Source organism: Lepidochelys olivacea (assembly GCF_965140295.1).
Source record: "Lepidochelys olivacea isolate rLepOli2 genome assembly, chromosome: 25".
NCBI classification, from domain to species: domain Eukaryota; kingdom Metazoa; phylum Chordata; order Testudines; family Cheloniidae; genus Lepidochelys; species Lepidochelys olivacea.
Window position 1 is genome coordinate 6,709,269 of NC_140435.1, and position 139,224 is coordinate 6,848,492.

Below are 139,224 nucleotides of genomic sequence, written 5' to 3' on the forward strand. Positions count from 1 at the left end.
GGAGGGGCGACTGATGACATGGCGTACAGGGTTGGCTTACAGGGAATTAAAATCAACAAAGGGGGTGGCTTTACATCAAGGAGAAACAAAAACAACTGTCACACCGAATGGCCCCCTCAAGGATTGAGCTCAAACCCCTGGGTTTAGCAGGCCAATGCTCAACCCACTGAGCTATCCCTCCCCCTGGTATTTCAGGCAGGACTTCACAGAGGGAGGGAGGGGGAGCAAATGAATACAAAACAAGTCTGGTCTATTTCTTGTTTTGATCCACTCCATCTATCTTTTTCATCTTTGGCTGGCAGCAGACGGTGCAGAAGGACTGCAAGCAATCCACATCTCATGGCTGCTTGGCAGAAGATGGTGCAATAGGACTGCCTGCAGGACTAAAGAATCATAAAATCATAGGATCATAGAATCATAGAATAACAGAGTTGGAAGGGATCTCTGGAGGCCATCTAGTCCAACCCCCTGCCCAGAGCAGGACCAATCCCAACTAAATCATCCCAACCAGGGCTTTGTCAAGCCTGACCTTAAAAACTTCTAAGGAAGGGGATTCCACCATCTCCCTAGGTAACGCATTCCAGTGTTTCACCACTCTCCTAGTGAAAAAGTTTTTCCTAATATCCAACCTAAACCTCCCCCACTGCAACTTGAGACCATTACTCCTTGTCCTGTCATCTGCTATCATTGAGAATAGTCTAGATCCATCCTCTTTGGATCCACCTTTCAGGTAGTTAAAAGCAGCTATCAAATCCCCCCTCATTCTTCTCTTCCGTAGACTAAACAATCCCAGTTCCCTCAGCCTCTCCTCATAACTCATGTGTTCCAGTCCCCTAATCATTTTTGTTGCCCTTCGCTGGACTCTCTCCAATTTCTCCACATCCCTCTTGCAGTGTGGGGCCCAAAAGTGGACACAGTACTCCAGATGAGGCCTCACCAATATCGAATAGAGGGGAACGATCACGTCCCTCAATCTGCTGGCAATGCCCCTACTTATACATCCCAAAATGCCATTGGCCTTCTTGGCAACAAGGGCACACTATTGACTCATATCCAGCTTCTCGTCCACTGTCACCCCTAGGTCCTTCTCTGCAGAACTGCTGCCTAGCCATTCGGTCCCTAGTCTGTAGAGGTGCATTGGATTCTTCCGTCCTAAGTGCAGGACTCTGCACTTGTCCTTGTTGAACCTCGTCAGATTTCTTTTGGCCCAATCCTCTAATTTGTTTAGGTCCCTCTGTATCCTATCCCTACCCTCCAGCGTATCTACCACTCCTCCCAGTTTAGTGTCATCCGCAAACTTGCTGAGGGTGCAATCCACACCATCCTCCAGATCATTAATGAAGATATTGAACAAAACCGGCCCCAGGACCGACCCTTGGGGCACTCTGCTAGATACCGGCTGCCAACTAGACATGGAGCCATTGATCACTACCCGTTGAGTCTGACAGTCTAGCCAACTTTCTACCCACCTTGTAATGCATCCATCCAGCCCATACTTCTTTAACTTGCTGACAAGAATACTGTGGGAGACCGTGTCAAAAGCTTTGCTAAAGTCGAGGAATAACATGTCCACTGCTTTCCATTCATCCACAGAACCAGTTATCTCATCATAGAAGGCAATTAGATTAGTCAGGCATGACTTTCCCTTGGTGAATCTGTGCTGACTGTTCCTGATCACTTTCCTCTCGTCTAAGTGCTTCAGAATTGATTCCTTGAGGACATGCTCTACGAAAAAGAATGACCTGGTCGAATCACTCTAGTCCCTGCACCCATATCTGCCCAGGCACTCCTGACCTACCTTACTGAGGCGGCCAGGAGCACCTGGGACATGATGAGGATGTTTTTCAGGCCTATTGCACTATCTGCTGCCACAAGGCAATGGGTTGCTGCTGCTGTGTAGCAATGCAGTACCGTGCCTGCCAGCACTCAGGAGACATACGGTGACGGTGAGCTGAGCTCCATGCTTGCCATGGTATGGCATCTGCACAGGTAACTCAGGAAAAAAGGCATGAAACGATTGTCTGCTGTTGCTTTCACGGAGGGAGGGAGGGAACGGGGGCCTGACGATATGTACCTAGAACCACCCGCGACAATGTTTTAGCCCCATCAGGTAGTGACTGACCATTTTACACGGTATGCACAGGCATATCCCACACGTGATCAGAGGGCCACCACCATCACTCGAGTATTGTGGGACAAATATTTCTCAGTCTATGGATTCCCGGCTCGGATACACTCTGATCAGGGGCGGGATTTTGAGTCACCTTCTGAAGGAGGTGCTGAAGATAGCAGGAATTAAAAAGTCTAGGACAACGCCTTATCACCCCCAAGGTGATCCTCAGCCAGAGAGGTTCAACCGAACCCTATTAGATATGTTGGGAACTTTGCGACCAGAGCAGAAGGCAACCTGGAGCCAGCATGTCGCATTTCTGGTGCATGCCTACAATGCCACAAAGAACGATGCTACGGGAGTCACCCCATATCTCTTGATGTTTGGGCAAGAACCAAGATTACCCATAGACTTGTGCTTTGGTGTATCAGAGGATGGAGATAGTCATCCTGAAACTCATCAGCAATATGTATCCTGACTAAGAGAAAAGCTGCGGGATGCTTATCATTTAGCTACCGCTGTGGCTCGGAAGAATGCAGATCGCACCAAACATCGATATGATGCTAGAGTGCGATCGCAGGAGCTCCAGCCGGGGGACAGAGTCCTGCTGAGAAATTTGGGTATTGCTGGCAAACCCAAGATAGCTGACAGATGGAAGGCAATACCTTACCTGGTGATGGAAAAGCTGGGAGATCTGCCGGTCTACAAGATCAAACCTGAAGACGGTCCAGGGCAAATAAAGACGGTGCATAGAAACCTTTTGCTCCCTGTGGGGGAATTGGTAAGCACCCCTTATGAGATGGGCCACGACAGGGCAGCCGGGCAGAACAGAGGTGCTAGACCAAAGCTGCCATCCAACACAGACAGCGGGCCCCGTGCAGCTAACTTACCCCTTTTCTGCACATCTGAGAGTGAGTCTGAGGAGGAAGACACAACCCTGGTGTATCCTGGGATGGAGACAAGACTTCAGTCTCGATCAGCTGAACCAAATGAGAGTTTTCCCTCTTCCACCCTAAACCCCATGGTGGAATTATTTAGGCCCATTTCTGACACCCCTGTGCCGCTGATGAGACCCCCGTGTGATGACACACACAGGTTATTGGACAGTGGAGACACACAGGTAGAGGATGTCCTGGGCACCTTGGACCCTCCAGCGTTAGAACTAGGAGTGCAGGGGCCTACGCCAGTAGCTGAGGGACCCTCCAGGGAAGCCTCTCCATCCGTCACTCAAGAGGATGTTCCCCCTACCTCGGCAACAGAGATTCTCAATAGATGAGACAGGGTGATAAGATCAGTAAAACGGTTAACTTATGATGCACCTGGGGTGACTAGTGAGGAGCCAATACTTTTAGCACACAGGCTTGTGGAAGTTAAAGTGGGCTTCCTGAGGCCCTTTGGAGGAAACCAATGAGTTGGTATAAAGGGAGTGTGATTTGTCGGGACGACAAAGTCTCGGCTGGGGGGAGGATGTAAGCAGTGCCAGGATGAGCTCCACCCTGACATCTGGTGGTGAGGTGTGGCAAGTTGTGGAAAAGAACTTCAGGGCCAATCTCATTTGCATAGGCACACCCACCCCGCCTAGAATGAGGCCATAGCTGCCCAAATGGTCACTTTGGCTGCTGTGGGATCCCCAGCGTCTCTGTTATTGAGGCAGGAAGAATAAATTGTTATTACCCTGATTATGGGAACTGTGCTTGGAACTGTACGTGGCCTTTTGTTATGATGGAGGGACTCACCATCAACTAAGTAGCACTCGCTAGGCAAGGGTCATGGGTTCCAAAACTCTGTGAATTGAAAGAGGCTGGGGACAAGTATTAACACTTGGAGGTATGGGCCTCTGGGTGAGGGCCTTACATGCTAATTGCACTTCCTCCTCTCTCCACTGTGGAATATCGGAGCTAATTTTGATTTCATTAGACATCTAGTTACAGGCTGCTGAGCTCACTTTGGAATAATGGTGCACCAGCACTGAGGCTCCCCTACTATAAGCTGAATTCACCATAGAGCTGAACTGACTAAGAGCTGAAATCACTGAGCGTTGTGTTAAGTAGCGGGGGAGCCTGAAGAGATATTGTGGAGCGGTTTGTGGGACGGCTGGAGTGCCTTGTGGACAGGCTGGTGGAGCAGTTCATAGGACAGCGGGAGCAGCTGGTGGGATGCGGAGCAGTTTGTGGGACGGCGGGAGCTGCGTGTGGGCCACAGAGCGGAGCTGAGCGAAGCAGTTCGTGGGGCGGCTGGCGGAGCGGAGCGAAGGCCTATGGAGCTGTGGGGCAGTCAGCTTCAGATCATGTAAGGTGCCCCTTACCTCTCTCTTCCCCCCCCCCCCCGCCCCATCTCCACCCAGGTTGGGAGGTAAAGCTCTGCAGATAAACTTTCGAACTCTGGGGCTGCCCTGACCAGGGACAGAGACTTTTGGGTCATTGGACTTTTGGGACTTTGGGTGATTTGGGGTTGCTGGACTCAAGAACCAAAGGGAAAGGGCATGCTCCAATTTGCTTGGGGTGGGTTTTTTGCTCATGGGTTGTGTTACAAATCCTGTGGGTGGTGTTTCCCCAACATAATGCCACATGGTTTCTCTCTGTTATTAAAAGGCTTTTTGCTACACTCAGACTCTGCTTGCGAGAGGGGAAGTATTGCCTCTTGGAGGCGCCCAGCGGGGGTGGTATATATTTGTCCCAGGTCACTGGGTGGGGGCTCGAGCCGGTTTGCATTGTGCTATTGGATTGGATCCCCTAGATATTGAACCCGGCCCTTGTTGCTGCCAACTCTGACGGGCAGAAGGGTTACATACAAAACTGACTTCTATAAATTCGACCTAATTTCGTAGTGTAGACATACCCTTAGACAATTAGAGCGGGTTGGGGCTGTCACCCTATAAAGCGAGGGACCTCCAAAGCCCCTGTGAGGAACCGACAGAACACCGTGTTCCTTTCTTCACCTGCTGGGCAGGGCTTCACATGACCTTGGGCTAGCGCAGAAAAGTCTTCCCAGCCTAGGGAGATTTGCCCCATGCCCTGAAAGGGTTCGAGGGATCCAAAGGCCAGAGCCTCGGTTTTTAGTCTACGTGCAAGGCAGGTCATAGCTTGGTCTTTCAGACGGGAAATAATATGAAAAACAAACCTGCACAGAGAGCATCCATGTTAATATCAGGATGTCTGTGAAGAGTAAACAGGATCTGGGAGGGGGAGGTGTGATGATGTGAGGCAGCAGGGAGAGGGGAGTGTTGACCTGGGAATATGCCCTGGGGATGGGAGACCTGAGAGCCTGTCACCTGAGCCAGGAGGGGGAGGGGGAGGTGACACCTCTGCCCAGGAATGTGAACAGAGGTTGCAGGAGGGAGCCTGCTGTGGAGGTTTAGTTTCAGTTTGGTGCTGGTTGGTGGAACGCAGGGAACCCCAGGGCTGGGGTCTAGGTTCCCTGCTCCCCCAGAAGGACTTGACTGAGGGGTCCTGGGTGTACCCACAACCTCTGTTTTGGACTGTGTTCCTGTTGTCCAATAAACCTTCTGTTTTACTGGCTAGCTGAGAGTCTCAGTGAATCCCAGGAAGAGGGGTGCAGGGCCTGGACTCCCTCACACTCCGTGACAACTGGTGTTAGCGGTGGGATGTACTGCACCCTGTGAACGGCGCTTCCTGCAGTAAGTGACTGGGGAACAGAAAAACGAAGGGGGATTGACGGGGACCAGGCGTGCTGAAGATTCAGAGAGAGACGGTTTCAGGGGGTGGTTAACCCCTGGGAGTGTGTGACCAGAGAGAAGGACTTTTGCAGTAACAGGGTCCCCCGGGGGATTGCAGCGAGCGGTCCCAGTGGCGGAGGAGTCTGCAGCTCGACCCTGACAAAGACGTGGTGACCTCAAGAAGGACTGGCACACGAGGGGTTTTCCCTGGAAACCGTAGAAAGCTGCCCGGCCTCCAAGTGGCCAGCAGGGAGATGTACGCTAAACCCCTTAAGAGCGACCTGGTGGAGCTGTGCAGGCAGAGGGGGCTCGCATTGGGAGGTCCACCAAGGAACAGCTGATTGCCCAGTTGGAGGAGAGGGATCTCTTGGATGACCTGATCCCTGTCCCGGAGGGAAGCCGCCCAGTGGACGCAGCATGGGCCCTGGGGCCTGACCGGGCTGGGAGGGGTCAGACTGCTGCCGAGGACATCCCGAGACCCTTCCTACCTAGGCCTGGGGGAGGGGTTGGGGGAAGCCCGGCGAATACCAAGGACACCCTGACCCCAGCAGCCAGCAGGGATCCTCCCGGCGGAGCTCCCCATCCCTGGAGTGGATGCGGCTGGAATGGGAGAGGGAGATGAAAATGAGGGAGCTGGAGGATCATGAAAAACGACATCAACATGAGCAGGAGGAGAAGGAGCGGGAATGTCAGGAGAAGGAGAGGGAACGTCAGAAGAAGGAGAGGCAATGTAGGCATGAGCAGGAGGAGAAGGAGAAACAAAGGCAGCTTGAACTGGAGCTGGCCAGGCTGAGGAGCAGTGGGGCCCCGGCTGCAGTGAGTGAGGGGGGACCCAAGACTGCAAGGAGCTTTGATAAGTGCTTCCTGGCCCAGCGGAAGGAGGGGGAGGACATAGATAGCTTCCTGACGGCCTCTGAGAATGCCTGCGAGATGCACAGGGTTGACCCTGCAGACAGGCTCCAGTTTCTCACCCCCTTACTGGACCCCAAAACCGTGGAGGTGTACAGCCGGATGACAGGGCCGGAGGCAGGGGACTATGAACTGTTCAAACAGGCCCTGCTCCGTGAGTTTGGGCTGACCCCCGAGATGTACTGGAGAAGGTTCCGGAGTCAGCGTAAAACGCCTGAGGTCACCTACCTACAACTGGTCAACCGGATGCAGGGATATGCCCGCAAGTGGACAGCTGGGGCCCAAGCTAAAGAGGACCTGCTGGACCTAATTGTACTTGAGCAACTGTATGAACAGTGCCCATCCGACCTGAGGCTGTGGCTGGTGGACAAAAAGCTCGAGAACCCCCAGCACGCAGGGCAGCTGGCCGACGAGTTTGTGAACAGTCGGTCAGGGGGTAGCCGGGAGGAGTCCCAAAAGAACAGGCCCCCCCGGATACAGAGAGAGAGTCACCATGGGACCTCCCAGCGGGGAAATAGGAGAACCCCCTCCCAAGGGGAACCCCTGGCGTCGGGCCCCTCCGACCCGCTCGAGGGGACCAACGTGACCTGAGCTGCTATCGCTGTGGCCAGAGAGGCCACGTACGGACCCAGTGCCCCAGGCTCAGGGACAGACTGAGCAAACCCAACCTACCCAGAGTTAACTGGGTAGGGACCCAGATGGATGAGGGGAAGATGGCCCAGGCAAGGAGGGCTGCCAGCTTACCACCTGCTCCAGAGGGAAGAGAACCCCCGGCCAGCCCCGCCAGAGGGCTGGAGGCTTTGGACTCAGGGTTCTCGGTTTACAGGGTGGGCGCGGGGCTGTCCCTCCGGAGAGAGTGCCTTGTTCCCCTGGAGATGGATGGGAGGAAGGTCAATGGATCCTGGGATACGGGCGCGGAGGTGACGCTGGCCCGGCCCGAGGTGGTGGCCCCAGATCGGGTGGTGCCCAACACCTACCTGACCCTGACGGGGGTGGGCAGGACCCCATTTAAGGTGCCCGTGGCAAGGGTACACCTGAAATGGGGGGCCAAGGAGGGTCCCAAGGATGTGGGGGTACACCACCCTTTGCCCACTGAAGTTTTGATGGGGGGAGACCTAGAGGACTGGCCAAGCAAGCCCCAGACCACCCTGGTTGTGACCCGTAGCCAGAGCCGGCGAGGGGCACTGCGCCCTGACCTTGGGGAGGGTATCACACCAGAGGCGCAGGACCCTACCCTGGTGGGGAGGGAGCGCCGAGGGGCATGGCTCAGAGAGGCGGAGGCCTCAGACCAATGAGAGGGAACCGGGCCCCATCCCTTCCCCAGCCGCTGAGTTCCAGGCCGAGTTGAGGAAAGATCCCTCCTTGCGGAAGCTCCGGGACCTGGCCGACCTCAGTGTGGTACGGACCATGAGGAGAGGCTGCCAGGAGAGGTTCCTGTGGGAGAAGGGGTTCCTGTACCGAGAATGGGCTCCCACAAGGGAAGTAGAGTCCTGTGGGATCAGGAGGCAGCTGGGGGTCCCCCAGAAGTATCGGCGCAAGCTCCTGTACCTGGCCCATGACATCCCCCTCGCAGGGCACCAGGGAATCCGGCGCACCCGGCAGAGGTTGCTACAGAACTTTTACTGGCCCGGGGTCTTTACCACGGTCCGGCAGTATTGCCGATCCTGTGACCCCTGTCAGAGGGTGGGGACGGCCCGGGACAAGGGGAAAGCGCCTTTGAGACCTTTGCCCATCATAGAGGAGCCTTTCCAGAAGGTGGCCATGGACATTGTGGGGCCTCTCAGCAGGACGACCCGGTCGGGGAAGAAATACATTCTGGTGGTGGTAGATTTTGCCACCCGCTACCCCGAGGCAGTGCCCTTAGCTTCCATTGAAGCCGACACCGTGGCCGATGCGCTCCTGACCATTTTCAGCCGAGTGGGGTTCCCCAAGGAAGTCTTGACAGACCAAGGATCCAACTTCATGTCGGCCCTGCTCCGGTGCTTGTGGGGAAATGTGGGGTCCAGCACGACTGGGCCTCAGCTTATCACCCCCAGTCCAATGGGCTGGTGGAGAGGTTCAATGGGACGCTAAAGATGATGCTGAAAACCTTTATGGACCAGCACCCGCAGGATTGGGACAAGTACTTACTGCACCTGCTGTTCGCGTACAGGGAGGTGCCCCAGGAGTCTACCGGATTTTCGCCTTTCGAACTGTTATATGGCAGGAGGGTGAGGGGCCCCCTGGACCTGATGAGAGACGAGTGGGAGGGGAAGGCCACTCCCGATGGAGAGTCAGTGGTGGAGTATGTCCTGATCTTCCGAGAGAGACTGGCTGAACTCATGGGCCTGGCCAGGGAGAATCTGGCCAGAGCCCAGAAGAAGCAGAAGGTCTGGTATGACCGCACGGCGTGGGCCCGTGCCTACGCCACCGGGGATCAGGTGATGGGTCTCATCCCAGTGAGAAAGAACAAACTACAGGCCGCCTGGGAGGGCCCTTTCAAGGTTGTCAAGCAGCTCAATGAGGTAAACTATGTGTTGGAGCTGTCGAACCAGGCGCACCACCGCCGGGTGTACCATGTGAATATGATGAAGCCATATTATGCCAGGAGGAATGTGGTGTTAGCCGTATGTGGACAGTGGGAGTAGCAGGGAGATGACCCTTTAGTAGATCTATTCCCTGGGACCAGAGCTGGTTCCCCCCTGGAAACAATTCTCCTCTCGGATCAGCTAACCCCTGCTCAGCAAGCTGAGGTCAGGGAGGTGCTGCATCCGTACCGACAGCTGTTTTCCAACCAGCCTGGACGCACTAATCTGACTGTCCACCGGGTGCAGACAGGGTCGCACCCGCCGATAAGATGCTCCCCCTTCCGAGTCACAGGGAAAACTGCTCAGGACCTGGAAAGAGAGGTCCGGCACATGCTGGCTTTGGGGGTGATCCAGCCATTGGCCAGTCCTTGGGCCTCGCCGGTGGTGCTGGTCCCCAAAAAGGACGGGTCGGTCCGGTTCTGAGTGGACTATCGGAAGCTCAATGCCATCACTGTATCTGATGCCTACCCCATGCCCAGGCATGACGAGCTCCTAGACAAGCTGGGAGGAGCTCGGTACCTTACCACCATGGACCTTACAAAGGGCTACTGGCAAGTGCCGCTGGATGCAGATGCCCGACTGAAATCGGCCTTTATCACCCCTCTGGGGCTCTATGAGTTCCTGACCCTGCCTTTTGGCCTCAAGGGAGCGCTGGCCACCTTCCAGCGCCTGGTGGACCAGCTACTGAGGGGGATGGAGAGTTTTGCCGTGGCGTATATTGATGACATCTGTGTCTTTAGCCAGACCTGGGAGGACCACGTGTCCCAGGTTAGACAAGTGCTGGACCGACTCCAGGGGGCTGGGCTGACTGTAAAAGCGGAGAAGGGCAAGGTGGGGATGGCTGAAGTATCTTACCTGGGCCATCGGGTGGGGAGCGGCCGCCTAAAGCCGGAACCAGCCAAGGTGGAGGTGATCAGAGACTGGCCCGCTCCCCACACCAAAAAGCAGGTCCACGCCTTTATTGGGATGGCAGGATACTACCGAAGATTTGTGCCCCACTTTAATGCCATAGCCACCCCCATCACTGAGCTATGCAAGAAGGGGAAGCCAGACAAGGTGGTCTGGACCGAGCAGTGCCAGGAGGCTTTCCGGGCGCTGAAGGAGGCTCTGGTCAGTGGCCCAGTTCTGGCAAACCCAGACTTTGACAAGCCCTTTGTGGTGTTCACCGATGCCTCAGACACGGGACTGGGGGTGGTGTTAATGCAGGAGGATGAAAAGGGAGAGAGACACCCCATCGTGTACCTGAGCAAGAAGTTGCTACCTCGGGAGCAACACTTGACGGCCATCGAGAAGGAGTGCCTGGCCATGGTGTGGGCCCTCAAGAAACTAGAGCCCTATCTCTTCGGGCGACACTTCACCGTGTACACCGACCCCTCTCCCCTGACCTGGCTGCACCAGATGAAAGGAGCCAACGCCAAGCTCCTGAGATGGAGCCTGCTCCTGCAGGATTACGACATGGACGTGGTCCACGTGAAGGGAAGTGCCAACCTAATAGCGGATGCGCTGTCCCGGAGAGGGGGCCCCGAACTTCCCCAGGTCACTGGTTACAGTGACCCCGTTCAGTTCAGTCTCGAAGGGGGGAGAGATGTGACGATGTGATGCAGCAGGGAGAGGGGAGTGTTGACCTGGGAATGTGCCCTGGGGATGGGAGACCTGAGAGCCTGTCACCTGAGCCAGGAAGGGGAGTGGGAGGTGACACCTCTGCCCAGGAATGTGAACAGGGGCTGCAGGAGGGAGCCTGCTGGGGGGGGTTAGTTTCAGTTTGGTGCTGGGTGGAGGAACACAGGGAACCCCAGGGCTAGGGTCTAAGCTCCCTGCTCCCCCAGAAGGACTTGACTGAGGGGTCCTGGTTGTACCCACAACCTCTGTTATGGACTGTGTTCCTGTTGTCCAATAAACCTTCTGTTTTACTGGCTGGCTGAGAGTCTCAGTGAATCCCAGGAAGAGGGGTGCAGGGCCTGGACTCCCTCACACTCCGTGACAACTGGTGTTAGCGGTGGGATGTACTGCACCCTGTGAACGGTGCTTCCTGCAGTAAGTGACTGGGGAACAGTAAAACGAAGGGGGATTGACGGGGACCAGGAGTGCTAGGAAGGTCAATGGATACTGGGATACGGGCGCGGAGGTGACGCTGGCCCAGCCTGAGGTGGTGGCCCCAGATCGGGTGGTGCCCAACACCTACCTGACCCTGACGGGGGTGGGCAGGACCCCATTTAAGATGCCCGTGGCCAGGGTACACCTCCGCGCCCGTATCCCAGTATCCATTGACCTTCCTCCCATCCCCAGGGCACATTCCCAAGTCAACACTCCCCTCTCCCTGCTGCGTCACATCGTCACTGGCGGGAGGGGGAGTTAGACAATTAGAGCGGGTTGGGGCTGTCATCCTATGGAGCGTGGGACCTCCAAAGCCCCTGTGAGGAACCGACAGAACACCGTGTTCCTTTCTTCTGCACCTGCTGGGCAGGGCTTCACATGACCTTGGGCTAGCGCAGAAAAGTCTTCCCAGCCTAGGGAGATTTGCCCCATGCCCCGAAAGGGTTAGGGGGATCCAAAGGTCAGAGCAGCAGCAAGAACCCGAGCTGGCCGCATTCCTTAAAAACTGAATGACACTGAATGAATGGTGAAATCCACAGAAATCTCTCAGTGCCTCTGGAATCAGGTAACTTGGCTCAGCTGGACCAAGGCTAATTAAGTCAAACAATCCCGGGACATGCACGTTCCCGGCTGCTGCAGGGAAATGTTAAAAAGTGAAGCCTGCATTTGCACACCTAGATGTCTCACTTTTGACACCGGTGCATCTACCCGAGGGGTGTGCACTGGTGCAAAACCCCGAGTACAGAGAAGCCATTGGATGCCCAACAATGGATTTAAGTACCTGATTTTAATAATACAAATAATACCTTGCTCTTATGTGGCCCTTTCCATCTGTAGGCACCCGTGGTTGAAAACTGTCCTTAACATTTTTTAAATGAAATTAAATCTTGGATGTATTTATTTCGGGCCTGATCCTGCAAACATCGGTGTGTAGAGCTCACTCCCATCAGCTGGCTCATTGAACGCAGTACAGTTACTCACTGTGGTAAACATGGCCCAGGCCCTCAGCAGTAGTTAGGTGCATAAGGGAATTAGGAGCCTAAATACCTTTGAGAATCTGGGCCCATATGCCTGGTAGTGTTTCCAGGACTGGGCCCTTAGATTGTAACTCTCTTGGAAAAGACACATCTGGCTTGATTCTTGCCTGCCTTGCACCTTGTGTAATTTATACCAGAGTCAGTGGGTGTCAAGTGCTGGTGAGCGTAGGGATTCCTGCTTCGGTGTTTAGCACTCGCTTCGCATGGATGTACAAGAATTAGGGCAGGATCAAACCCCTTGTCTCTTTGATTGTGCCCTTTCTCTCTGTTGTATACCTCTGGCTCTGGATGAATAACAAGCGAGTCATAGTGCAAAACAAAACTCATTTAATTAGAACCGTTGTGCCATATTTTTTTCATTGCACAAACACACTCCCATCGAGAGTCCCCCACTCACATGTGGTACTGTGGTAGGGCCTAAAATTATCCATGTGTTTGCAGGATCAGACATCAGTCACTTGTAACTTGACTCATGGACTAGTCACATTGATTTCAATTAGGTTAACGGCTTCCATAAGTGCTTGAGAGACGGGAGCAGTTAGAGTTTGACATTTACAGCCCAGTTTGCAAATCACTATTGTGGGTGGTACGTAGCCACCATCTTTAATTCAGGATCAATGTATAAGGGGACAGGAGGGGGAGGGGGAGAGCTCAGTGGTTTGAACACTGGCCTGCTAAACCCAGGGTTGTGAGTTCAATCCTTGAGGGGGCCATTTAGGGGATGGGGGCAAAAATTGGGGACTGGTCCTGCTTTGAGCAGGGGGTTGGACTAGATGACTTCCTGAGGTTCCTTCCAGCCCTGATATTGTATGATTGTAAGAACAGCAGGAGCAACTAAAATAGCCACCACACAGACATGCCTGAGTAGCAGCTCAACGGAGGAGGTCAGACCAGATGATCACAGTGGGCTCTTCTGGCCTCAGAATCTGTGCGTCTAAGATGAACATGTGGGCTGAGGGGTTTCAGATGCAGAGGCTGGGGCTCTGCGGGGTGGGACTGTTTTTGTCTGAGGGGCACAGACAGTCTGGGAAGACAGGCAGACATTAACAGAAGCGCTGGTAACATGGTCCTGAGAGGAAGGTTTTGGAGCACAGTGCTAGCTGGAAAAACTGGCTTAGGAACAAGATACAGACTAACACAGCTGCTACTCTGAAACCTGGCTTGGAAGAGCAATTGCGGTCCATCTTCTGCTGCTGGGTGAGCCCTGTGTTCAGGGAATCGTAGAATCTCAGGGTTGGAAGGGACCCCAACGCCCTGCTTAAAGCAGGACCAACCCCCAATTTCTGGCCCAGCTCCTCTCAAGGATTGAACTCATAACCCTGGGTTTAGCAGGCCAGTGCTCAAACCACTGAGCTCTCCCTCCCCCTATGAAATAGGCCTTCATGTCTAATCTTTGTAAGTAAACAAAATTCCTTCAATTTTGGCTCTATCTGGCTCTATCATCAATTTCTCCTCCTAATGGAACCAACTCCCAGGGCCCCGTTTGGGTCGCAAGGGTAAGAGGAGTGAGCACCCACCGTGCCTATTGGATTCCCTGAGAACTGGGACCACTTGCTTTCAAAGGCCCCCGTGATTTCCTTCCCCTTCTGCCTCAGCTCTCCAGAGTCTCCCTTCTTCGGTAAGAGACTCCTTCACCGATGGATTAATTGCAAGGCAGCTGCTTAGCTGACTGGCTGGCTTTGAGCACTTCCTCGCACAAGTTCCTTTCCGCATTTGTACCATCAGTTGTTCTCTTACCAAACCTCACCGGATCCAGCCAATTTTTGGGCCCAACCCCAGACTCCGGGGGAAGAGTAACGCCTGACACGACAACGTACCAACCATTCCACTGGCGAAACACCACAACTAAATCTGGGCCCCACCGCAACCTCGCTCTGTTTCCTCTAGGGCCTGTCAGACGCCCCGCTGTGACCCCAGGGTCTGTCAGGGGCCTGGCTTTGCGGGGTGCGCAGGGAGCAGCTGTTCTCTGTTTTGATGGAGCAATTTGGGGTGTTGAGCAAAACAACAACAACCCAGCAAGTTGCAGGTTTTACTTTCCCCTGTCAAATCGGCGCAGCGAGCTAGGCCAGGCTCCTGGTGAGAGGGGTAACCTCGCCCTCGCCGAGCGCCGGGGGAGGGGGCTTAGGAAAGCACTGGGAGCTCCTGAGCCGGGTGCCAGGGCCGCGCTGCTAACAACACCCAGCTCTTTCCGCCTCAAAGCGCTTCCCCAAGCGGCTCAGTGTCGCTGCCCCCCTTTAACAGGTGGGGAAACTGAGGCACGGAGCGGGCCAGCGGCCGAGAGACCCGAGGCGGCGCTCGCTCTGCAAGCAACCGCAGCCCGCCGCCGCCGCTCCCGGCCGCAGCCCCAGCGATCCACGCGGCTCGGCTCGGCTCGGCGCGGCCCCGGGGCGGGGCGGGGCGAGCCTGCCCCGGCCCCTCCCCGCCGCCCTCCCGATTGGCCCCGGCCGCCGGCAGAGCCCTGCCCCGGGCGCTTGGCCCCGGTTTCCACGGCTGGCAGGCGGGGGGGGCTCGGCGGAGCGGGGGGGGCGCCGGGCCGTAAAACCCCCGCGCCGGGCGCTCCGCCGCCAGCCGGCTCCCTGGCCCCCCGCTCCCGCCCCGCTCCCGCCCTTGGATGCGGCTGCGGGGAGCCGCTGCGCGCCCCGCCTCGGGAGCCCCGCCATGGCCGAGCCCCCGCCGCCGCTCTCCGGCCCGGCCCGGCTCAGCTACTCCCTGGGGCACTTCCTGAACGACCTGTGCGCCTCCATGTGGTTCACCTACCTGCTGGTCTATTTCCACGCCGTGCTGGGCTACAGCAGCGCCCACGCGGGGGCCCTGGTGCTCGTGGGCCAGGTGGCCGACGGGGTCTGCACGCCGCTGGTGGGCTACGAGTCCGACCGCTCGGCCGGCTGCGGGCGCTACGGCCGGCGGAAATCCTGGCACCTCGTGGGTAAGGCTCTGCCCCGGCCGGGCTAGGGGGTCCTGCGCCCTGGGGACGGGTCTGGGAGCCCCCTTCCGAGGCAGCCCTTGCACCGGGGGGGGGTGGTGGAGAAGAGCTGTGCGGCCCCCCCCATCTCAAAGCGATTTTGGGAGCCCCCCCACCCGCTTTGCAGGTGATGGGGGGGACCCCCCAGGCGAGCCTGCGGCTGAGCAGAGGCGAGAGGGAAGGCGAAGCCGGCGAGGCGTTTGAACGCCACTGTCCCTGCGCTGCTCCCACCGGCCGGACTGGCCGCCCCCGTATCACAGCAGCTCCCCGGCTGTCTCCCTTCCCTGGCCGCTGCTCTGCTGCCCAGCCCTGCCCTGCACAGTACGGGCCCCCCGGCGTCCCCTCTGAGCATCCTGCCAGGGCTTTGGGTACAGGAGAGCTCCCAGAGGCCGGGGCCCTCCCTGCTGTGCTGGGGAGGCTGAAGCTCTCTCCTCTCTGGAGAAAGGTCAGGTGAGGCCTTCCAGGACTCCAGGTGCAAACTGACCCTAAAGCCCCTTCCCAGCCGCCAGCGGGGGGAACCAACCCAAGGGAATTGTAGGATGCCTCTCATCCCCGCAGATGCCTGGGCTATACAGGAGGCCAGAGCAGATGATGGCAGGAGTCCCCCTCCCCGGGTTCCCAGCTCCCCACTCCCTGCTGGGGACACAGCTGCCGACTGGACTCTGGGTGTGGATCTCCCTGCCACAGGTGAAAAGCCCTGGGCGGCTGCCCCCCACTCCCAGCTGGGAGCACAGAGGCGAGAAACCCTGGGTGGCAGCTGCAAGCCCTGGCTCTGAGTCCCCCACACTGCCCCTCTTCAGTCTGTGGAAGCGCTCCTAGCTAAGGACCCCAAATCATTGCATGGGGACTCCAAAGCACCCTGGAAACTGACAGGTACAACCTGTCAGCAGGGATCGCTCTCCCACCAGGGACATGCAGCTACTTCTGGGGTGGAATGTGGCAGCTGTTAAGCAGAGCGCAGAAAAGCTCCCTGTCAGCTTGGGACAGAGCATGATTAGCCATTGAAATGGCTCGGGGCAATGGAGGGCCTGATCCTGCAGAGCTTTGCTCCTGGGAGTAGGGCTCATTTGCACAGGTGGCCACGTAAAGGGGTTGGGAGCCTGTCTGCGTGAGGGGCTGGGGGATAATAACTCCTGCTGGGAGACCACTGGGGTTCCTGGGTTAATGATGTCTGGACTAATCAAAGCTGCTGGAGTTTGTGTATGAATAAGTAACAGTACAAGCTTGGTTTGAATTGTCACAGACTCTGTATCCTGGGGCTGGCACAGTTATGAGCCATGCCGATGATGGTGCACCATAGGTGTCAGGGTAGCGGCCGTGTTAGTCTGTATTTGCAAAAAGAAAAGGAGGACTTGTGGCACCTTAGAGACTAACCAATGCATTTGAGCATAAGCTTTCGCAGGTGTGCTGGGCTGGGAAATACCGCTGGGGCGGCTTCCCTGGTTCGAATGGCTCTATGCAGACGGGCCATGCCTGGTGTGATGTGTACTGCTCTGAACCTGGCATGAGTCTACCATAGCTTCCACCTAGGGCACTGAGTCCTCAGGCTCACATTTAACTCTGAGGCTATGGGTTCAATCCCCTGTGACAACCAGGGTGACAGTCTGCTCTTATCAGAGGCTACATCTGCACTACGAAGATAAGTCAATCCACGTTAGGTTGACTTGCAGCTGCCGGTGGCTGATGTCCACGCTACCCTCCTGTCGGTGGTGCGCTTCCTTAGCCAGGAGCGCTTCCACAGACTGAAGAGGGGCAGTGTGGGGGACTGAGAGCCAGGGCTCGCAGCTCGGCACTGGAAGCCAGCTGCCACCCAGGGTTTCTCGCCTCTGTGCTCCCAGCTGGGAGTGGGGGGCAGCCGCCCAGGGCTTTTCACCTGTGGCAGGGAGATCCACACCCAGAGTCCAGTCGGCAGCTGTGTCCCCAGCAGGGAGTGGGGAGCTGGGAACCCAGGGGAGGAGCAGGGCTTCCAGCGGGGAGGGGGTAGCCCAGGGTGGCAATCCAAGCTGGGAGCCTGGGTGGCAGCCCAGTTTGGAGCGGAGACCAGGCGGTAACCCAGCTTGAGAGATCTAGGAGCCAGCTTTCTTGTCAATTTCATGGCTCCAATGGACCGGTGACATTGACAAGAATGACCGCCAACAGCCTTCGCCCAAACTACACTGACATAAGCCCTACGCCTTTCGTTGCGCTGGTTTTATTATGCCCGCATAGAAGGGGAGTTACATCAGCGGGAGGAGAATTTCAGTGTGTGCACCTCCACTGTTTTGTTGACAAAACTGTGCCATGTAGGCCATGTTGAACCTTCTGCTACATGTGGCCCAGGTGTCTTCTCCTCTTGGGGTATGTCCACACTTCAAACAGTACAGCCGCACAGCTGCAGCTCTTCAGTATAGACACCACCTAAGCCGAGGGGGTGGGTTCTCCCATCGGCATAGGTAATCCATCTCCTCTGTCTATACCAGGGGTCAAGTCTATGTAGCTGTGGTTCTCGGGGAATTTTTCACACTCCTGGGAGCCCTGGCCATACTGATGCAAGTTCCTAGTGTGGAGCAGGCCTTGGAGGGGATGTGGTTAAATGCATAGTCTACCACTGACCCCTGCTGTTGCTACTCCTGGAGGCACTGCCCTGGAGCCTTCTCAAATGGGCACAGGGTAGACTCCAGTGATTCAGGCTCCTGGGGTGGTTGTTAAGATGAAGAAATGGGCACCTAGTACGTCTGAGAGAGAACACCCCAGGCCCTCCCCTCTGATGACAAGGCAGTAATGGTTATGGACCAGCCCCTCTCCTGCTGTGAAGGCAGAACCCCGGAGCTGCTGGGGAGAAGCGCTGAGTTAACCCTTGGGTCACATCTTCCTCCTCGATTCCCAGCTTCATCGCTGCAGGGTGGCAGGGTACAGACAGGTAGATACTTATGAACAGAGATGTAGTCAGGCGGGCCCCAGAGACTTGGCTTGGAAGGGCATGTCCCCTGACGCTGCTCTTGGGATGCTAGTCAGACTCCAGCCTGAGCATCTCATGGGACCTTTGCAGCCACCCAGGTTAAGCGAAGGCCTCTCCCCGTTTTAGTGGGTGAACTTTTTAGACACACAGGGGGGAAGAGATTCACTCAAGAGCTCATGGCAAAGCCAGAAATAGATTCCAGGAGCCAGACTCCTCCTGTGCTGTTAGAAGAAGGTTACAAAGAGCCACGTGATGTGGAGGAATTAAGACGCCATGGTTGCACCGTCTAGTTCGTAAGTTGCCTACTCTGTTCTGTACGTTCGGCTGGCACTTGGCTGGCCCCGATCCCATGAGGGCCAGGGATTGTGATCTGGGTCCCCTGCTCAGTGGGTGTAGAGGACACGTGGCCCTTTGCCAGGCTGGGCTGTCAGGTGGAAGCTGCTTTCTCCTTGTCTCATCTCTTGTACTTTCATCGCCATCATATCTGAGCTCCTCACACCCACAGCACCACTGTGAAACCAGGCACCGCTATCTTTCCCCCGGTACCCCGTTGTACAGAGGAGGCACCAAGCAGATACGTCTACACTGTACACTGAGGCTGGGCTCTGACTCCGGTTTGAGCCCAAGCCCCCACTTCCATCGACACAAATCATTCTGACTCGGGTCAGCAAACGCACAGGATCTGGGTCCTAGGACCCTGCTGGGGTGGGGTCAGAGTCGTGCTGAGAATCAGGTCCAAGCCCTGTCATTTTGTAGTGTGGACGCAGCTCAAGCCGCAGACCTGAGCCAGCAGATCTGTGCAGTGTGCATTTGTTATCACAGCCGTGAGACCCGGGTCCTACAATGGTAAACCCAGGTTGACAATGCAGTGTGGACTCTTACGCACGGGCTTGGAAACAGCAAGTCCACAAGCCTGGGTCCCACACGCCCTGGTTTACAATGCAGTATAAACGCACCCGTAGTGACTTGCCCAGTTACCCAGTGAGCCTGTGGCGGAGAAAAGAATCAAACCCAAATTACTGGAGGCCAAGGCTGATGCACTCACTGGTGGGCCACCCTTCCCCCATTCACACCACAGCACCAGCTAGCAGGAGAGCTGGGAAACGGGACAGCGTGTAGGCTGAGCCCAGGAGTCCACAGTGACCACTTTCTCTCCATAACCTGCTTGGCGAGCAGCCACTCTCTGCCTTTGGCCCTAGAGCCTTGAATGGTGACCAGCCATTGCACGCCAGTTCCCTGGCTGGCTGCCTAGGGCACATCCTGCCCTCCATTCATGCACAGGTCTCCCGCTGATCTGAGTGCCCTGAGGGCAGTGCATAGCCAGGGGCTGGTCCCTTTGAGTGGGGGGCCCTTGTTTCCTAGGCTGCTGGAAGGGGAGTCCCGCCCCCCCTTCCCCCCCACAGCATTTGCACCTCTCCTGGGATGCTGTCACAGCTCCAGCTTCCAGGCATCTAGAAGTGACCCTCAAGGAGCATCTGGGACTGGTGGGTCATAGTGTTCCCTGCTGGTGGCTCCTTTGTTCTGAAAGGCCAGAGCTAGAGCAGGTGGGCACAAATGATGCCCATGCAGACGGAGCCTGTCCCTGCTCTGGACTGGACGCGCTGTTGTCTTTACTGGCAGCTCTCTGGGAGGCTGTCAGGCTCACCTCCCCAGACTCGGATGTGGGACTAGCATCCCAAGAGGAGCGTCAGAGGACATGCCCTTCCAAGCCATATTTGGGGTTGGGAAGGAATTTTCCTTCAGGGCAGATTGGAAGAGGCCCTGGGGGTTTTTCGCCTTCCTCTGCAGTGTGGGGCGCAGGTCACTTGCTGGAGGATTCTCTGCACCTTGAAGTCTTTAAACCATGATTTGAGGACTTCAATAGCTCAGACATAGGTGAGAGGTTTATCGCGGAGTGGGTGGGTGAGATTCTGTGGCCTGCGTTGTGCAGGAGATCAGACTAGATGATTAGAATGGTCCCTGCTGACCTTAATGTCTATGAGTCTATAAGGGCTGCTGCCAGCTAACCGAGACACAGTCTTCCCCCTGCAGTTGGGATTCATAATGGGCAGTGTGGGCCAGGGTTAGTGCCCCAGACTGAGACTTGAAAGAGCAGATTTTGCCCCTGGCTATGCCACTGACCTGCTGGGTGACCTTGGGCAAGTCCTTTCCCTTCTAGCTGCCTCAGTTTCCCCTCCCATACATTGTTAGTCTGGTCTGTTTCGCGTGCGAGCTCTTTGGGGCCAGGACTGTCTTTCTTTGTGCTTGTGCAGCGCCCCACCCAAGGGGCCTGTGATCTGCGTTGGTGTTGCTGTCACACCTCCAATGATCCAACCGCTGATAATCTGGCTCTAGAACCGGTCAGTGTGGAAACTGGCCTCCCTCAGAATACCTGAGGCTCTGCAGCCTGATCCAAAGCCCAGTGTGAGGACTCCCATGGACTTGGTGGGTTTTGGATCAGCCCCTGGAAGAGGTAGGGGGAGGTGACGGTGCAACCAAACCTCCCTGGCTATTGTTAACGGAGAATTTGACCACTGCTAAGCACTTGCAGCTAATCCATGGGCCCCTCCATATGTAGCATCTGGCTACTAGCATGGAGCAGAACTGGGGGCTTGAAGCCTGTCATCTCAATTGCCCCCAAGCATTAGGTTTGGGCCCATCTCTAAATGAAACTCTTGTGGGTTGCAAACAGCCCTCAGCCCCAGACTGTCTGATGAAATCTTCTGAGAGCTCTTTTATCTCAAGATGACAGGAACCTCTTTCATCTTGTGCAAAGCCATTATTCACGTGAACCTGTCATGGGGACACGTTGGGGACCAGAGCTTCCTGGGGCTTCTGGCTTGAGCTGCAGAGGGCCCAGATGAAAAGCACAGCGGGTCTGAATCCTTTCTTGCCATTGCAGCTCTACCCCAGCTCTGGGGGCACGTCCTGCATTCAGACAGAACCCCCATTGATGTCCAAACTCGAAGGCAGAGTATGGCCCCGGTCTTGGTCTTTGAGTTCAGGCTTTTGATCCCCAGGCTGGAATAAGGGGACATTTTCAAGCTAGTGCAGAGCTGATCATGTCCCAAGATCAGTGCGTCTGATGTGGGCTGTCGTGAAAGGCATGTCAAAATCCACTCAAAGCTTGTGGGTCCTGTCATGAGGCCAACTTCCTACCAACTCCACAAAGACTGATCTCTTTGTGCTCCGGGACAGACAACTGAGGCACGTAGCTTGGAGCTGATCACAGATGAGTAAATGTATTGGGGACAGAGGCTTAGGCTAGGAAATCTGCCCATTGGCAGTGATGGTTGCAGGGAAAAATGTGTCCCAACCATGTTAGGAGGTTGTGGATAGCGCCCGCTGCATTGTTGGTCAAGCTGCTGCTGAACCTGTTGTTGGCAACAGGTAACTTGTTCAAAGCTGACCAGGCCTGCAAGGAGCGATGGAAGAACAGGTCTAGCACAGCACTAAATATGGGGCCGTAATATTGGAAAATACGAGTGACTCCTGCCACCTGCTCCCCGCCCCCGCAAGTGGGTTCCTCTTCCAGTTAATGAGTCGGTTCTGCAGGGAAGCTGTGCCCCCTGTTGTGATGGGGGACTAGGTGGTGCCAGGGAGGAGAGAGGAGCTCGTTGTTGAAGCGTTGAACTGGGACCCGTGAGATTTGGGTGGATTCCCAGGCTCTACCCTCCACTTCCTGCGTCATTTTGTCCTTGCTGAGCCTCAGTTCCCCATTTTACAGAGGGTAGGGGAAAGGCGGGGGGGGGGCATTCCCTTTGTCTTGGGGCTCATGTATGTGAGAGTTGAGCTGGTTTAATTTAAGGGGAAATTAAGCCCCCAGCCCCAGTGTGGATGCCCTGGCTCTGGTGTAAGAGGCTGAAAGAAAATATCTCTGAGTTGATTGGGAACAGGATTATGTTAAAGTGAAACAAGCTCCCCTTGAGCTGAAGAGCACTCACCCGGGGCTGGGGGTGGGCATGCGCCATGCTGACGCGGCGTGTGCCAACTCTACGGTGTTTCAGCAGCACAGCTGGGCGCTGCAGCTCGGCCTCTGTAGTGTAGACGTGCTACAGTGGCGGAAGGGGAGTTCGATGCTGTAGTCGATCCGCCCCCTCGAGGCAGCAGCTAGGCCGACACCAGGTCTTCGTTCAGTTTAACTACATCTCTCGGGTGGAATTTTCACACCCCTGAGCGTCTTAGTTGGATTGACCTAAATTTCAGGTATAGACCAAGGTCTAAGGGTTTGTCTACACGTGACATTAATCAGGAATGGCTAATCTGCTTTCCGTTCCTATCCTGCCTTAATCTGGATTAGTTTTCATGTGGACAAGCCCTGAATGGGTTCAGCTTCACACTGGTAGCCTGAACTGGTGCCACTTTCCTGTTTAGACAAGGCCTGAGATTGTTGGGCTTGCAGGGTAGGGACTCGCGCCAAGGGTCTGCAGTGCCTGGCGCGACAGGGCCCTTATCGGGGGGAAGGCCTCTAGGCAGTACAATAAGCCCCTGCACAGAGAGCAGGCTGTGGGAGGGCAGGCAGATGGACTGAGGCTTGGTCTGCACGGTGAGGGTAAGTCGGCTTAACCACACCGCTCAGGGATGGGAAACGTTCCCCGTCCTGTGCGATGTCACGACTTCAGCTCCAAGTGGTCATCGCTGGGTGGACGGAAGAATTCCAGCTACCACCGCCCGGGGAGAACCCCTTCCGCAGGCGCACCCCAGAGGGGAAGATCTCCACCTTCTCCGCACAGCTCTGGAGACAAGTTAGAAAACACTATCTTGTTAGGAGGCCATTTGACAGCTGAAGGAGCCGGGGAGAGCTGGGGTTTCCTCGGCCGGTTTGCTGACCAGTTTATGCCAGCTGCGGTGTCCGTGAGCAACCAGGAGCCCCAACATACAACGGGGGCCCTTTTGGCGTCTCTGGCTGCGAGAACCTGGGCTGGTTTCCATGGCAGGGCAGGGGCGGCTCTGCGTGCTCCAGGACGCGTGTTAGGCAGCAGGCCACGCGTGAAGGGCTGTGGCCCAGCAGACGCGATGCTGGTGACTTGAAGCTGGGAGCACTTTTGGCTCTGATGCGTTCGCTGACTGAGAGGCTGGCGTGGGGAACGGGAGCTGCGGGGAGCGTCTCTGGTTTCGCTCTGACTCTGCCTGGAATTGGTTTCTGGCCCCGCTGAGCTCTTTAGGAAACTGAAACCACTGCCCGGTGTGGAGAAAGCCGCTGGGCAGAACAGTGACTCTGGTGCCCGGCGCTGGGCTGGGACGCGGGGGAGCCGGCTTGCAGACGTTCTGCGAGGTTCCTAGGCCTGCTGAGCCGCCGGCACCTTTGATGTGCTGATCTTGGGCCCCAGCAAATGTGCGAGGGCACGGCTTGTGCTGCCTGCTGGCTTCCCTGTTCTTGACATGGTCGTTTTCCTCCAGCCAAGGGATGGAGGCGTCCGCCTGCTCCAGCAGCTGACGGAAGTGGCCTGTTAGCCACGCTGGGCTGTCTCTCCTGGCCAGCCCTTGCTCGCCTTTTGCCATCTCCTGGGGACGGCGTGTGTGCCTTTGTCCCTCCCAGCGCTGGCTTCTTGACAGTAGCAAAGCCTGCTCTGGGGGGATGGGCCGGGACATGCAGAGAGGTGGGGGGTTGGCAGGGCATGGGGGGCTGGGTGGGGAGACCAGCCCTCAACTACCACCAGATGCTGAGGGGTCAGACCCCAAACTCTGTGGGCTTCTCTGGCCAGTAAAGGCCACAAGCCTGCCTGAGAGGGTGGGGGGCGTTCTCCAAAATCCCCTCTAGTGCAGTGCCTGTGAACGGGCTCATGGAGGGGCTGCAGCCAGCGCCCTGTGGGGGCAGGGGCAATAATCAGCCAGTGGGTCTGTTCAGCGGAGAACATTCAGCTGTCGCCTGGTGCTAGAAATGGCGAAGCCCTGAGCAATCCGTGGGCTCAGGTGCACAGAGAGCAGCCGCCAGGGCTAAGCGCCGTTCTCGCCTCACTAGACCCAAGTGGTGCCGCGTCGGTTCCCCCTGGTGTGACCCATGGCGCTGGGGTACCGGCGCTTGCTTGGATTGGAGCCAGGTGGCTGGCGGGCCTGCGTTGGGTTGTAGACAGGCTCTCCTGGACCCTTTTCCCCTGCCCCTGGCTCTGCCAACTCCCCTAGGTTTGGAGAATCCCCCTGAGCCCTCACTGGCCCAGGCAGCGTTGCGAGGGCAGAACGCTGCTCTAGGGCTGCCCAGCTCACCAAGGGCAGAGTCCAGCTCTCTCCGGCCATGGGGCTGGCTCCTCAGTCGTCATGGCAAGTGAGCCAGCAGCTGTCTCCGGCCGAGATCTGTGCAAAGGGGGCCCTTGTTCTGGCACCGGCGGCTCACCGTGCCTGCGCCCTAAGGAACACGGTCCAGTGTCTAGCTCAGGGCCCAGCCCCACGTCTCCTGGGTCCTACACAGACTCTGGGGCTGGGCATGGCTCTGCCTTCATGTCTTTCACACACACAGACACCCCCTGCAGGGACGAATGGCATAACAATGGGCTGACAATGAACCTTGCTGGTGTCTCTGGGCCGGACAGCATCCCGGTGCAGATCTGGCCGGCAGTGCTGACTGCTGCTCCCGGCTGCTAAGTGTCAGTAATCTGGCTAGGAGCTTGGCTCTAGCAGAAGGCCGGGCGGGCACCCCCGAGGCAGCCTGGCTGGAGACAGGAGCCCCACCAGAGTAAGCTTGGGAGTACCCAGGGAGAGGGACTTGCTGACTGCCCCGGCAGAGGGCTGCCAGCTCAGAGTACCCACGGAGTAGGAGCAGAAAGACGAGAGGAGTTGGCTTTACAGGCCAGTGCCTTGCACAGACGCGCTGCCCATGGCATAGATCCCGCTGTGAGAGGCGGCCACATCTGCTGTGCCCCTTGGGCTCTGAGCTGCCATGCGGTGCCCAAGAACCTCGGGACTGGTGTGTGTCCCTCCCCTGCTCCTGGCCTCACGTCCAGCCGGGCCCAGCGCTAACTCCTGTCTCTTGTCTCCCCAGGGACTGTCTGCGTCCTGCTGTCCTTCCCCTTCATATTCAACCCCTGTCTGGGCTGCACGGAGGCCACGCCCCAGTGGGCCACGCTCATCTACTACATCCCCTTCGTAGTCCTCTTCCAGTTTGGCTGGGCAGCCACCCAGATCTCCCACCTGTCGCTCATCCCCGAGCTGGTGACCACCGACCACGAGAAAGTGGAGCTCACAGCGTTCAGGTGAGAGGGTGGCACACCCTGTAGGCAGCCACGGGTGCTGGCGGGCCTCGAATTGGGCGCTTGGTGACGACAGCACAGGCTGCTTCTCCTGCAGCTAAAGGAGCAGCACCATCAGCTGTGAGCCAGTAGTGGGCTGTTATCCTCACTTAGCGTGGGTGATTTTCCGACTGCCCCCTCTGTTACCAGCACCGCTCGAATAGCGTAGTGGGGAGCGTGTCTGAACTCTGTGACTGAGCGTCACCCCTGCCTGGCAGCAGCCAGAGCAGATGGTGCACACACACGCCCCTGCCCCGAGGTAGCCGTGCAGCGAAGGCTGGGACCCGATGCTTCCAGGGCGGAGGTTTGGGTCCTGGAGCCTCCCTCGCAGAGCTGCCTGCTGGGACCCAAGATCTCCGCAGGCAGCTGGCCCAGCTGGGGGTCACTCGCCTGCATGCTGCAGTGTGAACTGTGCACCTGCCTGGCCACGTGGGGAGCAAGGCAGCTGCTACCTCTCTGAACACCCCCCACCCCTGGCACGCGCACCCCTCCCCGCCTGAGGCCAGATCACGCTGCTCACTGGGACTGTGAGAGCCGCCCATGCGCTCCTCTTCTGAGTAAGACCCAGGGCTGTGTCCGGCTCTGAAGGGCGCTTGGGAGCACTGGGGACCAAGCACAGCGGGAGGAGGTGCAGCTGCGTCCGAGGAGACGCCGGCTAATTCTGCCCATGGGATGCTGAGGTGCCGGGCTGTGTGGCTTCCTGCCCATCACTCCGTGCCTTGCCCAGCTCCCAGTAACTGGGCAGGGTCACGCCCATGGAGATGGGTGCAGGGGGGCCCCGCCAAGCTGCTGGACCCCACTGGGCTGAAAGCCGTTTCATGCACACCGCTCCCTGCCCCCTTCGGATTCCCCTACGGAGCTGGCCCAGCTTCCTCTCAGCCCTATGGCTGCTGCTCGTGCCCAGTCCCCTCTGGGGCTGAGAGGGTTAATTTCTCCTGCAGGGCTTGTCTGTTAAAGCCCAGCAGTCCCCAGGTCTGGCTGGTCCTGAGCCCAAGCCTGTCAATCATTCTTTAAATTGCTCCCCCCTTGCGAATGTCCTGCCGGCCTCCCTGCCCCCAACAGCTGTGAGCCCCACCTCGCTGTGGCTCTTCTCCTCAGCCCCCCGGCTTTGGGTCAGGCCTGTAGAGAGCGACCCATGCTCGGAGCTGCCCGAGCTCTGAACTCCCCCAGCACCCTGAAAGCTGCCTGGCTCCAAGCCGGGGTGCATCAGATCTCAGTGGGCATGAGAACCGGTGTCTTGGGAGCACTCGGGCTCTGCCCCCTTCCTGCCCGCCCCACAGCAGCTCCTGGGGCTCAGGGTGTGACAGGGCACCAGCCGCTCCATGGCAGGAGGGGTGGCCAGTGATACCCCAGGTTTGGGAGCTGCAGACAGATGACTTCTTCCCTCCCTCCCTGGTTCAGTGTCCAGGCAGTGGTGCCCTCTCCTCGTCTGGCTCAGGAACATGAGGGCCCAGCTGCTACCTGGCATTACCTGCCTCCAGGAGAGCTGGGCAGGCCTTGCCCTGCACTGCAGCCTCCCGACATTGCCAGGCGAGGGGCCGGGTCTGGGGAGGCTACGTGCCACTTGCAGCTGTCTCCATGGCCCCCGCTCCCAGCAAGCCCCTTGGCGTAGATAAGCCCCTGAGTGCCTGCACAAACCCGTATCCAGAGGGCGTCCGCAGCGCCGGGCACGTTGTAAACACACGCACACACCCCGGGCTGGGAGCTGCAGGAGGGGATGTGCAGGACTGGGGGACGGATGCAAACACCAAAGCACCTGTCACCCCCCGGCCTGGCTAGAGGGGCTGGTGAAGGACCGGAGCTGCCCAGGAACGTGGGGATGGTTGGGTCTGGGGTCCTGGCTGTGATTCTAGCTGGAGGGGTGGGAGGCTGCCCCTGGCTGTACTCAGCAAGAAGAGTCAGTCGCTCATGTCACCCACTGGCGACCAGCTCTGCGGGTAAACAGGGCCCAGGGCTGCCCCCCAGCAAGCCCTGGAGCAGAGGAAACGGCCCCATGGCTTGGCAGATGGAGCATTACGGGCCCCCTCCAGCCTGCGCGGTGCTGAGTCAGCAGGTGAGGAAGCGTCTCTTATCAGCAGGCGAGTGGCAAACGGCCCAGTTATCTGTCGTCAGCGGGCAGAAGTCCCCTCCGCACTGTCTGCACTCGGCAGATAACTCACCACAGGAAGGATGTGGAGCCATGCTAGGGCTGCGGGAGGTCTCACTGCCTCTGTGAGAAGCTGCCGTCTGTCAAACCGTCTGCCCCATACAGCCCCCAGGGTCACCTGTTAAACCACAGGCACCGGGGCGGGGCTGGGAGGTCCTGTGGGGAAAAGGAGAGACTGGGCTCTAAAGGGGGGTTGGGACCGCGGCTGCTGGACACGGACCCTGTGGGGGGGTCTAGCTCCCGGCAGGCCCTGCCCAGTGTCACCACTGTGGTCTACGTCCCGGGAGCGCCTCCACCTGGTCTGAAGAAGAGTCTCCAGCTGTCCGGGGACTCTGTTCTCCCTGCAGCATAATCCCAACTGCCCCGGCCAGTCTGGCTCCCTCCAGCAGGGGGCAGCATTGCTTGTCTGTGCAAATTCACCCCCATGGGTGTGTTCACACTCACCAGTTCTCTTTCTTCACACACACCCCACACACACACACACCCGGGCGGGTTTGTGCTGTGAATGTGCCTGACTCTGGCTGTGCAATGTAGGGGGGATGTGACCGGCTCAGATCTTGTCCTGCACCAACATGCCGTGTTTTCCCCTCCCTCTCGTGCACCCGGGTGCCCCGGCTGGGAGCGCCCCATGACACGCTGCGTGCTCTCCCCCAGGTACGCCTTCACCGTCGCGGCCAACATCACCGTGTATGGCTTGGCCTGGCTGCTCTTGCACTTCCAGCTCGGACTCTCGGGGCCAATGGAGCACCTGGGCGAGTCTGACATCCGTGTCTTCCGGGTGAGTGCGGTGGAGCCGGGCCCCAAGCAGCAGAGCTGGGATGGGGGGCCTGGGCTCCTGCAGGGGGGTCGGGGGTTGGTTGAGATTGACGTTTCCTGCTTCTCCACTGCATGGACGGGGAGAGGTGGGGAGCCTTGTGAATTGCATGTACCCCACATGTTCTGGATGTTAAATGTGGGGTGGGAAGGCTGGGAGACGGCGTGAGGCAGCGCAGGGCTTATGGGGCAGTTGTGGGTCTCTCGGCAGAGACTGGGATCAGACTGGCCTTCCCCTCTGCAAGTGCCCCCGATCCGCTTGGAAGGGGCTGGAGAGGATTAACCCATGCACGGCTGGCTGGCGCCCTGTCTCCCTGGCTTCCTGAGGATTTACTGAGTCTCCTTCCTGTCCCATCAGAACCTGTCCCTGATCGTAGTGGCAGTGGGCGCTGTGTTCTCGCTCCTGTTCCACCTGGGCACCAAAGAGCAGCGCAACCCTCAGGCCAGGCTGCTCGAGCCCGAGGAGCACACGCCGCTGCTGAAGAAGGGGCACAAAAGCCCCCCACGTCCACTGCTGCTGTGGAACCACTGGCTGCGGGAGCCTGCCTTCTACCAGGTACAGGGTGTGCCCGGTGAGGGGAGCTGGGGCAGGGCAGTCCCATGAGGGGGACAGGTATGTGGGGAGTGGGGGGCCTCCCAAGATGTGGGCATTGCTGGGTGGCAGGCCTGGCAGCTGGATCTCGGTATCCACAGGACAGGTACGGCGCGGACAGGCGCCTGATGCCCCCAGCCGTACACCCTCTCTGACCCCTGCCTTGGCAGTGCCCTGCTGGGGGGGAGGCCAGTCTCCAGACTTGGCCTCCCCAGTCATGCCAGTGGTGCTGGTGGCTTTTGCCGTGTCCACACCCCACCCCACCCCCCGGGACACAGGAGCCCCCGAATGGCTACTGAGCCCTGGCCCCTGCGTTGTCCCCGCAGCTCAGCACCTGGTGCTGGGTCAGGAGCGTCCTGTCCTGGGTGTGACGGGCTGCCCGCCCCTCCAGGACCTGCCGGGGAGCGCGGGAGTGTGGCCAGCAGCTGGCTGCCACTGCGACTCTCTGGGGCTTTGCACAGCTGTGTGGCACCCTGGGCGTATTGCTGGGCCTGGACTGTTGCCCGCTGGGGCTGGGGAGAAGCAAAGCTTTGGGTGGCTCAACAGCACCCCCTCAGGCCAAGGCAAGAGGAGCACTGCCGAGTGGGTGCCGAGGGGGAGGGGTGCTGGGGGGTTCCATGAGCAGCACAGGTGACCCGAGGGCAGAGAGACGTCCCACTTGGGACGCTCAGACCTACCCACATGTCACTGCGCCCAGCTGGCCCTATGCCCAGCCAGCCAGGCCTCTGGGCACCCCAGCGAGGCAGGTGATGACTCTAGATTCAAAGGGGCTCATTATTGGGGGAGGGACACTTGGGGGTACGAGAGACCCCTCCCCTTTTGGTACAGGAACCTCTGTCTTCTGCCCCAAAGCTTTCTACACGGGCCTGCGGAACTGGCCTGTGCTAGCCCCCTGGGCACTTTGGCTCTGCGTCCTGTGGCTGCGATGTCCCATATCTTCCCCAGGCGGGTGGAGGACCAGGGCCATGAGCCTCGAGGTCTCCGTTCCTTCCAGCACAGAGCACTCTGAGCTGGGCTGGAGGGCAGGGGGGTGGCTGGCGTAACTGGCTGGCGTGTCTCCCGCTAGGTGGCGATGCTGTACATGGCCACGCGGCTGATTATCAACCTGTCCCAGACCTACATCGCCATGTACCTGACCAACTCGCTGATGCTGCCCAAGGTGAGTGAGCAGCAGGGGGTGCCAGTGGGCAGGTCCTGCCCAGCTCTGGGCGTGCCACACTGGGGGTCACTTCACACCGGGCACCAACTCGACCAGGACAATCCTGTGACGCCCATGGGGGGGTCCCTGTGTCGCTGGAGGGGAGTGGGTTATGAGTGGGGAACACCCTGTGTGGCTGGTGGAAGGCAAAATGGAGCAGGGGATCCCAGCAGTGGTGGGGGGACACAGACCCTTGGGACATCTGTGAGCCAAGCACTCTGCTCTGTCTCTCTCCTCCCCAGAAATTCATCGCCACCATCCCCCTGGTGATGTACATCAGCGGCTTCCTCTCCTCCTTCCTCATGAAGCCCATCAACAGGTGGATCGGCCGAAATGTGAGTAGCTTGGGGGGATGGGGGGCAGTGTCCCACTGTAACTGCACACATCTGGGCCTGCGGGGAGATGCCCATTGGCAGGAGTGACCCTAGGAGGTGAACACCCCCACCCTCCATGGTGCGATGTGCCCAGGGTACAATCCAGACGGAGTCACTGTGACACCCCTGCCCTCCACGCTGGGGGACCGTTTACATGGCTTTGCTGCTGTAGACTCCAGCATGCAAGTCCCTCCCAGTCATGTCTGTGTGCTGCAGCTGGCCATGCCCTGGCTCTCCCCAGCCTGGGTTATATCACAGGGTGACCATAACATGCTCCCAGCACTAGCTTTCCCACCAGCAATGCGTGTCTGGTGCCGCCCAGCCTTCTCCTGGACAATACAAGCTTATCTAAAGCCTGCCATTTTATGAACAGAAACAATATCCCGTAACTTCCCCCCCAATGGAGTTTCCCAGCCACGTCAGTTCAGACACGCTCGGTTAGACAAATCAACACACCCAGTTTATTAACTACAGTGAGATTTTCAGTGAGTACAAGCCATGGGGCAGAAAAGTCAGAAATGGTTACAAGGAAAACAAAGCCAAAGTGCAGCTGGTGCCACACTTACCAAACTAGGCTAAACGCCAGGCAAAGTCTTTCTCACCACGTGCTCTCAACAGCCTTCCTGGCCAGACTCCTTGGGGCAGGAGCCTATCTTCTGTTCTCTGGCTGCTTCCTTTGTTCCTTCTGGTGTAGCAAATCCATGGGCAGAGAGCGCAAAGGGCAGGGAGGCTGTGGGGGGCTTGTCCCTCATTTGATAGACTCAGGCCCCACCTTGGACGTTTCCAGCTGAGATTCAGGAGACAGAGTCCACAGGAAAGGCTGGTAGCGGCCTGAACTGGTGTAACCCCTGCCAAGAGGCAGGATTTGCTGTGTCTACACCGTCCAAGCCAGGTGGTTATCCAGCCTCCTCTCGAAAATCTCCAGTGAAGGGGCTTCCACAACGTCCTGAGGCAGGTCTGGTCCACTGTCCTACTGTTCTTACTGAGAGAGACTCTAAATCTGCCGTTGTTTGAACCCACTGCCTCTTGTCCTGCCATCTGTGGCAAGAGAGAACATTTCTCCATCTTTCTTATGGCAGCCTTTAAAGTATTTGAAGACTGCTACCATGTTCCCCCTCAATTTCCTCTTTTCCAAACTAACATACCCCCTCCCTTCAGCCTTTGCTTCTAAGGCTGCCTTCCACCCCTTTGATCATCCTTGTCGCTCGCCTCTGGATCCTTTCCAGTGTCTCTACATCCTTCCTACTCATGATCCTATGTGGAGTCCTGGGTTTAATGAATGTTTTTCCCCCCACTCCCCCTCTCCCTGCCCTTCGCCTCCGAGCAGCTGACCTACTTCATGGGGTTACTCATTATCCTGGCCTTCGCCTCCTGGGTGGCCCTGGACATCCAGCTGGGAGCAGAGGTTTATGGAGTGGCTGTGCTGCTCGGGGCTGGCTCGGCCACCATCTTGGTCACATCCCTCTCCATGACGGCTGACCTCATTGGGAGCAACACGGTAGGTTCCTATGGGGGCAAGTGATGGGCCGGGCACAGCTGCTGCCCAGCTAGTGCCCCTGGGGGTAGAGCGCTGGGTACCACCACCCCTTTGCCATGCCCTGCAGGGAACGGCTAATCCAGGCTTGGAAAGGCGCCCTGGCGGGTCACTGAACAGGGCTGCCTTCCTTCTGCACAGCGTGGTCCGGCAGGGCGCTCGCTGGGCTTGTGGGGCAGTCGCCCTTCCTGGGTGTTGGAAGTGGCTTTAGAGCGCCTGTGGGTCTCTTCAGAACGGGATGCTGGCGTTGGTACCAGATGGGGATTAACTTCTGCTGCAGGAACGAGTTTGCCCACAAGAGGGCACGCGGCTCCCTGATTCTGTACATGGCTGAGCCAAGCTGCGCCCGCCCTGAGCTGGGTGAGAGAGGACTAGGGGGTCCCAGTGTACGTCTGCAGGGGGACCGAGCCGGGGCAGCTGCGGGAGATGCCAGAGGAGGCAGACGTGGGTGTGGAATGAGGCTGATGCTGTTGCTTTCCCTGCAGCACAGCGGAGCCTTCGTCTACGGGGCCATGAGCTTCACGGACAAAGTGGCCAACGGGGTGGTGGTGATGGCCATCCAGAACTTGCATCCGTGCCCGTAAGTGTCATGGCTGGCCTGGGGCTGCTGGAGAAGACCCCTGCGGCAGGCACCTCTGTTCCCCTCTAGGCAACAAGCCAGTCACCCAGTCCGGAGTATCTACCAGCCCTTCCCCTCACCCCATGGGAGAACCCGAGACCTTCCAACTCCCAGCACAGTCCCCTGCTGCTTGAGCTGAAGAGTAGCTGCCCTGGCTGCCAGCCGTCGTAGGCCAACCAGCGGGGGGATGCGGTACACTCTGGCGGTGCCTTGCCACTGCACTGTGCCATTCCCAGAGCCAGCACGTGCCCCTTCCCTGCTCCACTGGGGCACTTGCCGTCCTGCCTTCCACCTGCCGTGACTGCTCTGTGCCGTCCCAGACTTCAGCGGCTCTGTCCCCTCTCCGGGGCGTGCGTGGGGCGGGGGGGGCCGGGCTGGGGCAGCTGGAGCCTCACTTGTCCCTTTGCCTTCAGCACCCAGCTCTGCTGCGCCGGCTGCGTTGAGTTCTACCACTGGGTGATGGTGATAGTCACCGGGGGCATCGCTGTGGTCGCCACTGTGTGTCTGTGCTGCATTATGATCTGGCCGATCCGGGTCCGATTCCGTGAGTCCCGTATCCAGGAGGGGGGCTAGCGGGGGCCTGCAGTGAAATCTCTGCACAGGAGGGGCTGGTTTGTGAGGGAGGGCGTCTGTCTTCAGATCCTGCCGGCTGTGGGGGGCATTTTCCGCTAGCCTGGTCCCAGCAGGCGGTGGTGTAGCAAAGCTGGCTGTGGGGAAGCTCACAGCTGCTCCAGTTCCACCCACTTCCACCAGGAGGCACTGGAGGGGAGCCAGATGCCAGCATTTAAATGAGCTAGAAAACCCGCTCTCCCCATCTCTAGCTATTGCACCTGCCCTTTCCCTGGGGTTCTCTCTCGCAGGCATCGTGCTGGGTGACTGGCCGTTCTCCAAGCAGCCCTAGAGCTCACCCCCCATCCTGTCCCCAGGAGACCCAGCTGACCCTGGGGTGGGGCTGTGTGTGCAAGATCCTCTGACATGGTGACTTACACCGAACCACTGGGGGGTAAAATGAAGAGGCTTAAGCTGAGCTGGGGGGCCAGGCCTGTTAGCAGATGCTCCCCCCACCCCATGCACCTCCCCCACCCCACTGACTCGGTGGCAGCTCTGCTGAGGGGAAGCATCTGCAATGTCCTGGAAGGCTGGGGGCTCTAATATGACTACGGGGCACCGGTAAGGTGATTTTGGGGGGCACCGCAGCTCCTTCGCTGAACACTGGGGGTGCTGTGCAGCCTCTGCTCCTGCTGCTCTCTGAGGTCTGGTCTACACTACAGACCCCCCAGCCCCAAGTGGGGTAGTTATACCGACCTGACCCCCATGTCGACAGCGCTGTCCATGGGAGAGCTGCTACCGCCCCTTTGTCAACACGCTGCAGCAGCATGGCGCTTTCAGCGTAGACGTGCCCTCGCTCCTGGGAAGCTGGTGCCTCTTGGCCAAGACCTGGTGGGGGGCAGCGGGGGCTAGTGGTCAGAGCACAGGGCTGGGCGTCGGGTGGCTGTGTTCAGTGCTGGATGGTTCAGTTGGTGTGTAGCTGGCCTTGCCTAGGTGCTCTCCAGCGGGGCTGGCAGATGTGGGCTGAGACCTTTCAAAGCTGCCCAAAGGATTTGTGCACCCAGCTGCTCTGAGGATGAGCAGGGAATGAGGGTACAGTTCCTGTAACAGCTTAGACCGCCACAGGCCCAGAGTGCTTCATACTTCTCTGCAGGGAGGGTGTCTGGGGAGGAGAAAACACGGCCTCCTGTTTAATCATACCCCCGCTCCCTGGTGGAAGCCCAGGGGCCCCCCGGGTTAAGATGGACACTAGCGGGCAGGGCCACGGGATGCAGACTGGGGTCTTGTCAGTCAGCTGCTTAGTGCTTTTCTGGCCCATGTCCCACACCTGGAGGGGGCACCTCAGGGCCTGGGGACCTGTTAACCCAAAGGCCAACCTGCGGCTGCTTCTCTCTCTGCTGCAGATGACGTCTCGGTGCTGCCGCTGGCTGGGGCAGTGCCGGACGAGGCTGGCAGCGCAGAGGGAAGGTGCCGAAGCAGCACGGTCAACTGAGCTGGGTGCTCGCACTTGGAACCAGGACTGCGCCACTTGCACTTTCCGCCTGGGACGCTCCGAAGGAAGGGAGCCGGGGCAGGGCCGGTGCTGAGGTCGTGCAGCACGTCGGCCTGTTCCTTTGCATCTCCCTCCTGCCACTTTGCACAGACTCTCCTTCCCCTGTCACTGGGTAACATCACCCCCTGCTGGCAGCAGGGGCAAATCCCATGTCTTTGCACGTGTCTAACCCTAGGACTTGCCGGGCGGCGGCACGAATTGGATCCACCCCATGCACTGCGGGAAGGGGGCACTATAGAAAACCTGTACGTTTTTAACACGTGTTGTGCAATCTGTCTGTGAAATAACACTTTTTTTTAAACGAGGACCATCCTGAGTAAAGAGACAACATTTTGAAGGACAGCAGCGCTGTGTGCGGGGGATTCCGATCTGCCTCACTACTGGCAACTCTCCTGCAAACTGCATTTCCAACTGGGGGCGGGGACCTGCCCCTCTTTCACCCCTTAGAAATTCTGCTGATTGGCCTCTGCACAGGGGATCTGGCTTCAGCATCACAGCAAAGCCAGCACTTGTGAGATTTAAAGTCCCAGCTCCTGGAGTCAGGTGACTAATGGGCATTTTGGCTTTGATTTTGTTTGAAGCAAGTTTCCAGCTCTTGTGGCTGCAGAGAGGTGTGAAACCCTTAAGGCTCTGACCCCAGAAGGGGAACCCATACAGTGCTACTCAGGCTAAAAATCACAACTCTTTAATCTCAGGATTAGGGGGTGGCTGCTTGTGGTTTTTGTCTTTAACACTTGGGCCCACAGCGCCAGCCTGTCCCTGGCCTCCTCTCCCCCACCCACTTCCCAGGGTGCTGCTCATGTGCCTTCTCCCAAACGGCCGCCTCCTTCAGTGGCGGCTGCCCCTCCCAGCTGTGCAGCTGCTGTCTGACTTGGTCTCTGTGCCGCTGGGTGACAGGTTCCCCAGCCCTGGGCCAGGATCTCACGAGGCTGGGCATGCTTGTGGTAGCATGTCCCCTCTCCTGGGTTAATGCCGGGCTGGCCAAAGTGCAGGGTGCAGGAGGGCAGAGGAGCATTAAGTGGTGGGACAGGCCCACTGCTCCAGACCCCCCCCCCTCCCAGGGGCTTTGGCTGCCAGTAGGGGGGAAGAACCAGACGTGCTGCTCCTAGCCTCACTCCAAAGGCAGGTGGCTGGAGTGCCTCTGGGGAGGGACAGGGCTGTGGCTGGCAGGGCCTGGCCCTGCACTGCCCCTCCTGGGGGCATGGGAGGCAGGTGGGAGATGGTACCCTGGAGGCATGGGGGAGGGGGAGATGGTACTTGCTGCTTTCTCAGCCCAGCAGGCCGGTTGGGCAAGATTCCATGACTGCTAGACCCAGGCAGCAGCTCTCCTCATTGTGTGTACAGCACCTGGCGCAGTGGGGCCTGCTCCAGGCACTACCCCAATGCAAGCCCATAACGGGGGAAATAGAGGCCGGGGGCAGGGCATGGTCCCCACTGGGGTGACCAGCTGGAAGCAGCTTAGCGCCCATCCGCACTGAGCTCACAGGGCATTGGGGCTGCCTAGAGCCAGTCAGTTAGCTCAAGCCTGTGCTATTTGTGGTGTGCACACCAGCCTGCCCGTGCGGGGCTGTGTCCTGCTCTTTCCATCCATGCCCCCAGGCTGCCCCAGGGGCTTTGAGCTTCATTTTGCAGCATCTCCCCCTCCTCTTTCAGTGGATAAACTAGCAGCTGGTTTCCCAGCAGCCCTAAAATCGCACGAGGAACTGCACACGGCTGAGTAAATGGAGTGCGGAGAAAAACCTCAGCCGAGCATCTGCCTTGAACTCCCAGCCCGGAGCCCTAATTGCATGGCCAGGCTCTGCTTCCTGTGAGCTGGAAGGGGATGTGCCCTCGCCCAGCTGGCTCCTTGCAGGGCTGCTCCCAGTCACCCATAGTCTGTTCTGAAAGACCCTGTCCTAGGCCACCTCCGTCTGCATCACCCAGCAGCCAGGGCTGGGACTGGGCCAGGACCCCACGCCGGCACAGGGATGATGCTGGACAGTGGGGCTGTGGCCCCCACAAGAGTCTGAGCCCCGCTTGCTGAGCTGGACAGATGGGTGCTCCCTGCTGGCACCTCGTCCACGGGGGCGCACTGCCCGTTCCTGCTGCCCTCTGAGGCCCAGAACTGGGAGGGGAAGGAGGCTCTCTGGACTCTTGGGGGGGTTGAAGCAGGCTGGTTAAAGTCGATTGGGGTGCAGTTTAAGCTAAACCAAGCCAAGTCTGAGCTTCCACAGGGGTTTGTGCCAAATTAACCACCGTGCTCAAATGTGTTTATGTTCCACGAGCACGACGTGCAGACAAGGCCTTGATCTCCCCCAGGCCTCCCTACCTCATGGGGGGCTGTAACACCCCCCCCCGACCCTGGGCTGCTGAGGGCCCTGGACAGAGTCTACAGCCTGGGCCCCTCCCTGGGGCTCCGAAATGGACGGGGGGGCGGGGAGGGAGGAGGAACAGCAGGATCCACCTGAGACCCTGTGTTCCAGGCCCCCGAGCCCTGGGCCGTGCAGCCTCCCCAGGACTCCCCGGAGCCACTGATCTGATCGGGTCTTGCCCAGAACACAGCAGGCAGGAACTGCATCGTTCGCTCCATCTGTAAATGCAGATTGTGAACTCTTCGGGCAGGGGCTGTGGCCTTGTGAGATGTTTGTACAGCGCCTGATACAACCGGGTCTAGGCGCCCGGGCGGTGCGGTAACACACAGTAAACTAAGACAGAGGCGGCAAGGGAATTGCCTAGACAAATCTGTGGCAGAGTTGGGAACAGAATCCAGGCGTCCTAGCTCGAGAGCATGAGTCTATTTCCTCCCTGACATCTTGGGGCAAACAGGGTCATTCACACAGTCCCAGGCGTTACCAACCAGGGCTGGATTTGAACTGGCAATTGAGGGAGACATTTCTTCAGGGGTAACAATGGCTGGCCTCAGCCAGGTCACAGGTCCCCGTTCCTATAACATCCCCAGTGTTGGTGCACCCCACCGAGAGGAGAGGGCTAGGGGAAGCCACGGGCTGAGGCCAAAATCCTGTCAGGTTGTTAGTGAAAGGTACAGTGACTGGAGAATGCCGGGGAACTGTTGTATACAGGACTCCGGCTTCCCGGTAAAGAGTGTGTGTGTGTACACTCACACGTGTCCCTACCATCCCCTGCTGAAAGGGACGAGCCTGTGTGTGTGTCCATGTCCCTGCCACCCCCTGCTGGGGAGGATGAGCCCAGCTGTGTGTGTCCCTGCCACCCCCCTCGCCCACAGCACCCGGACTTTGGGTGTCCGGTCAGTAGTATTGACCGGACACGGTCAGGTTCCCTTTTTGACTGGACTTTGTGGTCCAAAACTGGCCACCTGGCCACACTAGTGTGTGTGTGTTTGGGGGGGGGGGGCGTAGTTCCACTTTTCAAACCTGTCGTGCATTCACCATTCAGTGACTGCGGGGCTGCGCCACGTGCTGCCAGGAGAGTTGCTCCCTTGCAGCTTTGCAGTGGTGAGGGGTGCCCAGGTCTGGTGCCTTTAGCAATGGATGCTGCAGCTTAGTGTCTCTAACCTGCCTGTCTCCACCCAGCCTCCAGCTGGGACCATTCGCTCATCTACTCTCCACACCTGCATCGCCCAGGCCAGGTACCCTGCAGCGAGATTCATCACCAGCGTTTGGCTGAAGCAGCTTCCAGAAGGGCAGCCAGCATGGCTCTAGAGACGGGGAATCCACCACGTCCCTCAGGAGTTTACTCCAGAGGTTCATGATTGAAAAGTTTGTGCCTAATTTCTAATTTGACTGTGTCTGACTCCAGCTCCAGCTGTTGGTTCTTGTTTTAAAGAGCCCTTTAGGCCTGGTGTTTTCTCCCGGTGAGGTGCTTAGACACTGTAATCAGCTCACCTCTTGATCAGCTTTTTGACAAGCTAATCAGCCTGAGCTCTTTACATCGCTCGCTGTTGGGCTTTCTCTCCAGCCCTTGGGTCAGTTCTGTGGCTCTTACCCACACCCACCCATTTTTCACTGTCCTCTTTAAAATGTGGACCCAGAACTGGATGCAGTGTCCAGGAGTGGTCTCACCTAGGCTGGACGCAGAGGTAAAATCACCTCCCTGCTCTGGCTCACCACTGCCCCATTTATCCAGCCAAGGGTCGCACCACAAGCATGGCACTGAGCGCTCAGGGTAAGGTGCTTGTCCATTCTGACCCCTAACTCCTTTCCAGAGTCCCTGCTTTCCAGGGCCGTCCCCAGCCTGCGGGTGTATCCAGCTTTTCTGGCTCCTAGTTGTATGTCCTTGTCGTATTAAAACACATTTTGTTTGACTGGGCTCAGTTTCCCAAGCAGTCCAGTTCGCTCTGTGTGACGGCCCTGTTCTCATCCTTCATTGCTACTCCAGTCCTCAAGCCGCCTGCCAAGTTAGAAGGAGCAGCCGCATTAGATGATGTGCTTTACAACCACTAACTGATCAATTCCCCCCTCCCACATACTCTTCTATGTGCAGTCAGCAGGCGGGATCATTAACCCCATAGAATGGAGGAAACTGAGGCACAGTGAGTCACTGGCTGCCAGCCTGGTGCTCAGACCACATCCCACATGAATCCCCATTTCACCCAGAGCTCTCGCTCTCCCTGCTGCATTTACAGTGCCGACAGGCTGGGAAGGGGTTAATAGTTCTCCAGGGGTTAATAGTTCTCCAGGTGTGTGGGAAGCTCAGTTGATTGCAGAGTGGCCTTCATCCCAGCCAACGGGGCTACATAATTACCGCTCATAAAAGCGTTAATCAAGGCTCAGGTGACAGCTGTAAACTGCACAGGTGGCTGAGAGCTAGCCTGCCTCCTCCAGGCCGCCCCGGGCCGGCTCAGGCTCACGGGTTGTGTTCCGCGTTACACAGGGAAGTGGCCCAGTGTCCTTGTACCCGCTCTGCTTAGGGAAGCCCTGAGCCTGCCACAGCAAGAGCTTTGTAGGGCAATAACGTGAATACCTGCTTCCGTTCTCAGGCCTGCCCCACCCCCTTCAGGCACGCGCACCCCCCCCCCCCGCTAACGACTGGCAGGGACCCGCAGAGCGCCCTGCCTGCTCTGCAGTCACTCTGCCATGCACACGGGGAGGTCATGGGTGCCAGGTTTGTATAATTTTTGGTGGTGCCCAGAACGGGTCCAAGCAGAGACGTCCTGTCCGTAGGACAGACTGGGGCAACTGCCCCAGGCCCCGTGCTTTGGGGGGCCCCACACTTCAGGGGGACGTGGGGTCCAGGGTGACCTGGAGGGTTAGCGGGGGGCCTGGTACCGGCAGCAGTGAGCAACCCAGGCTGCCCTCCTCCACCCTGCCCCACCAGCGCCTGATGTCTCTCGGGGGAGGGAAGTGGAAGCCAGAAAGAAGCGGGGTGGGGCCTTAGGGAAAGGGGCGGGAAGAGGTGGGGAGGAGCAGGGTGGGCTGGGGCCGTGTTGCTCGCTGCTGCTGGCACCAGGCCCCCCACTAGCCTCCCAGATCCCCCTGGATCCCGCATCCCCCTGAAGCGCAGGGCCCCGCAAAGCATGGGGCCCAGGGCAGTTGTCCCGGTCCATCCTATGGATAGGACGGCTCTAATTAAATATAAGCCCAAACTTTTGTGGAGCTGGGCCCATGTTCCTGAATATTGGTGGAGCATGGGCACCCTGGGCCCATCTAACTCACCGCCTGTGGGTATGTGCAGCAACATTCGCACACTCGCATACACCCAGTGGTGAACTGGAGCTGGTTTGCACCGGTTCGCGGGAACCGGTTGTTAAATTTTGAAGCCGGTTTAGAACCGGTGGTTAAAGGGGGGGCAAACTCCGGCCCGCGGGCCACATCCGGCCCCCGGGACCATCCTGTCCGGCCTGCCTGAGCTCTCGGCTGGGGAGGCTCCCCTGAGAATCCCTTTTTAATTTTTACTCACCCAGCGGCGCTCCAGGTCTTCGGCGGCATTTCGGCAGCGGGTCCTTCAGTGCCGTCGAAGACCCGGAGCGACTGAAGGAACCGGTTCTTCAACTTTTGGCAGCTCACCACTGTGTACACCTATGCCAGGGGTTCTCAAACTGGGGGTCGGGACCCCTGAGGTTATTACATGGGGGGTCGCGAGTTTTCAGCCTGCACCTCAAACCCTGCTTTGCCTCCAGCATTTATAATGGTGTTAAATATATAAAAAGTGGTTTTAATTTATAAGGGGGGGTCACACTCAGAGACTTGCTATGTGAAAGGGGTCACCAGTACAAAAGTTTGAGAACCACTGACCTATGCACACCACAACATGCAGCTCAGAGCGCACACCAGCGTGACGAATTGCTCGCACACGCACTGACGTGCTGATGAGACGTGTGACTGCTCTGCTGTGTGATAATCTTAAATCGTCAGGAGCGTTTGGACCCAGGTCCAAGTGGACAGCGTGACTCCTTCAGCTGGCGGCAGTAGCCGACTGTTATCCTCCAGCTGGGTGGGATATAACACACCCTCACACTGCACACACCAGGGACAGACCCAGGGTCATGCACTGGTGTCTATTTGAATTTATATGTTTTGCAGCTTAACACCTCAGCCAGCCACTTACAGGCCTGAGCTAACAGGACTCTCGTATTTCACTTCTTGGATGATGGAACTGCTGGGAGGAACCCGGCTGGTGGGTTATTTCAGGGGTGCCTCTCCAGCCCCCCTGAAATCTTAGGAAAACCCATTGGAAAGAAAATCATGAAAACAACCACAGACACATTCAGGGCCCTTCAGGCCCCTGCCCAGCAGCTGTGGAAAGCAGTGCTAGGACCCAGGATGGGCAGCAGGAGTCCAAGGCTCTGCTGGGGGATCGTGGGCGAGTTTACCTCGGTTTCCCCATCTATATAACATAGAGAATGACACTCGCCCACCTCTGTGATGGGCTTGACCATCTACGGCTTGGAAGCGCTGCGTGGGTGGCAAGCAATTCTTATAGCACGCCCTGACACCATCCCACACAGCCAGCAGGCAGGTGGCAGAGGTTCAGGCCGCAGTGCTGGGTTCGAACACTGCTGCTAACTCATCGAGGTGATCACCATGGATACAGCTGTGGACACACAACAGAGCACGTGCATGTAACTTCAGCGTGTCAATGTGTGTGCAAGAATGTCTCCCTGTCTGTGCTCGTGCTCGCTGAGCTGTGTCTGCACTGGTCTGGATCTAGGTGTGAATGTCTCCCCTGCGTGTACACGTGTGCGTGTGGCGGTGAATTTGGGCACTGAGCTGCACCAGAGAGGAGCCACGCCTTCCCCAGCTGATCAAAGAGCTGCCTGGCTTCCTTCCCTGTGCTGTGACCTGTTAGGGGGCTTATTCCTTCATCCACTTACTTCCCTGGTCCTTCTCGCATGAACGGAGAGCAACAATACCCGAAGTCCAAAGGTGCAAACAATTCGATGTTTATTGGGGTGAACTTCCAGCAAGCATGATTCCAGTTGCCTTCCTTAGTATCCTCCTTCCCAGCTCTGACACCACAGAGCCTTACACCTGTGTCCCTGTTCCCATTCCTACCCTTAGCCAAACATGATTCCAACTTCCTTACTCCCATTCCCTGTTCCCATTTCCCCCTTTAGCAAAGCATGATTCCAATTTTCTTACCCCCATTCCCATCTCCCTCTCACCCACTCCCACTCACTTCCTCATTGACTACAGACTATATAGTAAAACTTGAGTTCTGCTTAGCTATACCTTAACCAATCATTTTCCTGAAATTTAACTAACCAATCCTAACATATTGTAACATGATTATGTAACCAATTATATCCCACCACCTTAATTAGTTTACACCCAGCAAAATTAATTATACAGCAGACAGGAACAATCACAGAACCAGACAGAGATTATACTGACAAACAACAGCAAAGTGGGAACTATAATGACAAAACAATACAGAAGTGAGGATTTCACATCCCAGCTATTGATAAGTGAGTTCTTGCCAGACAGGATGCTATCAAACTAAGTTTCCTTTTACATTTTCTAGGCACTTCCCTTTCTCTGGAGGTGATAGGAATACAATCCTGTCCTGATAGTGCCTAACAGCCCAATAGCACCTGATTTCAATGTGACTAGTTTGGAATGTGAGGATGTGACCGTTCGCTTCCCAGCTTATGGCTGCCTCTGCTGTTTAGCCAAAGGCCTTAGCCTGAGAACAGGGCCTCAGACTGTCACAGTAAGAGAAGGCCCTTATACCAGCAGACAGTGATTTTGATTCTTTCTTTTATACCTCTAGAACTAGCCAAGTGATAAGAAGACACCTAAATTCTTAAAGTACAGGCCTTTGCAGACTGGCCTGAATATCTTTATCCTAACATGACCTCTCTTTACAGCGAAGCCGTGTGGCGTTCCCACAGCCCAGGCCTCATGCACTGGGAACGCCCAGCCAGGCCAGATGCTAAAGGGGCACAGAATGGGGACAGCCTTTATAACAGCCTTTGCGGGGGCAGCTGCCCAGGAAGCGGGGAGCCCGGGTTGGCCAGAAACTGGCCCGGGCTGGCCTGGTCTCTGTCAAAAGCGTTGAGGCACCAGCCCATTCCTGTGGAACGCTTCGAGTCCATCTAATCTGTGTCTGCGGGAGGAAAGTGTCAGTGGGACAGGTTTGGAGTGTGTGATGGGCCAGGGATCTCCAGCAGGAAGTCTGCAGCGAGAGGTGGAGACATGGCTGGACTTTCCGCTCCCCTTTTGCATGTGTTTGACTTGCTCTGTCTTCGAGGAAACGGGATCAGAGGGTCAGGAACCACGACGCCGGCTCTTCCCTGGAAAGGACAGCTATTGCCATTGTTAACAGTATCTAAGAGACTGTCAAACGGGGGCTCCCTGCAAACACTCTCCAGCTACAGGAAAAGGGAAGAAGTACACTTCCCAGGCGTGGACTGTGTTCATTGCTTTCCCTGTATGTTTAATAACAGGTTGAAGGATGATGGGGCTGTTGCCATGGGACTGAGCGGGCTGAGAGCTCTGTTCTTGGTCCACATTTCACCGTCCATTGTTTTGCAGCAGCAGGGTCTTGTGAAGCTCTTGACTCTCTGGTCCCGTTTATTCCAGCAGCTCACCCCGTGCAGGTGCGGTGCGGGGCACAGTGCATGAGGGACGGGCGCTCAGGGGGCCGTGTGCATGCCCTTGCCACACAGACATGCTGGATTGCCAGGGCTGGGCCTGAGGGGACGCACAGGCCATGGACCCCGGTCGTGATGCCGGGCCTGCAGGCCTGGCTGACAGAACTGGGTGGGAGCTTGTACCGGTAGCAGTTAGGAAGTGGGGCAGGGCTGGAGTAATTTGCTGAGCTGTGGCCTGGTGAATCATTCCCAGCCTGCCCTGGAGGCATTAGGAAGTCCAGGCTCTGCCTCTCCTCTTTCCGGCCTGGCTGGGGGGACAGGGCAGCGACGGGAGAAGGGGGTGGACAGGCTGCTTTTGGCGAAATGCAAACCGTGGGGCAGGGTGCTCCTTACACACTCTGTAGCTCTGCAGGGCACGGTCCCAGAGGGGTGAGCTCAGCCAGCCCGGGCGTCTGGCAAACAGCGAGCTGGGGAAGACAGCCCGGAGGTCAGGAAGGGATCTTACCGCCCCACAACGTGGGCAAGGATCCACCGCTGGCCAGGGGCTCTGGAACCCTCAGCTGCCCGGACGCTGCCAGACGCGAATCTTGGGCCCTCCACTAAGTGTCCAGTGAATACAATGGCAACAAGTTTTACTCCACAGCACCTCTGCTGGGACTGGGGGAGCTGGGGGTCCCCACAGCCAGCACTCCTGCCCTGTCCCCCACAGCACCCGTGCTGGGATTGAGGGAGCTGGGGGGGTCTCCCACAGCCAGCACTCCTGCCCTGTCCCCCACAGCACCCCCTGCTGGGAGAGGAGAGGCTGGGATGGGGGGTGACCCTCCTGCTGGGGAGCAGCTCGGGCTGCAGTACCTGAGCTTCCCCACCGCCAGCCCCATTCCCAGGAGACGCGTCCAGGTGCCAGCGACTGGCTGACGGGGGCACTGGTGGCAGGAGACCGGGGGCTTGTTGGACACGGCGTCTCCAGGCAATGGCTGGCATCTACTCGCCACCCCCTGGGCAGTGCGGAGCAAGCAGCCGCTATTTCGGAGGGCGGGTGCCCCAGGCGGCGGGGAGCAGCCTGCGCTGGTGGGCACTGGCTGAGGGTGAAGGGGACCTAGGGGGGGTCAGGCAGGGAAAGTCGAATGGGAGGGGACCTGGGCCCTGAACCCAGGGTGAGGGGCTCTGTGGGTGAGGGGCCCTGGTTCCGCTCTGCATCCCCCCGCCCGCCCTTCCCTTCAAGGGCGGGAGGTTTCCCAGCTCCCCGGCTACTCCCATGGGCATCCCAACACTAGCGCCGGGGTACCGCCCCCCTGGGGCTGAGTGTGACGCCCCCGCACACCCCTCCAGGGACAAGGTAATGAGGGGTAACCGTGGGTGCTGCGGCCCTGGTTACAGCATACGGGGGAGTCAAGAGGAAGTGGGGGGAGGGAGGACAACACGAGTAACTTGACAGATGGGGATCTGAAAGCACTTCCCAGACATGCGCTAAGCCTCACACCCTGGGGAGGGAGCAAAGTATCATCTCTGCAGGAGAAACTGAGGCACAGAGCAGGGCAGTGACTCGGCTGAGATCACCCAGTGAGGCACTAGCTGCACCCCCCGCATCCTTCCAATTCCTGCCCCCTCCTGCCCTGCTCCTTCCCATTCCCAAAACCCCTCTGCCACTGCTACTGCCCCCCGCTGGCTGGAACCTGAATGGCTCAGCTGTGTGTCATAGGCCCAACACTGTTAGCAGTGATTCTCCCTTCCATCCCTGTTTTTGTATACAGGGACTCTGGGTTCTGGCCCCAGCATGGCTGTGGGGTTCTGGGTGCGCAACAGCGTGACTGTGCCTTCATCCCAGCACCGAGGGCTGTCACAGCTCAGTTTAGGAACGTCTGCGCAGCGCCCGGGGTGGAAGGGGCGTCGGAAGCTTTTGTGGGCGTAAGCTGCCATCTGATTATCAGCCTGGCTGCCAGCCTGGCTTTGGCGTGTGCTGGCATGTGCCATGCGTGTTCGTGCACGGCTGTGGGCGACGGGAGGAAGGAATATAAAGATGATCTCAGAGCCGGCAGTGGTGCAGAGGCAGCTTTGCCATGCTTGGATTTCCTTGAAGGCGGAAAACACCTGCTGACCGGTCGCCGGGGAAACCGTCACGAGGAACAGAGTCCGGAGTCACTGTGGCTAGGAACGAGCAGCCCTTGGTGCGCCAGGGCCTCTCAGCGTCGACATCAGCGCAGGCTTCCTGCGGGCAAGTCCCCCGGGCCAGCCCAGTCCCAGCCAGCGCCGGACTCTGAGCTTTGAACTCGCCCTCTGCCGAGTTGCAGACGGACAGACAGGAGCGCGGCCAGGGGATGAGGGAAGCGTGTCCGATGGAGCCCCAGCTCAATGGAGCGGACAATGCCCTGGGCGAGGCGCGGGAGCCGTAAGTGGATTTCTCCTTCCAGGCGTTTAGGAGCGGGCTGTCCCTGGGGCCCTAGGGCTGGCCCCAGCCCTTCCATCAGCCTGCCCCTGAGGGACCCCCCCACCCCCGTGCCCTGAGGAGCAGCCTCCGGGAGGGGGCCTGCAGCGTCTCTCGGTGCCCAGCCACCCACATGCAGGCACTGCTAGCATACGGGCACATGGCAGCAGGGCTTAATTTGTAATGAAAGACACGCCGGGGCTCAAGCAGTTTTTTTATTTTCATAACTGATGTGGCAAGCCCAGAGGTGCCGGGGCTCTGAACTGCCGGGCCCAGAGGTATCAGGGACCAGCCCTGCCAAGCCCAGAGGTGCCGGGGCTCTGAACTGCCAACCAGAGTTCCGGGGCTCAGCCCTGGCATGAATTAAACACTACGCGGCAGAGGCATTGGGACAGCGTTCGCAGTGCGGGAAAACACACCTGTAACCCCTGTGTGAGACGTTCGGATGCTGTCACCCCTAGTTCCAGTGCCCCAGCACGCGCATGTAGGGAGAGAGATCTTGGTCCAGTCTGTCCTCTCCAGGCTAAATTAACCCAGACTCCCTGGGGATTCCTCTGGGGGTGTGTCCAGGGGTGTATTGGGTTTGATTCCTCTGTGTGCTGTGACAGGGCCAGGCCAGATGGCAACAGGAGAGTGAAGGCAGATATATTAGTCCCAGATTAAGCAGGTGCATTTTCCCTGGGTAAGGTAACGGGCAGTTCCAGAACAAGAAGGAACTTGCAATTCAGGCAGGCAGCGTAATTAGGACACCTGGAGCCAGTTAAGAAGCTGCTAGACTCAGTTAGGGCAGGCTGGCTAATCAGGGCACCGGAGTTTAAAAAGGTTTCAGAGTAACAGCTGTGTTAGTCTGTATTCGCAAAAAGAAAAGGAGTGCCACAAGTACTCCTTTTCTTTTTGAGTTTAAAAAGGAGCTCACTTCAGTTTGTGGTGTGTGTGAGAGGAGCTGGGAGCAAGAGGCACCAGGAGCTGAGAGTGAGAACACGGACTGCTCAAGGACTGAGGTGTACAAGCATTATCAGACACCAGGAGGAAGGTCCTGTGGTGAGGACAAAGAAGGTGTTGGGAGGAGGCCGTGGGGAAGTAGCCCAGGGAGTTGCAGCTGTCACACAGCTGTTCCAGGAGGCACTCCACAGCTGCAATCCACAGGGCCCTGGGCTGGAACCTGGAGTAGAGGGTGAGCCTGGGCTCCCCCCAAACCTTCCAATGTAGGAGGAGTTGACCTGTACTGTGGGTCCCACCAGAGGGAAAGGTCTCTGGGCTGTTTCCTGACCTACATCGTGGATCAGCGGAGACTGTGGGGATTGTTCTCCCTTTCCCCACGCTGGCCAGTGATGAGGTTAGCTGAGTGAACGGCAGGTTTGAGCCACTAGCAAAAGTGGCCAAACTGAGGGCTGCCGTGAACCTCTGAGGCGAGCAAATCTGCCAATAAGCACAGGACCCACCAGGGCAGAGTAGGAATTCTGTCACCGTACATGTCCTGGGTTCAGTTCCTGTCTTGGCTACAGAGTCCCAATGTAACCTTGAGTAAATCTGTTACCGGCTCCATGCCTGAGTTTCCTCCCCTGGGGGTGGCTGCAAGGCTAGGCCCCCACCTGGGAAGGCTGGGCCATGGAACCTGCTAAAGGCTATAAAGCTCTTCAGAGCCCCTGGGCCGGCAGGGCTGGGGTGTGTTCCTGGAGAGTTTGTCTTGCTCTCGGGGCCTGCAGCGTGGGCCTGCAGCAGACTTGATCCAGGGGCCGGTGGCTGTGGCTGCTTGGTTCTGCGGCAGGTGTGGGCGTCCCAGGAGCTGTGGGTGTTGGGGTGGAGGTAGGGAGGAAGTGGGGTGTGTGGTTTGGGGGGCAGGGTGCGAGTGGGGCTGTGGTTTGTGGGAATGGCGGTGGGAGGGGGTGTCTGAGGGAGGTGGAGTGTCCAGGGGAAGGAGTTTGTGCCCTGGGCTATGCATGTCCCCCACCCGGTGTCTGAGCGCTGCCCCCCTCTGTGGGCTGGGGCAGCTCAGCTGTAACACGCACAGCTCTCTCCTCCCCAGACATTCAGCAGTGCTGGCCTGCCCTGTCTGCTGTGGGGTGATATGACCCCCCCCCTGCCTCTCCACTGGCATCACCCCATTGTGCCGGGGGTGCCTGTGCAGCGGCCAGAGCCAGGAGGGGAGGGCACCAGTCACGGCCAGTCACTCCCCTCCGGCAGCCTGGGCTGGGCTTTGCTGTGAGCCCAGCACTTGCCAGCATCACAGGGCCTGACCTGGCACAGGGAGATCAGCGAGCTGGTCGGAGTAGGGACCCTGGTGGCCTGGATGTGCCTGCTCGGCCCTGGGCGTCTCCACAGGGCACAGAGCATGACCTTGTGGGTGAGGCATGAGACCTGGGCTCTGTTCCCAGCCCTGCCACATGCTCCTGGGATGACCCTGAGTAAGTGATGCCCCCACCCCGTGCCTCAGTTTCCCCATCTGTAAAGGAGGGAGAATGATATCTCCACCCCTGGGCATGCTGTAGGGCTTCAGTCACTGACTCATATCAGGGGCCTGCCGCTGGAAGTGTGTGTGTGCGCAAAGGGAAATCACTGCACTTACACAGCCCTGTGCTATTTGCAATGGGGCAGGAGTATAATCTCCCCTGTATCACAGCTGGGAAAACTGAGGCATGGAAAGGGGTGTGACTTGCCCAAGGTCACCCACTGAGTCTGAAACAGAGCTGGGAATAGAACCCAGGAGTCCTGGCCCCACTCCCTTGCTCTAGGCACTAGACTGTAGAGTTTGGGTTCACACAACGAAAAGCACTACATGTAAGGACTCCCTTGCTGGGCCTTCCCGCTTTCGACCACTTTTCCCCCGGACAAGGAAACAGCGGTCAGGTAACCATCGGAAAGGCCAGGCAGATTCAGGCTGGGAGCCATCTAGCCTAGCACCCTGCCTTGGGCAGTGGCCAGCATCCCCCAAGACCAGCAAAGCTCCCTATCTCCAGGAAAAAAACTGGCCAAGCCTGCCATGGCAGAGGGTCCATCATTTGTCCACAGCGGGGTCCGTGCATGCTCTTGCTGATCAGCAAAACACCCAGCAGCAGCTTGACAACTCAGCGACCCTGGGGTCAGACACCCTCTTCCTCCCTCTGCTGGGGGAGGGGTTTCTCCTCCTCTCCCCTGTCCATGGGTGGGTGCAGTTACCCGGGCGGGGTATCCAGGCCCTCAGAACATGCAGATGGGCCCTGTGCTGAGCTCACTCCCAGCAGGAACATGTGTTTCTGGAGCCTTTCCAGCTAATCATCATCTCGGAGGGGCCAGAGAGCTTGGGAGCAAGGTGCAAACCATCATAAAATCTCAAGGCTTGGGAAAGAGGAAACAACCTTGTGGCAGACGTGGGTAACCCCGTGGAGGGGCAGCTTGTTTTTTCTTTTCCCTGTAACGCTGGGAGAAATCGGACGTTTTGTTGGGCGTGAGAGGGGCAGGTGGATTCCGAATCCCGGCTCGGCCCCAGCCCTGCGCTGTCCTTTCACCTCCCAGCCCCACCGTCATGGTAGGTTCCTACCCTGCCACTGTGATGAACCTGAGTCCACAGACACGATCCTCCCTACACACAGCAGAGGGGAGGGGACCCTCCTCCCTGCCCCACACAAGCTGAAGAACTAGCTACTATGTGTAGCAGGGCCCAGCCACTAGAAAGCAGCAGCCACAAAGCACTAGAAGGGGGCTCTGTCAGGGTGCAGTAGCTCAAAGGAATACTGTGGTCCAGTGGAGAGTGCTGGGCTAGAGAACCCCTGGCCGGTCTGAGTGCTTCCCCCAAAGTCCCCCTGGCCTACAGGGTGGCTTTAAGCAAGCCATTTGGCCTCTTTGTGCCTCAGTTTCCCTGCTTGTACAATGGAGATAATGATCCTGACCTCCCTTGTGAAGCATATACAGATCGACTGGGGTCAGTAATAGTCATCCATCCTGAATTCACAGCTGTGGGCTGGGTTAGTGAATCGTTCAGTGGAAGCCAGCCAAACCCCAAGTAATAAGAGATTCTATCTCGGTGTCTCTCTCGTCCTGTAGCAGCAAGGCATTGCATGCCATTATTCTTCATTATTTAACATTAATGTTGCAGCAACATCTAAAAGCCACAGCCAGGCTTTTGTGCTGGGTGCTTTACAAACATATAACCAAGGACAGTCATGTTTCATGGGTTGCATAATACCAGGAGAAGACTCCATGCCTGTAAAACTAAAGGGGCTCTTTATTAGGAGGACTATGTATAGAGGAGTTGGAGCTGCAGCAGACATTCCAGCCATGTGCACCCAGACTGACTCTGGGGTGCCTTCCCACAAACTCTTCCCTCCTGCAGCCTGTGTTCCTCCCTCCAAGTTCCATGCCAGTTGCTACAAGCCCCTACCCCAAAAATCACACTCCAAAAAACAGGAGGCTATAGGTGGGTGAGATGAGGAAGATGGGGCAATAAATAAATGAAAGGGGATAATTCCTAGCCAGTCAGTAGAGAGATCCCAGCTCTCCTTTGCATAACCATTCTCACACTGAACTTCCCCCTCCGCATTACCGAGGAGGGCTGTGCAGGACAAGGTGGTGGCTTTGTGGCATCTGCCCAGGAGTGGTTCCTGAGCCCTCTCGCAGGGGAAGCATGAAGGTGGGTTGGCAATAGGTGGCTCTGTAGGGCAGGGGTATGCTGGGGAGGGCTTTCTGTGTACAGACAAGGAGCGTGTGTGCAATGCAGCATCTCACACACCAGCTGCTTTAAGGCTCTTTGCCATCCCAGCCCACCCCAGGGATCACATCCCTGAGCTGTGCAGCCGTGGATCCGGCCTGCGCTCTCCTGGGGACAGCAACCTCACCTGCCCAAGTCTCCCACCAGTGTCTCCCTGCCTGTCCCCACCCATGCATGGCAAAGCCTCCCCAGCAAAACACATAGAGCTGCCCCAATCCCTCCTGAAGCCTTCCAGCGCTGCCAGTAATGCCCTCCTGCCAGGGACACGCTGGGCCTTCTGCTTTGCTGCTTAACTCTGCCTGCCTGCTGGTGACCTCACCCTCCTGTGGCCTGTCTGACATGTAGATTGCAAGCCCCCAGGGGCTGGGACCTCAAAGGTATTTAGGCACCTAATTGCCACTGATTCCAATAGGAATTAGGCATCTCAATACCTTTGAGGACCTGGGCTTGTCTGCTTTGTTACATCTGAACAGCACCTGGCGCAGTGGGACCTGGTCCTTGGCTGGGGCCAACAATAAATAACAATGGCACAAACTGGCCAGCATGGGCCCAAACCACTATTTCCAGCTCCTCCTGATCCCATTCGAGCTCTGCTGGAAGCCAGGAGATAAGCGTGAGGCCCGGAGCAGTACAGGTTGTTCTCCTCTCTTCTCAACAAGCTAAGATTTTAAAACCCAAAGCCCAGATCCACCATGCGACCCACTCATACCACCAGAAATAGAAACTCCCCAGGGAAGGCAGGAGTCCAAATATACCGCTCATGTCAGGAAAGGGACGTGACGCACAGAGAATGGGCCTGAATTCATCTCCTACCCAGCAGATGCTGCAAAAGCAAAAGGCATTCTGAGTGCAAATGAGCTGTCATTTCTGACTTGACGTGTGTAAAATACAAGGGGTATATTTAGCGGCTTGCCAGACATTGTTCCTGCTGGGACATCTAGCTGTGGTGACTATAGAAACAGCTCTGAATAAGCTCTATATGGCCACAGCTTTGCTACCATGTATAGGCTCTTCCCACACTCAAATGTGGCCATCTCTGGGGTAGAACAGCACAGTGCAACTGGAATTTCAGCCATGGCTGCTTCTCCTGCATGAAGGATTTAACCTCGCTGCCCTGGTGCCTTCTCCACCAGCCCCACGCGATGGTCTCTCGGACAGTGGCACTGATTTCCCCTTCCTGTGGGTGCTGCACTGTATACCTCAGACGCTGAAAGCAATAATCATCCGTGGCACAGTTGGCCATCCCCATCTCTGGCCAATGCCTGAGGTGCAAACAAGTAAAAGGCACAGCCCTTCTGCCTGCCACCAGGGGTAGATACAGCTTCTACGTGTGCATGAGAAATTGGAAAGGGCTCCAGCCCCACTGCCTTCTTGAACATAGTGTGCACAAACCACCCTCCGCCGACTGGAAAGCTTGGTGTATGGGTCTGCTTCTTTCACTCCATTGGCTCTTCTGCCTGCGCACGGGCTAATGGCTCCCTCAGAGTCTGGCGCATGGCGGCAGAATCTTCACTGCCCTGCTCAGAGGAAGAGCTGTCCTCTGATAAGTGTCTCTGAGGCTACCTTCTCCCAGGGAGCCTGTGCACTGGATGGCGTCTAATCAGTTACACCAGTGTGAATCCAGAGTCACTTCAGTGGAGTGACTCCGAATTTATGCCTGTGTCAATGAGCAGAATCTGGCCTGCCGGTTTGGTTAGGGGTGTGTGAATTTTATCAGTATAGCCAATCGTGTGGACACAGTTATACCAGAATAAAGGTTTCTGTTACTGGTATAGCTGATTTCCCTTCCCTTATATTGGTGTAACTGTGTCCACATTAGGGTGTTTTACCACCAATACAGACCCAGAGAGCCCACGTTTGTGTGCAAACAAGGCTAAGGCAGGTTATGATGGGCCAGAGTCGGTGTTCAGCTAGTGGGATCCTGTAGGGAAAGCCCTGTGCTCCCCTGCCCACCTGGGCACTGTCCAGCTCCCTGTAGGGTTGCCAACCCTTTAGGGTGTCTAGGAGTCTCCAGGAATTAAAGATTAATCTTTAATCAAAGATGATGTCATGTGATGACACCTCCAGGGATACATCCAAACAAAACCGGCAACCCTGCACCCTGGGAGAGCAACACCCACTCTGCTGGCGGCACCCTGGGAAATGCCACCCCCTCAGCCCCGAGCCCCTCCCACCAGCCCTATGGGGCATGGAGTTGGGAAACAGCGAGGCCTTTCTTTGCTGTGTTGGGGCTGGTCCAAACTTTCCCATCACAACCGTGGTTCGACCGGCACGTGGGGGTTCGACTCGGATTCTCTGCGTGACGAGAGTTCCCCAAACCCCGAAATGCTGCCATGGTGCCTCGGTCGCTATTATCCTCTCTGGGCTGGGCTCCCCAACTGGACTTCATCTCCCAGGATGCCCTGCCTCCCTGCTCAAGAGAAAATGACATTTATTTTCATTTCCACCAACATTTTCTGAGGGAAACCCCCCTGTTTCTCAGCAGCTCGGCTGGGCCTGGCCCCGTTACACCCAGGAGACGTGTATGCTCTGCTTGTGGCTCTTGCTTGTTGAGATTTTTCCCTCGGTAGAGGGGATAAAGCCACCACAAACAGAGAGTGCATGTTTTGCTGGGAAAACACAGTACTCCTGTAGAATCAATAATGCTTCGCTATCCTTTGCCATCTGTAAGGCTCTCGAACTGCTCTTTGAAGATGGTAATGAGTTAAGGGTCAGGGAGGGAATCCCCATCCCCTTTCCATCAGGAAGAAAACCGAGGGGCAGGAAAGGGAAGTGAAATTAGGTAATGCAGTGAAGCAGTGGCAAAGAACCCAGGAGTCCCAAGCCCCTTTCCCCCATGTCCAGAGCTATCAATCCAGCATGACTGAGCTGTCACTGCTGACCGGAAGATGTTGATAAATCGGAGAGGGTTCAGAGAAGAGCCACTGGAGTGATTAAAAGATTAGAATATCTTCCACTGTTGTAGGCAGCGTTGTTGTAGCTGTGTCGGTCCCAGGATATTAAAGGTAAGAGCTTTTCTTGGACCAGTATATGGCTTATTACAACAACCCCTGCTCCTTTTTGTCCTGTGGTTACAGGGGTTGTCATAAATATAAAGGGAAGGGTAAACACCTTTAAATCCCTCCTGGCCAGAGGAAAAACACTTTCACCTGTAAAGGGTTAAGAAGCTGGGATAACCTCGCTGGCACCTGACCACAATGACTAATGAGGAGACAAGATACTTTCAAAGCTGGGGGGAACAAAGGGTTCTCTCGGTCTGTGTGATGCTTTTGCCGGGACCAGAGCAGGAATGCAGGTCAGAACTCCAGTAAAGGGCTAATAAGTAATCTAGTTAGATATGTGTTAGATTCTGTTTTGTTTAAATGGCTGATAAAATAAGCTGTGCTGAATGGAATGTATATTCCTGTTTTTGTGTCTTTTTGTAACTTAAGGTTTTGCCTAGAGGGATTCTCTGTTTTGAATCTGATTACCCTGTAAGGTTTTTACCGTCCTGATTTTACAGAGGTGATTGTTTTACTTCAATTAAAATTCTTCTTTTAAGAACCTGATTGCTTTTTCATTGTTCTTAAGATCCAATGGTTTGTTTCATTGTTCTTAAGATCCAATGTTCACCTATGCAAATTGGTGAGGATTTTTATCAAGCCTTCCCCAGGAAAGGGGGTGTAGGGCTTGGGGGGATATTTTCGAGGGGAGATGTTTCCAAGTGGGCACTTCCCCTATTCTTTGTGTAACACTTTGGTGGTGGCAGCGTTTAACCTAAGCTGATAAGAATAAGCTTAGGGGGTCTTTCATGCAGGTCCCCACATCTGTACCCTAGAGTTCAGAGTGGGGGAGGAACCTTGACAGGGGTGTTTACGGGCCACTGCACCTTGAGCGGGCCCTTGAGATATGTTAACTCCTTATGCTAAACAATCTGTATTTAGCTGGTCCAGTACATTTCCCAGCCCTGAAGAAGAGCTCTGTGTAAGACTGAAAGCTTGTCTCTCTCGCCAACAAAAGATATTACCTCACCCACCTTGTCTCTCTAAAGGACTGGAAAACCTGCCTTACCAAGGAGCTCTATCTATTTAGCTTAACAAAGAGAAGGTTAAGGGGTGACTTGTTTACAGTCTGGGGACCAAATATTTGATAATGGAGGCTTCAGTCTAGCAGGGAAAGGGCTAACATGGTCCAATGGTTGGAAGTTGAAGCTAGACAAATTCAGATTGGAGAGAAGGCATACATTTTTGACAATGAGGGTAATTAACCACTGGCACAATTGACCGAAGGTTGTGGTGGAGTCTCCATCCCTGGCCATTTTTAAATCACGCTCAGATGTTTTTCTAAGTGATCTGCTCTAGGAAATATGTTGAGGAAGTTCTCTGGCCCCTGTCATGGGGAAGATCAGGCTAGAGGATCACAGTGGTGTCTTTTGGCTCTGGAATCTCTGGATTTGTCAATAATCTGCCCAGGAGATGGAGCTGAGACCTTGCAGGGTGAAGCTTTATCAGGTGGAGGGTCTCGGGGGCACAACCCAGGAATCACCAGGTAAAGAATTTTTTCAACTAAAGAATTTTTCATTGAATGCCCTTTTGGGGACCATTTCCCCCAAAATAGGTGTTTTTCAAAATAGCACCACAGAATAAATATTTCCTACTGATTTTTGATCAGCAGCGTTACCTGTGGTTCCATTTTCTGAAATGAGACATTTTAAAACATTGTTTTTTAAGTTTCAAAATAAAATTTGTGTTTCGGGGGGGAGAGGGAAAAAAACCAAACCCCTCCTGCCCTAAAATAACGCCAAAACCCTTTTAAAAAAAATAAATCTTATTTTGAAAATAGATCGGTGATGAAAAATGTTGCTAAAAATGTCTGATCATTCTGGAAAAACAACAACATTCTTTGGAAATATTGTTCAGGTAAATCAGAGCTGCCAAGTCCAGGTGTTCAGAAATCATGAGACTGGCTTAAAAATTGCCTTTTAAAGAAACAGGGTTTTGCCTTGCTTTCGGGCCATTAGGGGTTACCTTTCCAGTGTTTCTCTGCAACCACAAGGGCTAGAAATGACTGTTCTTTTTTTATTACAAGCTGTGATTCTCTCATATTCACATGACTCCAGGGGCTGGGGCTTTAACCAAAACAACAGTTATGGCCAGACTTGCAGGACTGGGACACTGCATCCCCATGCTGTAGCCCTGGGCTGGGGAGTGTTTGATTCAGTGGTTACACACTAAAGGCACACCTGGTCTCTGCTTTCAGAGCAGGATCTGCCCAAGCAGATCCTGGGAAGTGAGGTCAACACTCAAGTGAGAGGAATGTGCTGGTGGGCAAAGGGCCATGTGCTTGCAGCAAGAGTGTTCATTCTCTGGGTCCGGCCCTTTAAGGAAATGGTATTTGGAGCAACGCCTCCCTACAAACTCGACTGGGCTGGTCCCAACAAGCTGGGCCAGCTGAATACAAGGCATCCCTTCCCATTCCCAGCCAGCTGGGAGGAGGCTGAGGGGCAGGAGCATCAGAGCCAGGAGAGGAGTGTGTGAGGCAGACAGGCTGGAGTGCAGCAGGGATCCGGAGCCCAGCAGAGCGAGTGGGAACCCATGGGAGCCGGGGTGGGACGCGACCCCTCAGCTGTCTCAGTGATGAGGTAAAGGGTGTGTGTTGGCTCCGGTGGGCTCTGATCTCAGCCAGGGTGGGGGTGCTTTGGCCCCCATGCAGAGGTGGGAAAGGGCCCCAAGGTACAGCTCTGAGCACCCCCACTCTGCAGCTCAGGCTCGTCTCCTGTTCTCTCCCCCTCCCCCCTTCATGCTGCCAACTCCCACTCAGCAACAGAGACTCAAAATCCCTTTGCTCTCAGTAGAGCGTCTCTCGTGTGCCGTGGGATTGCACCGAGGGCTTGTTAGCGATGGGGGAAGCTGAGCCATATGGCAAACCAGTGTCATGGCTGAGACTCGAACGCAGGAGTCCTCTCCCCCACGCCACTCTGTTTACTCTAACCACTAGGTAACTTTTCCTTCCAGAGCTGGCAATCTAGGGATTCCGTCCCCAAGTCTGCTCTCTAATTAACAGGCTGCCCTGCCAGACCTGGGAACAGAACCCAGGAGTCCTGGCTCGCCATCCTCCGCTCTTACCCATAAAATCCCACGCTGTCCAAAGAGGCCTGCGCTAACATAGAGCTATAAATACTCCGGCAGGGCCTTTGATTGTGGTGAGGAGGAGAGGTCAGGCTGGGATGGGTAATGGGCAGCTCTTTTTCTTTTCATGGTTGAGGACACTGGGATGTTTCTATCAGGCCCCAGATGGGTGTTTGGACAGAGCTGTGGACTGATTGAGCTGCGGCTGGTTGGCATGTGCTCAGAGTACCGTTATGCCTTCGCGATGCCTGCGTGTGGGGTGTAGTGTTGCCCTAGAGGGGAGGATGCCCGTGGAAACCAGCACAGTCATTTTAAAGAGCTCAGGGCTTTTGACTGTGGGATTCCCCCCAAGGGTTTTATCACCAGCAGGCACCCCTGCGAGGCTGGGCCGGGTTAGTCTCTCCATTGTCCAGAGGGGGACGTGAGGCACAGACAGGCTAAGTGACATGCCCGGGGGCACATAGGAAGCTTGTGGCAGAGCTGGGAACTGAACTCAGATTTTAAAGTCTCAGGCTCACACCCTAGCCACTGGACTTAACTTCCCCATGGTCCCCATGTCGCCTCCCTATTCCCACTGCATGCTGGCGCCAACAGGAGGCCTGGAACCCCGAGTTCCCAGGCAGTGTCACAGGGCTCAGAGCAGCAGCAGGAATGGTCAGGGTTGAACAGCCAGAGGTTCCCTCATCTCAATGGACCTGATCCTGGGAGATGTTGATCACCCCCAAGCCCCCACTGACACAGGATGCTGTGCACCCCACATGGGCCCGAGCTTGGGGAGATTGAGGGGATGAAGAGCTCAAACAGAAAAGACATGCTTATTCAGTGCTGCAGGAAACCCAGCTCTCTCCTCCTCCTCTTCCCCCCCCCCCCCCGCAGCACAGGGCACCCCATTACCCAGGCTCCAGGCCTCATGCTGTTCAGGGTTTTGTGGGGGTGGGGGGAAGAGGTTAATCTGATGTTAAAGGCAAACAAGGCTGTCACAGGGCGAGAGGCAGTGGGAAGGGAACAATTCCACAATGCAGTCTTCTCCCTGATTTAACCCGCTCTGAACACAACCGCCCAAGGGGTAAACTCCTGTCTGGGTCATTTGTTTCTGTAAGAGGGAGCTGGGAGGGGTGACAGGTCCGGCCACTGGGCTGGAGGCCAGGAATTGCTCAGATCCCCTGCCCAGCTGTGTGTATATGGGGGAGAACAGCCCTTACTGCATGGAAAGGGTTGTGAGAATGAATTGATTGGTGTTTGCAAACCTCATTGGAAGGTAAAGGCAGATTGGGCCACCCTTGCAGTCCTTGCACAGGCAAAATTCCCTTTGACTTCAAGGGGAGATCACGCCCAGTATCCTGTCTCCGACAGTGACCAGTTCCAGCTGCTTTAGAGGAAGTTGCAAGAATCCCTGCAGTGATGAGATAACATTCCCCCAGGGGAAGTTCCCTCCTGACCCCCATGATTCAAGGTCAGGTCATGCCATGCCCTGAAGCATGAGTGTTTATCTCCCTTTTGCCTTAGGAAGCAAAAATCAAAGGCTCCATATTCTACTGAGAACCCTCCAGTTCCATTGCTCTGGGTCAGGGCTTTAGAATCTGCCCCGATGCTGTTACCATCTGACATGCAGGGTATTACACAAACTGAAACTGATCTTGCACTGTATCAACACAGTATTATTAACTTCCAGCTAATTACAGCCAAACCTTGTTAATTCCCCTAAGGCAGGGGTGGCCAACCTGAGCCTGAGAAGGAGCCAGAATTTACCAATGGACATTGCCAAAGGGCCACAGGAATATGTCAGCAGCCCCCCATCAGTTCTCCCACACCGCTCCCAGCGCCTCCCAGCCACCGGCAGCCCTGCGGATCAGCGCCTCCCCACACCTCCCAATCAGCTGTTTTGTGGCGTGCAGGAGGCTCTGGGGGGGAAGGAGCGAGGGCACGGCAGGCTCAGGGGAGGGGTGGGGAAGGGGTGGAGTGGGGACAGGGCCTGTGGCAGAGCCAGGGGTTGAGCAGTGAGCCCCCCTCCGGCACATGGGAAAGTTGGCACCTGTCACTCTAGCCCTGGAGTCGGTGCCTAGACAAGGAGCCGCATGTGGCTCCGAAGCCACAGGTTGGCCACCCCTGCCCTAATGGGAGGGACGCTTGTTGCGAGTGATTACATGTTGTGAGTTAGCAAGTAAATGAATAAACTCCTTTAAAAAAAATAATGAAAAGGCAGAAAAATGGACTTTATGCTTTTGTTCCGCCAGTTGGCGGTTTGATCACCGCTGACGCTAATTGGTGCTGTGCTGGGAGGATGGAATCTGCCGATGCAGTGTGGTTGGGCTGATAGGGAACTGGAGTCAGCGACAGGACACCTGGGTTCTACTCCTAGCTCTGCCATTGGCCTGCTGGGTGACCTTGGACAGGTCACCACCTCTCCCTGTGCCTCAGTTTTCCCATCTGTAAAATGGGGGTAATGATACTGCTCTCCTATGCAAAGCGCTTTCGGGATCTGCTGATGGGACGTGCTCTGTGAGATCTCACAGCAGCCTCCCTCTGCGGAGAAGCAGGAGACGGAGAAGCTCATACAGCTCGTGTGCAGATTGTGGAGGGCCGAGACTCGGCTGGGCCCAGCTGAGTGGCAGCAGCACTGGGATTGGGGCCATTTGACGCTGCCCTCTCTTGGCTGTGGGATTGTCACGCAGCTTGTTGGCCCTTTCACTCTGTTCCCCTCCCCGCTTTGCTGTGTCTGTGAATCTGGCTTTTCAGCAGGGGTGTGCCTCACTCCACCCTGCCCCCGGGGCCATCTGATCAGCCTGTCTGAGACCAAGGGAGGGTGGAGGACATCAGAAACGGGGCCAGGTCGTGTTCTGCACCTGGCCACGGAAAGGCCTTGCCACGGTCCATGGCAGGGGGGGTACGAGTCCTAGAGGAGGTGCAGCTGGGGACTGGAGAGCAGGGACCCCCCCCCCCGCTGCAGCCCCCCAGGCTGGCTGTGCTGTGAAGAGAGCCCTGCCCCCTCCCCATTAAGATCAGCCACAGAAACTCTTCCCTGGGGACTCAGCTGTAAAGACCCCCTAGACCCGGGGGGGGGGGGGTTGGGCGGGGCAGAGAGGGCAGGGAGCCAGTGGGCATCACTCAGCTGCCCCACGTGTCTCTGGAGTTTCTCCATGGCCTGGGGTAGCACCACCATTACCTATGGGAGAAAACAGCCTGCACGTCGGAGTGGGGCTGGCTGGGGAGGGCGGGGACGGCCATCGGCCAGGAAGGAATCGCACCCGTGTCACAGCAGGGACCCCGGGAGTGATGGCAGGGGGTGGGCCGTCTGCACTGACGGTAGCTGCCAGCTGGGGCACTAGGTGAGCAGGAAAATCGAATCCCCCCCTCCATCTTGGGGAGATGAGGGGGCAGGAATGAGGCTCCTTGCTGGGGGCGCCTGTCACCCCACCCTGCTCTCTGCCCTCCCCAGCGGCCTGGCTGACCCTGCCGCCAGCTCCGGGAAACTCAAGAAGAGCAAGAAGAAGATGCTGGAGCTGAAGAAGTGGCAGAGCCTGGAGGAGACGGGGAGCGATGCCCCCCAGCCAAGGAAGCACCCCAGCCTCTCTAGGTGAGGCCCTGCCGCTCCCGCAGGGACCTTCCCCAAGAACAAGGCCCCACCACCCCCGAAATTCCCTTCTCAGACTCCGCACACGTGGGCCCAGGCGAGCTACACTGCCCTGGAAAGCCGCACAGTCACAGTGCACCCCCCTCTCCCACCCAGACCATCCTCAGTGCCTCCCTGTGCTGCTAGGGTTGCCAACTTTCTAATCACACAAAACCGAACACCCTAACCCTGCCCCTTCCCCGAGGCCCCGCCCCTTCCCCGGTGCCCCTCCCGGCCAATGGGAGTGCGGAGCCAGTGCTCTGGGCGGCGGCAGCGCGCGGAGCCCTGTGGCCCCCCTGCCTAGGAGCTGGACCTCCTGCCTGCTTCCGGGGCACAGGGCAGAGCCAGGACAGGTAGGGACTAACCTGCCTTAGCCCCGCAGCACCGCCAACCGGTCTTTTACTGGCCTGGTTGGTGGTGCTGACCGGAGCCGCCAGGGTCCCTTTTCGATTGGGTGTTCCAGTCTAAAACTGGACACCTGCTCACCCTACGGCCTGCCTGCCTGCCCCCTGAGTCCAGCCCTGCCCTGTGAGGACTCCCCCCCGCCCCCACCCTGCCCAGGGCTCTGCCTCTCTCACTTTTGGCCTCTGGTGCATTTCAGATCAAAGACCTATGACCTGTCTTTCTCCAAAGAGACCGAACAGGAGCCGGCTCTGAGCAGGCAGAGGGCCACCTCGTCCTCTGTAAGTCCCCCCGAAGCTGGCATGGGGCGCGGGGGGTGGGGATGGACTCTGGGGGTTGGGATCCCTGTGGGGTTGGGGGTTGGGATGGCAACCAGGGTTTAGGATGGATGCTGGGGGGGTAGAATATCAGGGGGGTTGGGATGGGTGCTGGGGGTGGGGTTGGGATACCTGCGGCAGGGGGGTTGGAATGGATTCTGGGGGGTTGGGATCTGTGTGGGGATGGGGATTGGGATTCATAGATTCATAGATATTTAGGTGAGAAGGGACCATTATGATCATCTAGTCTGACCTCCTGCACAACGCAGGCCACAGAATTTCACCCACCACTCCTGCGAAAAACCTCTCACCTATGTCTGAGCTATTGAAGTCCTCAAATCATGGTTTAAAGACTTCAAGGAGCAGAGAATCCTCCAGCAAGTGACCCGTGCCCCATGCAACAGAGGAAGGTGAAAAACCTCCAGGGCCTCTTCCAATCTGCCCTGGAAGAAAATTCCTTTCCGACCCCAAATATGGTGATCAGCTAAACCCTGAGCATGTGGGCAAGATTCACCAGCCAGATACTACAGAAAATTCTTTCCTGGGTAACTCAGATCCCACCCCATCTAATATCCCATCACAGGCCATTGGGCCTATTTACCATGAATATTTAATTACCAAAACCATGTTATCCCATCATACCATCTCCATAAACTTATCAAGTTTAATCTTAAAGCCAAATAGATCTTTTGCCCCCACTGCTTCCCTTGGAAGGCTATTCCAAAACTTCACTCCTCTGATGGTTAGAAACCTTCGTCTAATTTCAAGTCTAAACTTCCTGGTGGCCAGTTTATATCCATTTGTTCTTTTGTCCACATTGGTACTTAGCTTAAATAATTCCTCTCCCTCTCCGGTATTTATCCCTCTGATATATTTAGAGAGAGCAATCATATCTCCCCTCAACCTTCTTTTAGTTAGGCTAAACAAGCCAAGCTCCTTGAGTCTCCTTTCATAAGACAAGTTTTCCATTCCTCGGCTCATCCTAGTAGCCCTTCTCTGTACCTGTTCCAGTTTAAATTCATCCTTCTTAAACATGGGAGACCAGAACTGCACACAGTATTCCAGGTGAGGTCTCACCAGTGCCTTGTATAACGGTACTAAATCCTCCTTATCCCTACCGGAAACACCTCTCCTGATGCATCCCAAGACCACATTAGCTTTTTTCATGGACATATCACATTGGCGGCTCATAATCATCCTATGATCAACCAATACTCCAAGGTCCTTCTCCTCCTCTGTTACTTCTAATTGATGCATCCCCAGCTTATAACTAAAATTCTTGTTATTAATCCCTAAATGCATGACTTTACACTTCTCACTATTAAATTTCATCCTATTACTATTACTCCAGTTTACAAGGTCATCCAGATCCTCCTGTAGGATATCCCTGTCCTTCTCTAAATTGGCAATACCTCCCAGCTTTGTATCATCCGCAAACTTTATTAGCACACTCCCACTTTTTGTGCCGAGGTCAGTAATAAAAAGATTAAATAAGATTGGTCCCAAAACCGATCCTTGAGGAACTCCACTGGTAACCTCCCTCCAGCCTGACAGTTCACCTTTCAGTAGGACCCATTGTAGTCTCCCCTTTAACCAATTCCTTATCCACCTTTCAATGTTCATATTGATCCCTATCTTATCCAATTTAACTAATAATTCCCCATGTGGCACGGTATCAAACACCTTACTGAAATCTAGGTAAATTAGATCCTCTGCGTTTCCTTTGTCTAAAAAATCTGTTACTTTCTCAAAGAAGGAGATCAGGTTGGTTTGGCACGATCTACCTTTTGTAAAACCATGTTGTATTTTGTCCCATTTACCATTGACTTCAATGTCCTTAACTACCTTCTCCTTCAAAATTTTGTCCAAGACCTTGCATATTTCAGATATCAAACTAACAGGCCTATAGTTACCTGGATCACATTTTTTCCCTTTCTTAAAAATAGGAACTATGTTAGCAATTCTCCAGTCATACGGTACAACCCCTGAGTTTACAGATTCATTAAAAATTCTTGCTAATGGGCTTGCAATTTCATGTGCCAATTCCTTTAATATTCTTGGATGAAGATTATCTGGGCCCCCCGATTTAGTCCCATTAAGCTGTTTGAGTTTCACTTCTACCTCAGATATGGTAATATCTACCTCCATATCCTCATTCCCATTTGTCATGCTACCTGTCACGGAGTCCCTGAGTGATGCTCTGGAACTGCTCCCTACGAAGCCAGGCAGGACTCTGGGGCAGTCTCCTGTCTGTGAGCAGACTGTCTTCAGGACACACAGCTCACACAGCTTCTACCTTCCTGGGTCTGACCTCGGAGCATTCAGCATCCTCTGCCCCTCCGTGCGCTTCCCACAGCGAGTCCACCCATGTGGGGTCCTGGGGAAGCCAGAGGGCCCTGCACCCCAACTCTGCAGTCAGATGTGACTCTCAGCCAGCCAGTAAAACAGAGATTTATTAGATGACAGGAACATGGTCTAACACAGTGCTTGCAGGTGCAGAGAACAAGACCCCTCAGCTGGGTCCATTTTGGGGGCAGTGAGCCAGACAACCACGTCTGCCCTTCACTCCATGTCCCCAGCCAGCCCCAAACTGAAACTCCCTCCAGCCCCTCCTCCTCTGGGCTTTGTCCCTTTCCGGGGCCAGGAGGTCACCTGATTCCCTTGTTCTCCAACCCTTTAGCTCTCACCTTGCAGGGGGGAAGGGTCCAGGCCTTCAGTAGCCAGAAAACAGGGTGTTGGCCATTCTCTGTGTCCAGACCCCTGCACACACCTGCCCTCTAGGGCTCTGCAATGATCATACACCCTTATCCCACCCCCTAGATACTTAAGAACTGCATGGGGAAACTGAGGCACCCCCACACTATTCAGAGGAAACATTAAGAACAGTCCCGCTTCGTCACACCTTGTCTCTTTGTCTCCTTGTCCCCCCTCCCCCCTCCCACACACAAACCCACTCTCCTGCTGGTAATAGCTTATCTAAAGTGACCACTCTCCTTACAATGTGTATGATAATCAAGGTGGGCCATTTCCAGCACAAATCCAGGGTTTAACAAGAACGTCAGGGGGAGGAAAAAACAAGGGGAAATAGGTTACCTTGCATAATGACTTAGCCACTCCCAGTCTCTATTCAAGCCTAAGTTAATTGTATCCAATTTGCAAATGAACGCCACTAGCCGTCACCTTCAGCCCCCAACTAAAACCCCTCCAACGCATTATTAAGGATCTACAACCTATCCTGAAGGATGACCCAACACTCTCACAAATCTTGGGAGACAGGCCAGTCCTTGCCTACAGACAGCCCCCCAACCTGAAGCAAATACTCACCAGCAACCACATACCACACAACAGAACCACTAACCCAGGAACCTATCCTTGCAACAAAGCCCGTTGCCAACTGTGCCCACATATCTATTCAGGGGACACCATCACAGGGCCTAATAACATCAGCCACACGATCAGAGGCTCGTTCACCTGCACATCCACCAATGTGATATATGCCATCATGTGCCAGCAATGCCCCTCTGCCATGTACATTGGTCAAACTGGACAGTCTCTACGTAAAAGAGTAAATGGACACAAATCAGATGTCAAGAATTATAACATTCATAAACCAGTCGGAGAACACTTCAATCTCTTTGGTCACGCGATTACAGACATGAAAGTTGCTATATTACAACAAAAAAACTTCAAATCCAGACTCCAGCGAGAAACTGTTGAATTGGAATTCATTTGCAAATTGGATACAATTAACTTAGGCTTGAATAGAGACTGGGAGTGGCTAAGTCATTATGCAAGGTAACCTATTTCCCCTTGTTTTTTCCTACCCCCCCCCCCAGACGTTCTTGTTAAACCCTGGATTTGTGCTGGAAATGGCCCACCTTGATTATCATACACATTGTAAGGAGAGTGGTCACTTTAGATAAGCTATTACCAGCAGGAGAGTGGGGTGGGAGGAGGTATTTTTTCATGCTTTGTGTGTACATAAAAAGATCTTCTACACTTTCCACAGAATCCATCCGATGAAGTGAGCTGTAGCTCACGAAAGCTTATGCTCAAATAAATTGGTTAGTCTCTAAGGTGCCACAAGTACTCCTTTTCTTTTTGCGAATACAGACTAACACGGCTGTTACTCTGAAACCTGTCATTAAGAACAGTCTCACTTTGTCACACTACCATTATCCCTAAGATCCTCTTTAGTCTTATTAAAGACTGAGGCAAAGTATTTGTTTAGATATTGGGCCATGCCTAGATTATCCTTGACCTACACTCCATCCTCAGTGTTTAGCGGTCCCACCTCTTCTTTCTTTGTTTTCTTATTTATATGGCTTTTAATTGCCTTTGCAAGGTCCAACTCTACTTGACTTTTGGCCTGTCTCACTTTATCCCTACATGTTCTGACCTCAATAAGGTAGCTTTCCTTGCTGATCCCTCCCTTCTTCCACTCCCTGTAGGCTTTCTGCTTTTTCTCAATCACCTCTCCGAGATGCTTGCTCATCCAGCTTGGTCTACAACTCCTGCCTATGAGTTTTTTCCCCTTTCTTGGGATGCAGCCTTCTGATAGCTTCTGCAGCTTTGATTTAAAATAATCCCAGGCCTCCTCTGCCTTTAGATCCATGAATTCTTCAGTGCAATCCACTTCCCTAACTAATATCCTTAATTTTTGAAAGTCAGACCTTTTGAAATCAAACACCCTAGTTGCAGATTTATTTTTGTTAATCCTTCCGTTCAGTTTGAACTGAATCAGTGCATGATCACTTGAGCCAAGATTGTCCCCTACAACCATTTCTTCCATGAGGTCCTCACTACTCACCAAACCAAATCTAAGATGGCATCCCCTCTAGTCGGTTCAGCAACTACTTGACGAAGGAATCCATCAGCTATCGCATCTAGGAAAATCTGAGCCCTATTGTTATTACTAGCACTCATCCTCCAGTCTATATCTGGGAAGTTAAAGTCTCCCGTGATCACACAGTTCCCATTAGTATTTACTTCATTAAAAACATTAAAAAGGGCTCTATCCATATCCAGATTAGATCCCGGTGGTCTATAGCACACCCCAAGCACTATCCCAGGGGAGGCTCTAATAGTTTTCTTCCCCAAGAATGATGGGAAGATGGGCACTGTGGTTTAGGATCGGTGCAGGGGGTGGGTTTGGGATACCGGGGGGGTTGAGAGGAGTGCCAGGGCAGGGGGTGGGGTTCGTGCTGGGGGTGGAGTTAGGATACCGGCGGGGGGGTGGGATGCCCGTATGAGGGGTATTAGGATGGGTCGCTGGGTGGGGGGTTGGCACCGTCCATTTGCCAGAGTACCTGGCATTAGCACTGGGCTGTGCCAGCTGCTGGAGAGCCGGCTCTCCTGGACAGGGGTTGGCAGCGTTGGGCAGGTCCCGGGGTACCCATCCCCCCAGCCAGCCAGGGGGAGAACTGGGACAAGTCCCTGTGTGCCCACAGCCTCCATCAGGTCCCGCGTGTGCCTCCTCCCTGCTCCCCCACCGCATGGGATCCGGGGGGCCCGTCCTAGTGTCAGGGCACATCTCAAGGTTGGCTGATAGTCCTTGGGATGGTGCCCAGCATGGGGGTTCTGAGCTGGCCCCAAGCTGCTGCCAGCCCCAGCAGACCCTCGGGCCCGTTGGGGGGATGCAGGGCGGGGGGGAGGGCGCGTTCTCCAGGACTGACGCTGCCCCTGTTCCCTCCCCAGTTAGCCAAGCGCCTGGCGAGCTACCACAAGGCCTTCAAGGAGATGCCCGAGGAGGAGTCCCTACTGGACAGTGAGTGCCGCTCTCCCCAGCCGCCCGCCTGCCCCCCCATGCCTTGCCCACTCACCCGCCTCTCTGCCCCTCGCCCACAGGTGTCTCCTGTGCCTGGCAGAGGGAAGTCCCCTATCACGGGCGCCTCTACGTCTCCCAGAACTACATCTGCTTCCACTGCAGCATGCTGCTCCGGGACGTCAAGGTAGGGCCCCTGCGCCCCACGGTGGCTCACGTGGGCTGGTAGCACGGGGGGGGGAGGAGAAAGAGGGACAGGCATGGGACGTGTGGGTTGTGTGGGGGAGGGGGTGGTTGGGATGCATGTAGGGGGCAGGGGGCTGGGATGTGTGGTTGGTGTGAGGGAAGGGAGGGAGGATGGGGTGGAGGTGTGGGGGGGCGGGGAGATGGGATGGGGAGCGGGTGGGGATGTGTGGGGGAGGGGAGGTGGGCTTGGGGAGGGGGTGGGTGGGATGCATGTAGGGGGCAGGGGGCTGGGATGTGTGGTTGGTGTGGGGGGGCAATGTGTGGGGTGGGGGTGTCTGTGTGCGTGTTTTTATCTCCTCTCCCTCTAGCCCCCGAGGGCAGCGCTCCCCTCCCCCAGGGAAGCCAGCCCAGCAGCGGGTTTGCTCACCATCGGCCACCCCAGCTGGGCCCCACGCGCCGGCTCCTCTGGGCTCTCTACAGCTGCCCTCTGAGCTTCCACCCTGGCACAGGTGCCAGGCAGCCTTACTGAGCCGTGGCCGGCCTTCTGTGGTGCTGCCCCGGGCCTGGCACCAACGCCCGGGCCAGGGGCTCAGCACCCAGCTGGAGGTCAAGGAGTGGCCCCCATCAGGCCTATGGAGCTGGCTGGTGTTGGCATGGGATGCCAGTGGCTGCCAGGCGCCCAGGTTAGCTGTTGGTGTCAGAGGCTGAGGAGGCCCCTGGGGGGGGTCTATGTCAGGGGCTCCCGCAGGGACCATGGGGCAATGGCTCAGCCCTCGGGGCACAGCTGGAGGAGGCAATCCCCACCCCCACGTGCCCGACCCCACCCTCGCCGCTCTGGCACCCCAGCGGCTCCTAGCTCCTGTCTCTGCCACCGTGGGGTGCAACACCCCCGCCTGCCCTGGGTCCTGGGGACCAAAGCAATCAGGGGCATGTCCCTGGCCTTGGGGCCTCGCCCCTCCCAGAGCAGGCGTGATGCCATGAGCGATGGGCCCATCACCCACTGGACCCCTCTCGCCCTGCAGGTGGTGATCCCCATCTCCTCCATCGCCGTCCTCAAGAAGGCCAACACGGCGCTGCTGGTGCCCAACGCCCTCAGCATTCGGACCGTGGAGGGTGAGAAGGTGCGAGCAGAGGGCAAGGCACGTGGTGCATCTACCCGCCCACATAGCACAGGGAGCGGAGTGAGCCCGGGGTAGCCCATGCGGTGCCTTCCCCCGTTTGGCACCGGGAGCAGAGCGAGTCCCAAGCACAGGGCAGATCATGCAGTGCCCCCCTGCCCCTGGCACCAGGAGCAGCACAAACCCCACTGAGGACTGGGGGAGTGCAGTGAAAAGCATCGGTAGTGGTGAGAGGCTGGAGGGATGAACTGGTGGGCAGTGAGTGGACAAGCGAGCTCCTCTGACCAGCCTGGGATAGAGGCAGCCACATGGGTGGGGAACCAGCTCCCAGCATGGGTGGAGTGGGCATGGGAGTGGTGGGAGGGTGGACGCTGCGGCTGTGCGCTCCCCGGGAATCAGGCCAATCCCTTCTCCCTCTCTCCTCCTGCAGTTTCTCTTTGTCTCGATGCGGACCCGGGAGGCCACGTACCAGCTGCTGCGATCGGTCTGCAAACACCTGCAGGTGGGGACTGTGCCAGGCTTTTGTGCCTGTTCTCCCGTGTCTCTGGCTGAAGGGGCTGAAATGCTAATGCCCATCTGCTAATGCCCCGCCATCCTGATCCCCAGCTAGTCCATCCCGGGCTCCCCTTACTCTTGCAGCTCTGTCGGTGCCCCTCAGTCCCCACGGCCATGCCAGACCTTCTTCCCCCCCGCCCCACGCACTGGGCTGATGCCCCTCGTTCCTGCCCCTGGCCCATGTGTTCCAGACCGGAGGGAGTGAGTCAAGCTAATGTACACGCTGAGGAAGAAGGTCCCAGAGGTGACCGATCCTGGGCCTCCTTGTGCCTGGGAGCCGTCCCCCAGGTCAGGGGAAGCCTCCGTCTCCTGGCCTGCCTGTGCACCGTGCACCAAGGGCTGGGCTGGCCAGCATCTAGCAGGCTCTGCTGCCTGCCGGGGGCTCACTCTCCTCGTTGTTCTTGTCCAGGACGGGAGCACGGGCACCAGCCCCCTGGCCTCGCCCGCCAACACCAGCTCCGAGCAGCTCCACGAGAAGTCTCTGGTAAGGTCCCCGACTCCCCGGCTGGTGGCACAGACTGTGGGCAGCAGGGCAGAGGGGCTGGTGCCGCCGTTAGCAAACCATGGAGATTCCTGAGAGCTGGGCCAGCTGCCCCGAGGCCCTGACAGTGCCCGGGGCTCTGCGCGGTCCAGGCGGCCCAGTACCCACTTGGCGCCATGCTGCCAGGTCACAAAGTGGGTGGGGGTGACTCTTTAAGCCCTGTGTGCGCAGGAACACACCTGCCCGGGCACCCTGGTGGCTTGGACGTGCCCTTGGTCACCCGGCTGCTGCCCAGCTCCAGGGGCTTGGGCTTTCCCAGAACTCATGTTGTCTGGTCTGGGTGGAGGTGGCTTGCGGGCCAGCAGTCCTGGCTGTCTGGGGCTTCTCCGTGCCCCCTTCTGCCGCTCTCGGCCGGGCTGCCCCAGTCAGACACCCCCTGTGGGGGAGCTGGGACCTGTGAACCCAGGGCACACGGAACTGTGGGCAAAGCCCAACCCCGGTTCTAAACTCCCAGGAGTGGGAGGGGCTCTGAATCCAAGCCCCAGGCTGAGCCAGACCCTGAGCTGGCCCCCTGCTCCTCAGCGGCCTCTCCCTCCCTGCCTTGGGGATCCCTAAGCCGAGGCTTCTCCTTTGCCACTTAAACCCGTTGGCATTGCCAGTGTCTTTGCAAAGCGCACGGGGAGCACACTGAGCAGGGCACTTCCGAATGCAGCAGGGGCCCCATTGTTTTCAGCAGCCCCCTGCCCAGTGTCACCCAGGGCTCTGGCACCCCTGCCCTTCGCCACAAAGCCCTTGGCAATCCCAGCCAGATCACAGGGCATGAATCACCCCCACCCTGGGTTTGATTGGCCCGGAGCTGCGAGCTGGCCTTGTGCTTGTTATCGGACTAGGGCCCTGCCTGAGGGGCGCAGCAGGGCCCGGCTCAGACACGGGCGCCAGGAGCAGCACGAGTGGCTCAGAAGCCACCCTGGGCTGGGGGGAGCCTTGGCGGAGCTGCTGGACGGGGGCTGCCCAGGACTCGGGGCTGCAGTTCAACCCATGTCAGACTGTCCCCTAGCTCAGTGGGTCGAGACCCCTCCTCAGATTCTGTCTGCCCCTCGTCCAGAGATGGGGGAACTGAACCTGGGGGTCCCCCGCATCCCATCAGGGAGCTCTGACCCCCGGGCTAATGGCTAAGGTGGGTGGCAGCAGCTTTGAGTGGGGCCTGGGCCCCCAAACACGCCACCGGCTGGGCCCCGCCAGACGCTCGCCGCCCCTGGGTTTGTGACTCACTCCTGGGTGCAGGCAGGAGGCGGGAATCCAGGTGCCCACAGGGAGGCAGCGGTGCCCAGGCCCAGGAACTTAGGTGCCGAGAGAATTTTGTCCGGCAAGTTGAGGTGCTGAGGGAGGCTAGTCACCGGCAGGGTGAGGCAGGAGTTCTGTGCACCTCCGAGGGCCCAGAGTGAGGACTTGGGGGTCTAACTGCTCTGAGCAGCCAGCCCTGAGCGGTGCTGTGACTCGGAAGCAGGTTGGGGCTGGGGCTGGGGAAATGGCAGGAGGAGGCAGAGACCAGCGAGCAGTGGGGAGGGAGCCCAGGGCCCCTTTTGCGACCTGCAGCTTTTCCCCTTTCAGACCTCGAGCCAATCGGACCTGGAGCTGAACCCCCTCGAGTCTGACGGCCTCCTGGACCAGCAAGGTGAGCCAGGGCCCTCAGCCGCGCCCCCTGCCCAGAGCCTGGCCCCGCAGCCCTCGCACACTCAGCAGCCCACGTGCAAATGAGCGTGCAGCGAGGAGCTCCCTAGGGGCCTCCTTTCTCTTCCGTTCCAGGCAGCATCCTGCGCCCTCGGCCTGCCTCTGAGTGTCACAGCGTCCGGCTAGGAGCATGGCTCCAGTGACAGCCGCTTGTATTAGGTAGAATGAGTTTGACCAGCCTCCACTCAGCCCCTTCCAGAGCCATGGCGGGGCAGAGCTGGTGACGGGTGGCATGTGGCCCCAATCTCCTGCCCTGTCTGGGCCACAAGAACCCCCCAAGGCAGACAGAACACACCATGCCCGGCCCACAAGCCACAGCCCCCCAACCTCCCTGGGGGCGGCACACGGGAGCCTGGCACCTGGCTGGGCACAGGCAGCGCCAAGTGACTGGGTATCCTATTGTGTATGCAGACGGGCTGGGCCCGAAGCAGAGCAGAGAGGGCGAGGAGATGGCAGTGCCGAGCAAAGGTGAGTGGATCCCTCAGGCCCACTCAGGGTCCCTGGCTTGGCTCGGGGTGGGGGTACCCAGGCGGGAGCCCCTGTGTCTGCTCTCCTGTGGGCACTGTGCCCCAGTGCAGAGCTAAGGTGGTTCCATGGGCCCTCCCCGGTGGCCATCCCTAGCACATGTCAACGGGCACCCGTCTGCAGCCACTCAGGACATTGTGACAGGTGTGTCCCTTATAGCTCCCTTATATACTGGTGGGCAGCTGGGAAGGGAGGTAGCTGGCATCCCTTGGCTGCTGAGCCCCCATCCCAGCGGGTCCTAGCAGGCTCCAGATGTGCCTCCCAGCTACACCTTTGCCCATAGGGCAAAGAGCTGCTGTTGTGGTGTTTGGTGCCAGGGCATTGGCACATCACCTCCTCGCCAGCCCTGCTGCAGGGTCAAGGCGAGTCTGACCAGGCTGGCCTCCCTGCAGCCACCCCCGACTGACACCGGGGGCAGAGCTGGGCCAGCTGGCCCCTCTGCAGGCGCTTGGCATGGACCTGGCGCAGGCCGTCCTGCAGCTCCCTTGGCTGCCACCCGTTACACGCACCAGGCACCAGGCAGGGAAGCCAGTCCCTGGAGGGGTCATCTCCTGGCTGCAGAGGGTGGCTGCTATGAAGGCTTCTGAGGGCGGCTGGCAGTCCTGGGGGGCTGTGCAGTGGCAGATCCCCCCGATCCCTCCCAGGGTAGCTAAGGACCACAGCCCTGCCTTCCCCCCATCAGTGACCGCTCCTTTTCCCGGCAGAGGGGGCGTGGCCAGGCAGGCAGACGACGAAGACGCCCAGGGGCTGGTGGGCGCAACTGAGCACCCTCAACGTCGTCATCCTCATCTACCTGCTGCTGTGAGTCCCGGGGCAGTCAGCCCAGCGGGCACCAACAGGGCCTATTCGAGTGTGGCACTGGGCAGCGCTCATAGCAGGGCACTATATGCCAGTGCCTGCCCCCCCCCCGTTAGCTCCAGTGCCCCAGACTCAGCCTGGTGCTCCTGGCACAGGGGAGATGTGGTACTGGGGCAGAATGTGCCGGTCTCTGGTTCTGTGCGCCGAAGCCCTGGCCGGCTGGTGCCCTGGCTGCCGGCTCCTGCTGTGCCTTGCACAGACTGACCCTCTCGCTGTGTGCGTGGCACCTGGGGGCAGCAGCCTGCTGCATTCCCTAGCTCCCTGCCAGGCTGTGCCACGCTCGGCGGCTCCCAGCCATCACACGAGAGCTTGGAGTTTGCGGTTCTACTCTGGCTAAACCCAGCTCCTGTGGGCAGTCTGCCCTGGGGTCCAGGCACTAAGCAGCTATTCGTCAGCCCGGCTCTGCCAGGTGAATGCCCCTGCCCGGTGTGCCAGGCTGGCCTAGCGCTCTCTGTTCACACGGGCCTCCCCGCAGGGTGGTGGTGTTGCTGCTGTCCTCGGGGTACATCGGCCTCAGGATCGTGGCCCTGGAGCAGCAGCTGATGTCAATGGGGGCCTGGCCAGAGTTCGACCTGCAGCACCAGTGAGTAGCAGGACCCCGCGGGGGGAGCTGGGAGAGGAGAGAATCAGCAAGCGCGGAGGGCCCCAGCCCCCGTTCCCAGCCATGGTCCAGGGCAACAGTGGGGACCCCAAACCCTGGGTTCCTTGGGCAGGTCACATCCCCTCTTCGGGCTGTTTGAGGGGCGGCTGCTGTCTCTCTGGTGTCTGTGCTGGGCCTGGCACAAGGGGAGAGAGAGCAGCCAGCCAGCCCCTACTGGCTGGGCGTGTTGGGGGACCCCCAGCCCCCCTGGTGGAAAACACAGGGCCCTTAAGTCAAGACTCCCACCCAGAGCCACGGGAGCTGGACCCCAGGGCCGGCACTGCACCGTTTGCAGGGGGCTTTGCTGGGGAGCTGGGGAAGGCAATGCCTAGATCCTGGTGGGCCAAAGGACTCCTCGGTATCTGCTCCAGTGAAAGCCCCTCAGTCCTTTGCCCCCCGCAGGGCTGGGTGTCTGCTGGCGTGTGGCACGCAGCCTGGGCGTGCAGTAAGGGGCATGTGAGGAACTGCCTGCCTGCCATTTTCTGTTTGCCATCGGGTCCTGGGCCGGTAACGTCCATGCAGCCAAATCTCAATTCCCCGACGAGCCAAGGAAGCGGGACACCAAGGGGGGCACGTGGCCTCCACCCGTGACTTCTCCCCACCCAGCCTGGGGCCCCAGTGCTCTCCCCATCCCTGCCTCAGCCCACGTTACCTGGGGGGGCTCTGCCCTCCTGCTGTGGCGGACACTGCCCCCAGCCCCGTCCTCCGGCGGGGCTGTACAGACCCAGGAGATGAGTGTGGAAGGGCTGGGGGGCGGTACAGCCGCGCTGGAGGAGCTGCTGGGGTGGGGCCGTCCCACGGTCACCGCGGCGGTTCTCTGCTGAATGTGCCCTCCACGCTCAGCTGGGGACTTGGGCCTCCAGGCCCCGGGGCAGGGAGGGGAGCAGCTGCCAGAGACAGGAGCCCCTTGCTTAAGTGGGGTTCGCTGGGAGAGACCCAGGGGAGCAGGGGGGATTCCTCCCCCCGGCCCAGCCTGTCTCTGCCTCCCCTGCCCGTGCCTGGCTCCTGCTCCCAGCTGGGAGCTCTGCTGGGACCCACAACTCAGCCCTGGCCCTGGCAGGGAACAGTGGCCACCCTTCCTCCCCATCGCCCTCTGCCCTGAACCGGGGCAGGGCCCCCAGCCCGGCACAGGCCCCATGAGGGAGGGGGAAATGAGGAAACCGAGGCCCAGAGATTAAGTGATTTGCCCCCAGGAAGTGGTGAGGGGGCTCCCCCAGCCCAGCGCTGTATTCCCACATCCGCCAGCTCCTGTGGGCCTCCACTGGATACACGCAGCCCCCAGTCACACCCCCGGCCACCGGCACGAGGCCCAGGGCAGTGCTGCAGGGAGCCCGGCGGGGCTGTGCCCACAGCCCAGCGTCTGAGAGGGGGCAGGACGAACGGGGGAGGGTGCCGACGCCCTGGCAGCAGGCAGGATTCCCCAGGGCGCTAACCCCTGCTTTTGGCAGAGGCTCAGCAAAGGCAAACGGGCAGGGAGCCGCCCCAGGTCTGCGACCGACACTGGGCGCCGAGGTACGGGGCACGCAGGACTCACTGGAGCCTGCAGCTGTTGGCCCTATGGAGGGCAGGCGCTGGGTGCAGGGCCAGGCATGGAACCCAGGAGTCCGGGCTCCCAGGCCCAGGGCGCAGCAGGCAGCCATGCTCCTGTCAGTGCTGTGCAGGCTGTGTTTGTTCTTTAGCGGGCGGAAACGAGTGTCAAGTCCCTGGCTCTGGGCCCATGGCTGTGGAGCCGCTTGGCCTTTTCCTGCTGTTCCCTTTACGCTCATTTCACATGGGGTGAGGGGGGCCCCAGCTGCAGAGCAATTGGCTTTCTGCCTCCCCGTCCCCTCCTAGAGAGCCACGGCCCCCACTCCGGGTGCAATTCACCACCTGCTTGGGGTTAACGGGAGGTTGCCTCGCTAGTGCCCGATCACCGTGTAGGGAAACAAAGGCGAGGGGGCACCCAGAGCCCCCACTGGTGGGGCTGGACCTGCTCCTGGCCTGCTGCGCTGTCCCCCCAGCTCCATGCCAACCGGGGGGCACTCATCACCCCCCCCCCCGCCAGCCCCTTGGTCAGTGGCAGTTCCGGGTTGTGGGGGGCAGGCAGGGGGGACTGAGAACAGCGCCTGTGATCGGGGCTGGGGTCGGCACTGGAGCAGTAATTACACCCCATTTAGTCAGCAGCGAGCGATGGGAAGCGACCGGGCTGTTATCCCCAGGGGCTGGGAGGCCGTGTCCCTGCAGCCACCACAGCCCGCCCGATTGTGGCGCCGTGTGAGCAGCCACTAGCCTGAGGCTGGCAGGCTCGGCTGCACCAGGAGCCCTGGCCCACGTGGGCTGCGGGCATGGCACCCGTGGGATGCTTCGTCTGCAGCTGGCCCTCGGGTTACTCTCCAGCCGCAGCCTCAGGACCCTGCCGGGAGATTTGTTAGCTGGACGAAAGGCGGCATTACCACCCCCTGCCGGGGGAGTCGGCTGCAGTTTCAGCTCTCGGCCCCCCAGTAACTGGGGGGATTCCATTTGTTTACGGAGGAGGGGTTGAACCCACGCCAGGTGCCCTCTGAGCCAGCCTGTCTTTTCACAATATTGCTGCCCCCCACAGCTGTAGTAATTTGCCCCGCTCATTTGCTTAACCAGTTTTCTCTTGTTTATGTGAAGATACAAGACGACCTGAAACCAGGGCGGAGTCAGGCTGCGCTCCGAGCCAGAACCTTGTGCCCCCGCAGGACCAGGCTTGCTGCTGGCAGATGCCACCCTTAAAAATGGGCTGGAATCCCATGGCCACGCATCAGCTCTCCCCCCCCCATCCTGAGCTGTGTCTTGCCCTCAGCTGAGCTGGGGCTGATTTTTAAGGAGACTGGGGGAGGGAAATTAACCAACAAGGCCTGGACCAGGAACCACTCCTCGCTGCTGAAATGCAGACAGAGCAGTGCGGATGCAGAGGACAAGTTGAACTTCTCCTTCTGAGCGGTCAGGAGCTTCAACGCTGTGCCTTAAAGACCCCCCTGTGCTGCGTTTCATAGCGCACCAGCTTCCCTTTGGTAACCTGCAGAAGCCCTGGTGCAGCTGATTTCGTTGCACGCGGGCTTCCCACTCAGCCACACGGTTTGCAACCTCAGCTGTACCGGACGCAGGGATTGAACTGCACTGAGCAAGCAACTTTCACGCAACCCTCAGCTGAGGCAGCAAAACCGTGATGGAATCGGTCCGGCTGCTGCGTCCTTGTGCCAAAAAGGAAAGGGGCGTTTTCGGCTTCCGCCTGGGGCCCTTGGCGAGAACACGGATCACAGCTCCAGCCGGGCCGGGAGGGGAGCCCTGTCCCGTGTGAGCAGCTGCATGGCTGTCACAGTAGCTGTGCAAGGGCGCTGGCCTGCCGGGCCCCAGAGGCAAGGACAAGCCTCCTGCTGACCTCCCTATGGCGTTTCACTCCTCCAGCACTGAGTGTCACGGGGACGCTATGGGCCCCAGCGGGGCTCCCTTCGGGCACGGGCTGCTGGGGGGGCTGCTGCTGTCAGACTCCAGGGGCCCCAGCCAGGCCTGGGGGAGATGAGGCTGCTGCTACAGCCGTGGGGGGGGGGGGGTCCCCTAGCACCACTGGTCACAGCCCCTGCAGCTGCTGGGAGGACTGTGGCAGTGGGTGGGCCATGGGTTTCGGTCAGTTACAGGCAGGGGGCTGGGGGTCCGTGTCATAGCACTGAACCCAGGGGGTATGGCCCCCGCCCGTTCGTTCAGGAACCAAGCCCAGCACCCCACTGCCCAGCCGGCTCCAAGAGCAGAACAAGGGCCCAAACCCACCTGCTGGTGCCACCCACCCCAGGCTGGGGTGAGAATCCAGGTCAGACTCGCGCCCTGTCCCCATGGGCCAGACTAGCCAGCCCCTCCCCTGCTCTCCGTTGAGCTTGGCACAGTTCCTTCCTCCAGTGCTGCAGGCCAGCGCTCAGAGTCGGGGTAGCCAGGTGATGCCTGGGGAGAGGCTGGGGGCAGCACCGCAGGGCCGTGCCCCAGCCTGGGCAACGCCAGACACTGCCCATGCCCGTGTGGGCACTGTGCCTACCCCTGGAGTTCAACCAGCAGGATGAGCCATTTCCTACAGCCCCGTGCTGCTGTCGGCCGACCCTGGCAGCTTGCCTGTGTCCGTCCCCCACAAGCCCCCGGGTCCGTGAGAGGAGGGTGGGGTAAAGGGCTGGGGTCTGTTGTTAATAAAGACAAGTCAGCCTCACACTCCAACTCGTGTGTCTGCAGCAAAGCTCTAGGCCTACAGGGAGGGCTGGGAGCCCAAAACAGAGGGATCCCACGGGATGGGGGCCACTTGAATCCCTACCATTCCCCTGCCCTGCAGCAGGACCCTCCAGCCTGGACCCCGGGGGACGTTGGGCCCCTGCCTTGCTGGCTCCCAGGACTGGCTCTGGGCAGGGAGAAGCCAGGGATGGGGGCGCTGGTGAGTGAGTGGGTCCTTGAGAGAGCAGGGGTGGGGAGGAGGGCCAGGTAAACCCAGCTGCCCAGGCAGGAGAGGCCTTGGGGGGGGGGGGGGGGAGGCCAAGGGGAGGGGGATAGTCTCAGGAAGCTGCTGGCCCTGCTCATCCTTTCATGGCTGGGGCAGAACTGTTGTCAGCCCCTGTGGCTGCCTGGAGCGGGAACAAAGCAGGGGTGAGAGGGTGGGTGAGCCCTGCCCCAGGCACGGCCAGCTCAGGGCAGCAATGATGCTGCCGAGGAAGAACAGAGCAGCAAGCCTGGGGGCCCAGCATCAGCCATATCCCCTACAAGGCCCCAAGCCAGTGTAGGGAGGAGCCCAGAGCAGGTTCTGCCCTTGGCCCCTTGTGCCAGGGGAAGGGAGGCCAGGGGACTAGGGGTGGTGGGTGAGCCCGAGAGCACCCTAGTAAGTGCATGTCAAGGGGAACCTGGGCCCAGCCCGGGAGCACAACCAGCCAGGAGCCCTCTTGCCCTGCCCACACGCAGCGCCGGTGCCTGCCCGGGGCAGAAACGAAAGTTCGGGGGTGGGGGTCGCTGCTAACCCCTCTGGCTGCCACCCACTCCGGCCCCAGGGCTCGGCCGAGGGGCAGGGGTTGGGCAGAGCAGGGAAGGCAGCCGGGAGTTTCCCGTGTGGCGATGCTGTGTGCTCCCGGCGGGAGGGGGAGCCCGCTGGGGGTGGCACGGCCCTGGAGGCGGGCGCATGGGTGGGCAGGACCTGCTGCCAGCTCAGCCTGCGCAGACACAGGCCTGCCACGGGTACTCCATGTCCCCAGGGCTGCTGGCCACGAGCCCAGCCAGCCACGAGCCCAGAGCCAGGCTCATTGCAGCAGGACTCCCAGGAGAGCCCCTGGCAGCCCCACTCGCTCCCCTCAGCCCCCCAGAGGCAGCCTGTGGCAGAGCAGCGTTTACTGGTTGGTGGAGGGCTGGGCGCTGAAGAGCGGCCAGGTGCGGAGGTCCCGGGTGGTGAAGGCAGGCCTGTGGGCAGCCAAGCAGGGGACGTAGCCAGCGTGGCCCTTCAGCTCACTGCTGGCGCGGTTACGGTTGACAACTGTCGAGGGGAGAAGAGAGCAAGTGAGTGGGGGGCCTGGGAGAGACTCCGAGAACCACATTGGAAGCAGCCAGGCCTCGCCCATTGATTTAACGCTGCTGGCCCCTTCACACGCCTTCCCCAGGGCGCTCGGGATGGTGCAGGTCTTAACCCTGCGTTGCAGCTGGGGGACAGGAGAAGGGACGTGCCCCACCTGTGAGAGGCCATGGGGACAGGACAGGGGCCAAGCTGCACCCGAATCCACCTCCCCCTTTACAAACATACTCAGGCTAATGGCATGAGACTTAGCACTGCTCCGGGCCTCGCCCCCAGCCCCCCCAGCAAAGGAGGGGCCAGATCACTAGCCCTGCCCCGAGAAGGAAAGCGATTTGCCCAAGGTCTTGCAGGGAGTTGATGGCAGCATGAGGGGCAGAAGCCAGGAGTCCCCCAGCACACTGCCTCTGGGCCCCCTGCGTGAGTGTGTGGGGAGGGGGGGACAAGGAGAAGACTCAGAAGCAGCAAAAGGTCCGTAGGGGGTGGGAGTCAGTGACCTGCTTTGCCCACTCACTCCCCCCAGCCCTAGAGATCAAAGCCACAAGCTCTTACCATACTCCTTTCCGAGGACGGGTTTGTCTTTCCACAGGAAGGCCCCCCACCTGGTACTGGGCTCCAAGTACTGAGCTGGGACCACTGGGTCATACCACGATACCTCCCGCAGGTGCTGGGCATAGGCTGTTGGAGAAAAGCAAGCTGAGCAGAGTCACCGGGATGGGGCCCAGGCGTGGATCGAGGAGATGCAAAGCATGTTCCAGCAAACCCCACGACAGACTGTGTGGGAATGATCTTCACAACAGGCAATGTTCCTGCTGAGCTCAGCCAGTCAGCGAGGGTCTAGTGCCTTGAAACCCGCAGGTTCCCCTGCCTTATAGTTATTTATCCTACTTAACACAGCTCTGGCTAGTCTTGATAATGTGATCCTTTTCTTGTAACCATGTAAACTCCGGGCCTCGTTAATGTCTTGTGGCAAGGGGTTCCACTGGCTGGTTAGGCACCGTCACATGCAAAGGGTAACATTTTACACCTCAATCATACTGCAATCAGCCTCGTGCAAAATACTGGTTTTAAATGCATAGAAAAGACATTTCCCTGGCCCCTCTCCCCACTGCCTCAGCTTGTCAGTTACTTGAAAACTGATTTCCCCAAAACATCCCAAGGAGTCACCAGGGGGACAGGGCCTGGCACGGAAAATTTCAGCCCCCAAGGAGATTTTCCCAGGAGGTCACAAGCGAGTGCCTTTGTGTCTTGCAACCCTCTCGTGAAGCGCAAGAGATTTCAAAGCTGAGCCCGCGTTCCCCAAAGAGGGAGGAGCGGGGCTCTGGAAAGACAGGGTTTAGGTTGGGGTATGTGCAAAGCAGCAGCCAGGGCAAGGGGGCAGAGGGAGTTCTTAGCCCCTGCATTGCAGAAACTCAGGCCCAGCTGATGCAATTTTGCATCACACCTAGTCAGCGTGCATCTGTCAGCATAGATCCGTCTGTGCTGACTTGCCTCATGCCCTGATCCGTGGTGTCCCGGCCCCGGGGCCTCCTGCCGCAGTGCAGAGGAGAGCTCCTTCTCCACCTCCAAAACGCAGGTACCAACCTTCCCTGCACAGCTGTTCAGGTCCTTCCAGCTGTTGCACAAAGAATGTGAGCTCCCTCTACTGGACTGTTGGTGCATCATACTGACCCCGAGTGTCCAGCACGGCCCTGATTCCCCAACGTGCCCCCGAGGGCCCTGGCACGTTCCCACAAGGGGCAAATGCGCAGAAGCAGCGATGGGTGCGTGACTCATGCAGAGCATCAAAGCCTCAACTTGCTCCCACTTCCCATAACCTTGGGGCACCCTCGACCTCCCTCCCCCAATCACTGCCCACAGCCTCGCTTGCGTACGGCACAGCCTTGACGCTGCCTCTGTGGAAATCCTGCATTTCCCCTGGCCTTGGCTACAGCAGCTCTGGAGCAATCCCTTCCCCCACTCCCACGAGGGCCGGTTAGCCAGGCTCCAGCGCACACGCACGGTTAGAGGGGGTCCCATCGGCCCGGCCTGGGAATCAAGGTCAGCTCAAGACGTTCCTTTAGAAAAAACCTGACAGCAATTAGGCCACTGCTCTCATCTTGGACAGTCAGCTCTTCAGGGCAGGGAGCGTCCCCTTGGTCGGTGTTTGTTCCGCGCCCATCACAGTGGGGTCCCAGGTGCTAGGATAACACACTCACTAAAAACTCATCATGTAGGCAGGTTGCCATTGCTACGCTCAGCTCACTCCCTAAAAGGAGCCTGGCACGGAAAGATGCCCCATGCCATTAATTTGAATTTACCCACATCACCTCTGTCTTCATTGTAGAGATGAGACTCCCATGGCCTATAAAACTTGATTCCCCCGTTGCACCGATCCCATCGGCTCTCACGCCAGGGCCGAGCGAGCGCAGAACTGGGCTGAAAGCTAATTGGCCTGACGCCCCGTTACCCTGCAGCTAGTGCTGTGCAGACACAGGGCAGCAGACAGCCCCCGGAGCTTTTAGGGCATTGGTTGGGGCTATTATTAAATGGCTGCTCCAATCGTGTGTTTAACACATATTTAGCCAAACAAGAGGAGAAGAATCTGCAAGATAATCAGTCAGGTTTCTTTCAGCACATTTAGTGACATTATTAGTAGTTTTTTTTAAATTAGCGAAGTGCCTTGGGGCATGTCTCCACTGCAAATCCTCCCACCCCCACCTGGCAGTGCGTGTAAGAGGCCAGATCTACAGCCCTGTGCCCCCAGGGTTTGCGCTCCCGGGCCGAAAACAGCTGTGCTGACTATCCCGCTCCAGCTCTGGGACCCGGCGAAGGGGTGGGTCTCAGAAGGCAAATGGGAGTATCTGTACAGCTGTTTCCAGCCCTGGAGCACGAGGCTGAGTTTGAAGCCCTGGACTCAGACTCGCTGCTGCAGGGTTTTCTTGCCATGCCATTGGAGTCCGGGCCCGTGACCGCAGTTTCTGTGCGCTGGGGGCTGGGGACACAGAACATGAGGTCGGTCCCCTGCCGCCGCAAGCCTTAGCAGAGATTTTTGAAAAGGACGATTAGTCAATGTTCTATTTCCCAGCATCCTACAAACTCGTCTTAAGGACAATACACATAAGTAGCCAGCCAGCAAGCTGCGATCAAGAGCCCAATGCCTCAAGGAATACAGCACCAATGAAAGCTTTCTGCTCTCTGACACTCAAGGTAGGTTCTGCTTAGGCCCCTGCTCTCCTCTGGATTCCAGTGCCGAGCAGCATAGCCCCGGCTGGGAACCCGGCGTGAGGGGAGCATTCAGAGAGGCTGGCGTGGAAATATGATTTAAACTTTATCATCAATCATTATCGGCCTTTGAGATCCTCTGATGGAAAGGGCTGTACAAACATTTAGCGTCATGACTCCATTGCCCGGTAGCTCTTGCTGCCGTTTTACAGGTAGGGAAACCAAGGCACAGAGTGGTTAGGTGATTGGCCCACATGCCACACAGCGAGTTGGGGGCAGAGTTAGGAATGGAACCCAGGATTTCTGCCATAGTGCAAGACCCAGAAGTGAGCAGCCACCCGGCACATTCACCCCCAGTTACTGAGTCCGCACTGGGGCTGCACTCCCCTGGGCAAGGTGCTAGGAACACTGGGGTCACCCCCACGGTTCTTGGTGCTGCGCTCTATTGTGGGAAAACTCGCCTGGCCTTGCTCAGCACCGTGCCCGTCTGCAGAGTGAGACCTTCTCCAGAACCGTCCCGGGCGATGACAGGAGCCAGCTGTTGGTATCAACGGGATGAGTTTTGGAAGCAGGCGGCTGGTGCCCTGCCCCAGGGGAGGCATTTTGACAGTGGCTTGTCACCCTGTGCAGGCCTTTGCAAGGGGCTCCCGCGGGCTGCAGGCAGACATGGGGCAGCCGCAGGGTTTAGTGGCTGGTGGGTCCCGCTGTGGTGAACGGCTCTGGGAACTGTCTCGATCTGCAGACAGGCAGAGTGCAGGACACGAGACCGAGGGCGGGTTTCAAGTTCCGCACACTGGCGCTCTCTGTCTCTGCACGCAGCCCCCACTCCCAGCCCCACCTCCTTACCAGGGGGCAAGGTCTTCCGCTCCCTCTCGGCATGGGAGCGGGCCCAGCGGTGGTAGGCCTCGCGGCTCAGGCTGTTGGTGAGCGTGTACCAGGCGTCTCGGTTGTCGCTGTTGGTCAGCCCCGTGTACCAGGTCTGGGAGATGGCATCTCGGCCCATGGGGGTGCACTTCCAACGCACGGCCTGCTTCAGGATGGGGGCATTGCGGGGCCCGTGCAGCGTGAGGTACTCGTCACTGCGGGCAGAAAGGAGTCGTCACTGCACTATCTCCCGCCGAGGGAGGGATCGCCTGGCCAGTGGGACAGGGAGAGAACACGTGGGGCCAACCTGTCTCCTGCTCCAGGGAGCGCACACAGGGAACTCAGAGCCAGGCTGCTGGGGTCAGGGCTCAGCGAGCTGGGGCAGGAGCTCAGAGAAAGCTGCTTCCCACAGTGGAGAATGGGGGATCCCTAGGACACCCACATGGGCTCAGCTAGCAGTCAGAACACGCATGCGCACACATGTCCTAGGTTTGGCCAGGGGTCAGAGGGCACACGCACATGCTAGTGAGTAACCAACTGCTGTCTAAAGAAGGCAAAGGCTGCCTGTCAGCCACACGCAACATACAAGAGCCCAAGATTTACATGGAATGGGAGCAGGGGGTCCATTGAGAACCTGGTAATGAGGGAGAACAGCCAGCAGTGAGGGGTACAGCAGACCGTTGGTTTCAGGGTTGCTTCCCATCCCCACCAAAGAGGTATTTTGGTTTCCTCTTGGCGCCAGCTTGGCTGCCTGGCAGACTCAGTGCTACTCACCTTCCGTCACAGACCCCCTCACTGCATTCTGGGAGCAGATCATCATCCCCACTCTACCACCGGGGAAACTGAGGCCCAGAGAGGCAAAGTGACTGAGCTGGGATTGGGACTCAGGAGGGCCTGGCTCCCAGCCCCGCTTCTCACTGCCACCAGCCAGCGAGGGATTCCAGGTATTACAAGAGACAGAGACCTGCAGTCGGACGCCAGCAAGCCTCTCACCTGTACAGTGGTGTCGGGAAGTCTGTCTCCAGCGTCCCCTGAGGGACATATGGTCGGTCTGCCTCCAAATCCATGCCCCCTGTGCCTGCCTTGTCCAGGCCACGCTGCCCCTGCCTGGGCTGCTGCCGGCTCACTGCTGCTGCCAGTCATCTTTCTGGGCTACTGTTGCCCAACACAAAACATGGCAACCATCCCCTAGCAACCAGGCTGGCAAAGCAGGAAGCAGCTAGACTCTGCCAGGAGTGGCAGGTTTAGGGCAGCTGCCCTGGGGGCGGGATTCAGGACCATTCCCTCCGGGGGAATGGGAAGGTCTTCTTCTGGCTCCTCTCAGTACAACGAGGCAGGGTGCCCTAGGATCCGATCTGGCCAGACTCTGCTTTTTTACACACACACACACACGCACACACAGACCCACCCCCGGCTCGATTACACCCTTGTGAGTTTGCCTCGTTCAGTTCCCACACATGTACGCTTCTGGCTGGGCTGCTAGGATTTGCAATGCTTCCCCCGCCAAGGTGTGTGTGTGGGGGGGTGTTATAGCAGTGGGCAGCCTACCTGACTGACACTTTCTGGTCAGTCGCTTTTCTTGATCCATTCCTGCCTGTGGGGCAACGCACAGACCCCTGCCGTCAGTAACCCTCAGAGCAGGAGGGCAGGATAGCTGGGTAGCCTTCTTGCTGCAGGGAATTCAGTTTTCACCCCAATGACAAGATCCTCCCTCCAGCAGAGAAGCCTCCCAGCAGCACCCCACCCGCCTAGACAGGACGCCTAGTACGGCATCGCACCCATCAGAGTAGGGCAGATAGTGCGCAGCTCAAGCCAAGCACAGGAGAAAAGTGAGGTACGGGGACTCCAGCAGCAATCAGCTCCCTAAATTCTCTCTTGCAAGCACAAAGTATTTGAGCCAGTTACCAACTCACAAGGGAAGATTAAACCCTCCTTTAGCTCTGGTGCTTTAGCCAGCCATTTCAAACCTCTCTCCTCCACAAAGGGCGCTTGTGCTCTCAACGGGCAAACTGAAATCTGCACTTCTTCCTTCAAAGGGAGACAACGGCCCAATCTATACACAGTGCCCAGCAGCACCTCTGGGAAAAGCATTCCTTCCTGACCCCTGTGATCTGTTTATGTCCTGAAGCATGAGGATTTGGTTGTCCCCATCTTGGCGCACACAGCTGCATGGATTACTATTCTTAGTAAGACAAGGGTGGGTGAGATAATATGGGAGGTCTCACCATCTATAACCTGACCACTACCACCTTGTCTGTCTAATATTCTGGGATGCACTAGGCTACAACTAATCTGCAGACGCTGTTTAATATGTCACCCGCCCTTTAGTGTTCAACCACCACCACAACACAGGCTCTGTCTCCCGGTGTGCAGTGCCTTGTCCAGGGCACTTGCCCATTTCCCCAGTAGTATCGCCCATCTGGTCTCTTAAATCTTTCCTTTGACACAAGTGACACTCATTTCTTTACGCAGGGTGGATGCAAAAATCCTCTGTCAAACACTGCTTAACATCTACAGTGGGGGTAGTCAATAGATAGTCCCCAGTCCAAATCTGGAGACTTTTCAGTGGACTGCAGGGCTCACAGAGGCCCAGGGCTTCAGCCCTGCAAGGGGGTGCTTCAGTGCCAAGGTGCTTCGTGTGGGGCTGAAGCCCTCAGTCCAGGCGCACTTCCCACAGGGCTGAAGCCCCACCGGAGGGGCACCGGGACTCGGAACGTCAGCCCAGGATCCACACAGCACTTTAAAGCATAACATCACTCACAAGTTTCACATGAAGCTTTAAAGAAAGTGACACCAGGCTTAAATTCACAATGTATTTAATGCCAGTTACATTGCTTTACATGAAAAGTTACAACGGTCTCTATATTTCCGCCCCCCACCATATGATGCATTATATGTAACAACGCCACAAGTTCTTAGAATTTACCTGCATAAACTCTGGGGAGACCTTTCAAACTGCCTGAACTGTACAAGTCAGAAACGTTATGGTTCATACATTGAAATAAGTGTACGCAAGTTTTTTTTCTTCCATTTACAACACTATTGAGCACACTCCAGACAGCCAATCGCTTCACACGAGTTGCATACATGAGATTCTAGACACAAATGCCCCCAGCACCCCCTCCCCCCCGAAAGATACCTTTTGAGGACACTCCCCTGGCCCCAGCAAACTACCTCCTTTGGCAACTGCATGGGTAACGGGGAAATTTGTGCTGGTATTTTTTTATGTCCACTAAAGACGTTCTTTAACATTGCTCTCCTCCCCTCCAACCAGGTAGCCGATACATTCAACCATAAACCAGCTATGGGATCAGGAATCAACTATCCATCCCTGCTAAGCAGAACAGTAGAACACAAAGTAACCTGTCCTGCTCCCAAGGCAGGCGTTAGCCCAGCCTTCCGAGCAGGGGGAGGATTAGGAGCGCGATCGTTTTGAAACAGCGTTGACAGAAATAAGGGGCGTGTTGTTAGAAGCAGAGAATGACACATTGAGCCTACCGAAGGATGCTCCCTCTGGACCAAGATCTCTGTCGAATGCAATTCTCTGCTTGAGATTTCAGTGCAACACACAAGAAAGCTCCCATGCGTAACCGCAGCACAGATGCCAGAGCATCTAGATTTCTAATTTCCTTCCACGCCCCATTATATTCCTGGGGATTACTTCAAAACCAAACCCAACGCTGCAGGCCTAAAGGAAGGGGAGGGTCTGCTCCCCTCTCCTTTCCAAAGCAAATCCTCCCCAATAAAAAGCAAAGCTCGTCTCACCATGGGTTCGAATGTTCCTTTTACCAGCTGCTTCAGCAAGGGTGGCTCTCTGATGTAGGGCGCACAAGCCTAGGCTGATCACATGCCTGACAAACAGTAAAGCTTGCTCCTCTCCAGCTTCTGGTATTGGGGCGGGCAGAGGGGATTACTGTCAGTATAGTTACCAGGACCATTGCACAACCTAGCCTGTACCTCTCCTTCCCGCCCCCCACCACGCCTGCACACACCATCAGACACCTTCCGAGTTTCTCTCCTCATTAAGTGAGCACTTTTACACAGCTTGAGCAGAGACAAATTTACTCCCCTTTCAGGGATGGTTTCCTGGTTCCTCTCCATTTAAAGATTTTTCTCCAGGAGGAAAACGTTTGGTGGGTGGTTTGGACATTGAGCTAGGGGTCTGGGGAACAGTTATCCCAAAGCACAGATCGCAAATGAGAAACTAAGCCACAGAAGTAACTTGCAGCCATATTCCCCCTCCTCCCAGTCACTGATTTAAGACATGCATTACTTTCCTCTGGTCCTTTCTCCATCATAATTGCCCCAGGGGGTGGAACAGGCACCCGTGACAGACCATGTTTCACTGCAAGTGATGCCTTCAATTCAGACATGCGTGCCTGGCTTAACGATCTGACAGGGTAACAATTCCCCAGTGCGTTAGCGATGTGATGGTTAAGGATGCCAAACATGTAACAAGCAGCAAGAGAGGAATCAGGAGGCCATTGCAGAACATTTTTACAGTGCCTCAGAATTTTGTGGAGAGAACCAGAGTAAAGCGGATCTGTGATGAAACGCTTTTTTGGAGGAGTGTGGGAAGGAGGCGATGGGAATATGCAGGTCCCATTTTTGGCTTCAAGAGCTCCAAGGCCGTCAGTTTTGCTAAGGAACACAGCGTATTCCGGGCACACTCAAGCCTCGAGAAGCACTTGTAGCACCCAGAGACCAACATCCACGCACTAGCTGTAAATGGCACGCTTGGTCAAGGCTGTAGTGAAATGGAATCACAGTTCACGGCAATTCTCTTTGCCAGACTTGCTACCTGAAATTTGCCCTTTCTAAAGGAGTCACTGCTGCTCTAGAGAAGCAGCTGCCTCCCACACCTCCCGCCCTGCAACCCAGGCAGTATGGTTTCACAAGAAGGTATCTGCCTACACACTATGTACAAGAGGACAAGGTCTATATACACACACATACACAACCACACACACACCAGCCAAGAGAAGAAAGAGGCAGCACTTACATCCAAACATTTTACAAAAGGAGGCGAGGGGGTGGGCCGAACAGCCCGATGCACAGCAGACGAGCATTGGCACATGTACAAAGTAGACAGGAACTGGCTGCTGCAAGCATAACAGCGTCTCTTTAAATTAAAAGCAAGACACAGACACACACGCACACACACACACACAAGTGCTTAGCATCACACCTCACTGCATTATTTCAACAAACTGGCAGGATCTCTCTCTTCCTGAAACTTAAAAATGGGCCTCTGGCTCTGACCTAATTGAAGTTTAAAAAAAAAAAAAAAAAGCAACACTTCTCCCTTGCCTAGAACCCCTCGCACACAGACTTCCATACACATGATGTTTCTTCCGTCCCATGTGGAAGACAGGCAACAATCTTACAGAACCTTTGTCTTTGAAAACAGATCCACAATAGTCTTTCTTTCTAAATCCATCTCAACTGCTTTTGTCCTCAGAAAGACACTGCAGCAATCAGTCTGCAATAATTGGCACAGCATAAAGCTCTAAATAAATACTCCTGGGTCTTTAAAAAAAGCCATTGTTTCCCCATTAAACTAAAAGTCTTGAGACCAGCTTTGAATGTGTAATATCAATAATTCTTTTTAAAAAAATAATCTCTTTGGATTGTGCAGTAATCTTTCCTTCAGAAGAGGCAGCTGCTGTTAAAATCTTTTAAAAAATTCTCAGCTCAATTTTTTTAGCCAGATACTAAGCGTGCTGAAAATTAAACTCTTAGGTGAACGTCCATGTCAAGTATTAGTCACTTCTTTAAACGGAAGAGAAAACTGTGTGCCTGAGGAAAATAAGCAGTTCTTTTTTCTACTTGGAATATTAGTGCCAAGCAAAAACAATACCCACTCTACATTCGAGAGGCTTCTTCCCAGCTCTAACTTTTGTCCTCTCCCACCAATAAAATTTGATCAAGTCTGACTAACTCAGACTTGTGTCAAATCAGAGAATGATGAAGAACCCAGAGCAGCATTCCAAACCTCTCACAAACAAATCCCACCTCCCACAATACTCATCTCTCACAGAGGTTACAAAGCAGCAGTTGGGATGCCCTTGGCCTAGTCTTCCTTATCATGGTCCACATCACACAAGTTCTACCCTATGTATAAAATTAGATACTTTAGTTTTTCCCTCTTGCACCTGTTCCCCTTTATGAAGAATGTCATATTCTTAACCCTTTGATAATTGCATCACCCTCCCAACCCCACCCCAAATACTGTCCAATATGGTTCGCAATCATGTATTTAAGAAGAATCTTGAAAGTCCAGCCTCCAAACCCACTGGCACTCCCCTTCCCCTCTTCTGGTTGATAGCGAGAGGTTCCATACAAGCCAAGTTAGTGGTTTTTTCCTGGCACATCGTGCCGGGGTCCCCTGGTGTGCAATTACAGAGTTTACCGTATCCTGGTGAAGAGATTTAGAACAGACACAGACTCCTGCAAAAAATGAAGAGAAAAGTTTTGAACCCAAGATCCCCACTCTAAATATTCACTGAGAAAATGAGTTGAGCGCAGACAGCTCCACCACACTGCCTCAGCCCTATCCCCCCACACACTCATTTCTGCCACGAAGCCAGGGCTCGAGGCAAACCAAGCCAAGGGAAATGGTCTGGGGCTCGCCCAACATTAGAGGGCAAACCTTCATAAGCATGCCCGAGTCGGATATTGGTCAGAGATCAACCTTCCTGTGCCCATGCACGTATACAGGGTGCAGGGTGAGCGTGAGCATGGCAGAAGATGGTATGGGCTAGTTTTGCAGTACAAGTTTCTGTGAAACAGAGATTGCTGTGTATATCCTACAGCAGAGCCACCAGAAACCAGATGAAGAAACTGCTGGTCTCTGTCTCTCTGTGGTCCCTCCACATAATATCTCGGTTCCTGGCATCCTCTGCTGTCTCTCCACATCTGCTCAAGATGCCTGGAGACTAACTTTTCAAAAAGAGCCCTCCAGACCCCCATGGAGAAGTCATCTCTGGAATGGTGACGGTTCTCAGAGACTTAAGGGAGTTTGATCCTGTCTCCTAAAGCCATTGTGCCAGAACTGAAGAATACGTATACAAATGACACTGCAATAGTGTATTAAAATGCTAGCAAGGAACAGGCTAAGCCGGACACCCTACACCACTGCTACTTAAAATCAGTGGTGTGGCATGGCACCAGCATAACCACCAACAGTTCAATTTTAAGAATGTAGATACCCACCCTGAAATGGAGACCCATGGGCCTTTAGTTGTGCTAGTTACTTCACGTATTCTGTGCACAGAGGCCTCACAAATCACTACTTTCAAGTGAGAATCACAAACCCCTTAGCATTTGACCAAGACTCAATCCCCACAGCTGCTAAGAGAGAAGCATTGGGTGTCTGATCATTATACACATAGGTAGTGGAGGTATACAAAAGCAGTGAAGTGACTGTCCAATGTCACACAGCAACTGACTAGAGCTGGATAGAAGATCCACAGCTTCCCTCACTGGGCAGCGCTTGCCGCAGAAACAGGAACTAACTATCCACATACACTAGCGAGTTTACCTTTGTTGAGCGGGTTTTGCTGAAGACATTCCAGAACCTCAGGGTTTCATCTCCTGCTCCTGTAACTATGGCCTCCCCATCAGGAGACATTGCCTAAGGCAAGAGAGAAAACACAGTCTTCAAAATACATGTTCACAGGTCGCTAAATGGTAGTTTAAAATGGAGGCCTCCCCCACACCAGAATACAAACGTTCGATTCCTTCTCTCTAATGGAGGTGAACCAGGCCCACCTGCCTTTGCTTTCCTCCTGCCTCATCACCATTGCCACAGGTAAGATACAGAATTATGGAAACAAATCTCAGTTTATGCTGCTATAGAGTACACAAGGGTCATTCACATTATCTCTGGAATCGCACCTCTCTTTATAAAGCCAGAAGTAAGCTGTTAAGATGCCAACATCCCCCTACACATTGTTAACAAATGAACTAGCCACAGTGTCTAAAACAGCATGAGACAAGCTCAGCTGATCCCATTCTGTGCTGAAGCTTCCTCAAGTACCATGAAAGGGAGAACAAAGCAGGTAAGAGACATAGCTATCAAGAGATGGAACTGGATTAAACAGAACTGAATGTTTTAATGCACAACCATGAAGAGGAAAAATAGCAGGTGGAATAAGGGGGAGGATTAAAAAAAGTCTTCTAACTCTGAAGAAGCTTTTGGCTTTTATAAATTTCCCTTAAGAGCTGTTTGCTGTACCAGGTATCTGTGCTCCTCAGAAGTGAGAGGAGTTGGAGTTTGACAACCTGGGGCTTGTCCAAAGGTTAATGTGTGTCACTTTTTGTCAAGCAGTGCAGAAGAATCCCTCACTCCAGTGTCAGCAAGCAGGGACTGCCAGATCTCAAATGCTCCTGTTGAGTGCAGTGAAGTTTAGTTTTGTTTGTTTCACTAACCAAACCCTGGATAGCTAGGAACCAGCAGACACCAGTACTAGCCAGTCTGGGTTCGGTCTCAGTGCACAACCCAGTCGCAGCAGAACCAGAAGCAATATGAGAGAGCACTAAGCAAAGGGCATGGGTTATAGCTTACCAGGTATAAGACTCTGTACGAATGCCCTGTTAGTTTTGCTACTTGGGTTAATGAGGGATATTTCCAGACGAGAATCTGGTTCTGCGAGTATCCATGGGTACTCACCTGTAGGGGGAAGACACAAGAATTACAAGAGAGAGTCAGCGCTGACAGTTCCTGATCCATGAAAGCTCAGCAGCAGGACTCCAACCCCATGGTTGAACTTACTAGTTCATTAGCATGTTTGGACCAAGCCAGATTGCACACTTGTGACCCAGTATCAATGCACTGCAAGGGCTGCCCAGTTAGCGTGTTCCAGAACCGAATGCAGCGGTCAGCTGTCCCACCACCAGAGGCCAACAGACCATGCTGGTGTGGAGACCACGCAATAGCTTTCACTGCTGCTAGGTGCTCTGTATATTGCTGGACAGGACTCAAGCTGGAGTGATTCCACACAAGGAGCTGGTGGAGAGAAGAAACAAGACTAATTAACATACAACTCCAACCTCGGCTCCCCTGCCCTCCAAACCGAGGAGACAGCACCGGCTAAAGCCCAGCCTGGTGAAGACTGCCCTGCACAGCTCAGCCAATGCACCTACATCTTAATGATTAGCGATTCCTGTACTGGGGCCTCTCCCTCAGGGATCGCCAAACCTGCTCAACTCAGGGATCCTTTTGGGGCTAGACTAAGAGCTACAAACTCATGTCACTTGGGCTATGTGCAGTGCTCTGGTCTCTTGACATGCAAGACTTTGTAAATAATCCAGTCATAATCTGTTCTCATTCACCGGTGGGGGGTGGGCAGGCAGTGGGAAAGGAATGGAAGAGAGAGAAGAAGTTGAAAGAGCTTGGGATACAGTATATTCCATCACACCAGTGTCTGGGGAGTTAATTGTGCAGGAATCTATCCCAAGGTGCTCTCAGAATTGTTCTTGGTACCATATGTAACCATTATTTGTTCGCTGGTAAATAGTAAACCTGAGTTGTGCCTGCTAAAACAAAACAAACGTGCAGAAGGGAATTTCAGTGTAAACTAAGTTATCTAAAACTGCAAACTTCCTTCACTGCACACTGCCTAACTTCAAGTTTAAGTGGAGACAGTTTAAACCAGCTTCACTGAAATCTAACATCCTTCAGGCCAAACATACAGGTGTAGGTACCCAAGCACATTCGGAGCAACAAAGGATAGTTAAGTTGCCCTACTAATTTTTACTTAAGACAGATACTAGAAAGTTGTAGGATAGTCTAGTTTAGCCACATTGGGGTGGGGGGAATATGGATGGTCTGTCAATCGTCTCATTAGTAACAAAAAGGCATCTTCAGATGAGAGGCTACAATTCAAAAGTTGACATATCTTTGAAAGAAGGCAGCTTTTAAGATTAGGAGTGCAGGTGCAGAGATGAGGCCGAGGCCTACACCAATAGCAATCAGTACTTTACCTTGTTATCATTTCCACCCGACGCTAGGAGCTGGTGGTCTGTGGACCACTTCAGCCCACACACCTCCTGCCTGTGGCCCTGAAGCCGTCGCTCAGACTGTAGTGGGGGGGTCCGGATGTCTCTCTGAAGGATCATTCTGTCCCGACTGCCGGAAGAAAGCTGGTCTGCATTCCATGCCAAAGCACCTGTAATGCAGGCAAAGGAACAGAGTGAAAATTCCATGCAGCTGTCAGTGCAGGATTCCTAGGGGTAAGTATCAAGCCACTATAACCAGAGGAGGCCTACACAAATCTCTTCTTGAGCAACTTTTGTTGGAAGATCAAAGAGCTTTTAACATATACAAAACCTATGGGAGTTCATATTATACCCACTTTACAGCAGGGTAAACTGAGGCACAAATGGTGTAACAACTTGTGTGAGGTCATCAAAACAGAACTTATGAGGTGTCCTGACTCCCAACCCCTGACCTGGTCACCAATCCACACTGCTTACTTGTAAAAGCTATTCCCTGAAAAGCAGGATGAACTGGAATCCTCAAGCAGCCAGCCTGGAGAGTTGAAACCAATGACATTCAACAAGGTGTATTAACAGAACACACCTAGGATGCCTCATCACACAACACCTTCCGCAACTGTATGTGGTGATGATTCATAGTATCACCACCCCCAAGAGCAGGCCAGTGCAATTTAAAAGGACTCTTATACACAAACAAAAAGCTATTTCACAGAAGGCTTGGGGAAGGAATGGCGTGTAGGGGTGGGACAGGACTGACAATTCCCACACTCCCTTTTGGATCATAAATTATAGCAATACTGCAATATTAACATGGCCTCAAGGGATCCCTCTTCTAGGTTAGCAAATGCCACTTTCAAATGGTAAACTTCAGCCCTCTTGCCTCCTGTTCCTCCTTACCCACTCTGGCTGTGTGACCCTCAAGCATGGATAATTTCTTCCCTGCAGCTGCGTCCCAGATCTGTACAAAGCCCTTGTGAGTTCCAACTGCTACCAAGTTGCCCTAAATGCACAAAAAGAAAACTTGCAATCAATAAAGTCAGTAACTAGACGTACAAAGAGATCCAAGAGCCACACAAGAGATTCTGAGGGCTTGTCTTCACTATGGACTAAGTCGACCTAAGCTACGCTACTCCAGCTATGTGAATAACGTAGCTGGAGTCGACGCAGTTTAGGTCGACTTATCCCGGTGTCTTCACTGTGCCATGTCCACAGGAGACGCTCTCCAGTTGACTTCCCTTACTCTTCTGGGATCTCTGCCGTTGATTTAGCAGGTCTTCACTAGACCCTCTAAATCAATCCATACTGCATTGATTGCAGCAATGTCAATCTCCCCATAGTGAAGACTAGCCCTCAGCCCCTAAAAGGCAAACAGATGGGGGTAGGAGTATCATCCCTGGAGATTACACATCTTGTAAGATCTGTCCTGCTCAAAGGAACGCCATCTGTTAATCAGCAATGAGTTGAATGAAGATGCAATTTCTGCAGTAACTTAAGATCTGCTGTAGAAATGAAAACTGAAAAGTATCAATAGATCCTTTTAAAGACAGATAATACTGGCACTTCTTTCTAGTGCACATTTTCCCCAAGGCCCGCTAAGATTTTTACAATCATTACCTAATTACATCTTTTTTACACCCCCAAGCGGTTTTAACAGATAGGGTAAACTGAGGCATGGGCATTAAGTGACTTAGAATCATAGAACGTCAGGGTTGGAAGGGACCTCAGGAGGTCATCTAGTCCAAACCCCTGCTCAAAGCAGGACCAATCCCCAACTAAATCATCCCAGCCAGGGCTTTGTCAAGCCTGACCTTAAAAACTTCTAAGGAAGGAGATTCCACCACCTCCCTAGGTAATGCATTCCAGCGTTTCACCACCCTCCTAGTGAAAAAGTTGCCCAACATCATACAGTGAGCTATTGGCAGAGTTGGAAACAGAACCCAGGAGGCGGTCTTGACTCCTTGTCTTCCACTCTAAACTCCATTTGAGTGCTTGCTAAAGGGACAGCGAATACCTGTTCGCAGAAGCTATTGGTTTAAACAAGATGGGGGAAATGTTGCTGAATTCTTCTGCAATGGGATACATCACTTTGGCCTCAACCAACCAGCCAGGCAGGATTTCATGGCACTATGCAGAACATCAAATAGAGCACCTGGAGGTTCTGCCTCACAAGAGACTTTTTAGTAGGATTCTGGGCTCTTTTACCCCAAGCCTTTCCTGGAACAAGGAAGACAAATCTGGCATGACAGGACTACGGAGAGTAATTGGAGCAAAGACACTAAGCACATCAGTTCATGCAGACCATCTCTCCAGAACAAGCAGTAGACCATAACCTCTCTCTAAGAGCACGGCTCACTCACATACAGATATATTTGTAGTCAATTTAGGAGGCAGTTCTACACTCACAGACCAGTCCAGGTCCATCCCTGCTATCCAGGTAAGGTGCTTTTTTCTTTTTTTTTTTTGAGGGGGAGGGGGAGGATGCACATGCCTCAAGCGCATACATCTTAGGCTTTAACAAAAAAGGAGAGAGAAATGCTCTTCGGCATCTCTTGACCGAGGTCAGATGCTGCTCACTGAACTTAATCTAGGTGGTTCTCACTCCAGCATGAGACACGGTGTATTCCTATCGGACTCTAGCGTTGAGGATCAGATGTTCTGAAATGTTGAGCTCTTACAAATGCAACTGAAGTTAACAGGAGCTTTGGGTGCTCAGAATCTCTGAAAAGAATATCTTAACGGTCTGTGTGGTAGTATTATACTGACCCGTTCTGACCAGCCCACTGATGTCACAGAATCGCCTTCCACAGACAAATCACATAACCGGGTCACCTTGAAAATTAGGAAATAAGATGGAAATTAGGACTAAAGAGATTAGCTGCCTAGCAGATTAGGTATTTGGAACTAAGAGCACTAGTATGTTGCACCACATAGATCGGGGTGGCCAACCTGGGGCTCCGGAGCCACATGCGGCTCTTCAGAGGTTAGAGGCGGCTCCTCGTCTGGGCACCGACTCTGGGGCTGGAGCTACAGGTGCCAGCTTTCCCATGTGCCAGAGGGAGGCTCACGGCTCAACCCCTGGCTCTGCCACAGGCCCTGCCCCCACCCCTCCCCTGAGCCTGCCGTGCCCTCGCTCTTCCCCCCCCCAGAGCCTCCTGCACGACACGGAACAGCTGATCGGGAGGTGCGGGGAGGGATGGGGAAGTGCTGATCAGTGGGGCTGCTGGTGGGCAGGAGGTGCTGGGAGGCTGCTGACGTATTACTGTGGCTCTTTGGCAATGTCCATTGGTAAATTCTGGCTCCTTCTCAGGCTGGCCACTCCTGGCATAGATGGTACATTCCAGGGTACTGGAAAAAGTACGGCAGCAGAATATAAAACACAAAGGCCGATCCAACTGACCTGCTGTCCATTTTTCGCCTATAGCTGCAAGGAAAGGGCCATGCCTTACCTGGCTAGTACAAGCACTCCATAGGTAAACACAGGTACCAAGGCCAACACTGAGAACATTGAGAGAAGACCAGTCCACTAGGTTCAGGTAGAAGTCATCCTGCAGTTCTGGAGCATCCAGCACTTTGAAAGGAATCTTGGAGATTTTTCTTGTGGGTTTTCGAGGTGATCTTAGCAACTTCTGACTGTTCACACAAATAGAGACGTGATTTTTTTTATGAGGCTTTGAAGGTACAAAGAGATTTAGAGAAATTCCTACTGTTTTGATCATTGCCCTTCTAGAGAAATTTAGAGACTCAAAGAGACAGGAGGGTTGCAGCTCCGAAGGAATAGTACTGAGGTGAGCAGCTAGAGGGAAATAATGGACACAAAATGAAAAAGAGGGAAGTTGCCCTGTGCCACTGAGCCAGTGAGGGTTAAGCAACCAGCAGGCTAAGTGACCCAAAATCAACCTTTAATAATACATTAGAGGAGTATTGAAATGGTAAACAGGGCTATTTCTTGTAGATCATTATCAAAGCCAGGTTAAGTAGATTTAGGCTTTGTCTACACTAGCACTTTTGTCAGTAAAACTTTTGTCTGTCAGGAACATGGAAACCTCCCACCCCCGTCACGGACATAAGTTTCACGGACAAAAGCACTGGTGTGGACAGCGCTATCTCGGCGGAAGACGTTCTCCTGCCAACATAGCTACTGCCACTCGTTAGCGGTGGTTTAATTATGCCAGCAAGAGAGCTCTCCCCCACCGGCATAGAGCGGCTACACGGGAGACCTCACAGCAGCGCAGCTGTAAAGTCTGTAGTGTAGATATAGCCTTAATTCTTTTAAATGTAAACCTATATTGTCAGAGAATTAGAAGTAGATACTAACTGTATTTGTCTGTGTTTACATATATCTGTTGAGTTTGTAGATGATAAACTTCTGTTCTTGTCTGTTACTATATTCTATTGATTAAGAGATCAAAAAGGAATATTAACATTTAGAGGAAACTTGTGGTGTACTAATATCATTGTCTAAATTTTTCTTTGAAGTTTGTAGTAGACGGTCTATGAACTGCTTGAATGGTTAACTACCTTATGCTAATGAATGCAGCTAGTTACTAGTGGAGTAACTAAGTGGCTAAGTCATTATGCAAGGTAGCCTATTTCCTCTTGTTTTTTCCTACCCCCCCCCCGATGTTCTGGTTTAACTTGGATTTAAACTTGGAGAGTGGTCAGTTTGGATGAGCTATTACCAGCAGGAGAGTGAGTTTGTGTGTGTATGGGGGTGGGGGGGGATGTGAGAAAACCTGGATTTGTGCTGGAAATGGCCCACCTTAATTATGCACATTGTAGGGAGAATGGTCACTTTGGATGAGCTATTACCAGCAGGATAGTGAGTTTGTGTGTGTGGTTTTTGGGAGGGGGGTGAGAGAACCTGGATTTGTGCAGGAAATGGCCCAACTTTATTATCATGCACATTGTGTAAAGAGTTGTCACTTTGGATGGGCTATCACCAGCAGGAGAGTGAATTTGTGTGGGGGGGTGGAGGGTGACAAAACCTGGATTTGTGCTGGAAATGGCCCACCTGATGATCACTTTAGATAAGCTATTACCAGCTGGACAGTGGGGTGGGAGGAGGTATTTTTTCATATTCTCTGTGTATATATAAAGTCTGCTGCAGCTTCCACGGCATGCATCCGATGAAGTGAGCTGTAGCTCACGAAAGCTCATGCTCAAATAAATTGGTTAGTCTCTAAGGTGCCACAAGTACTCCTTTTCTTTTTGCGAATACAGACTAACACGGCTGTTACTCTGAAACCAGTTATTAGTGTGTGACTAAGAAACAGATTTACTTCAGAGCAACAATGTATATTACCTATTCTTCATCCAAGGAATGCCTGCTGTGATGTTTGCTGTCAAGATGTAGCCTAGTGGAGAGAACTATAAAATAACTCTAGGGCCTGAAACTTTTTCATCTCAGATCTGCTCAAACTTCGTCAGGGGAAGTTCAAGTCACAAGTCTGAGGTCTCCAGGTGCGCCCTGGACTATCCTTGCAAATTCTCCTGGAATTCTACATATGGACTAACTTATTGAACCGATTCTAAAAGGACTTTTACAAATGAGCAGCTCGCCATCTCTGCTATGAAACTGACCTGAGAACTTTATTCATATCTTACTCTGGGAGAAATCCTGCACTATTGTGCATGTGCATAATTAATTAGCCACACATTTTTAATTTTTTGTTCAGAAAAAAGCTTCTGCTGAAATGTTGCTGCAGTTCCACCTTTTGCCCACCAGAGGGCGATGTGGCAATAGAACAAAGCAGCAGCTCCCAGCTAGCTGAGAAGAGAAAGAGCCTGCCTTCTTCACAGAGCCTGTCAGGAGACAGGGACTATGGGGAAACAGACAGCATGGGTGCTGGGTGAGGGGGTCAGACGGGCTCATAAGGGCTAGTGGAAGAGGACAGACTGGGGCAGGGGCTGAATGGGAGTGGAGGCACAGAGCCACAGGGGGAGGGAGGTGCAGAGCCACATGGGGATGTGAGGAGGTGGTGTCTGAGTGGGGGTGGAGGGACACGTGGACAGGAGCAGACGTGCCTGACTGAATGGGAGAGGCTAGGAGACAACCAGGGTCTGCATCGGGGAAGCTCCCTAACAATCCCTCCTCGCCACCCCCCACAAAAAACCTGTTCCATATTTTTCCCAGCCATACCCAACAAGCCTCCCAGTTCACACCCAGGCTCCTTCCCAACAATTTACTTCCCTCTCCCTCAGCTCCTCCATTATCCCCGACTCCTCCAACCCTTTGCACTGCTTCTGAGGGGTGCGAGAAATACAGTTCTGTATTATAGTTTAAATGAATTACTATTCAGAGTTCTGTATTACTATGCCTAGTAAGGAATCTATTTTTCAAAAAACATTTCCTGACTCTTTTTTGTTGTCTGTATTGTTACACACATACTTGCTGACAGGTATTTTGAAATAAATGACCAAAAATAATTGAAACTGGTGTGACTATATTGTGTTACTTTGACAAATGACACATGCAGAAATTTGCAGAATTTTAAAATATTGTGCGCATAATTTTGAATTTTGGGGAGCAGAATTCCCCCAGGAGTAATCTGTATGTATAATGATCTTTTAACCATAGCAACTGTCTCTTTTTTAAAATAAAACTTAAATTAGTTAATAAGAATTGGCTGTAAGAATGTATTTTGGGTAAGATCTAAAATATTCATTGATCTGGTGGGTAATGTGTCTGGTCTCTTGGGATTGGTAGAACTTTATATATGGTGAATAAGATTTTAAGTAATCTTCACTATATTGGATTTGGCTCTCCGGGTGGGAGCCCAGGGCTGGATTGCTTAAGGGGAACTGTTTTAGCTTCTGGGTAACCAGTGTGGTATTATAGAAGCTGTTTTGTTACTGGCTTGGTGAATCTAATTATAAGAATAAACTACCAGTTTTGGGGATTGTCTGCCCCATCCTTTGCAGTTTGCCCTGACTGATCGATCTCCGTGTGGCCCCTGCACCGACCATAATCACATGCCCAAAAAGGGGAGGCTGCTTAATAACATTCCTGATATTAACAACTTCTGGTTAATAGCAACATTTTGCTGGGGACCAATCCTGTCTCATTAGACTAAAATGTTAATAGGATTCAGATACTAACAGGCATGCTGCTTTCGGACAGCCTTTTGACATGCTTTTCCTGGCTGTAGGCCTGCAAATCTGCCTGCTGTTTGGGAGGAGGATGCTGCGCTTTTCATGGGAGCAGGGGTGTGTGTGTGTCCAAGGGGCTGCATGGTACCACTGTACTCTCCAGGCTGTGCCCTGCCCTGGTACCAGTGGCTCAGGCTTGGCACATCCCAGTGCTTCCTTCCCTGGCTATAGCTATAGCCCTGCACACATGCCTTCAGGGATGTGGCAGAGAAGAGAGCACTGAGACATGCCGAGCACCAGCCACAGGCAGGTTTAGAGCTGGCTAGAGCCTCACAAACCTCCCCATGATTCCCTGCCCACAGCCTCCCCTCCCAGCTGCCAGCACTGCCTTCCCTGGCTGCAGCCCTGCAAACCTGCCTTTCGCTTACCGGCAGCCTCTGGATAATAATAGCAGTTGCTGGGAACCAAGAGGTTGCTAACAAGTGGAATCTACTGCATTTCTAAGGCTGGCTGCACAGAGACAAGATCCTTGCTCCTTAGGTGTCGGACAACTCCTGCTGCCTACTTCCCCTCCTGAAATCCCATAGCTGTACAGCAACCAATTATGACATTAGTCAGAGAGCGCCTTAAGAACCCCAGCCCTCATTTTTTCCCCCACCCATAGGTAGCATTACCTTTTGTTGCTGACAGGTGACAGGGAATACGGGGAGACCTCATTGCCATCATCTGGACTAGAGCGTTTGGTGCTGAGGGAGTACTGCACAAAGAAGAAAGCATTGGATACAAAAACCCCACACAGTACAGGTCCTGACGTGCCAGAGGTTTACAAGATCACCTACAATGTAATTAATTAAACATACATTACCTAGTCAGAGGTCCCTCCAAAACCCTGCACTGTGGTGGCCCACTGTGTTTTACTTTCTACCCTCTTCAGTCCCTTCCCTTAAAGATTCCTTTAAATCTTGCTCTACAGCAATACTGAGAAACTAACTTCTGTTGAATCTCAAAACCTCTCCTTCATTTAGGGAGCACATCAAGACCATGTGTTAAGTTGCCCACATTTTTTCCAAAACAGTCTTTCAAAGCCTCTGTCATAACTCAGGAAAGAAGGATTTCTGCAGCAAGCAGCACTTCCTCATGCTATCTGTGGAGTCACTGAACAGTGTCCACTGGATTTTGTTACTAATACAACCCACCTTAGCCGTTCCATACTATTGATGACCCACTTTAAACCTTGGCTAGACTTCTTAATAAAGCTACTACACTATGCACCTACTAGCATATTTGAGGAATGCCCAACTCCTCTTGCATAAGCAATGCAGAACAATGAATTGTTAGCCAAACTTACCGTGAAGAGACTCTTCTTCTCTGGTGTGGATGGCTGCAGTCTCCTGTCTTCTGTCTGAGGGTCCTGCACTTTCTCAATCCCTGCTCCCAGCAGTTCGTTCTTTAGCAAGGCTGAGTAAGCAAGGCCATCTGTACGAACATACAAACGAGCTCTTGAGCAGAGTCCTACCTAGTGGTTCTCAACCAGGGTATGCAGTGGTCTTGCAGGTGGGTACGTCAACTCATCTGAATGGGCTGTGAAGACCAAGTTATCATATTCCCTGTGATGGTGCCTCCAGGTCAGGGCTGTGGCCCAATAGCTAGAGCAGCAAGCGAGATGCTTGCACTGCTGCTGCCCATGCTATATTTGAATTCAGTATTGAATCAAAAGCTAGACACAAAGGAACAAGTGGTACAAAACACATCTACCTTTGCCATTGTCTGAGGTAGCATCCTTTGCTTTTCTGTTTTGACTTGGTGACTTTTCGTTTTCCTAGGGGGGGAAAATATATGCTTACAAACACTCCAGTCACTGCAAAGATCTCACAAAATTTACTTTTCTTCCCCCCCTCCCCACAGTAATGGGAAAAGCACTGCCATCTTGAAAAATCTGCAACAATAATTGTGATGCTGAGGCATCAAATACTGAAGCAGCAAAAGAGACGGAGAGCAGAAGGGGAAGGCAATGCTCTACTAGTCCTCTGAAGTAGTTTTCCTGCCAAACAAACTTCTTTAACTCCGTGCAAACTCCCCCTTCCTGATAAGAAAAATACCCTGTGCTGTGTAACACGGGGGTAATACTCACATTTATTCTGTGGAAGTTAATGCTCCAGTTGGCCCCAGCTCTTGAGGGAATGAAACGGTCTCCATGTTTACTGGGGGAGGACATTGGAGAGTTGGAAGGTGTCAGCGTTCGTCTCATCTCAACTACCTGAAGTTTAAAAAGTTACATATGGAGAAACACTGCAAGAACCAGACAGAAAAAATGTTGGATCACAGTGGGCTCTGAAAGACAGACTCCAGAAATCTGCTTTCATTAGGACCAAATAAACCTGGAATGACAGAACACATGGTTTGTCACCTTAAAACTCTAGTAAGCACTCCTTACACAGGCACAATTCCCACTGACAAGTGCTAACAGGAGCACTTAAAGAACCTCTCTCTCCACATGCGCCCTCTCAATAGTGGAGATCAGCTGGTATGCTCTTGCCAATGGTCCCGAGGTTTGAAATCTGGGCAGCTGGAGGCAGGGCACTATGAGGTATAGGTATGACTGGAATCCCTTCCCCTGTTGGTCTGAAAGACCCGAATATTAGCAATTCAAGCCTCACGTAAACATACAGTGTACGGTACCTTATAAGAATATCTCACACACAAAACATGTTCTAGTTAAGGTTGCAGGCACTCAGCCTGGTCTTCTTTCTGTCCTTCCAGAACAGGAGCGCGTTGATCCCTGAGAGTCCCGCAGGGAGATCCCAGTATCTTGCTCCTCCCTAAGCTTTTTGGCTAGCGTGATCTCTGCCATTGCCATGCTGCTGCCATAAGTATGCCAAGGGCCTGCTGCAGCGTACGAACAGGAGTTTGGAGTGGGTGTGTGCACGTTGAAGACAGCAGGTTTTATTAAGGTCAGATAAGTACAGCAATGCTTCCAGGTCCTCTTGGCATTCCTATGGAAGTAAAGTCACGGCCGCCGTGTTGTGTGGGAAAATGTCCCCTTAACACTATTTCCTGGTTTTCTAACATTTGTTTGTTTTCTCCATAATGCTAATGTTCTTGTAGGGGGTACATAAAGGGACCTCCTTTATATTTCTTGGTTTTACTAGAGAGATCATGTGTAACCCAGCAGTATCCTTTCAATGTGCATTCAGCATAGTCATTTAAATTCAGCACTGAACCTAAATCAATTACATCAAGTAGAATCTGGCAGAACTACAGCTAAGTGTGTATTTTAAGATCTTAGTAATGACAAAAGATATTATGGAGTTCGTAGCAGATATGCACCGGTACCAATATACGAATCCTCCTGAGGGAGTTTTACTTCAGTTAAAAGCCATTTACGTGCATCATGTCAGCTGAGGACTCGTTGTTCCAAGACTCAGTAAAATATGAAGATCAGAGATCACGGTCTTTAGAATATTTACACACCTTACCCAAGGCAAAGAAAGCAAGAACAGTGAAATACCAAAATAAGTGGATGACATGGATTAGACTGTGTCACAGACTTGTAACGATTTGAAGGCCTATCCAAGTACAGACAGAGGGTGCAATTTGGGGCCCTTTCACAGCATAGAAGGACCTTAAAATACTAGGGTCTAGCTCAGAGGTGGGCAAACTATGCCCCGCAGACCACGTGTAGCCCATGGGAACGTCCTGCCTGGCCCCCGAGCTCCTGGCCTGGGAGGGTAGCCCCCAGCCCCTCCCCTGCTGTTCCTCCTCCCCCGCAGCCTCAGCTCACTGCGCCTCTGGTGCAATGCTCTGGGCGGCAGGGCTGCGTGCTCTTGCCAGGCAGCGCAGCTGCAGAGTTGCGGCCTGACCCCGTGCAAGGATAGAGGGCAAGGGACTTCGGGGTGGTGGTCAAGGGTGTAGATAGAGGTTGGGGCAGTCAGAAGGCGGGGAACAGGGATGTTGAACGGGGACAGGGATCCCAGGGGGGCAGTCAGGAAGGATGGGGAGGGGGCGTTTGGATGGGGCAGCGGGGGCACATTCCAGGGCAGGGGTTCTGGGGGCAGTCAGGAATGAGAGGAGGGGTTGGATGAGGTGGTAGGGGGCAGTCGGTCTGGGGGCGGTCAGGGCACAGGGAGGGGTGGATGGGGTAGGGGTCCCGGGGGGGGGGCAATCAGGGAGCAAGAAGCAGGTGGGGGGGGTCAGATAGGGGGTTAGAGCCAGGCCATGCCTGACTATTTGGGGAGGCACAGCCTCCCCCAACCTGCCCTCCATACAATTTCAGAAACCCGATGTGGCCCTCAGGCCAAAAAGTTTGCCCGCCCCTGGGCTAGCTGGAGGACAATTCTCTCAGCACAGGTGTTGTGTTGATAAATGAGAAGTAATGAACACTGGAAAACATAATCCCAACTATACATACAAAATGATGGGGTCTAAATTAGCTGTTACCATTCAAGAAAGATCTTGGAGTAATCACTGATAGTTCTCTGAAAACACCTGCTCAATTTGCAGAGGTAGTTAAGAAAGCAAACAGAATGTTAGGAATCATTAAGGAAAGGATAATATAATGCCACTATATAAATCCATGGTACGCCCACACCTTGAATACTGAGTGTAGCTCTGGTTGGCCTATCTTAAAGATAGATTACAATTGGAAAACATACAGAGAAGAGCAATAAAAATAATTAAGGATAAGGATCTGCTTCCATATGGAGGAAAGACTGGGACTGCTCATCTTAGAAAAGAGGTGACTAAAGAGGGATAGGATAGAGGTCTATATAATCATGAATGGTGTGGAGAAAGTGAATAAGGAAACATTATCTACCCTTTGACATAACTCAAGAACTAGGGGTTGCTCAACAAAAATTAATAGGCAGCAGATTTAAAAGAGAGAGAATTACTTCACATAACACACAGTTAACCTATGGAAGTCATTGTCATGAGATGTTGTGAAGCCCAAAACTATAACTGGGTTCAATTAGATACGTTAATGGAAGATAGCCATCGATGGCTATTAGCCAAGATGGTCAGGGATGCAACCCTATGTTCTACATGGCCTTAAACCCCGACTGCCAGATACTGGGACTGGATGACTGGGGTTGGATCACTCGATAATTGCCCTGTTCAGAGTATTCCCTCTGAAGCATCTGGCCTTAGCCAGCACCAGAAGACAGGATACTGGGCTAGAGGGACCATTGGTCTGACCAAGTATGGCCATTCTTATGCTCTTATGACATATAACACCACAGAAAAGCTGGAAGATCTGCATGCATCTAAAGTCCACCTATCGTATACCCCCAGCATTCAGAAGATTTGCTCGTTTAAAAAAATTCAACTGTCTATATTCCCGTAGTACCTAATGAGATTATGTAGTTTCCTGATGCCAAGTACTGAATAATAAAGATATTATAACCCCCTTAGGCTTCTGAGTATTACATACATATAGAGATTTAACACATTTTAGCTGACAAAACTGGCCAAGTTATGAAATTGTTGGAGCAATTGTTTCCCAGGATAATTCAAAAACTCCGACAGTAGAGCATTTCAGTCCAAGGTTTGGTTTAGTTTCTAATTAAAGGCCTCCATGCTATTAAGTAGCTCATAGAGGAAGCTAGAGAGCCTGTCTGAAAGACAGTCGAGAAAGCATATTACAGCTCACAGAATAAAGTCTGGTCTTTGTTGGGGGATGCTGGGAGGGGCAGGGGCAACTGCGTAAGTCACTAGGAGAATCATTAAGCACAGTGTAAATGTGCTGACTTACACAAGGCATTGTGTTTTCATTCTGGATGTTGATCTGGCGCAGGAGACGTCTCTCATAATCCTGGTCCATGTTGGAAAGGGTGGGGGCTGGGGAGTCTAACGGTCGCAGGACCTTCTGTTCATGAAGTCTAGACAGGAATCAGTCTGCTGCAACAAAACAGGAAGAAAGTCAAGAAATGGTGCACAGTCCCATGTACAAACCCACTGCCACCACCAAATTTAATTTCTATACCACTGCCCACGGGAGACGCTCAAAGCACTTTACACCCAACCAACATGAGAAGTACACCAAGTTTCTGCCACAATCTGTGAAGGGAAGCACAGAGACGCTAAGTGAGTAGCAGGATCACAAATGGAAGCTAGAAGTTCCAACTCCAAATCTTGTGCTTTAGACACAAGACCATTTTGCCTCTCAGTCGCACAGTATTCAGAATTTCAATAGGCAAAGCACAGCACAGAATCAGCGCACTATCTGGTTAGGAACATTACACCACACTATTACCCTCATGGTTGCTGATACCACTTGCCTCTACAATTCTGGGCGGATGGTTGGTCCCAGTCTCCACTGGGACCTGGTTTATGCTTAAAATTAGATCTACCTAGCTATGTTGCTCAGTACTGTGAAAAATTTCACACCCTGAAAACCGCAATTAGGTTGACCTTATTCCCAGTATAGACACAACTAGGTCAGTGGAATAACTTCTCAGTCGATCTAGCTACCACCTCTCAGAGAAATGGATTAAACTACACTGATGGAAAAACCTCATCTGTCAATGAGGAAGTATCCACACTACGTGCTACAGCTGTAGCAGCAGTAGAATAGCCATGCCCTGACTATCTTTCAGTCATAAGATCCGGGACAATGTGATTTCACAACAGATATTCATTAACATTTGGTTGGTAAGATTTTATCAAATGTGTCATACAAAATCAGACATATTAGCCTGCCTTACACTGAAAAATAGCATTAACTTTCAAGTTCTATTCTCACAGTCTTATAGCTTTTCAGCTACCTACAGAATTTATACCATTAGATTACAAGATCACACTTTATCATCTGTTTTTAAACGGAACTCCCCTTTCTTTCAGGCATGAGAAAGGACAACTAAAGACATCAGACAAATTTTTCTCATCTACTGCATTGTCACACTAATGTTGCTTCCTAAATGGACCAGTGAATAAAGGATGCATTTTAGGACTCTGTGGCTACAATATACAGAAAATGGCAATAGCAGTTTGTTGGGAACATACAGGGTCTCATATTTTAGGTTAAATCCTGACCAAAGCAAAAACTGGAAATCTTGTTTGCGCACGATATACACTGACCAATAATACAGAAGGAGATGTTGAAGTTTTGCAGAAAACATGATTTCAGTTAATCACTGAAAGATGAAGGTTTTCATTTGGGAATGTTAACACACTTACTATCCTTTGCTTAAAATAGGCCAAAAAAACACTGCTAGTTTGGTATCAAGTGAATTTAACATAAATGAGAATGGTCTGAAAACATAAACCCATGTTTCCTCATGCATCTGTATCAATAAGGTTAATTTAAACTTTAAACCAATCACTGCTGTTGAAATCAGCTATGTCCCAATTTACAGTGCTCAACCTGTAACACATACAAACAAAAGCTATTCAAGGGAAGATATTTTTGATCATGGATACACATCATTTACTTCTAAAATGAAAGTCAGTTTGCCTAACAGAACACACCAAAACCTTGAAACATATAGCCAGATTTTTGAGTTCACTCAACACTCAGCATGTATTGTAACGCTCTGCACACAAAGCATTGCATTAGATTCATAACATTACCGTAATTATCATAATCTTTCATTTCAAGGTTGTGTGATCCCGGAAATTAAGGCTAGAAAACATTATCCAAGTAAAATGTGTTGCTACTTTCAGTAACAATAAGAAGTTTGTGGATTTCTTTTTAACCTTCCAGAAACTAAAGGAATTTTTATTTTAATAAAACCAAGTAAAAATGGTACATTGTTCTCAGTGGCAGCAACTTGGGGCTGAACTCTTGAAAGTACGGCCATCAGGACCTGATTCAAAACCCTCTGAAGTCAGTGGAAAGACTCCAATTGACTTCACAAAACTTTGGAAGAGGCCATACTTTTTGCAAAATTAAGAGTCACTAATGACCTCCGAAAGCTTTAAAAAAATAAACCCCCAATGTCTTACTGCTACTGAAGTACCACATTTTACTAGGATAGCTGTTTCTAGACGTATTTCAAAAGAATTCTTCTGTAACGACTATAACCTACATTCTAGGACACTGCCTACTCGAAATCTAGTCACTTTAAAAATCATTCAGAGCTGTTCCAGGTACCATATCTGCCTTGAGTTCCTTCCACTGCCCAATTTTCATAGAATCATCATAGAATATCAGGGTTGGAAGGGACCCCAGAAGGTCATCTAGTCCAACCCCCTGCTCAAAGCAGGACCAATTCCCAGTTAAATCATCCCAGCCAGGGCTTTGTCAAGCCTGACCTTAAAAACCTCTAAGGAAGGAGGTTTTTTACCATTACATTACCATTTTACCATTACATTTTCCAATAAAATACTTCTCCCATGTCAGTTTTTTTGTACAGAAGCAGAAACAGAGGAAGCCTGACTGCCTGCATCTGACAGCACTGAGTTTGTCTCTTCTGCATAAAGTCTGTAAAAATGGATGTTTCACTCATCTTTCCTTTACAGTAATCTTCAGTGTTACTTGTAACAAAGATAGGTTAAAAAAGCTGCACTTCTCAAAGCTTTATGTTGACGTTGTCCCTTTAAGCTTCCTTTTGGCTTGGTATGTTTGAACGATTCCATGGCAGTCACTCTAGTATCAAAACAAGGATTTCCAGAAAAATATTCACTTTTCACACTACTTAGTAGAAGACCATCATCTGTATATGTAGCAATAAAACTAAAGTAATCCAGCATAAGAACACTCCATCTACTCTTAATCATGGTATTAAAACTGTTCAAGATTTTAATCCAAATCACTGTTACACACAAGATTTGTCAGTTATATAACAAGTTAAATACAAAAAGTAAACTTAAGTTTGCAAGACCTGGGACTCAGTGAAGAAGTTCACAAAATTAAGGCTGTGAAAAACCAGTACCTCAGCCACACTTCACATCTTGTGTATTTTATGATACGCTTAAATAACAAAAAGAGTAGCTTTAACACATTTTACAAGGAAGGGAGAAGAGAAAATATTGCACAGAAGCATCAGGGCAAAAAGTGCTAATGGTGCTCAAACAGCTACCTAACTTTCCAGCTTGTGTGTGCTTGAAACCAAAACCATAACATTAGGTGTGTGCATTTAATGGACTAGAATTTTTTTTTAATTACAAAGAGAACAATAAATAGAGGTAGATTGCTTGTGCAGTTTATGAATTCCACTGGCTTTGGTATTCCTACTGTCAAGAATAACATAAATATAACCTGTGTTTGGACCTACATAAACAGTTTAGTACCCATTTTAAAAGGATCACCGCCAACTTCTATATGAATGAAATGGATAGGCAGGGTTTGTTAAACCCAAATGTTCAACTCTTGCACTGCTGGTGTGATCAGGGTCAAGAGAATTCAACTGTGGCTGAGGCGGTGGAGAAACCTGTGTTTGATACCCAATGTCAACATTGCTAAAGATTTACTCCTGAGGGAATTCTGCGCCAAAAAACTAAAAATTCTGCACACAATATTTTAAAATTCTACAAGTTTTATTTGTCAGTAAATAAATGCAGAGGCTCCAGCATGACAGTGGGGAGCACAAGCCATTGGCTGCACAAAAGTGAGAGATCTCCCTGCAGCCCCTCCACCCGCAGGACAGAGACTCAGCGGTGAGGCTGCACCCAACCCCGACACAGCACAAGGCCTGGGCCTACCCCAGAAACACCCTGGAGCCCTGCCCCTTTGCACCAGACACACCAGGTGTGGGGCAGACAGACTCAAATCAGGCAGGATCCAAGTGTGAGAGGTCCAGGTGTAGGAGGCTCTGGATGCACAGAGGCTCATTGGGCTGGGTGGGGGTTCCAGATGCAATGTGACTCCACAGGGGCTTCCAGGTGAAGGTGGCTGGGGCTCAGCTGAGGGCTCTGGGTATGGGGTTCTCAGCGGGGGTATCTGGGTGCTGAGGGAGAGGGGCTTGGTGGGGTGTGGGGTCTGGGTGCAGCTAGTTGGGGGTCAGTGGCATGGGGGTCTGTATGTGGGGGCTCAGGGTGGTACGGGGATGGGGCATCAGGGTTGTAGTTTGAGTGCAGGGAGTGGGAGGTGGTCTGGGTGCAGGGGTGGGAGTCCAGAGGAAGGGGAGCCTGGGTACAGGGGGGCTCCAGATGCAGGGGTTGAAGTTCATTGGCTGGGGTTCAGGTGTAGAGGGCTAGGGGAGTTCTGGATATACCGGGTGAGGCTTGGCAGGAGTTTCTGGGTATGGGAAGTCTGGACGCACATGGGTTGGGTGGAAAGGGGAGCAGCTCCCCGTACAGTCACCCCTTTCCCCCCTCCCCACAGCTGAGGAGTGATGGGGACAGGAAATGGGAGGATGCTGAGCTTCCTGCAGCTGGTGGAGGTTTCTGGGGATGGATCTGACATTTCCCCTGCAAGGAGTTGCTGGGGCTGAGAAAGTCCTGTCCTCTCCTGCCTCCAGCCCAGATGGGACTAGCAGGTGATCTTGGCTCAGGGTAGGAGCCATGGGCTGGGGTGTTCCCAGCCACACAATGATTTACCTCTCCACTGGCTGCTCCGGGTACCTTAAACAATGTACCTCCACTGCTTGGGAGTGGTGCGTGACTGCTCTTGCAGCTTCCTTTGCTTCCGTCAGAAAGTCATTTTTCTGCAGGGAAGCAAAGAAATCTGTTGGGGACATGAATTCTGCGCACATGCAGTGGTGCACAATTCCTCCAGGAATAAAGAGTCCAGGGTAGATACAGCCCACGTGTCAGGACACATATTCCATAAGGCAGCAAGGCATATACAATAGATACGAACACCAGAGTTACGAACTAACTCAGGGGTCTCAAACTCAAATGACGATGAGAGCCACATGAGGACTAGCACATTGGCCCAAGGGCCGCACCACTGACTTCCCCCCCTCCCACCCGCTGCCCCAACCCCACACCCACTCCACCCCTTCCGTGAGGCCCAGCCCCTGCCCCTATTCCCACCCCTTCCCTGAAATCCCCATCCCACATCTGCCTCCTCCCTGCCCCCAGGGGGTGCAGGGTGCGTCGGGGGCTCGGGGCAGGGAGTTGGGGTGCAGGACTTGTGTGGCAGGAGGCTCAAGGCAGGGTGCTGGGGTGTAGCAGGGGGCTCAGGGCAGGGGGTCGGGGTGCAGGAGGGGTTTGCGGGGCAGGTCTGGCCCAGCAGCACCTGGGCGGGGGGGGCGCGGGGGAAAGAGAACCACGGACAATGGAAGCTTCAGGGGAGGTACCTGGAGGAGCAACCAGGGCAACACACAGACCCCTGTGCCTCCCCTCCCCCAGGTCCCGGCCGCTGCCCCAGGTGCGCACCAGGCCGGAGCCGCTCTAGGTAAATGCTGGGGGGGGAGGGGGCCATGGGGAGCTGGCGGGCCACAGAAAATAACCCTGCAGGCTGCATATGGCCCACGGGCCGCGTGTTGGAGACCCCTGAACTAGCTAGTCAGCCACACATCCCATTTGGAACAATCAGACAGCAGTGTAGAGGTAGAGAGGTGGAGGGAGAGAGAGACAGACACAATAAATACAGTACTGTGTTAAAAGTAAGCTACTAAAAATACAAAGGGAAAGCAGCATTTTTCTTCTGCATAGTAAAGTTTCAAAGCTGAATTAAGTCAATGTTCAGTTGTAAACTTTTGAAAAAGCCACCATAATGTTTTGTTCAGAGTTATGAACAACCTCCTTTCCCGAGGCGTTAGTAACTCTGAAGTTCTACTGTAATTAGAACAGCATTCAAACAAATGCAGTTATTTTGTCAGCTAGTTAAACTGGCATTCCAAATACCATTGGAAAAAGTTTTAAATGCATGGATATGCTCTTTCCTGATCTATAATTTAAGTGATCTTCATACCAATGAAAAGGATCATATTTCAAATGTCTGACTACAGAACATATTATTACATATTATATTTCTTGTCAAAGTTAAGATGAAATTGCAGTCAGATTTTGAGTCAAGAAAGAGCCTTTTCAAATAGTTAAAAGTTGTCTGTTTTAATACTCAAGTAGCACTTTGACAGAGGTTGAGGGGAAAAACAGTTACTGCATGGATAACCAAGCATCCTAGAGATGCCATGTTTTGAAGGAAACATTATCTCCTGGCCTGTACATTCCAGGACTACATTATCTTGCTTTACTGGAATCTCCCCTGATCTGTGCTTCTTTTACGCCACAACTCCCACATGCAGTCTTATGTACAAGCCCCATGTGTCTAATAGTGGTTATCCCAAATACTCACAAGCATATACTGTAAAAAGATGAGCTCCATGAAGGCGCTACAAGAGTTTTTACTCAGACAATTATATTTTGTACTTATTGTTTTCTAATGCCTCATGAGAAAAAAAGACATGGAACTGTTAATAGTGCCAACCTACAAAAACAGATCTGCTGTATTGTAATTGAGTCTTACGTTACACCTGCAAATCTAAACCAAAGTTGTAAAATGCACTAAGTCTGTAATACTTTCAGAATTTTGCTGAAAAGCAAACCATTAAAAAACAACAAAACACAGATCAACACACCTGATGTTTTAACTACTTAGAATACAATCCAGGCCCAGCCATAAAGAAAAATAATAAATCATAGCATTTATATATATATATGCAGCAGCCCCAATCCACAACTTCACAAAATTCTATTTGTACATAAAACACATTTTTTAAATATGAGAAACTTATCAGCATGGGAATTACTATTAGTGATGAACTCTTAAGCATGAAGCACTGTGCTAGCACCAAACACACTATTTCAACAAGACTCAGCACTTCTCCCCAGGAAAGTGAGCACGGTGCCTTCAGGGAGCTACAAATCAAATCAAATTCATTTAAGCAATAAAATGTCAAGATTGGGGCTGTGTCAAATTCCTCCAAAACGATCAAAGAGGTTTCATTTTGTTTTAATGACTATTCCAAAGGAAAAGACTCTCCCTCCACTGTAGAAGAAAAGAAGCTGAGTTTAGGATTTCTAGACCCATGAATTACAGAACACGTGCACCATCTCCTTAAAAGAAGACATTCTAATCTTAAAACAAATGAAAGGGGGAATGGTTAGTAAGGAGACTGACAATAAGGTCTAGAGGCCAGGTGGGTGTTGTAATAGCCTCTGCTGGTGAAAGAGGCAAGCTATCAAGCTTACACAGAGCTCTTCTTCAGGTCTGGAAAAGCTATAGAGACTTTTGCCTCTAGGTTGCTTGTTTATATACAGCCTAGGGGCTAATGACACTGTGTTGTTGCCTTTCGATGGCTGTCCAGTAGTTTATGGGAACTGAATTTGGCTCTAGTCCCCAGCTGACAAGTGGAGACCTCTCTCCCAGCGCTGGTGCCACAAACTACAGCGGCACAGCAGCGCTTTAACATTGTTAGTGAAGACACACCCTAAGTGTGCTGCCCTTGTTGTGGAGACTAATAGATATTCCAGTGTGACAATTTTTAACAGCTGTTTTAAAGTGAGATTAAATTTTGAGCCTATCCACTTTGACAACCCCCCTACAAAAAAGGAAATAGTTTTGTGTTATTGAATGGTGCTGGCTTGATATTCTTGGAGAGCAGAATCCTCTATTTGTGTGTAGAATTGACACAGTACAGGCAGCAGTAGCACAAGTTTCCCCTCACACTGCCCCATCTCTAGGTCTAAGGAGCAAATGCAGTCCCCGATAGCCCAGTATAGTCTTGGTCTTTCTGCTGAGATGGCCAACTAAACTGACAGCCAGTGCCAAATGTGTTGATATTTTTCATAACGGGGACACTTGTCACACTAGCACCTGGACAAATTCATTTCACAAAGGATGCTGAAAATGCACGAGAACAATTTTTGGCTCCCAGGCTCAATACAGAAGGATCCGTGTTTGAAAACAGTGCTGACACACTAGTCAAAGTCAGCCCCTTCTTAAACTCGGTTTGACTACCAGTGACACCACACCACTTGCCAAAAAACACGTTCTCAAGCAGTTGATGCGTATAAGAAATAAGCAGTTAAAGAAAATGTTCAGATACATCATGCACCGTTATAACCAAAAGTCTTGTTGATTACCTTAAAGTAGGGCTGTCAGTTAATTGCAGTTAACTCATGCGATTAACTCAAAAAAATTAATTGTGATTAATTGCAGTTTTAATCTCACTGTTAAACAATATAACACCAACTGAAATGTATTAAATATTTTGGATGTTTTTCAAATATATTGATTTAAATTACAACACAGAATACAACATGTACAGTGCTCATTATTTTTATAACAAATATTGCACTGTAAAAATGATAAACGAAAGAAATAGTATATTTACCTCATACAAGCACTGTAGTGCAATTTCTTTATTGTGAAAGTGCAACTTACAAATGTAGATTTTTTTTTATTACATAACTGCATTCAAATACCGGCACTTTTGTAGCCGGTATTTCAAGGTATTTATGTGCCAGATATGCTAAACATTCATATGCCTCTTCATGCTTCGGCCTCCATTCCACAGGACATGCTTCCATGCTGATGACATTTGTTTAAAAAAAAAAAAAAAAGTGTTAATTAAATTGTGACTGAGCTCCTTGGGGGAGAATAGTATGTGTCCTGCTCTGTTTTACCTACATTCTGCCATATATTTCATGTTATAGCAGTCTCGGATGATGACCCAGCACATGTTGTTCATTTTAAGAACATTTTCACACAGATTTGACAAAACGCAAAGAAGGTACCAATGTGAGATTTCTAAAGATAGCTACAGCACTGACCCAAGGTTTAAGAATCTGAAGTGCCTTCCAAAATCTGAGAGGGATGAGATGTGGAGCATGCTTTCAGAAGTCTTAAAAGAGCAACACTCTGATGCAAAAACTACAGAACCCAAACCACCAAAAAAGAAAATCAACCTTCTGCTGGTGGCATCAGACTCAAGATGATGAAAGTGAACATGCATCAGTCTGCACTGCTTTGAATCGTTATTGAGCAGAACCCATCATCAGCATAGAACCACAGAACATCAGGGTTGGAAGGGACCTCAGGAGGTCATCTAGTCCAACCCCTTGCTCAAAGCAGGACCAATCCCCAATTTTTTTTGCCCCAGATCCTATACGGGCTTCTCAAGGATTGAACTCACAACCCTGGGTTTAGCAGGCCCATGCTCAAACCACTGAGCTATCCCTCTCCCCGCATGGACGCATGTCCTCTGGAATGGTGGCAGAAGATGAAGGGATATATGAATCTTTAGCACATATGGCATGTAATTATCTTGCAATGCTGGCTACAACAGTGCCATGTGAATGCCTGTTCTCACTTTCAAGAAGTGGGCTGCATTATATCCTGCAAACGTAAACAAACTTGTTTGTCTGAGGCCACATCTACACTACCCACCGGATCGGCGGGTAGTGATCAATCTATCAGGGATCGATTTATCGCATCTAGTGTAGACACGATAAATCGATCCCTGATAGCTCTGCTGTCAACTCCGGAACTCCACCATGGCGAGAGGCAGAAGCGGAGTCGACGGGGGAGCAGTGGCCGTCGATCCCACGCCGCGAGGACGCAAAGTAAGTGATTCTAAGATACGCAACTTCAGCTACAAGAATAGCGTAGCTGAAGTCGACGCATCTTAGATCGATTCCCCCCTCCCCCCAAGTGTAGACCAGGCCTGAGTGACTGGCTGAACAAGAAGTAGGACTGAGTGGACTTGTAGACGCTAAAGTTTTACATTGTTTTATTTTTGAATGGAGGTTTTTTGTACATAATTCTACATTTGTAAATTCAACTTTCATGATAAAGAGATTGCATTACAGTACTTCTATGAAGTGAATTGAAAAATACTATTTTTTGTTTTTTACAGCACAAATATTTGTAATAAAAAATATAAAGTGAACACTGTACACTTTGTATTCTGTGTTGTAATTGAAATCAATATATTTGAAAATGTAGAAAACACCCAAAAATATTTTTTAAAATAGTATTCGATTAACAACATGATTAAACACAATTAATTTTTTTAATTGCTTGACAGCCCTACCTTAAGGCGATGAGAACTACTTCTGTAAATTTTAATTCTTAAATAAATCATCCCCAAAGTACTAGAGCAGTGGTTCTTAAATTTTTGTACTGGTGACCCTTTTAACATAGCAAGCCTCTGAGTGCAATCCCCCCTTATAAATTAAAAACACTTTTTAATATATGTTTAACACTATTAGAAATGCTGGAGGCAAAGCAGGGCTTGGGGTTGAGGTTGACAGCTCACGACACCCCATGTAATGACCCCTTGAGGGATCCCGACCCCCAGGCTGAGAACCCCTGTACTACAAGGCACTACATTATCTCCGCTGGAGCAGATTTGTGTTTCGCCAACCTGAATAAGGAGGCCCTGTGCACATCTGCCAGCCAAACTGTCTCCAGAGCCAGCTCGAGGGGAGGGCTTGCTAGGCCCCCGGCTTGCTGGGGCCCGACTCCAGCCATTTCACCTCCCTTCCAGACATTCCTGGGGTCCGCTGAGCTCAGGCCACTGGCGCAATTGACCCCTTCGCTCCCGCAGGCTGACCCGTGATGTAACTGGGGAGAGGGGCTAACCTGGATCTAACCCCACCGCGCAGCACACAGACCAGAGCCCTGCACCCTCCGCCCCCCCAGGCCTGGGCCCCTCGCCCCCGTGGTAAGGGGGCCCCGGCCCCCCCCCAGGCCTGGGCCCCTCGCCCCCGTGGTAAGGGGGCCCCGGCCCCCCCCCAGGCCTGGGCCCCTCGCCCCCGTGGTAAGGGGGCCCCAGCCCCTCCGCCCCCCCAGGCCTGGGCCCCTCGCCCCTGTGGTAAGGGGCCCCCGGCCCCCCCAGGCCTGGGCCCCTCGCCCCCGTGGTAAGGGGGCCCCGGCCCCTCCGCCCCCCCAGGCCTGGGCCCCTCAAGCCGAGCCCCCCACCCCGGGAGAGAGGCCTCCCCCCGAGACGGCCGCACGCAGCCCCCCACCTACCTACCCAGCCAGCCCGGCTCCTGCTCCGCCTCCTCCTGTCACTCTCCGCCGGCCTCAGCCCTCAGCGCTCCCCAATATGGCGGCCGCCCCTGCCCGGCCCCTGCGCTCCCCGCGGCTCCGCCCCCTCCCGCGCGGTGCATCACGGGAGCCTCCTCCCCCTCGGCCCGTTCGAATCAATACAGGAAGGAGGCGAGACGCTCGTTGCCCCGAGCAACCACTGAGGCCTCGCGGCGCCCGGCGGAGGCAGGAGCCGGGGCAGGGCCGCCATGGAAAGTCTCTCCGCCCGGGGACAGGCGGAGGGGAGGTTTCGGGCGGCCTGGCGGGTTCAGGGGGTGGCGGAGATTACGGGGTCGGATGTGGGTTCGGGGCACCGTTGGGGGGGGGGTCGTGGGGCTGGGGGGGTTGGGGTCCTGCTGGGGGGGGTTCAGGGGGCGGGTTTGGGGCCCTGGTGGGGGGGGTTCAGGGGGCTGGGGGTGGGTTTGGGGCCCTGGTGGGGGGGGGTTCAGGGGGCTGGGGGTGGGTTTGGGGCCCTGGTGGGGGGGGTCAGGGGGTGGGGGGGTTGGGGGGCTGGCGAGGAATTGTGGGTTCAGGGGGCTGGATATGGGTTTGGGGGAGTGGCAGGGAGTTGTGGGTTCAGGGGGCTGGGGGTGGGTTCAGGGGGCTGGGGGTGGGTTTGGGGTCCTGGTGGGGGGGTTCAGGGCGCTGGGGGTGGGTTTGGGGCCCTGGTGGGGGGGGTTCAGGGGGCTGGGGGTGGGTTTGGGGCCCTGGTGGGGGGGGTCAGGGGGGTTGGGGGGCTGGCGAGGAATTGTGGGTTCAGGGGGCTGGATGTGGGTTTGGGGGAGTGGCAGGGAGTTGTGGGTTCAGGGGGCTGGGGGTGGGTTCAGGGGGCTGGGGGTGGGTTTGGGGTCCTGGTGGGGGGGTTCAGGGGGCTGGGGGTGGGTTTGGGGTCCTGGTGGGGGGGTTCAGGGCGCTGGGGGTGGGTTTGGGGCCCTGGTGGGGGGGGGTTCAGGGGGCTGGGGGTGGGTTTGGGGCCCTGGTGGGGGGGGTCAGGGGGGTTGGGGGGCTGGCGAGGAATTGTGGGTTCAGGGGGCTGGATGTGGGTTTGGGGGAGTGGCAGGGAGTTGTGGGTTCAGGGGGCTGGGGGTGGGTTCAGGGGGCTGGGGGTGGGTTTGGGGTCCTGGTGGGGGGGTTCAGGGCGCTGGGGGTGGATTTGGGGCCCTGGTGGGGCGGGGGTCAGGGGGCTGGGGGTGGGTTTGGGGGGCTGGCGAGGAATTGTGAGTTTGGGGCTGGAGGTGGGTTTGGGGGAGTGGCAGGGAGTTGTGGGTTCAGGGGGCTGGAGGTGGGTTTGGGTGGCTGATGGGGGGTTGTGGGGCTGGGGGTGGGTGGATTTGAGGGGCTGGCAGGGGGTTGTGGGCCCATGACTGGGTTTGGGGCCTGGCAGGGATCGGGAGTGTCACAATTGAGAGCTATGACACAATTTCGTCATCATCTCCAGGGCGCTGTTGCCATAGTGCCCACGGGGCAGCCACGAGTATCGCCGGTGGTGTCCTCTGGTCGTGTTGCTGGCTGGGCCCAATTTCTAAAAGCGGAGCCAGGCCTCGTGTGGACACAGTACAGGTCTGAGAGCCGGGGTTGTATTCTACCACCCAGTCTCCCTCCCCGCCATTGTCAACTGGCCTTTCACAGTGGCTGGCACTGGTGGGTGCACGGCTCCCTGCAGAAGCCGGGGGTAACGGTTACTCTGCCGCCCAGCCATGGCATGTAACCGTACCGGATGTCTCTGTGCAGGGAGGCACCGGAAAATCTAGCTTTGCACGGTCGACGCAGTGATATCCGCTCTTATGATTTTTATTGCAACTCACCGATATTTGGTTTGTTTCCTACATGGCCTGCTTCTGCAGTCACATGAAAATCTCAGCTGTTTGTTTTGTTTTGTTTTAGTATAGTGCTCAGGGTTACAGAGAAAAAGTGGGGAAACGTGACCTGCGTGAACCTTAAAGACTCGGAAACCTGAAAACAAATAACAAGAACCCAATATTTATTATTAAAATCTCATTAATTTTGAGCCCATCTCATGATGGGTTGGGAGGCGACTCGTGATTTTTGAATGCTTGGGGTTGGCAATTCTGCAAGATGCTGTCACCTTCTTCGGCTGTATGCAATCTGTGGTAAACCCCATGTCAGTGCTCAGTGCACTGTAGCAAAAAGTCCCTACAGTCACAGCTACATGACATCCATGATGCTGCAACACTGAAAACCTCAGTCTCTCTTTAAGTATCTTATGGTGAATGCCTATCTAATGATCTAAAATGAAAGGGACGGTGCATATCTCTTCATTCCGTGTGCCCTGAAAGTTCATATTGGCATGGTTTTGGCTTCTGGTGTCAAAGCAAGTTTTCCTGCCAGCTCAGAATCCTGTAAAAATTGCAGGACTGCCAACACTAGCAATTTTATAGTGAATTTAAGAGATTATTAGTTGCTTTCCCATGATGCTCCCAGTCATACCTGGAATAACCTGCAGCTCAGAAATTTGGGTTTAGCTTTCTGTCATACATTCTGTAGCCAGCAGAGGCTGCTGATCCAATCCCAGAACAGGGTGGCACCTAGAGAAGCTCACAATTACTTGTCTCTGCCTCCCCCATCAAGAGGCACTGTATGGGGATGGAGTTGGCATGAAGGCAGTGAGGGACAGCTACTGGACCATTATCCTTTTTCTGCAGGAGGCCACATAGGGAATGCGGTAAAAGTGCTACCTGTGTGGGAACTCACGGCACTGGTTTGCAGACATTGCCAGCAGTGGGTGCTAAAAGGGGGGGTAGAAGAGTAGTGACTGTAGTGGAAGCTCTCAGCTCCTCGAGTATCAGCCTCTTCCAGCAGGAGTCAGTGCACAATACCAATACCAGGGCTGAGCTCAGCCAGGATTCCTCACAGTCCCCAGCTGTGAGCCAGGTGATGAAATTCAGGATCAAAATAGCCAGTGCCTGTTGTGTCAAGATGGCTCTGCCTGGGTTTGGTAAATGTATGTGGGTGAAAAGAGTGAAATATTTTATATGCACAAACAATATATATCTGTAACACCTACATTCTTTTATAGCAGAGTAGCTGTTGTTGGCCAATAGTCTCTGCCATATGCCAGCATAACACTGACTACAGAAGATGCGTTGGAAATCATTTTGGTTTTGCTTGAGTGCTTATGGCTCTGATCAATAAACGGAACCAATATGGTTTCCATATTTAATAAAGGACTGACACCCAATCTCTAGCAGTTACTCAAATTCAAATCCCTACTCAAGACCCAAAAGCCAGCCAATGCCTTAGCCTTGCTGATTAACAAATCAGAGAAAACTCTGTTTCTTCATTTAAAATAATTCATGTGACTTAGAACCACCAAGCTGTCCAGTCCCTAATACATATAGCTGCATGATCTGATGCTATCACACTCAACCATACTCTTTCTCAGATTCTGGGTGCATTAGAGAGAGAAGGGGGGAGGGTTGGTATCCAAATTCGGAGAGGGGATTAGGGTCTGAGTTCTGTGCAGGTCATGAGGTGGGAGGTAATTTGGATCTGGGTTCTGCATGTACGTTTCAGGGGAGGATCTGCAAGCAGGCTGGGAGGAATCAAAATCCAAGTTCTGGGTGCAGGCCAAAGGGGAATTAGTATCTGAATTCTTGGTGCAGATCAGGAGGAGATTTAGGGTGTGCATTCTGTGTTCAGGTCAGGAGAGGGAGAGGGATCACTATCTGAGTTCTGGTTGATGGGTGGAGGGAAATCAGGATCCAAGTTCCAGTTGCAGTGTGTTCTCATCTCCCTCTATCCTGGGCAGCACTGCAGGGCCCATTTGGCTGCCTAGGCACCCTGAAGCCAGCTGAAAACAAAGGTGAATGAGCTTAGCAGCAAGGGCACGACTGGAGATCAAAAAATCAGACAGCCCTTCCTTCCTCCTTTTTGCCTGGCCCAGCCCAGTCCCTTGAAGGAGTAGGTGGTAAGGGAAGCCCCGACTTCCACTGATTGGGCAGGAGCCTCAGGTGCACCGGACAGACATTCTCAAACGTGGGAGAAGTCCTGCTGAAATGAGCAGGGTTCTGCGTAAGCACATTGGGGATCTGAGTGCAGAATTGGGGCCTTTGTCAGATTCTCCTTTTATTTGTGTGGGGTTTTCACAAAGCAGCTGGGGAGAGAAAAACATGAAGCAGAGGGGGGAGGAAAATATGTCAAAACCCCACACGTTGGGAGGGATGAGACCAGAAACTACTTTTACTCACATTTTTAAAACATTGACTGTTTTGCTTTAACCTTTGTAAACCCCCTGGAAGATGAAAGCCATGATAAAAGTATGTGTAGTTTACAACATACCCTGAGGCTCTTGGGAAGGATACTATGTCCATGGGCACTGCATTATATTATACTTTGCGCTGGGGAAAAAATTGGAACTGGAACTTGCTCTTCTGGTCATCCCGTAATACGCGCTTCCAAGACACTGGATTTTGTTCATTTGTTAGAATTCAGAATTGGCTGGGGGGGAAAAGTTCATCGTCCAAACTAATAATAATGAAAAACATGGTATTGGGCCATGTTCTCTTTTACATAGTATCCTTCACAATTCTCTCAGGCTGTGCTGCAAAAATTAAACACATTAATCAAGATTCAGTCAATGACCAGTTTTTAGCATTTCACAGTTTATCCAGATGCTGGTTCTGCAGCTGTGAAGTAAAACAGAAATATTCAAGACAGGTAGCTGAAAGCCCCAATCCTGTCAAGACTCTTGTTATTAACTTTAAGCACACAAGTAGACCCATGAAGTTCAGAACAGACCCGCTGATTTAATGGGATCGTCACAGTTCAGGGCAACTGCACTTGTATTCCCGATCCATGGTCCAGTAAGGGCACCCACTCTAGGCTCCTGGCTTGTCAGCCATCATCTCTCTTGGGCAGAAAACTGCCTCTCTCTCCTGACCTGGGTTTTTCCACGCTGCACAGTTCCCTGCATCCACTGTGAGTTCCCTAGCAAGCCACACTGCTTAAGCAGGCAGTCTGCACTTTGCTTTCTCCTCAGAGTCTGTGAACAGTTGTAATTGCCCACGGTTCTAAGGTCTACTCAGCCCTTTCTAAGCAAGCACATTTAGTCTTAAGGTGAAAGCATTACAAAGAAAACATTAAAACAATAGAAGAACCCCAAACCTGCTAATAAGTTTCCCAGACATCACCAAGTCCTTCCAACTCTTTCCGGGAAGGATTGGGGCCCCCCATGCTCAGAAGGTCCTGAGTCATAGAATCATAGAATATCAGAGTTGGAAAGGACCTCAGGAGGTATCTAGTCCAAGCCCCTGCTCAAAGCAGGACCGATCCCCGACTAAATCATCCCAGCCACGGCTTTGTCAAGCCTGACCTTAAAAACTTCTAGGGAAGGAGATTCCACCACCTCCCTAGGTAACGCATTCCAGTGTTTCACCACCCTCCTAGTGAAAAAGTTTTTCCCCTAATATCCAACCTAAATCTCTCCCACTGCAACTTGAGACCATTACTCCTTATTCTGTCATTTGCTGTCACTGAGAATAGTCTAGAGCCATCCTCTTTGGAACCCCCTTTCAGGTAGTTAAAAGCAGCTATCAAATCCCCCCTCATTCTTCTCTTCTGAAGACTAAACATCCCCAGTTCCCTCAGCCTCTCCTCATAACTCATGTGTTCCAGTCCCCTAATCATTTTTGTTGCCTTCCGCTGGACTCTCTCCAATTTTTCCACATCCTTCTTGTACTGTGGGGCCCAAAACTGGACACAGTAATCCAGATGAGGCCTCACCAATGTTGAATACAGGGGAACGATCACGTCCCTCGATCTGCTGGCAATGCCCCTACTTATACATCCCAAAATGCCATTGGCCTTCTTGGCAACAAGGGCACACTGTTGACTCCTATCCAGCTTCTCATCCACTGTAACCCCTAGGTCCTTTTCTGCAGAACTGCTGCCGAGCCATTCGGTCCCTAGTCTGTAGAGGTGCATGGGATTCTTCCATCCTAAGTGCAGGACTCTGCACTTGTCCTTGTTGAACCTCATCAGATTTCTTTTGGCCCAATCCTCCAATTTGTCTAGGTCCCTCTGTATCCTATCCCTGCCCTCCAGCATATCTACCACTCCTCCCAGTTTACTGTCATCTGCAAACTTGCTGAGGGTGCAATCCACACCATCCTCCAGATCATTTATGAAGATATTGAACAAAACCGGCCCCAGGACCGACCCCTGGGGCACTCCACTTGATACCGGCTGCCAAATAGACATGGGCTCAATGGGTAGTGATCAATGGCTCCGACAATCTAGCCAGCTTTCTATCCACCTTATATAGTCCATTCATCCAGCCCATACTTCTTTAACTTGCTGGCAAGAATACTGTGGGAGACCATGTCAAAAGCTTTGCTAAAGTCAAGGAACACGTCCACTGCTTTCCCTTCATCCACAGAGCCAGTTATCTCATCATAGAAGGCAATTAGATTAGTCAGGCATGACTTGCCCTTGGTGAATCCACGCTGACTGTTCCTGATCACTTTCCTCTCCTCTAAGTGCTTCAGAATTGATTCCTTGAGGACCTGCTGCATGATTTTTCCAGGGACTGAGGTGAGGCTGACTGGCCTGTAGTTCCCCGGATCCTCCTCCTTCCCTTTTTTAAAGATGGGCACTACATTAGCCTTTTTCCAGTCATCTGGGACCTCCCCCAATCTCCATGAGTTTTCAAAGATAATGGCCAATGGCTCTGCAATCACATCCGCCAACTCCTTTAGCACTCTCGGATGCTGCGCATCCAGCCCCATGGACTTGTGCTCGTCCAGCTTTTCTAAATGGTCCCGAACCACTTCTTTCTCCATAGAGGTCACCTCCTCCCCATGCTGTGCTGCCCAGTGCAGTAGTCTGGGAGCTGACCTTGTTCACGAAGACAGAGGCAAAAAAAGCATTGAGTACATTAGCTTTTTCCACATCCTCTGTCACTAGGTTGCCTCCCTCATTCAGTAAGGGGCCCACACTTTCCTTGACTTTCTTCTTGTTGCTAACATACCTGAAGAAACCCTTCTTGTTACTCTTAACATCTCTTGCTAGCTGCAACTCCAGGTGTGATTTGGCCTTCCTGATTTTACTCCTGCAAGCCCGAGCAATATTTTTATACTCATCCCTGGTCATTTGTCCAATCTTCCACTTCTTGTAAGCTTCTTTTTTGTATTTAAGAGCAGCAAGGATTTCACTGTTAAGCGAAGCTGGTCGCCTGCATTTACTATTCTTTCTACACATCGGGATGTTTTGTCCCTGTAACCTCAATAAGGATTCTTTAAAATACAGCCAGCTCTCCTGGACTCCTTTCCCCCTCATGTTATTCTCCCAGGGGATCCTGCCCTGAGGGAGTCAAAGTCTGCTTTTCTGAAGTCCAGGGTCTGTATTCAGCTGCTCTCCTTTCTTCCTTGTGTTAGAATCCTGAACTCGACCATCTCATGGTCACCGCCTCCCAGGTTCCCATCCACTTTAGCTTCCCCTACTAATTCTTCCCGGTTTGTGAGCAGCAGGTCAAGAAGAGCTCTGCCCCTAGTTGGTTCCTCCAGCACTTGCACCAGGAAATTGTCCCCTAGATTTTCCAAAACCTTGCTGCATTGTCTGTGCACCGCTGTATTGCTCTCCCAGCAGATATCAGGGTGATTGAAGTCTCCCATGAGAACCAGGGCCTGCGATCTAGTAACTTCTGCGAGTTGCCGGAAGAAAGCCTCGTCCACCTCATCCCCCTGGTCTGGTGGTCTATAGTAGACTCCCACCACGACCTCCCCCTTGTTGCTCACACTTCTAAACTTAATCCAGAGACTCTCAGGTTTTTCTGCAGTTTCATACCGGAGCTCTGAGCAGTCATACTGCTCCCTTACATACAGTGCAACTCCCCCACCTTTTCTGCCCTTCCTGAACAGCTTATATCCATCCATGACAGTACTTCAGACATGCGAGTTATCCCACCAAGTCTCTGTTATTCCAATCACATCATAATTCCTTGACTGTGCCAGGACTTCCAGTTCTCCCTGCTTGTTTCCCAGGCTTCTTGCATTTGTATATAGGCACTTGAGGTAACCTGCTGATCGCCCCTCTTTCTCAGTATGAGGCAGGAGCCCTCCCCTCTCATGTGCTCCTGCTCGTGCCTCCTCCCGGTATCCCACTTCCCCACTTACCTCAGGGCTTTGGTCTCCTTCCCCTGGTGAACCTAGTTTAAAGCCCTCCTCACTAGATTAGCCAGCCTGCTTGAGAAGATGCTCTTCCCTCTTCGTTAGGTGGAGCCCATCTCTGCCTAGCACTCCTTCTTGGAACACCATCCCATGGTCAAAGAATCCAAAGCCTTCTCTCCAACACCACCTGCGTAGCCATTCGTTGACTTCCACGATTCAACGGTCTCTACCCAGGACTTTTCCTTCCATGGAGAGGATGGACGAGAACACCACTTGCACCTGAAACTCCTTTATCCTTCTTCCCAGAGCCACGTAGTCCACAGTGATCCGCTCAAGGTCATTCTTGGCAGTATCATTGGTGCCCACCTGAAGAAGCAGGAAGGGGTAGCGATCCGAGGGCTTGATGAGTCTCGGCAGTCTCTCCATCACATCGTGAATCTTAGCTCCTGGCAAGCAGCAGACTTCTCGGTTTTCCCGATCGGGGCGGCAGATAGATGACTCAGTCCCCCTGAGGAGAGAGTCCCCAACCACCACCACCCGCCTCCTTCTCTTGGGAGCGGTGGTCGTGGAACTCCCAACCTTAGGACAGTGCATCTCATGCCTTCCAATCAGCGGAGTCTCCTTCTGCTCCCTTCCCTCAGACATATCATCTGGTCCACTCTCCGCATTAGTACCTGTGGAGAGAACATGAAAACGGTTACTTACCTGTATCTGCGTTGCTGGTACATGGACGTTCCCCCTTCTTCTTCTGGGGGTCACATGCTGCCAAATTTCTTCACCGTCCTCCTGTCCCCACAGTGCAGCCTTCTCTGAATCTTCAGCACCTTGTACCCGTAGAAGCCTATCCTAACATCCGCCCAGAAAATCTTCAGTTTCTCTTGTGCAACGCAGGGTCAATACCTGTTGCTCCAGACCTTGAGCCTTCTCTTCCAGTATGGAGACCAGCTTGCACTTTGTACAGACAAAGTCGCATCTGTCCTGTGGAAGAAAGACAAACATAGCACATCCAGTGCATGTCACAACAGCTGAACACCCCCCATCCATATTACCTTCCTTCTACAAGCTTCCTCAGGAGTTGTAATAATTACTCAGAGAATCTGGCAAGATGTAAGCCTCAGTGGGCTCTCCCCAGGCAAACTCCTTTTGTTCGCTTCTCAGCTGGTTTGCAACTGACTGGCTTTTTATGCAGTCAGGCCCACTTAAGGCTCACCTGGAACAAAGCACACCCAGTTCCCGCCCTTTTCAAACAACCAATCAAGCACGCAGCACACAGTCTTTTTTTTTTTTTTTTTTAGGAAAGAATTTTTTTTTTAAGGCAGAAAAGAATTTTATTTGTGTAACATTTACAAAGAATCACCAAAGAGGATAAAGCAAAACTATGCAACAAAACAAAAGCAAACAGAAGGTATGACACAGCAGCCTTCAGGACGGAGGAGTGTTCAGGCTAGCCTGGGCCCAGAGCGGGGGGGGGGGGGCCTTCCTCGACACTCATGGTCTTCCACCCTCCTGAGTTACCTGGTGGCCTAGAGCGGGGGGGCTTCCTCGACACTCGTGGTCTGCCACCCTCCTGAGTTACCTGGTGGCCTAGAGCGGGGGGGCTTCCTCGACACTCGTGGTCTTCCACCCCCTCGAGTTACCTAGTGCCATGCCCAGTGTCACCGATTATTCCTCTCCTGAGAGTGCCCGACAAGATGGGCACGGCTGGGGGGTGGGCGGTTTGGGGTGGGGGGGGATTACACCCACGTGTTATAGGACCCCTCCTAGGTGACAGTGATGATGGCAGCAACGGCTGGGGTCTCTCGCTCTTCCCCTCAATCAAAGGGTCAGATGGAGGGAACCGGATGAGGTCACCGAGCAGAGAACCTCGGACAGCGCCCACCGCGCAGCACACAGTCGCACTGTCCTCACAACAAACACTCAGATACTCACCAACACAGTCAGTTTAAACTCAGGCCAAAAGTCCTTTCTTTGTCTGTTCGTCTCTGGAGAATCCAGTTTGGATCAGTCCATGCAGCCTCTCTGGAGGTGTTACAACTTGAATGAATTTGTCTAATCAACCCCCCGCCACACTCACTGTTCTTAGTTCCTGGAAGGCTGTGGTCACCCTTCCCCATGAAATTGCGTACTGTCTCTGGCCATCCATGGTACATATACTCAGTACAGTGAGATCTCCAAAGGATATTGCAGGCAACTGCCATGGCTGTCAGGATTACTAGCGTGCTGAAAATTAAGCACATGCATAAATCTTTGCAGGAGTGCTGCCTAAGGCTGAGACCGTAGTGTTGTCAGCCGTCCATTCCATTGATCCTGTGTTCAGGCCAGGATTTAGATAAATCCTGCCTAATGCCTGTAAGCAGCAGCGGCTGTATGAGCCCATTTGGAAGCTAGAGAGTCAGGGAGAACCACAGGGTCTGTCTGCGTCTAGCTGCTCCATAGCCAACCCCTGGTGTTCTTTACAACTGAGCCCTGTCGCTTCTGTGCTGGGAGAGGCCTTGCCAAGTCCATCTCTCCAGCCCTTGGATTTTTAAATACGAATCGCCTCCATGTTAAAATGGGAGCCGTCAGGGAGCTCAAGCCTCCGTTCGGGTTTTGTAAATACAGAGTTACCAACCAGCATCAGGCGAAACGCTTGTATGTATACGGGGAAAAAGGCAGCCTTTGCAAGCCAAAGATTGCCGCAGAGGGTTAGTGCCTGAAAACCAGAAAGGGAAACCGACCAGGGACACAGGCAAGGAAAGTCCTTGCTGGGGTTTGAATGGGAGACTTTGACCCGCGTCCCTTGACTTCCTGGGGCCCTAGCAGCCGTTCTGGGGCCCGGTCCCCCCGGGCGGCGGCTGGGTGGCTGGGAACCAGCAGATGGAGCTCCGCGTGCAAGACACCTTCCCCCTGCCCGCGCCTTTGTGCTCCCGGGCCCTGCGGGGACCCCGGGCGCTGCTCCGCCAGTTCACTTCCTGCGGGGGCCGGGCTCCGGGTGTGAAAATGCGGGAGTCGCGGCTGCTGCTGCACCTGGTGGTGCACGGCGCGGCCGGCCCCCCGCGGGAGATGGCCGGCCGCGGGGACGAGCCGCAGAGGGCAGCCTGGCTTCGGCAGTACTACACGCAGAGGCAGAAGAGACTCATGACGGTAAACGCCCTGGCGGGGGGACGGGGACGGGGACGGGGTGTCCGGGCCCGGAGCGCGCCGCGGGCAGGGCCCCGGGGGCCGCCGGGCAACAAAGGGAACGCGGGTGTGGAGCGCCTGGCCTGGGCGGCGGGGGTCGCGCTGAGTTACGGACCGATCGCGCTGGCGGGGACTAGCGGAGACCCAGGGGCGGCAGGAGAACAGGCCGGGGAGGGGGCGGGGGGGGACAAGGGTTGGGGGTTGGAAGTGGGCGGCGGAGTGCAGAGAAATGAGAAAGGAAATGGGGGAGCAGAGGGGGCACAAGGAGAATGGAGGAAAATCGGGGGGGCTGGGGTAATAATTTAAGACTTTTAACCCCCACCCCCCATCTAGAAAACTTGGGCTGGGGGGACCAACCGCCGGAGACAAAATCAAGCCCCTTTATTGTTCCATTCCGCTAATTCTCCATTAATTCCCATTCATAAACTGGGCCAGGACCATGGGGCTGCATAAAGACTTTCTACCACTTTCTGTCTCCTCACAGCTTCAGGGCTTTGTTCGTCTTATACTAATGACCAAACCAGATCTCAGTTGGAATGGCCAGGTCTAATGCCGGTCACCGTCGATGAGCAAACCAGCCCCACTACAGTACCAGTCACCAACGATTGTTTTGTTTTACAATCCAATTTAACAATAATGATTCAACCTGAGTGTCAAAACAAAAATAAAATGTAAAAAATGTGGGGGAAAGTTGAAATTGGAACATTGCAATTGACCCGAAATGGGGCCCCCAAAAGTTCGGCTTCTGGGACACGTTGACTTTTCATCCCCATTCGGAATGAAATGTTTTCCAATTTTCTGCAGCAGAGAAATTCCAAGCATCACCCAGCTGTAGCGATGACATTCTGCCAGCCTAGAACTCCCTCCGTGCTCTCAGTTGGCTGCAGTGTTGTGTTTCACAGCCTGGCCTCGCATGTGTGCATTATTGCTGTGTGCTGGCAAACAGCGTCTGTGGTGCATCCCAAAGGTGGCTGGGCTAAGGGAGGAGCGGGCTAAGGGAGTTACATAGAAAGAGAGAGAGGCATAGTATGTGTAATATCTTGTAGGCTTTTGACACTCTGTGAGTGAAAGCTGGTATAGGGCTGTAATAATATCTCACTCTTATCTAGCACTTCTTGGCCATAGATCTCAAAGCGCTTTACAAAGGAGGTCAGTATCATTGTCTTCATTTTACAGGTGGGGAAATTGAGGCACCTATAGGCAAAATGACTTGCTCAAAGTCACCCAGCAGGTCAGTGGTAGACCCAGGAATAGAACTTAGGTGTCCTGAGTCCTAGACCAGTGCACTACCCACTAGGCCAGACACTCATTCCATTCAGTATTAGCTTGGCATTCATGTAGACAGCCTGATACAGGGGGCTGGGCTGTGTGCCAGGGATGACTGAGCTCCAAAGCCGACTAAGTGGGTGGCCTTGGGCAAGTCACTTAACACCTTTTTGTGTCAGTTTTCCCCCTGTGTCCAGTGGGGATGGTGCTGACCCAATACCCAGGGATGCTGAGATGATTAATTGATTGTGCAGCATGTTGGGTTGTTGTAGATGCAGTGCTGTAACAGTGCTGAGCATTGTGACATTGCAGTATACGTGTCTGGAAGGAAATGCTGCCTCATGCCTGGAACTGTCAAATTTCAGCTGCTGATTGCCCGCCGGAGGAGATCCAGCTGTTACTTCCACCCCCGCGCATGGCCCAGCTTCCGGAATGCTGACTGGTGGGAACGGGTGGTCCTGAAAGACTTCCAGCCACGGGACTGGCTGGAGAAATTCCGAATGTCCAAGGAGACCTTCTTCTATGTCTGCAACCAGCTGCGACCCAAGCTGTCCCACCCGAGTACCCTGCCTCTGGAGCAGCGGGTAGCTGTGGCCATTTGGCACCTGGCCACCAACGTAGAGTACCAGATAATCAGCCCCCTCTTTGGGGTGGGTCCCTCCACAGTGCAGAACTGTGTCAAGGAGGTCAGCTATGCCATTGTGCTGCTGCTGAAGCCGCTCTACCTCCGGCTGCCCAGTGAGCAGGAGCTGGAGAACATGGTGCGTATTTTCAGTGCCCGCTGGGGATTCCCACACTGCATCGGTGCCTTGGACAGCCTCCATGTCCCCATCCACGCCCCTGCGCACCTCGGTGCCGACTACTGCAACAGCCAGGGCTGGCATTCTGTCCTCACACAGGTGACGGTGGATGGGCTGGGTCAGTTCTGGGACATCTGCGCCGGCTTCCCTGGCAGCATGGAGAACAACACAGTTCTGGAAAACTCCAGCTTGTGGGTGTTAGCCAGGGAGGGCCACCTCTTCCCAACCCCCCCGAAACATTTCATGGGGAGGGCACAAAAATACGTCCTGTTAGGAGACGCCTCTTACCCGCTGCGGGATTGGATCCTCAAGCCTTACCCAGAAGACGGCACCCTCACACCACAGCAGCTCCAGTTCAACTATCGCCTGAAGCGAGCTCACAGCGTGATCGAGAATGCCTTCCTACGCCTCAAGGCCCGGTGGCAGATCCTCCTGAAATGCGACGACTGCAGCCTGGACCTACTGCCCACGGTCATACTCGCCTGTTGCACCCTGCACAACGTGTGCGAGGCCCATGACAGCCCCTTCAATGATGAATGGCTGGAGGTGATAGAACCCGCTGAGTTCGCAAAGCCCTGCCAGCCTGCGCCCATGTCCATGGACGACAGCAATGCTGAGGAAGTGCGAGAGCTGATGTGCAAATACTTTGAAAGCTGCGGAGAAGGCTGATTGCTACAAAGCAATGCCGCATGCTTTCCAGCTCTCAAACTTTCAGTAACCCTAGTACACCTAACATTGCTCCAGCAATCAAAGGCCACTGAATGGGGACTGTGTGCTGTCCCATACTGCAAAGCCTTTTCTGTGGAATGAAGGCGGCTTGGGGGATTGGTAAGGAGCCAGCCCTCCCCAGCTCAGCCACCAGTTCCCGTCCAGAGGAGGTCGGCCGTGTTGTGCGAAAGCAGTCTTTACCTTGGTGCTGTCGGGCAAGGGGATGGATTTCATGCCTTTGTAATCTGCCAGGGTTTAGATGATCTTGTGACATGGTTTGTGAGATGTAAATAAAACAGGGGGTCTAGGTTTGGACAAAAAGAGGGGTGCATTTTTTTTACTTTCTTTAAGAATAGATCGGGCTCAGTAGCTCAGGGTGATTGGAAAAGGGACACGAAGCCTGTCACGCCTCGGTCACTGGTATGAAGCCAGTTTAGGCTGCAGGCTGGCAGCCAATGACAGTTACCAGCTGATGAGCGCTCAGTGGCCTGTGGGAACAGATGGGTGGATCTCAGTTCAGGAGACAGGTGACCGTCGCCCAGTGCTACTGTTACTGTTGGCAAAGTGTCCCCTGCGTGGACAGCCTCAGCAGCAAGCGCCTAGATGCTGTGGTCATGGGTGCTCTCGAAACACATCAGCAGAAAGGCCAAAGGATGGAATAGGTACTATGGTCTGAATCACAATAGCATCTGGATGCCCCAGCTGAGGACAGGGCCCCATTGTGCTGGGTCCTGACCCAGAGATGCCAGTCCCTGTCCTGATGAGCTCACTGAACAGGCAAGATGCACCCAAGGTGGGAGGGGAAGTGAGTTGCCTGAGGCCAGCAGCAGAGCTGGGATTAGAATCCAGAAGTCAAGGATTCCCAGGCTAGCACCCTACCCACTAGACAGCACTACCTCCACGTCCCTCAGGTGGCTGAATTACCTTGCCAGCCTGAGGCTGAAGTTCCTGGCTAATGCTGAGGAACGTCGGTGGAGCACGTGGTGTCTCAGTGCTCGGTGGGTCACCAGACTGGCCCCCTTCAGGAGCACAGGAGCTGAGACAGCAGCAGTTGAGAAAAGCCCTAGGGTCATTTTAAGAGGTATTTGGTTTTCCACAGAGGTATCTGCCTGGCATGGTGGAACCTCTTCAGAGATGCTGCCTCCAGGTGAAATCACGTGATGAAGGAAAAAACAGCAAACTCAACATCGTGGGCCAGATTCAACTGGGGCTTCTGTGAGTGACTCCCATTCGCATCAGGGCTAAGTTTAGCCGCACACATCTGCTTCTGCTGACACCCGTCTCCCGTTTTGCCAATCACGCTGCCTAGCATCATCATTCCTGGGGACACACTGATAGAATCAGTCATTTCCATACTCCCACGCTTCTGCCTGCTGTCCAGAACTCACTTGTTTTCTGGAAATCTAGTGTTTTACTCCAACAATCTGAAAACAAGAATTTGGGACTTTAGCAATATCTGAGGCCTCTCCGTGTGTCTGAAGGGCTGTGGATGTAGCAGGGGCATTAACCTGAGTATCCAGACAAATTCCAATGTAGGTAACTACATTCTGCCTATCTATGGCCCTGAGCCGGCAAAGAGTTACACATATGCTTAACCCTACCTGCATGGACAGACCCACTGAGTCCAAGCCTTAAGCCTCTAGGATTGGAGTCTTTGATTTTTAAGACATGGCCGGATATTTATCTGCTCATAGACTTTAAAGTCAGAAAGAACCATCATGATCATCTAGTCTGACTCCTGCACATTGCAGGCCACAGAACCTCACCCACCCACTCCTGAAATAGACCCCTAACCTCTGGCAGAGTTACTGAAGTGCACGCTATTGGGGATGTGGTTAGCAAAGTCTGGCCATTGCATTACGTAGGGTGGAAGAATCCAGGAGTCTGACTGGTTCTTTATGAACCACATGGGTGGGAACTTACTGCCTTTGAGTCAAAGAAGCCTTGACTGGATGCCTCTCTGAAAGAGATGCTTTAGCTTAATACATGTTATTGGGTTCAATGTAGGGGTAACGGAGAATTCCATGGCCTGTGACATACAGGAGGTCAGATGAGCTAATGGTCCCTTTGGACCTTTAACTCTATGAATATCTGGACTGTACAGTTCGGCGAAAACTCCAGCACTCCCTCCGCACTTTACTTCCTTCCCCAGACTCCTGGCTCTCGCACAGCAGCGATGGTTCAGCAGCTGCCACCCCCCACCTAAACCTACCAGCCCTACCTCAGCAGGTGAGAGGACTTCTCTTGGAGCTGGGTGAATGGCTCCCTAAAGTCTCCCCAAGGCCCTGCCTGTCCCATGAGAGCTTTAGATACACTGTGTGACAGTGTTCCCCCCGGGGTGCCACCTGGAACTGGGGTACCACTGAGCCCCCTGACCCACCAGCCTGGGCTCCCTTTCACCAGCCTGGGCTCCCTCTCATTCTGCTGTGACAAGCTGCAAAGCCCTCCAGCCTGCACTTTCACCAGCATTCACACAGGTAGGGACACACCCAGCTGCAGTTACATGCAGGCTCTCTAACCACCAGCTTCCCAGCTTGGGACCCCAGAGCAGTACCATCCTGCCCTGGTCAAATCTGGCCAGTATATGGGTTTAATACCCAGTCTGCCTATCCCTCAATGTGAAGAGAACAATGCACACTTGTGGTAACCAACCAGAGATTTTCCCCAAGCACTCCAGTCAAAGCTCAAAACAAAAACAAGTTTCACTACAAAAGATAGATTTTAAGTGATTATAGGGGATAGCAAACAGAGCAAACCAGATTCCCTAGCAGATATTCAAAAAATGCAAACTAAGCTTAATATATTAGATTGGACATGGATTAGTTAGTAGATTCTCACACTAAGAGATGATACAAGCAGGTTGCTGATTCTTAAGGGGCCAGCTGCACTTACTTTACAGCTTGGAATCCCCAGGTGTTTCATACACAAGCTAGAAATCCCTTTAACCTGAGTCTAGCACTTCCCCCAGATCAGTCTTTGTTCGTCACATGTTTCCAGGAGTCTTCTTGTGTGGGGAGTGAAGAACCCCAGATGATGTCAGTCCCTGCCTTGTATAGCTTTTGCATATGGCACGATCCCTTTGTTCCAAAGCTTGGTTCCCAGACTGGTCTGTGGAAAAATACTGACATCCCGAGATGGAGTCCAGCATCATGTGGCCTGGTCACAGGTCCTTGTAGAGTCATAGCAGCCATCACTCACAGACTGTCTGTATCATTCTCAAGAAGAATCACCAGGTGGGAGATAAGCTTGTGAAGGGTAACAAGAAGGGTTTCTACAGGTATGTTAGCAACAAGAAGGTCAGGGAATGTGTGGGACCCTTACTGAATGGGGGAAGCAACCTAGTGACAGATGATGTGGAAAAAGCTGAAGTACTCAATGCTTTTTTTGCCTCAGTCTAAAGAGACAAGGTGTGATGAAGCGGGACTGTTCTTAATGTTTCCTCTGAATAGTGTGGGGGTGCCTCAGTTTCCCCTAGGCAGTTCTTAAGTATCTAGGTGGTGGGATAAGGGTGTATGATCATTGCAGAGCCCTAGAGAGCAGGTGTGTGCAGGGGTCTGGACACAGAGAATGGCCAACACCCTGTTTCCTGGCAACTGATGGCCTGGGCCTTCCCCCCTGCAAGGTGAGAGCTAAAGGGTTGGAGAACAAAGAAATCAGGTGACCTCCTGGCCCAGGAAAGGGACAAAGCCCAGAGGAGGAGGGGCTGGAGAGAGTTTCAGTTTGGGGCTAGCTGGGGACATGGAGTGAAGTGCAGACGTGGTTGTCTGGCTCTCTGCCCTCGAAAATGGACCCAGCTGAGGGGTCCTGTTTTCTGCACCTACAAACTCTGTGTTAGACCATGTTCCTGTCGTCTAATAAACCTTCTGTTTTACTGGCTGGCTGAGAGTCATGTCTGACTGCGAAGTTGGGGTGCAGGACCCTCTGGCTTCCCCAGAAGCCCGCCTGGGCGGACTCGCTGTGGGAAGCGCACGGAGGGGGAGGATGCTGAATGCTCCGCGGTCAGACCCAGGAAGGTGGAATTTGAGTGAGCTGTGTGTCTTGAAGACAGTCTGCTCACAGAAAGGAGACTTCCCCAGAGTCCTGACTGGCTTCGTAGGGAGCAGTTCCAGAGCATCACCCGGGGACTCCGTGACACAAGGTCAGCTCCAAGACTGCTGCACTGGGCAACACAGTATGGGGAGGAGGTGAGCAGCCCTTACTGATGAAAGAACAGGTTAAGGGCTATTTAGAAAAGCTGGACATGCATAAATCCATGGGGCTGGATGCAATGCATCCAAGGGTGCTGAGGAACTTGGCTGATGTGATTGCAGAGCCATTGGCCATCATCTCTGAAAACTCGTGGCAATCGGGAGATCCCGGACGATTGAAAAAAGGCAAATATAGCTCCCATCTTTAAAAAAGGGATCCATTTTGAAGCACTTGGAGGAGGGGAAGGTGATCAGGAACAGTCAACATGGATTCACCAAGGGCAAGTCATGCCTGACCAACCTGATTGCCTTCTATGATGAGATAACTGGCTCTGTGGCTATGGGGAAAGCGGTGGACGTGCTATACCTTGACTTTAGCAACGCTCTTGACACGGTCTCCCACAGTATTCTTGCCAGAAAGTTAAAGAATTAGGGATTGGATGAATGGACTATTAGGTGGACAGAAACCTGGCTAAATCGTTGGGCTCAATGGATAGTGATCAACGGCTCGATGTCTAGTTGGCAGCCGGTATCAAGTGGAGTGCCCCAAGGGTCGGTCCTGGGGCCAATTTTGTTCAACATCTTCATTAATGATCTGGATGATGGGATGGATTGCACCCTCAGCAAGTCCGTGGATGACACTAAACTGGGGGGAAAGGTAGATATGCTGGAGGGTAGGGATAGAGTCCAGAGTGACCTAGACAAATTGGAGGATTGGGCCAAAAGAAATCTGATGAGTTTCAACAAGGACAAGTTCAGAGTCCTGCATTTAGGCTGGAAGAATCCCATGCACCACTACAGGCTGGGGACTGACTGGCTAAGAGGCAGTTCTGCAGAAAAGGACCTGGGGATTACAGTGGACGAGAAGCTGGATACGAGTCAGCAGTGTGCCCTTCTTGCCAAGAAGGCTAGTTGCATATTGGGCTGCATTAGTAGAAGCATTGCCAGCAGATTGAGGGATGTGATTATTCCCCTTATTAGGCACTGGTGAGGCCACATCTGGAGTATTGCGTCCAGTTTTGGGCCCCCACTACAGAAGGGATGTGGACAAATTGGAGAGAGTCCAGTGGAGGGCAACGGATATGATTAGGGGGCTGGGGCACATGACTTACGAGGAAAGGCTGAGGGAACTGGGCTTATTTAGTCTGCAGAAGAGCAAGGGGGGATTTGATAGCTCAGTGGTTTGAGCATTGGCCTGCTAAACCCAGGGTTGTGAGTTCAATCCCTGAGGGGGCCATTTAGGGATCTGGGGCAAAAATTGGGGATTGGTCCTGCTTTGAGCAGGGGGTTGGACTAGATGACCTCCTGAGGTCCCTTCCAACCCTGATATTCTATGATAGCAGCTTGCAACAACTGGAAGAGGATGTTCCAAAGGTTCCAAAGAGGATGGAGCTTGGCTGTTCTCAGTGGTGGCAGATGACAGAACAAGGAGCAATGATCTCAAGTCACAGTGGGGGAGGTCTAGGTTGGATGTTAGGAAACACTGTTTCACTAGGAGGGTGGTGAAGCACTGGAATGGGTCACCTAGGGAGGTGGTGGAATCTCCTTCCTTAGAGGTTTTTAAGGCCCGGCTTGACAAAGCGCTGGCTGGGATGATTTAGTTGGGGGTTGGTCCTGCTTTAAGCAGCGGGTTGGACTAGATGACCTCCTGAGGTCTCTTCCAACCCTAATCTTCTATGGGTATGTCTACACTACGAAATTAGGTTGAATTTATAGAAGTCGGTTTTTTAGAAATCGGTTTTATATATTCGAGTGTGTGTGTCCCCACAGAAAATGCTCTAAGTGCATTAAGTGCATTAACTCGGCGGAGCGCTTCCACAGTACCGAGGCAAGCGTCGACTTCCGGAGCGTTGCACTGTGGGTAGCTATCCCACAGTTCCCGCAGTCTCCGCTGCCCATTGGAATTCTGGGTTGAGATCCCAATGCCTGATGGGGCTAAAACATTGTCGCGGGTGGTTCTGGGTACATATCGTCAGGCCCCCGTTCCCTCCCTCCCCCCGTGAAAGCAAGGGCAGACAATCATTTCGCACCTTTTTTCCTGAGTTACCTGTGCAGACGCCATACCACGGCAAGCATGGAGCCCGCTCAGGTAACCGTCACCCTATGTCTCCTGGGTGCTGGCAGACGCGGTACGGCTTTGCTGCACAGTAGCAGCAACCCATTGCCTTCTGGCAGCAGACGGTGCAATACGACTGGTAGTTGTCCTCGTCGTGTCCGAGGTGCTCCTGGCCACGTCAGCTGGGAGCGCCTGGGCAGACATGGGCGCAGGGACTAAATTTGGAGTGACTTGACCAGGTCATTCTCTTTAGTCCTGCAGTCCTATTGAACCGTCTTATGGTGAGCGGGCAGGCGATACGGACTGCTAGCAGTCGTACTGTACCATCTTCTGCCAGGCAGGCAAGAGATGAGGATTGCTAGCAGTCGTATTGTACCATCTTATGCCAGGCAGGCAAGAGATGAAGATGGCTAGCAGTCGTACTGTACCATCTTCTGCCAAGCAGCCATGAGATGTGGATGGCATGCAGTCCTTCTGCACCGTCTGCTGCCAGCCAAAGATGTAAAAGATAGATGGAGTGGGTCAAAACAAGAAATAGACCAGATTTGTTTTGTACTCATTTGCCTCCTCCCCTGTCTAGATCACACTGCAGTCACTCACAGAGAAGGTGCAGCGAGGTAAATCTAGCCATGTATCAATCAGAGGCCAGGCTAACCTCCTTGTTCCAATAACAACGATAACTTAGGTGCACCATTTCTTATTGGAACCCTCCGTGCAGTCCTGCCTGAAATACTCCTTGATGTACAGGCACACCCTTTGTTGATTTTAGCTCCCTGAAGCCAACCCTGTAAGCCGTGTCGTCAGTCGCCCCTCCCTCCGTCAGAGCAACGGCAGACAATCGTTCCGCGCCTTTTTTCTGTGCGGACGCCATACCAAGGAAAGCATGGAGGCCGCTGAGCTCATTTTGGCAATTAGGAGCACATTAAACACCACACGCATTATCCAGCAGTATATGCAGCACCAGAACATGGCAACGCGATACCGGGCGAGGAGGCGACGTCAGCGCGGTCCCGTGAGTGATCAGGACATGGACACAGATTTCTCTGAAAGCATGGGCCCTGACAATGCATGCATCATGGTGCTAATGGGGCAGGTTCATGCTGTGGAACGCCGATTCTGGGCTCGGGAAACAAGCACAGACTGGTGGGACTGCATAGTGTTGCAGGTCTGGGACGATTCCCAGTGGCTGCGAAACTTTTGCATGCGTAAGGGCACTTTCATGGAACTTTGTGACTTGCTTTCCCCTGCCCTGAAGCGCATGAATACCAGGATGAGAGCAGCCCTCACAGTTGAGAAGCGAGTGGCGATATCCCTGTGGAAGCTTGCAACGCCAGACAGCTACCGGTCAGTTGGGAATCAATTTGGAGTGGGCAAATCTACTGTGGGGGCTGCTGTGATGCAAGTAGCCCACGCAATCAAAGATCTGCTGATATCAAGGGTAGTGACCCTGGGAAATGTGCAGGTCATAGTGGATGGCTTTGCTGCAATGGGATTCCCTAACTGTGGTGGGGCCATAGACGGAACTCATATCCCTATCTTGGCACCGGAGCACCAAGCCGCCGAGTACATAAACCGCAAGGGGTACTTTTCGATAGTGCTGCAAGCTCTGGTGGATCACAAGGGACGTTTCACCAACATCAACGTGGGATGGCCGGGAAAGGTGCATGACGCTCGCATCTTCAGGAACTCTGGTCTGTTTCAAAAGCTGCAGGAAGGGACTTTATTCCCAGACCAGAAAATAACTGTTGGGGACGTTGAAATGCCTATATGTATCCTTGGGGACCCAGCCTACCCCTTAATGCCATGGCTCATGAAGCCGTACACAGGCAGCCTGGACAGTGGTCAGGAGCTGTTCAACTACAGGCTGAGCAAGTGCAGAATGGTGGTAGAATGTGCATTTGGACGTTTAAAGGCGCGCTGGCGCAGTTTACTGACTCGCTTAGACCTCAGCGAAACCAATATTCCCACTGTTATTACTGCTTGCTATGCACTCCACAGTATCTGTGAGAGTAAGGGGGAGACGTTTATGGCGGGGTGGGAGGCTGAGG

At 54.0% G+C, this 139,224-nt stretch overlaps 5 protein-coding genes and 1 long non-coding RNA gene across 10 annotated transcripts; 3 read left to right on the top strand and 3 right to left on the bottom strand.

Moving 5' to 3' along the window:
• The first annotated feature begins 14,881 nt into the window (after positions 1 to 14,881).
• Positions 14,882 to 35,217, top strand: MFSD12 (major facilitator superfamily domain containing 12). The gene is made up of 10 exons (XM_084614786.1): positions 14,882 to 15,319; positions 25,249 to 25,459; positions 28,296 to 28,419; positions 28,813 to 29,010; positions 30,113 to 30,205; positions 30,487 to 30,579; positions 31,946 to 32,116; positions 32,638 to 32,732; positions 33,185 to 33,315; positions 34,724 to 35,217. Exons 1-10 carry the CDS (start codon positions 15,052 to 15,054, stop codon positions 34,810 to 34,812), a joined length of 1,473 nt encoding a protein of 490 aa, XP_084470912.1. The 5' UTR covers positions 14,882 to 15,051; the 3' UTR covers positions 34,813 to 35,217.
• Positions 35,218 to 45,946: 10,729 nt separating this feature from the next.
• Positions 45,947 to 77,462, top strand: LOC311512950 (uncharacterized protein). 3 transcript variants are annotated; one of them, XM_084614427.1, is made up of 13 exons: positions 45,947 to 46,250; positions 60,514 to 60,651; positions 61,289 to 61,370; positions 67,104 to 67,173; positions 67,254 to 67,357; positions 68,379 to 68,495; positions 68,905 to 68,976; positions 69,439 to 69,513; positions 71,122 to 71,185; positions 71,653 to 71,709; positions 72,471 to 72,567; positions 73,100 to 73,207; positions 75,902 to 77,462. In XM_084614427.1, exons 1-13 carry the CDS (start codon positions 46,180 to 46,182, stop codon positions 75,915 to 75,917), a joined length of 1,071 nt encoding a protein of 356 aa, XP_084470553.1. In that variant the 5' UTR covers positions 45,947 to 46,179; the 3' UTR covers positions 75,918 to 77,462. The 3 variants fall into 3 exon arrangements, with proteins under 3 accessions (XP_084470553.1, XP_084470554.1, XP_084470555.1); XM_084614428.1 differs by having other exon boundaries at positions 45,949 to 46,250; positions 68,379 to 68,477; XM_084614429.1 differs by lacking the exon at positions 45,947 to 46,250 and adding an exon at positions 56,283 to 56,590.
• Positions 77,463 to 78,581: 1,119 nt separating this feature from the next.
• Positions 78,582 to 83,997, bottom strand: TEKTIP1 (tektin bundle interacting protein 1). The gene is made up of 4 exons (XM_084614174.1): positions 83,856 to 83,997; positions 82,845 to 83,077; positions 79,347 to 79,472; positions 78,582 to 78,761 (listed from the first exon to the last, which is right to left on the bottom strand). The coding sequence occupies exons 1-4, from the start codon at positions 83,927 to 83,929 to the stop codon at positions 78,619 to 78,621; spliced, it is 576 nt and encodes a 191-aa protein (XP_084470300.1). The 5' UTR covers positions 83,930 to 83,997; the 3' UTR covers positions 78,582 to 78,618.
• Positions 83,998 to 85,661: 1,664 nt separating this feature from the next.
• Positions 85,662 to 116,929, bottom strand: FZR1 (fizzy and cell division cycle 20 related 1). 3 transcript variants are annotated; one of them, XM_084614318.1, is made up of 14 exons: positions 116,822 to 116,929; positions 105,703 to 105,848; positions 102,085 to 102,210; positions 101,709 to 101,772; positions 101,302 to 101,429; positions 100,628 to 100,710; positions 96,311 to 96,494; positions 95,628 to 95,693; positions 93,762 to 93,864; positions 92,850 to 93,034; positions 91,639 to 91,872; positions 91,432 to 91,536; positions 90,406 to 90,498; positions 85,662 to 89,312 (listed from the first exon to the last, which is right to left on the bottom strand). In XM_084614318.1, the coding sequence occupies exons 2-14, from the start codon at positions 105,769 to 105,771 to the stop codon at positions 89,271 to 89,273; spliced, it is 1,482 nt and encodes a 493-aa protein (XP_084470444.1). In that variant the 5' UTR covers positions 105,772 to 105,848; positions 116,822 to 116,929; the 3' UTR covers positions 85,662 to 89,270. The 3 variants fall into 3 exon arrangements, with proteins under 3 accessions (XP_084470444.1, XP_084470445.1, XP_084470446.1); XM_084614319.1 differs by having other exon boundaries at positions 116,818 to 116,920; XM_084614320.1 differs by having other exon boundaries at positions 105,703 to 105,845; positions 116,822 to 116,907.
• Positions 116,930 to 125,371: 8,442 nt separating this feature from the next.
• LOC311512954 lies at positions 125,372 to 127,307 on the bottom strand. The gene is made up of 3 exons (XR_014709622.1): positions 126,930 to 127,307; positions 125,901 to 125,978; positions 125,372 to 125,674 (listed from the first exon to the last, which is right to left on the bottom strand). It is a non-coding gene; the product is annotated as an uncharacterized lncRNA (long non-coding RNA).
• Positions 127,308 to 127,453: 146 nt separating this feature from the next.
• LOC311512951 (uncharacterized protein) lies at positions 127,454 to 131,254 on the top strand. Its single transcript, XM_084614430.1, has 2 exons — positions 127,454 to 128,123; positions 129,791 to 131,254. Exons 1-2 carry the CDS (start codon positions 127,857 to 127,859, stop codon positions 130,892 to 130,894), a joined length of 1,371 nt encoding a protein of 456 aa, XP_084470556.1. The 5' UTR covers positions 127,454 to 127,856; the 3' UTR covers positions 130,895 to 131,254.
• Positions 131,255 to 139,224: the final 7,970 nt, after the last annotated feature.

Excerpts from the sequence above, each read along its gene's own strand:
- MFSD12 (XM_084614786.1), top strand. The coding sequence starts at position 15,052 with ATGGCCGAGCCCCCGCCGCCGCTCTCCGGCCCGGCCCGGCTCAGCTAC. Across the intron at positions 15,320-25,248 it reads GAAATCCTGGCACCTCGTGG|GGACTGTCTGCGTCCTGCTG; the intron begins GTAAGGCTCTGC and ends TTGTCTCCCCAG. Across the intron at positions 32,733-33,184 it reads CAGAACTTGCATCCGTGCCC|CACCCAGCTCTGCTGCGCCG; the intron begins GTAAGTGTCATG and ends CTTTGCCTTCAG.
- LOC311512950 (XM_084614427.1), top strand. The coding sequence starts at position 46,180 with ATGAGGGAAGCGTGTCCGATGGAGCCCCAGCTCAATGGAGCGGACAAT. Across the intron at positions 46,251-60,513 it reads CTGGGCGAGGCGCGGGAGCC|CGGCCTGGCTGACCCTGCCG; the intron begins GTAAGTGGATTT and ends TGCCCTCCCCAG. Across the intron at positions 71,710-72,470 it reads GATGGCAGTGCCGAGCAAAG|AGGGGGCGTGGCCAGGCAGG; the intron begins GTGAGTGGATCC and ends TTTTCCCGGCAG.
- TEKTIP1 (XM_084614174.1), bottom strand. The coding sequence starts at position 83,929 with ATGGATTTGGAGGCAGACCGACCATATGTCCCTCAGGGGACGCTGGAG. Across the intron at positions 83,078-83,855 it reads TTCCCGACACCACTGTACAG|TGACGAGTACCTCACGCTGC; the intron begins GTGAGAGGCTTG and ends TTCTGCCCGCAG. Across the intron at positions 79,473-82,844 it reads GCGGAAGACCTTGCCCCCTG|CCTATGCCCAGCACCTGCGG; the intron begins GTAAGGAGGTGG and ends TTTCTCCAACAG.
- FZR1 (XM_084614318.1), bottom strand. The coding sequence starts at position 105,771 with ATGGACCAGGATTATGAGAGACGTCTCCTGCGCCAGATCAACATCCAG. Across the intron at positions 95,694-96,310 it reads GGAGTGCTTGTACTAGCCAG|GTGACCCGGTTATGTGATTT; the intron begins GTAAGGCATGGC and ends CTAATTTTCAAG. Across the intron at positions 90,499-91,431 it reads CGTACAGAGTCTTATACCTG|GCAATGTCTCCTGATGGGGA; the intron begins GTAAGCTATAAC and ends CTCTTGCCTTAG.
- LOC311512951 (XM_084614430.1), top strand. The coding sequence starts at position 127,857 with ATGGAGCTCCGCGTGCAAGACACCTTCCCCCTGCCCGCGCCTTTGTGC. Across the intron at positions 128,124-129,790 it reads GGCAGAAGAGACTCATGACG|CTGCTGATTGCCCGCCGGAG; the intron begins GTAAACGCCCTG and ends GTCAAATTTCAG.